This window comes from Tetrao urogallus (genome assembly GCF_951394365.1).
Source record: "Tetrao urogallus genome assembly, chromosome: 10".
Taxonomy (NCBI): Eukaryota; Metazoa; Chordata; class Aves; order Galliformes; family Phasianidae; genus Tetrao; species Tetrao urogallus.
The window spans coordinates 11,125,180-11,254,511 of NC_136823.1; the positions used below are offsets into that span (position 1 = coordinate 11,125,180).

The window sequence follows — 129,332 nt, forward strand, 5'->3', positions numbered from 1 at the left end:
TTAATTAGTGTAATTGGATTACACCAAAGTATTTCTGAGGACTGCTGTTCTGCTTCAAAGAAGTTGTTCAAACTGTCCTGGTTCCATGTCGCTCTTAAATCAACACGTTATGTAAGGGTTTAGTCAGGAAAGGGAGATTGGTTAGAAAAAATGCTCAATTTTCTTCAGAATTAATATTTAATAACATAATGAACGTTGTATAGACTGCAGTAAGTTTTACTAGGACAGAATACTGGTTTTTGTAAGCTATCATCATGTGTGCATTTCTTTCTCAGGAAGTCATAAGGTTATAGGTATTTTCTTAACCTCTGTTTCTTGCTTGTCATCAACAGCTGAAATCCCATCAGCATCAACTGTGGGCATCCAGAGCAAAGCAGCTGTTTCTGTGGGACCTCACCTTTTAGAAGGAACAGGTCATCGATCAGCTGTCTAAAATGCTGAATGTTCTCAGTCAGCTCAAATTATAGATAGCAGAGATTTGAATAAGACATGCCTGAAAATTGAGGTATTTTTCTTTTGTAGTGAAATGGTTGCATCTTGGAAGGTATTTCACTGCAACTGATTACATCTGCTTCCAATTAGCAGAGGAAATAACTAGCAAATCATCGGGGTTATTTCCTTCTGCAGCAGTTTTCTCAGGCAGTCTTCTATAACGTTATGTACTTGACAGCATGTTTTAGCACTGACACTTGGTATGACTGTTTCTACTCCTGAGAAGGAATGTGATTGTCACTAAGGAAACCTACTGAATACAGTTAATTAATTTACTGTAGCACAATCCATTATGTCTCAACAGATCAGAGTTTGCCACTTGTCCTTGGTGCTGAGTTCCATCAGCATCGACTGTGAGCAAACCCAGCAAAGGTTCAGCATTGGTTTCGTTTCTTGGCTTCTGTCTGTGCTGCTCGTGTTGAGACTGAGTTTGACTTTCATGTGTGCAGTCCTTTTGTTCCTGTAGATCCTCTAATGGGTGACACAGCTAATACCTCCTGACCTCGGTGAATGTCATACAGCTTACTCAAGTTCTACCTGAAAGGCAGTTTGCAATGGCCAGAGTAAACATTTGGTAATGATATGTAACTGGCTGGTGAAAATAAATCCCTGCTGGTTACTGAAGGAAACGCAACGGGAAACATGCTGGAGGAGTTGTAAGAATGGTTTATTCATACAGACATATGGTATTATATTAAACATGCTAAATTGGGTGTACTCTATGGCCTCTCCTTTTGTTATACCCTTAACAGTGAAGTGAACATGGTTTTAGAAGAGCAGAATGTTTTAAGCAAACATTGCTGACCTAGATTTTCAAAATGGGTGAGCTTGAGGACACTGCCTTCATTTCATGCCTCGTTAACTTAGCCTGTTCTTCAGTTTCTATGGAAACTACATCTTCTTTGGTGACAGATAGAAACTTTTGATGGTTCAAGTAAGTAGAAAGTAGCACGAGGCAGTAGGGCAGAGGATGTGTTACAGAGCTCTAATGGAAAAAGGCAATGAATGAACTCTGAACATAAACAAAAGAGTGATAGCAGAAGACCATAAATGTCAGTGCAGTGACAGCTAAGATGACTCAAGTTACTAAGGGATGTGAGAGCACAAACTTAACACAGCGTGACCCTGTTCTGATGGTTAACGCAGTTAAGCTGGGCTCAGGATGCAATAACAAATCAGTCTGACTTTTTTGTTACAGACGAATAAGCAGGGCTCCAACCCAAAATTTCAAATATGTTGGTGCTGAGGGAGTATTCACATTGCACTAAGACTGATTCTGCCTTGTACATAACACACCTGAACACACATTTATGTTAAAGTGTTTTTTTTCCTCTGGTTGAATAAGCAAAGCCTATCTTTACAGTTTCAGACTAGAATTTTTTCCATTTTGCCTGAGAAAACTTTACACTGAGAAGCATTTATTATACTTTTTTTTTTTTATTATACTTTTACATCTTACTAAGGTGCTCTCATAGTTTATAGGCCAAAAGTGATATCAGGCATTTAGATTCTTGTCACAACAAAGGATTTCAGCAGAGCCAGACAGAAAATTATGCAAACAGTTGGGCATTAGCTAGAGAACAGAGCTGTGGATGTGATTCTGGGCTCTACTCAGCTACCTGATAATATTCTCAAGCCTCTGTTTTCCAATCTGAAAAGCAGTATGATGATAACTTTCTTTTTATATGTAATTATTTAAGGTCTAGGAGTTGAAAGGTCTGTATATGTACTGCGGTTTGTCTTGAAGAAATTATTACTGGCCAAACAGTTGGACTAACTCAAGTCAGAGACACTTGAGTGACACTGTGGTTCAGCTATAAATTAACCCTACTCTTTTGCTTTCTGTCTTAAGAGCCTTTTATATCCTGAATTTAGAATGCATTGTAAACAGAGCTACATCAGGCTGCTGTGTTATTTCATGGATCATTCAGAGGTCACCTCCAGTTCCAGGGAGCCCTCTGCCCACTGAAACAAAACCCACAAACCTGAAGGGTAGTGTGAGGAGTTTGGGGCTGGATGCCATTTCTAATCTGTTCTGTCTGTACCAGAATGTGAGGTGTTTGGGGAGCTTGGCAGATGCCATGCCAGATCAATCGCCCTTTTATTTCAGTGGCCAGACCCTTGTGCTTGTATTGGTTCATTCACTTATAAAGTTATCTGGGGCTAACTGGAGGCACACAGTAACAGAACTAGGACCAGACTGCCTGAGATAGTCTCGGGAAGAGGGTAACCTGCTTTAGGGAGAAGTTTCCTGCAGCCTTACACTGTCTGGCCTCACACTGCAAGGGTTTTTCCCTTGCCTATCCTTTGATGTAGTGCAGACAGGATATTTCAGGGGATTCTTGTTTTTGAGCTTTCAAAAGATCACAAGAACACAAAATAGTGCAGAGGTAAAAATAGCCTGCACTCATTTAATGTTACTGAGTACACAGAATTGCAGAGTTACCTTTTCATAATTTCCATGGTTATTTGTTAAGCTCAGCTGCTGCGTGCAGCCTTGAGGATCAGATGCTGGCTCTGCATCACTTAAGCTTAATTAAAACACTGTTGGGCTGATATGTTAAAAATGATGCTGAAGCGGCTCTGATACTGTAGCAATGCACCTAGATGTGAGAAGGAGAGAGACATGAAGGCACCATTAAGGGGATTGCTGGGCTGGGGGCACTGCAATGACCGTTAAGGTGCTCTCAGTGTACTTGTTGTCATGTATGTTTTTCTTATGTTCTGAATCAGCCATTTCCACCTGAGCACAGTCTTGGCTTGACTACTGCCCAGCATCCTCTGGCTGCTGGTGCTTCAACTTCTGCATTTGATTGGAAAAGGCAGATGTTCTGAGGAGCCATCCCTCCTTTCTGCGGGTGGGAACTGACAATGCTCAGAGTTCTTGGAAGTCAGGCTTTAGGTGCAAGAGGATTGTGAAAGAGAGCCTGGAACATGCTGTTCTACCAGACCTCCTCCCTGTCTTCAGCCTCATCCATAGGCTTCTAGAAGGGATCAGGAACCACACTGCACCCTTCCCAGCCCTGCGGGTGGGGGCAGTGGGATCTTGCAAGAGCAGGAATTGGTTTGCACCAACGCCTCCACGATGCAAACATCTACTGCCCAAAGGCTGTTTAGGAAGAATTCGGTCATGATTATAAGTGAATATCAAAAACATCTTATGACCAAGTATTATGAAATCAGCAGACCACAAGAAAAATAGCTGTAGTTGCTGGGGCAGATTCCTCCTTTGCTTTCATGTGACTGTATCTAATCTACCCTGGCCTGCCAAATTATTTGAAAGGATGTTAGTGTGTAAGCTCAGAACATAAATATTATAGAACCTCTCTGTATTTGCTAGTGGGGGTACAGTAAGGAAATCATACACCAGCAGGAGATTGGTGCTGGGAAGGTAGTTCACTGTTATGGTTCTTCAGAGGTAGAACTCGCTGTAATGATCTTGTCTGAGTTTTGAGAAGATTAAATCTAGGAAGCCTTTAGGAACTAGACAAGGCTTTTTTTATTATTATTAGTTCTGAGAAACAAGTACTTGCTATTAATGGGAGCTGCCTAACTTCATCACATCTGACAAGGAAAGAGTACCTGACCTTCTTTGTAAGACGTGTAATGCAGAGATTATCCTTAATTATCCTCAATATTTGCCCTAGAAATTGTTCTGTGGAAGCTCCAGGCGTGCCTGAGGCTGTGGTGCTGGATGGGGTGCAGGGAGGAGTTCCCTTGGGCAGCCCTGGGAGGCAGTGTGTGCCCACAGCAGCTCAGATGGGCCTTGAGGTCAAAATCCCTCTTCTGCTTTCCACTCCGTCCTGAGATTAGTAACCAAGCGCTGAGCTTTGCCACAAATAACCCAATGCTATCACCTGATGTCTCGCTCCGGTCAAGCGCAAGGCAGGGACCAGGTCTGCCCTTCGCTCTCTTGTGCCACGGGGGATGAAGGCCAGTTCCTTGCGCCCGGCTCAAGGTCCAGGGGTGGGTGAGGAGGAAGAAGGAGTGCCATGTTTCCCCATACTCAATCTGCGAGTGGAGAGTCCAAGTAACAAGTGAGCAATCGCAGCTACCCCCAGGCAACTTGATCCGTCCTCAAAGCTTGTACATAGTGATTAATTATGTGATAAGGGCAGAAAATAGATGAGAAGAAAGCAATAGCTTTGTGGGGTCATTAACCATGTAAGTGTGTCCTTTACATGGCCCACACCTCTGATGTTCTTCAGCTGCCACAGACTTGTGTTCTCAGGACTCCACTGATACCAGGGTAAGACAGGGCCTTACCTATCTCTGAGATCTAAACTTTTGGACTTGGTGTTGCAATTCCCGATAAGCACACTGTATCTTGCCTTTCTTTTTCAGGTTGAGGTGGTTTTAGAGTAGGGCTGTTTACATCTGGCACTACGAAACACCCACTTAAGGGCCAAAGTGGATGGAAGGTGGGGACAGCCAGAAGTGAATGTCAGTTGCAATCATCACAGTGATGTCATCGTACTGACTGTAAAGATTACAGAGATAAGCAGATTTGTTACCTTTCTCAGAAGGCATTTCAGTCACTAAGGAGTCTGGCTTGACACATTCTATTTCCTGGAGGTAGAGTCTTACCTGACAGTAGATCCACCCAACAAACATCTGTCTTCTCACGTAGCTGTGGTTGTTTTAGAAATGTCCTCTCCTAAGCCATCATGAAAGCATGTCCAGAATCCAGCCCTGTCCTGTGCAAGCAGAATCCCGTTCTGCAGAGCCACAAAAGACATCTTATTATGAGTTTACGTAACTTGAAATATTGAAGAAATAATAAAGGGGCCTAAAATTGGCAGTGGGGAAAACTTTGCAGTGTTACAAACCAGTCCTTCAGCACACAATTCTCCCCATCTTATGACCTTACAGGGCCAGCAAGCAATGCACAGCTCTATCAATTTTTGTGATCTTTTGGACAACATAATGAGTTTACCAAGAAATAAAATATCACATCTTCAACCAGGCAGAGGTTTTTTAGACAAGCTTTGACACAAACTTAAGATTCTCTGTAAACTCTGATTTTCAAGTGGAATTGTATGGTAGGAAAACAGGTGCCACTGCTCTGTGAGGAAATGAAGTTTAACTGAAGTTTAACTGGCTTAAGGTATTCAAGCTGTCCTTTCAGACCTGGAAATCAAAATCCAGCCGTCGACCAGCAATTGAAGTACAAGCTTTCAAGGGCAAGGGGAATTTCTTTGTCTTCCTAAAGCAATTGCTGTGTGCACTGAAGCATGAGGTGGTCTTATTGAGCTATTCAGTTTTTATTAAAATCCAGTAATTATACCCAAATCCACTGTTTTCCTCTTAAGGAGTTGACTGAACAATTTTACCAAAGCTTGCTTCTACCTACCAAGCTCACAGGGTAATTTTAATCAGGTTCTCCATGCCAAATTATTTTGCAGATTGTTTCTGCATGAAAGGTGTCATCACGTCCATCTGTGCCATGCCACCTGGGAGTTACCCACGGCTTTAATTTGGGAAGAAAGTAGGGAGCATAGGATTTCTTGAGGAAGCAAGGATTGCGCTGTTCTGCATTCATGTGTTCTGGGACAAACAGAGCTGGGGCTGGAGTAGCCACACCTTAGGATGTGTTCTGGAAGCACCAGTGCTAGAGTAAATAAACACCATCTGGTAAGCCTTGGTGAGGGAGACGGAAGCAGAAGGCTTAAGAAAGGTACATTCTTCTCTTCTTAGTGCAGGGAAATTGCAAGGGGCACAGGGTTGTGAGATACCCTGCTGGGTCACCAGTTCAAATTCATCCTTTATCACTATTTTCCCCAAATAATTTCCCTCTTTACGCACGGTGCCACTGCACCATCCCATATCAGTGACTGGGGCCTGCGAGAGCCCACTCCCCAGCGGCCCACACCAACTGCTTCACAGCTGACAGAGAGCACCTTCTCCTCCTCAGAAATTCAAACGGGATGATCGTGCAGGGACACGAGGGTCCGTCCACACGAGGAGTTGCTGTGGACCAGGACCATGCCACATGCACTCGCTGTCCCTTGCTGTGCGTTAGCTCACAAACCCGAGACAACCCTCAAGGCAGTCCCCTCAGATCAGCTCGATGTGCGTGCGCTGGCAAAGCATCGTGGATGCTTAGGCAACTCTTATCAGATCTCTGTTTATAAATACAAGATTTTGAATTTGGCTTGAGCGCCTAAGCTCACTAGCAGGCAGGCTCTGCACCACCACCAAACAAAAGCACAATAACAACGACCACGAACAATCGCTGTTTCACCTCTCCCACATTAGCTATTAATAATGTTAATTTACTTCCTTTGAGAGATACCATATGTTCCCCTTCCTGATCCCTCTACAGGCATAAGAAAAAACTAAGGAAATTAGAGAGACTCCATAACACTGATGGCAACATCCAATGTCTTATCAGGCTTCCTGTTGTTGGGAGTATTGTTTTCCTTTAAAGATTAATATTTACAATGGTTACTTAGTTATCTTAGTTCATTCGGTGGCCATTAAAGATTCCAGCCCTGAATGCAATGAATGAACCTCCTTTTATTTGTCCTTGATGACTTATTTGTCTTGTGCCTCATCTGGCTGAAAATCAAGGAAAATAATAATTGGGTTGGGCTTTTACTGCCATTTCATATGAGGGCTCAAAGTGCATATCTCTGTTTGTTTTAAATTGGGAGCCCTTACCCAATGCTTCTGCTGATGTATGCATATTTAAGAGTATATCTTTTGCGATTAGAAGCAAAGTTAAAATAGGTATTTTCCACTATTTTTTTTTTAAGTTGTACGTCTGGTTTTTGTGCTCTTTGGGAAGAAAATGAAGGTGTTGTGCATGTCGCCCATGAGCGCAGCAGTAGCCTGGTGGGTTCACTGGAGCAGTCTCGAGTGGAACAGAGGCAGCACCGTGTGCCTGGCTGCTGGGCATGGACTGGAGAATCATAGAATTATTGGAGGGCTTAGGTTGGCCGGGATGTTAAAGATCACGGAGCTCCAACCCCCTGCTGTGGGCTGGCTGCTCCCACCAGCTCAGACTGCCCAGGGCCCCTCCTAACCTGGCCTTGGGCACCTCCAGGGATGGGGCTAAAGAAGTAACATTCCCATCCAGTCTGGCTGTAGTTTTCTCCTCTGCATCAGCATGAGAGGTCATTCTCTGCAAGAGGAAAAGACACAAACATTTTTCTTTTTTCTTTTTTAATAAAAGCCCAAGCACAGATCATTGAGCGGTCCCTCAGTGTGATACAGATCATGGTCTCAATCTGGCCACCTGCTTCTGGAGCTGCAGAAGTATTTCTAGGCCTCTTCTGGGCATCAGGGATTTTGAGGTCACCTTGAGCTGTCCTGGTCCCCGTTAATGAGGAGCACAAAAATATCCTCGTATTCACAGGGGTCTTGGACCCAGCCCCGAAGAACAACAGCAGTGGCAACCATGGCCCACATTACAAATCATTGCATTGGAGATGTAAGCCACGTGCAGCACTGCAGCAGGGATGCACTGTGGGCGCATGAACTGCTTTCAACCTACCCTGTCTTCTTCTTCAGCGTGGATGAAGGATGCACCTTGCCTCCCCTGAAAGCTGAAGCCCCCATCAGCTCATAATAACCTCCCCTTAGAATAACTTAATTTCCATCTGTGTGCCCAGCCCACAAATGCACTGCTGCTGCTGACCCCCACACTGTCTCCCTCCCATGCAACCTTTCTCCCACAGCCTATCACTCTTTTCTCAGCTCAGATCCTCTGACCACAGAGCTCAGCACTGTGCCCAGCTCTGGCTGCAGCCCACAGGAGCACAGGGCTCTGCATGCAGTGACATGATGCTCATTTTGCAGAATGTCTGCATGCTCTGCTCGTGAACCATCAGTCCCTCACCAGCAAGCCCGTTCTCAGACACATTTGGCTCCCAGAGAAGGGATAATTTATAACTGTGACATTTCCAAGGTTTCTCTCTTTTTCTCTCCTCCTCCCAAATGGTTAAAAAAAAAGAAAAAAAAAAAAAAGAAAAAAGAAAAAAAAAAAAAAAGAAAAAAGAAGAAAAAAAAAGAAAATGGGCCAAACCATCTGAGCTTTAACAGGGGGAGTGTGTGCTTCTGCTTTCTTTGCAGACTGCTGTCTCATTCTGAAACTGCACATTTGATGCGCTTTTATAATGAGTTCATTTGCGCCCTGACAGATGTTTCTGATATGATAAGGAACGTGGCCCAGGAGCCAGCGGTGCTGTGGAGCCACTCGTGTTCCTCACCTGCATTGCAAATGAGCTATCGCTTTCTTATCAGTCAAAAAACATGAGCAACTGCACATACAAATAATGTGCCACCGACTGCCAGCTGTTTGTGCCAATGACATTCTTCACAAAAGAACAGATCCCCCCCCATCATCTGTTCTCTTCCCTCTTGCAGAAAATCAGGAGTTCTTTTGCAAGCGCAGCAGAGGAGAATTTTCTCTTTAAGCTTCAGACAGAGCAGCGAAAATGTCACTTTAAAGTAATTATATATTAGCAAAAAAATAACTTCCATATTTGGCACAGGTAATAGTTGATTGGGGGTGGGGGGGGAAGGTAATTCATTGTCCTATTTCTGCATATCTCTGTAGGCAAGTGTTGGTGCTGCTGTCTGTTTCTTAGGGATTCCTTTTTAAAGAGTTTGGTATCTTTCAGTGTTTTCAGGGTTTCCATTCTGAATGCTGTGGAAGAATGTTACTCTGCTTAAAAAAATCCCCTTCTTTCCCCCCTTTTTCCCTTCTTTTTCCCCCTTTTCCCCTTTTTCTTCCTTTTCTTCCCTTTTTCCCCCTCTTTCCCCCTTTTTCCCCTTCTCTTCTTTCCCCTTCTTTCCTCTTTTTCCTTTTTTTTTCTTTTCCCTTTGTTTTAAATCTGAGGGACAGCCCTACATCACCTTTGTCGTAAGGTTTCTAAAAGATTGGGTTTTAGCTTTCTTCTATTCAAAGTGAAGTTAAGAACACTCTTAGAATCTCAGACACAGAACCTTCATTACCAAATACTGCAATCAACAGAGCTTAAAAACACTGCAAGGTAAAATTGTTCTGGTAATTGCTTTGCTCGTGTAAAATTGAAAAACACTTTTCAGCATTTTGCCAGCTACAGGCAGAGATGTATTTCTCTTGCAAATGACCTTCTGGGAGAGCCTGACTGCAGGGACATGATTCATTGGCAGCCTGCTGGTGACAGGCATGTTCCCATTGTTCTAAAAGTCTGGTTTCACATTTCTCCCGTTAGATAAGCTGCAACCATTAACTACACAGTGAGCTACAAACAAAGTGTGATGTAAGAATTCAGCTTATTATCTGATTGGCAGCGTGGGGCTGCTCTTCCAGGTTAAGGATTTGAGCAGATTTTTTGACAAAACTGCCTTTTCTTGCAGTTCAGAAAGCATTGTCCTCCCAAAAGATGAAATATGCTTTTGGAAGCTGTGGTGTATATATAGTGAGTGAGCTATAAATAGTCTGGGGCTCGTTCTGCACAGCACCATGTGCACAAGTATTAAGGACTGATTCTGAACGTCGGTTACACTGAGATACGCCACTTAAATGCTGTGGCTTTTGGACTTGACTCAGGGAGTTGAGATTCACATCAAGATCAGAATCTGATCAGGGGGTTTGAATGTGTTTTGAGGAACAAAGGAATTCAGTGGCCTTCGCTTAATCCTAGTTTTAGTTGGAGATTACATATCAATTTCAGGAGCTATTATTTGGGCCTAATACAAAGGCAAATGGATTCATTCCTAAATGAGGAACAGCTGACTATCATGCAATCTGAAAGTTGTTCAATCTCCTCCCATAGTTCAGCTATTGTAAATGGATGTATGTAAGGATTTGGAAATGGTTGCCGTTAGGATCCTTCTGAAGCTAAAATGACTTTCAGCAATGGAATGATTTATGATGATGTTGATATTCACACAGGCTATTCATCTGACCACAGTGGCTGATGGGTCTCTGTTTCCTAGGCCGTAAGCTGGTTACAGGTGCTGGAAATAGGTCATCTAGCATTATCTCCCCTGCTGCAAAGGCATGAAGGTGAAGGGGGGAGAATAAAAGTACCTGTTTATAATGGGTTATCGACTGTGTGTTATCTCTTCTACTGTAAAATCTTAGTGGGACAAAGCTTGGTAGTGCTACTAAGGGCATGTGAGGCAGGGTCAATGCCAGAGTATTAACCTTACTTAGCAAATTGGTGATAAACATAATAGGTCTCTTGTTTCTGCAAGGAATTTTACAGCTCCTGGTCATGCATTAGAACTGACTGCCCTCCCTTGCAGCCTCACATTTTAACAGTGAGGAGAAGGGCTGTTTGCACCTCCCATTTGTGCCCTCTACTTTCAGTGCAGTTTTGAGACCTAATTCTGGGTGCCTGTGTTGATTGCAAGAGTAATAGTCAAGACAAGGAGCTGCAGGATTTGACAGAGTAGCTCATTCACATCAGTGACTTCATTGTGGCTTTTGCAGTATTTGCTTGAGGTCTGTGATGGTCTTGGACGTACCTGAAATGAGGGCAATATTGGAGGTAGGTGAATGGTTGGTTGGACCAGATGACCTTAGAGATCTTTTCCAACCTTAATAATTCTATGCTTCATGATGATCTGTTCTGTAAGACTCACGCTCCTTTTAAAGAGAAGACATCAGCCCTCCCAGTCACCTTTACCAGCCTGAGCGGGCAGTTTATCTAACAAACCTCTTAGTCGCTCTTGGGGCAGGACTTGATCCCTACTTGTGGTTAATCTGATGTCCTGACAGCTCTCTGAGTCTGTAGAAAGGGGGCAGGAGAGGCACGAACAACTCATTCTGTAGGCTCCTTTGTGGAACACTGCCAATGGGTCAGGCTGAAACACTCATGGTTGGGCCCATCGTTGGCTGTGGGGATCAGAGCACATTTCAGAGCTGCTGCAAGATACTCTGTTTCATGCCAGACAGAACGAAGGGACCTGAAAGGGTCCAAAAGTTGCTTTGTGCTCTTTGTCTCTCTAAAACTGTCCTGTCCTCTTTCTTTTCCCCCCCTGTATTTCTCAAAGCAATAGTTCAATAGTAATCCCAGCAGTCCCTTCCACTTCTGCACCCTAACCTCGTGAATGTCTTTACTTGTTTACTTGTTTTAATCCATGGACTCTTTACTCTGGCCATTCTGCTCGTTAGCAGTAGCCTTCAAATTCAAGCTCACAGGTGAGCACCTTTCATCCTTAGCAGCAGCTCTGGTGCTGGCTGTGGAAACATCTCCCCCTATCTTCAGTTTGTGCCGGGCAGAGAAGGGAGCCTCAGTGACAGGCACAGCTCTATTTATCTGGCCAAGTCCGAGCACATTCCCAGAGAATTTGTGAAATACGGAATGATCAGTGGCATGAGCATGTGACTACAAGTCACTGGATAGCAAGCTATGTGAAAAAGCATCCACAAAAGAAGAAAGTCTGAAAGACTATCTGGTGATAACACTCAGTTTAGAGAAGTGCCTTCCTTGTGAGTGAGTACTGAGTCATATGGCAGTAACGCAGCTTTCCTCAAGGTTCCTCTTTTGCTTGCAACCAGTATGGGTAATGCTTCACTGACAGTAAACATGTTCAGATGCAGCTTCAAATAGTCATGGCCTATGGTCTCTTTTTCCTGGCTGCTTGACCCCAGCATCCCTGGGCTGCCCTGCTGAATCATCCTCCTGTGCACTTCTAGTTTCAGGTTCCCTGGTTTGGCAATCATGCCTTTCAGCACATTAAATGGCAGTTTTTTTCAGTTCAGCATGGGAGTTTGCAGGGTTGTCATTTGTTAGATGTGGATAAAACATTTCAATCTTTGAAACTGAGGACATGGTGTCTTAGGTTTGATCAGTTACCATTATAAAATACAGTTAAGCTTATTTTGAGAATTGATGGAGTAAGACTTACTGTCATGTAGATGTCAGGTGGCACTTGTTTTCCATGTGCCTCTGTTTCCAGCTGGGCTGGCTTAGGCAGAAACGTGCCACTGAACATCAAGAAATAACAAACTGACGTGAATTATTCCTTTTCCATCCTTCTTATCATTTCAAGGAGTTCATCCCTGCCTTTCAATGACTACAGGGATTTATCAGTTTTCACTGACAGGATCCTATTTTGTCTAGATCCTTCTTTATTTAGTGGTTACAAGATCATATAGAGGAGGCCCCTTGAACTTTGTTAGCCTTTTTTTTTTTGGAATTACAGCTTTTCAGTGAATTCCCTTTGATACTTTGCCAGATTCTCTCACCAGCTGTTTTTCCCCCAACCATTATATGGTTAATGGGCACAGATTCAGAACTGAAATGAGTAAAATGAGCACAGATGGTTATCTTTCTTATATTCAGCTGAACAGAATGTGTCCCTCAGTGACACTCCATGCACAGTGCTTGGCAGTGGGAACTTTACCAAGAAATGCCAGCTCAGCTCTCGTTCCTTTGGGAGGGCAAGCAGAGGAGCCTGTAGAGCTTGCTTTAAATTTTCTCCCTTGCTTTGCTGTTGCTATTATTGTGTGCAAGGTTTATTCAGCTTTTCAGTGAACAGAAAATCTTGAATGTATTTGACATGGAATCCACCACTTTCTAACAATTCCATGTGCTGTTTGGTTTCTTTGGATCCACGAGAAGACCCCAAATGTTAGCCAAATTGTCTTGACATCTTCGAGAGAAGAACCTCTGTTCTAAGCTAGGGAGACGTATTAAAAGTACAGTTCTTCCTTTCCACAGAACAGTGTTCACAAAGGTAGATGTTTTCTGACTCTGAGGTAGGATTAATACCTGCAGATTCAGGATCTGTCTGATGCTCCATCCTCTCTGGGAAAAAAAAATATATATTGAACCAAATCCAAATTTATTGAATTAAAGTAAAAGTTAAAAATACCCAGAAACTTGAAATCACCTGTTTTTCTGAAACTCTTGGATGAAACTGAATGAGTCTGGCAGAAAATTCCCAAGCTGTACAGCAGCTCTGTAGCAGAAACCACGCCAGCTTCTTGAACTTCACCCCTTTAACATTTCCACTGGCTTTCCATTTTTTAACAGCACAGAAGAAGGCAAACCTGACCTTGGTGAACTCTTGTAAGCAATGTGTCAACAGAACAGGAAAAATAGAAAACCAGCCCCAATTCAGCAGGAATCAGCAACCCCTCTGAAAGTGCTGCATGCTAGAAGAGGGGTGATCATCTTATGCAAACCACTGCAGGCTCCAACAGGAACTTCTCCGTGCTGCTGTTATGCCCTGGCTCTCACAAGTTTCATTCTAACAAAGAATGACTTGGTTTTCTTCATTTGCTGAGTTTCACTATTAGGCTATGGGGCTTTGCCCTCATATTTGAGGGAAAGAGAAGCGCTGATGTTGGCTTCAGTGGTTGCCTTTCATGCTGAAACATTGTCAGCCTAATATATTTTATTGGCAGCAACTGAAGTCAGATGCTTAAACCTCATATGGAGAGTGAATATTTGCAGAGAGGGGTTGTACCGAACTGCCTCATGTACTTGCACATGTCTGAATGGCAGTAAGCCACAGACCCCAAATGTTTTTCTCTCTCTGTCTTCTGGTCTTCAGTAATTTAATTCCTCTACTGCATGGATGCTGGCTGGTCCCTTCAGAAACTCATATTAACTGGTCCCCCTTGAGCACGAGATTTCTCCTCTGTGTCTTCCCAAGGCAGGTATGAAGGCTGGCTGCTTCCAGGTGCTGCCGGCACTGCTTAGCTTCCACTTCACATTCCCCAAATTCCATCCTGGTGTGTCTAGGCAGATATGTCTTGGCTGCTTAAATTGAAAAACAATAACATTCAAATGCACAGGGGTCAAACAGAAAGTCAGGTAACTGCTTTAGGCTTAGACTAAGATTACCAAGAGGGAGAGATTCTGTGAATAGTAAAGCTGAAAGGTCTGGCCTTGAATGCAGCAGTGAGGAAGCAGAGGCAGCCCTACAGAGAGACAAACAGTCTGAGCATGGATATGATGTGAAGATGTGAGAAACAACTGGGTGAAGCAATTTCCAATAGTTTTAACTCCAAGGAATTGGAGAGCAGGACTAGCTGTAGCACAACCAAACTGCAAACATTCAGAAAGTTTTGTATTTGTGGTAGTGTTTTAAAGATCCTTGCCTACTTTGCTTTTGTTTTTTCTCACCCTTTTACCAGCGAGTGTAGATGACAAGCAGAGCTGGAAATCACAATATTAAATTCTTCACTAACCACAAATTCTCTGACTATAAAGAGAAAGGCAAAGTGATGTGAAGAAAAGAGGCCACTAGAGTTCATCTAATGACACCAAGTGTGAGGCAGTCAGGATGCTTGGTGTAGTAAATGAAACCGTGTTACTGTATAAGGAAAGATTTGGGTATAGTGACTGTTATATCTGAATGATCACGGCATGCAAGTACAGAAGACAATGATCTTTCCAGAGTTTGCGGAGAAGCAAATCCTTGCTTTATCTAGGCACAGCTGAACTTTGCAGACCAGTGCGTTAATGCCACACCAGGTCAGCAGGGCTATAATTGTCTCTAACCAGAACAGTCAAAAGTTGCAGAGTTCACTCTCTGCTGGGTGAGTGACACCCAGAAATTCTTTCTAGACTTAAAAACAAGCAAAGAGACAAGTTTGAACCTGAACTTCAGTGTAATCATGCCACTCAGCAGCATAAACAAACATGGTGCCAATTGGAAAATTATTCTTGAGGAGTCAGTTTTGACTGATCCAGATAAGAAGTTCCCAAAGTTAGGGTCGTGCCCCTGAGGAGTGCTGAAGGAAGAGAGGTCACAAGCCCGGAAAGGAGGTTTCAGGCTGAAAATCTTGGAAACTGCTGATCTAGACAAATAAATGGTCATGCCAAGGGGGTTCCCCTAGAATATCTCTTTTCCATTCTCCTGCCTTGCAAGCAATAACTGGAGGGAGTTTTAAAGCTGGCAAGGCTAGCCTGTTTGTAACATGCTGATGTATTTCTAAAAGCAGATCTCTGGAAAAGATCCTGAGATCAGGGAGATGAGAGCAAGGCAGGCTCTTGAGGGAAGGATGTGGAACAAAGAGAAGGGGAGGAGAGGCAGGTCTGTGGGAAACAGGATCTGCAAAGGAAAAGTAAGATTGAGTGGAAGAGATGGAGGCTTGTTAAGGTTGTAAGACAGCTTTGTAGTCTAACTTGGAAGGTTACATTAGTCTCACAACAGCTTTGAAAGACAAAGCCCTTGGTGCTGAGCTGCATACCATCATGTGGAAAATAGCATAATTTTTGGTGGAATTAATATGTGGCCAGAGTAAGGAATGTATAACTGATGCATACACAGAAATAAGGCAAGATCTTTGAGTCTCCAAATGGCTGTCTTCACTCTCCTGGTGCTTTGAAAGCTACCAACGTCAGGCTCTGAATTTACTTACATTAAGAGAAAACCACTGTTACTGGGAAATTCTGCAGATTAGTTTATAATGAAAAAATTGGAAAATATAAGCAGACCAAAAAATTAGGCTTACACTCTTAATTTTGTCTCATCATTATTTAAATAAAAAAAAAAAAAGTTTTATCAATATTTGGTAAAAGTCTCTAAACGTTGAATACTGGTGATTCTTTTTGCCAGCAAAGTGGTAAGTTGTTGTTTGTGGCAAAGATTTTCAGCCCAGCCAAGGGCCGAAAGTGCAAATTTTTCAGAAAGACCCCACAGAACCTTTCAGTATCTAAAGGAGGGCTGTAAGAAAGGAGGAGACTCTTCAAGAGGGCCTGTTGTAATAGGACAAAGGGAAATGGCTTCAGACTAACAGAGGGGAGACTCAGATTGACTATAAGGAAAAAGCTTTTTCCAGTAAGGGTGGTGAGGCACTCCATCAGGCTGGATGAGCTCTGAGCACCTGTTGGAGCTGTGGGTATCCTTGTTCACTGCGGTGGAGTTGGACCAGATGGCTTTAAAGGTCCCTTCCAACTCAAATGGTCACATCAGCCTGCTGACACACGTCCTGTGCTGAGGTCTCAGCAGGCCGAGTCTCCTTGCTGCTAAAGTTTGTGGCAACCTGCTGAACTCTCCCCTGGGCTGCACAAAATAAACAGAGCACCTGCAAGTCATGTGGGCCTTTATAATACCAAATTAGTGTAAGGATAAGAGGGGTGTTGGCACCGTGAAATGGGTATTTTGAACAATTTTGTCTACAGCACCCTACTTGCTACCCAAGGGCACGGAGGATGAAAGCAATAGATTTGGGGCAATTAGGAGGGAGTATAGCAATCATGCAAGTTCAAGTCAGGGACGGGAACTAGGCCTGGAGGTTAGTAAGCCAGCACAGGTCATCATCATAAAACAAACATCGGGGCTGTGTGGTGCAATACCTGTCTGAGGCTATGTGCTAGAAACAATGCAGAGGTAAAGTCAATAACATAGTGTGGTATTTATTTAGTAGCGTTATGTTGAGAGGTATTAATGGACCAGGAGATCTCTGCAGGGGTTGCCTGGGTGCTGTATTTCGGGCTCTAAGATGGAGCTGGCCAGGCCTGTTGCAGCGCAGAGGCAGGCAGTGCTGCAGGGACGAGGCCGCAGGGCAAGGCGGGGACAAGTTGCCCTGCTGCTCCAGTTACTGCTGCAGGAACTAGTGCTGACCCACAGACACAGGTGCTAGAGGAAGCCCAGAGGAGGTGTTGTGCTGAAGACCCTGAGAGCAAGGGAAGGCAGGCAGACCTGAGCCTTAAGCACACTACTGGGGTGGATTCTTGAGCAAGGCAACTCTTTTCTGCTGCTTGTTTTTAGCGAGAAAAAAAACGTTGTGAGCCTCTTTGTGATTAGACGAACATATACCAAGACTGAACCTGTTTTGAATCCTGTACAGCTTTAAACAGCAACAAATTGGTCACATGAGCGATGCCAAAACTTCAGGCCTCCGGGTCAAGAGCCATGGACACTTTGCTCTTGAAAGAACCTGATTTTGCAGGATGCTCCGGTCTGAATTTGTCGGTAAGATTTGTTTAAGACTTTTGTGTGCTTATCTCTCAAGTGCGGGAATAGTTTTAGTGAAGCCATAGCAATCATTCACATATAAAGTTACAGGCATGCTTCAGACAAGACCAGATTGGTGCAGAACCAGTCCTTATCTCCTGTTCTGGTGATCCAGTCTGGACCAGTCCCTACAAGTTTCTCTTCAGAGTTTAAACTAAGCCTTTGGTTTGAGAATTGTGAGGTTTTATTTTCATAATTACCTTTAGTTTCAGAGCTGCCCTTGAGGCTATTTGGAATCCATTGAAATATGCTGAATTCTAAATCAGATGTTTCTGTATTTCGTGTCAAAGGCACAGATATGAGGTTTATGATACTTTCTGTTTGATGCTGTGCTCAGAATCTATCATTCCAGCTAGGGTGATTTTTTTCTTTACATCAAAGCATATGACTTTGGTTTCCCAGCTACTTCCTCAAATACCTTTTCCAGTTTTCAGAATAACTTATGGGGAAAGAAAGTACAGATATCATCATGATGCTCAAAATTGTCATAGTTTTAACTATGTGACTAGTGACCACACAAATGTAAAGAAAGGGTCCAGGTTCATGTTACAGGACATTCATGTTCAGCTTTACACTGACTCCAGTGGTTGCTGGCTTTAGTACATTAGCAATCCAGTCCTATAGCTCGTCCAGTTCACCTCTGTATGTGCATTTAAGTTTCCAATGTATTTCTGGTAGTCAGATTGTTTTCATGATGCTATCCATAACCATCTCAAGATACATGGCATCCTTTTTGCAAGGGAAGTTTTCTAGAGAGCAGACAGGAATTTTTGGTTCTTATATTCTTCTAAAGATTCTTCATTCTTCCTATTACTGCTGATTATAGAGCTCATTTCTGTGATACCACCCTTAAATTGTTTGCAGGTTAACATGCCAGCTGTTGAAACATAACATAAGGGCTAATTTATACCCCAGTGGAGCTCCTGTGTGCTGAAAGGAACTTTTCCTGGACAAAATATGTTTTCAGCCTATCCAAAATCTTTAAGTCTTCAGAAAAAGTCCTTTGTGTGAAATGTAATGCTCCCACTTGAAAGCTAGGCATGATAAAAATACCAGAATACAAGATGGGAGGGAGGAGGAGGAAAAAAAAAGGATTTTCTTGCTACAGGCTATTGGGGAATGTAGCTGTAGAAACAGATGAATTCACTTAATGAAGCAACTTTGGAGTATACGTTTTCTATCTGTAGACAAAAGACAGTTTTTATATTTCAGTAGTAACAGTGTTTTCTAAGAAGCTGTGACCTTTAATATCATTATATATGAATTTGTGTATGTGAATGTGATATACAAATATGTTAATGAATCAAACAACTTGGGACCTTCCAAGTTAATGAGCTGATGCAAATTTCTGAGTTATTGCAGCCCAAAACCATGTTCTGAATTTTTACAGTATTCTGGGATGCAGAGGGAACATCAGGTATTTGATCTGACTGATACCATCAAGTGCCTGCCTTTAAGTTTCCTAATGTATGTCTTAGAGACAGCCAGATGCACACATACACCTGGAAACGAATGGCACTGACATAACATGGGACATATTCAAATTTATCAGAGAAGTGAAGCAAGTCAGCTAACTACAGCAATAAATCTGTAGCAGAATAGGGCTTCAACAAGGATTCAAGCTTTGGTTAGTTTGCATCATCTTAACATCTCTCTTCTTCCTTGCTCTTCCCTTATGTTGTGTTTCCTAGTTCATACATACACTGCTACATACAGATTCCTGTATGGAACTGGGCAGATTCGTGGCAGATCCAACCAAGGACAGTAATGTCAGCACAGAGACCATTTGTGGAATGGTCTAGGTGGTATCTAATGTGTTGTAGTTTCTGCTGAATTCTTATTCCCTTGTTTCTAATCCTATATAATGGTGACAACTAAGTCCTGCTAGCTGTTTCTGAGAGGTATTCTGGAACGTGGCCTTTAATAACAGGGAATTGAAAAATGGCAGGAGAGTGCCTTCCGGTCCTGCATTCCTTCAAAGAGTTCCTTAACAATGCACAGTATTTCTTGATACTGCATAATACCTATTTCTGAATTGCAGCTGCAGCTCAGGCTTTCTTCTTGGTCCTGCTGGAGTAGCTGGCATTGTTTCATCTGATATGAGGGGGAGTCTGTTCAAAGAAGAAAAAACACACAAAAATGTGTTTAAAGCATTTCCATCCAATCTGAACAGGATTTTCCAAGATCTTGCAGAGTGTCTGTAGCAGAGGCAGCTACAGTATTAATAGCACTTTACTAACAATGTACCAGAGCCCTGTAACTCTCATATAATAAATGAATTGTAAATACCACTCTCAGCACAAACAATTAACAGGATCTATATTGCATTCTCTCTATAAAGACTGTCAGTTCCCCCATGCTCTGAGCGTGCTGAAATTCTCAGAAAAACTGTAACTGAGTGCAATTATGATTGGATCTAAATATTTTTTGTTGTTGATGATGTCATCAAAAATGATAAAATGTATGAAATTTCATACCTTCGTGCCAGCACATCCCAGCTTTACAAAGGCAGGCTGTGGCTGAGTAGTGCAGTTTTTAATGTTTAGCATAGATTAGGAGGATCATTTGCATGAACATCAATTTCTGCAGCGCAAAAAGTTTACTGAGAAGCACCTCACTTTTGGTTTCCAGAAATCAGAAAGTGAAATTTGTACGTATGTTTACAAGAATTGGAAGCTGAACTTCAGGAAGTCACATGATTTCCAGTTACGCCCCATATACGGGCATTTAGATCATGAAAGCAATAAAAAAAACACTTGCTGTTACAAGTCTGAAGCTGACATGCATTATCTCTGTGTAGCCATGTTCCCAGGCGTATGGCATTAGGTTCTTCCCCCTTTGTTCCAAGAAATTATACCACTAGGTAGTTCAGAGAAGTCACAGTCCCAAACTGAATGTACAGTGGCTGATACAGGGAGGAGTATTCTTTGGAAGCTCAGAAGGACAGTATCCAGTAGAAAGAAAAGCACAGCCCCTTGTATACTTGACTGTCAATAGCTGAGTAAGTAACTCCCAGGCAAATAACCGTGTATGGGGGGAAAACCTTGAGGGACGTGACTTAGTGGGCATGGTGGTGATGAGTTGATGGTTGGACTATATGATCTTAGTGGTCTTTTCCAACCTTAATGATTCGATGATTTAACTTTATCTGAGTAAGAAAAGTAGAATACAAGAAAGGAAAAATCTACTGTTAGCTAAACTCACAGATGTGCATTTTCTACCAACTTTTCCTAAATGACTACAAGCCCTGCTGCTTCCATCTCCTGTAGAGAATGGTATGGTTCAGAAGAGGTGTCGTGAGGTCAAGTGTTTATGACAGTGCCACTGGGTATATAATGCAAACATACATTTTTTGTTGTTGTTGTTAACTTTGCCTGCGTTGGTTGAGTTGCTCGCCTCCAATAAAACAAGTTAACTCCCTAGATTTAGGGTACTCCTGTGCCTCACCTGACTCTTTCAAGGCGGCTCTGAGCCAAATCTTTCTTTCCCCACCTTATTCCTCAAATGCGTGTGCTCTCTTTCTGTGGACACTCATAAATGCAGCATGGGGAAAGTGTCTGTGTACCTGAGGGTAACTCAGCTGACTCCCTGGGCAATGGCAGTTAAAGGAGAATTCAGAAATTTGGAACAGAATCATTCTGATATCACTTCAGATATGTTCCAAAAGTGCTGTCTGTTTTCCCTCCAGAAAAGGAAACTGAGCTGAATTGCAATAGAAGCAACTGTGGGATTTTTGGAAGACAGTAGATGGAATAAGGATAAATCTATGTGTTGTGAGTGGGTAGATCCATCCTATGGGTACCAAATTCTTGCATTCTACACAGCAACCAGTCAGTTTCTTTAGCTAGAGGCTGCAAGCTTCATCCCAAACAGCAAGAAGTTCCTGCTATTGTAGAGCCCAAAAAGTATCCTAAGTAACGTAGAAACCCCTCTGTTGCTTATCAGCATAAATATAATTAGGATGCCTTTACAGCAGAACATTTGCTAAGAGAACTGGAGTTCAATGCTGCCCATACTCTGTTTTTCTGTAGACAGCTGCTTTGATATATTTTTGCATGATGAATCTTAACCAAAATCCATATTCAAAGATTTCCTCCAGACAAACCTTGGGCTGATGACCTCTGAGGAGGAGGGAGCCTGATCTGTGTAGAAGCATCAGCATTGACTGCAGGATGCAAAGTAACATCTGAAATATAAGGAAGACCTTCTATCAATGTGTGATGAGGCCTTTCTGTTCCTATAATTAAAACATTTATGTGGTTGAGCTCCTCCTTTCAAAACACACCTCTGTGATGACTACCAAAACCACTCCTTCAGAGGTCTGCAGACAGTTACCCAGGTAATGAAGAAAGGCAGGGTGAAGGAGGAGGAAGATTAAGCACGGATAATAGAAAATATATGTCAGTGACCCTGTGACTATTCAGGGTGTTCATCTTTTATAATATGGGAAGTGTATTTCCTTAGAGCACCAGGAAAATGCTGGCAGGTGTGAGATAATCAAGCACTGGCCATGTTCTTGATATTATTTTGCTGTTTTCTTCATTAAAGCATCCATTTTCAACCAGCCATAATCAAAAGTGCTGCCACGTTGATATTCTTCCACATATATTCTAATTATTCACTGGATTTGGAGGTGGTCTTAATGTAAGTTATGCTATATAATCTAATATGTAGTATATATATTTTTAATATATAATACAAGGGTAACACTGACCAGGAAGTGGAGATGCTACAAAACTCTTTGCAATGCATCAGAATGCAGCTCACAATCATTTTTGAAGATCACTACACTGACAGTGGAAAAGACTTATTTTCCTGTCAGTAGAGACACTCCTCTGCTGTGACCAAATCTCACATTTTATATTGGCTCCTTTATTCTTTCTAGAAAGGAAAATAAAATGTCCTGTAGTGATCAATACATCTTGAGTCTGTAATACTGAGTCTTTCCTGATGGTTTCAAATGCTGGAGGACTTTCATAGTTCTTATAACAACTGTGTGTCAGCTTTAGGATTTGAATCTACAGGCTGAAATCCCTTGCCCCAAAGAAGAGGCAAACCCTTCCAGAGGCACTCAGCAGTAGCGTTCCTGCCTGATTCAGCACTGTTGATGCCAGTGTAAGTTTTGCTCAGGATTTCACAAGGCTCCTAATCAGGCCTGAGGACTGTGGTCCTTTCTTTGCTCCATCTCTTTGTGCAGTTAATGAGCTTACACTTACATAAGGTGTGTAAGAGGGGCTTCGTGCCATGCATGATGGGAGCTTTGCCCCAAAGCACTGACAGCGTGAGTTCAGATTTGGCACAAGGAGGGAAAGTTATAAACAAAATGTGTCATGGCAGTGAGATCAAGGGTTGCTCTGGTTTGGTAGGTGAATATCCTGATGGCCACACTGATTAAATAGAGTGAGTCACAGCTGTAGGCTGGGAGGAAGAAGTGGGATGGCAGAAGGATGTGACTGTGCAGAGACCTGGTGAGCAGAGATTAGGAGGGCAGTTTGTGCCCAGAGAATAGCTTGTCTACTGGTGTCATTGTTTTAGGCATTTAAAACAGACTGGGTTGATCACTAACGAAGATGCCCAAGGGAACAATGTTGTACCGATTATCTTCCTGAGAGTTTGGCTGTTTTGGTTCTCTTTATTCTACACAACAGAGCTTGTTTGTGATGTTTCATCTTTAGTTAGAATGTCTCTAATTTGGACATCCATTTAATTTGGAAGGTTTCCACCAGACACCAATGAGACTGTCTGATTAAAGTCATGACTTATAACCAAACTCGCTCCATGTTGCTGACCGCAGTTTGGTTATGAATTGTGAAAGAATGTTAAAATCCAGTGTATTTTTCTCTGTGTGTGCTCTGTTTATTTTTATTTTTAACATTTTGATTGGGCAATGAAAAATGTCAGTGATGCTAGTTGCATGTCTCTAGGTACAAATTTGCCTTTCAGCTATTGCATGGGAGTGATTATTTGCTTTTAGAGACTGACATCTGTGGATTTTTAGTTCATTCTTCTTAAGGCTCTGGAAAAAAATATGGCATTGCATAAAAGCCTGCAGTATGAAAGGTAAAAGCAGAGCCAATATGGGGACTACAAAATCTTTTCATGTCTATGACTTCCAGAGAGCAACAGCAACAATCTGAACAGAGGCTGAAAGCAGCAGCATTATTGCTTCTCTTTCTCCTGAATTCCTTTCATCAGCCTAGTGACTGCGTGTGTCCTGATGACACATTTCTGGGTCACGTGTCCCCAAAAGATGGGCTATATGGAGACACACAGCATGGAAAGTATTCTGACCAGAGACTAGTTATGTTGACAGGTTCCTCGTGTGACGTACATTTCTATATTCCTCACATGGACTTTATTAATAGCACAAGGCTGAGACAGAGCCAGTTATTATTCTTTATGTAAATAAAACAACAGAAATAAATGCTCTCTTGTTCCTTATCGTATTAAACCTGCAAATAGCTTATTACCCTATAAGGCAGCTTAGGCTGGCATATGAGAGCACTGGAAAACACAGAGCAGGCGCCAAGATCTGCCCAGCCAAGCTGTGCAGGAGAGGAGTGAAGGCACAGTCCAGAGCTGGAGGAAGAATAGGAGGCTTGGGTAATTACTGTAAAAGCCACCTTCAAGCATAACCAGGCTGGATGCTTGTTTTGTTTTTTGGTCCAGTGGAAATACTGCAATGGAAGAGCTGGATAGTTTTCTTCCTTGACAACATCAGAGATGTTGCTGCTTTTCCCAGTCAGCTGTCTCCCATTCACTGGGACCTGGACCCACTCTGCAGGACAGTGCTCTGGTTAGGAGGTCAGAGACAGAACATTCTGTAAGTGTAAGCTGTTCTTATTCAGACACTTCTCAGGCTCATCGGTCACTTCCACTGAAGTAATAGTTTTTTCAGCTAGCAGTAGCAGCAAACTGTTGCCCTGGTGTATGAGTTAAATACATGGAGGTACAAAGCAGCGTTAGACGCTGTGAATCCTGTCCTTTCTGTTAGTGCTTTCTTCTGCCACCAATCTGGGTGGGAAGGACTTTTATTAGTTGTGAGTCTTCCATCCTGATCACAACCAGTTCCTTTTATCTTCATCACCATGGAGAAGTACAAAAGGCAGTTTGACAGAGGATGAAGCTATTGCTGATGTGATGAACATGAACTAAACCTGGAATTCCTAAACATGCAGGGCCTTTGGCCTTGCTCTGAGTTCATCATTGATAACTATTAAAAGGGGTTGCATTTTTACAGGTTCAGTCTAAGAAATAAATACTTTTCAGTTGTAACATTCAGAAAATCCCCCTGTGTTCTTAAGTTCAAATGATGGAAATAAATGATAGAAATGGTGTTTAAGTGCTAAGCAGGATGTGGCAATAGAGTTATTTCATTTACATCTGCACTGTGAGCAAGAAATTCATCATAAATGTACCAGGTCAATGTGGTTTTCCACCATGCTTATGAGGGTGATTTACCTCCTGTGTAATCAAAATAAAGACACATTAGTGGCTAGGAATATTTGCTAAGTCATCCAAGTTGACATGTTTTAGCTGTAGGGGAGAAATTGATTTTGAATTCTACTGATTTCCTTTCCTTGATGTCTCAGTTAAACACACCACAAAATGATTTCATGAAAATTTTCTGCCGCTGTTACTTGTAATGGCTCGGAAATATCAGGATATCCTCGAAATGGAGCAGCCTTCTCCAAAGCATTTTGCATAGCTTAATTAGTGCAGATCTTTCTTTTCCTGTGCCTTCTCTGAGGGTTTTCTTCACGCCAGATGCTTCTAGGTATTGAGAATCAGGGCCAGAGGTCAACCGATGAGCTGCTGATGGCTCGGTCTGAATGTGATGTAATGCAACAGCTCACAAGAGCCCCCTTTCAAAGAAACTTCATCCTTCATATATGTGGTGCTGCAGACAATCCCTTTTACCAACTGAAACCTGATAGCCATGTGTGTTGATTCAGATTCAGGACTCCAGAAAGCCTCTATGTCTGTTCGCACTGTCTGTTCGCAGCAGCTTTCCCTTTATCAGATCCCACGTATACATGCTGTAGGACTGTCCTGGTTTTATCAGTATTCCATATAATGACATCATGCAACAGGATGTTGAGTGCAGAGGCACAAATAGTTGTGGAGTGGCAACCAATGAGGCAGGGATGTACTACACTATGTCAGGTAGGGGAACAGCCAGCTCTGGGATGCTGCTTAGTGCAATCTCTGTTCCTATAACACTTCTGGAGATTTCAGAGGATTGTGAAATATAAAGGTATTCCTAGTCCTAAACTGGCAAGCTGATAAAAAACAACCAACCAACCAAAATACCCAGCCAATAGCAGATAGTGCATCTTTTTGCTATTAAGGGCAGACAACCCCAACAGCCAACCCTCAGCACATCCTTTTTTTAATCTAGTCTGGTTCCTGTCCACGTTTCACATGTGCTCCTGTTGAACTTCCTATAACAGCATGAGGTACTTCTCAGATGCTGTGCATTTGGGGGTTGCAAAATCCTTCCTGGCTGTAAAGGGGAGAGGTGTTTTGTGGATTCTTGATCAAGTCAAAGCAGGGAAGAAATTGACCCGTTGCATTCCTTTTAAATATACATGAGCAAATTGAGGTTTAGGCAAGGCCATGTTTTGACCTAGCAACAAGGAAGTCACCTAGAAAACACTTAGGAAATAACCCAAGAAATTCCCCAAGTACAGTAAAATAATAAAGTTCATGTCTGAGCCTTCATCCTGTGAGTCGTCTGCAGGACCCCCACTCGTATGGCACACGCACTGCTGGATTGGCCACCGAGTGCTTTTCGGAATGAGTGATTTTAGAAATAGCCCTCTTGGTGAGTTCAGGCAGAGGAAAGGCAATCGCTCCCTGCTCCACGTTCTGCCTTGGCCGGGCTCTGCGTTGCTGTTTCGTGCGGTGCGTGATGTTACATGCAGAGGAGTGAAGGCTGGGCGCGGTGCTGCCAGCAGTGCCGGGGCTGTGCTGCAGCTTGTTGGAGGATTGTTGCCATTCCTACCACTTCTCTCTCTGTGGTCTTTCTGATACAACACAAACATAATGGTTGTGTTATGTAATTTATTTAAGAGGGAAAACTTGCTCATAAAATTTATGGTCCCATTCTCTATGAGACAACCCAAGAGATGAGACCAGACAATGAAGACAAAAGCAAACGAGTTGAGAATTCACTGGGATGCCATCACCCATCCTATGGTCATGGCACGATGCTTCAGCCGAATCTCTGAGCTCTGCAAACTGGCTCTGAGTTGTGCAAAAGCACGGCCCCGTGGCTGGGTGTGCCCAGGCTGCATGTGGGTGGTGTGGCACTGCAGCAGGTGTGGAAGCATCCCTGGATCATGGCTCTACCTGCACTCCCAGGTGCTGCAGGGTACTGTCTTGAGAGGCAATGAAAGGCCTTCACCCAGAAAATAAATACCAGGCAAAGTGAATACTTATCTGTTGGGGCCTGCTATTGAAAAACGGATCTCTGTTCACATAAGCAGGAAAAAGACACGGAGACTTATTTGTATTTCTGCCCCTGAGCACAAAGGGGCTAGAAAGCAGGCGGCTCCCACCGATTGTGTGCTCCTCCTGTTTGGAGATGTAATCGGAGTCCACATACTGTGCCATGGCCTTTCCTCATCGCCAGGGGTTGGGGCTGGGAAGGGTGCATGCAGGGGTAGAGGACTTTGGCATCAGGGCAGGGAAAGGCCCCAGGGCAGCATCCGTCCCCCATCTCCTGATGTGCAGCTTGGTGCTAAGAGGAGTGCTGATGAGGACAGGTGGAAAACAGACTCAGTGTGTTCATTCAATCCCAACTCACCAACTAGAGAAATATGTTGTCTGTAAACAGTGCAAATGAAACGGATGTTTCATTCTGCTGCTGATAAGTTTATCAGCACAGGCAATGTGCGCTCCAGACCCCTAGGAAAATACACAGAAAATGTGTAAAGAAAGAGAAGCTGAGGGTCTTCAGCTAACCCCCAGCTTTACCACACCCCAGCTATCATCAGTGTTTGTGTTTTAGGGCATCGCTCCAGTCCACGTGACTGCAAGGTTGGGACTTTGTGAGTGTAACCACGAGGCCCAATCTTACCTGGATTCTATGTGTCCTAAGTGCTATCAGGATGGACTCTGTAAAGGCAAACACATAGCAGAAGGAGACCATGACAGCACTTGCTCTCATGTGGAGCACCATAGTAAGGCTGTGCTGGATGTTGGGTAGGATGTGAGGCAGGGGCCTCTCCAGCTGGTATTGTCCCTGAATAGGCCATTGTCCTTTGCAAGGAGCAAATAGAAAACTGCCTCTTCTGCAGTGGCACTGAGCCAGCACTGCCTCACACAGGGCTCCGTCTCCAGCCTGGAGGTCTCATGGCTTCAAAGTGCCTCGCCCGCATTGCCTTCAGCTTCTGCTCTGGAGCTCCTGCTCTGGCATCCTGTTACACACAGGGCATTCTGTCCGGCTGGATTTTGTTCCCTGCAAGTGAGTGGCTGGGAAGTAGGTGTGTACCAAAGAGCCTATAATAGAAAGCTTTCTTTGACCTCCACAATAGAGATTAGCACCATTCCAGAATGATATAGTACGTCAGGTTTTTTAAGGGTCCAAAGGTAATTCCTGTTTACAGAACTACTATCTGCAGAACTGAAAGAGCTTCACAGCATTCAAGCGAGGGCAGCGGCTGTCAGGCCATGGAGATCCCTTCCCTAATGCTGCCTTTTTGCCCTGCTGAGGGAGAACTTGAAATGCCCTATGGATGGCTGAGCTTCCTTTAGTTATTCAGCTCTGCAAATGCAGTCTTAAACGCTTTGATCCATTTGCTAATCCTGGTTAGGATTCCCATGTTCGTTGCCATGTGAGCCCCGAGAACTGGACTTGTGGTTCTGCACCCCCCAAGCTTGCTTTGTCAAGAAGCATAAGGTCTCTTCTTATGTTTATGACGAATTTGATGTAAACCAGTCAGCTGAACTTGGTGAGCCAGTGGAAAGTCAAAAGTAGCATTGCCCTGGCATATTTACATGTGCAGTCTTAGAGAAAAAACACAACAATATCATAAAGCCAATGGGGTAAATTCATCATTTCATTGATAGCTGGATTGACCTGATTCTGCTGTGTTGTGACTTGCCTTCTAGCTTGCAGTGTATTCCTCTGAATTTTATTTGCCCCTTCTTGACTGATACCCTATTTGAAATGTTGGTGTTTCTCCAAACTGCAGCACCTGATCTGAGCTGCATGCCTGAGTTATGCACTGACCCATTTCGAGGGCCAAAAATGTAAGGTGGTTTTTAGAAAATTGGCCTTTTCTAAAAGAAAAGTGAGTTTTTCTTATATAATTGTAGTCTGACGCTCAGTGGCCCATGGATGCCCCTCTTTGTGAGATGTATTTAGCTCACTATTAGCTATTGCCTTACAAAAAGATAGTCCAATTCATGCACGTCAGGGTATGTGAACATGCAAATCAAGCACCTGGGATCCTAACAGCATTGGGCTCTCTCTAAAAGGAAAGTGAGGGACACGCTTGGCACACACAAAGCTGTTTTATTTACTCCAAGAAGATCATGCTGCCGGTTGATGACACACCTTCCTTCCCCCCTCTACTTCTCATTTTCTGTACATCTAGGCCCTCCAATCCCGGAAACTATTTACATCTCCCTTGCAAACCACGACTGTCCTTTTCTCTCATTCTCTTTTTTGCACAATCCCTTTTGTGTGTCTTGTCCTGTTGACCTCGACCCTCTCCCACCAAAGCACAGAAATGGTGATGGTGCGAATCACCACTGCCTTTCTTGGTACCTAGGCTAACACCATCCAGCAGCTGTCTGGGATTTTCCAAGGGATCGTGCAGGTTTCAGGCTGATTGAGACATGTTTGGTGGTTCAGCAGAGTTTGCCACAAGGGGGGGTGAAGAACAGAACCCAGCTGTGGAAATTTACTGACTCCCTGCAGATCTCATGACTTCTTGCTAAATCTGAAAATTCCCTGAATAAGAACAATTCTGTTCCTTAGCCGCCTGTGCGGCCTTTCATCTTTCTGTGATTACCTGAATGTCGCATGGTCACTGGCATTTTTCCTATAGGCTACAGACAGCAGTTCATCATTCACTGAAAGGGCAGAAGATAAGGAATTCATTAGTGAAGCCACTAGTTTCTGGTACAAAGAACTTCCACACAGATGGTGAATTAAAACTTCTATATATTCAACAAATTAGCAAACGGTGTGCCAACATTTGTGAAATCTATGCACATTAAGAGTATGAGTGGGAGCAAATAAGGTTGGGAAGAATCTTTCTCAGCTTCTGTTTTCAAACAGCAACTTGCAAAGAAGTCTATTTCCCTTGACTGCTTTTTAAAGGTAAATATGCGCAAATTTCTTTAAATCATCTGAAGTGGATGATGGTTATGACTGAAAGATAAGGAGGGATTTGTCTGTCTGACAAACTTCCCCTCTGTTTTCGTAGGGTTGGTATTTTGAGAAGTGGCGAAACACTGCTCAGTGCAAAACATGGGGCACATTGTGAACTGGAGATGTGCCAGCTGATGGGCTGAGCAGAAACTGTTGAAATGCAATGTGCTTCAGGGCTCAGCTCTGTTTCCTGCACTAGAAATCCTTTCCAGTGATGACTCTATGTAAAGATCTCCGTCTCCAGCCCACAGGAGATCAGTGTAATGCTTACTACAAAGTCAATAGGAATTTTCCATTAGTACAATCAATTGTTTTTAGTCATCTTTACACTGGACCATATCATCTGCCCATCAGAATTAATATTATTTATTGAAAATGCTGAGGAGGAAGATTGGAAGAAACCAGAGAAAAATATCCTGAGTTTGTGCCGAATGGGACACAGAGGAAATCTGAAATAATGTAATTTCTGGACAAGCCATGGTTAGACATAGAAACAGCAACAGTGATAAGAGATGACCAACGCGATCAGCTCAAGGACCACTGGAGGTAGCAGCCCAGTGCATGGTGCAAGGCCCTGAGACTGCCAGTAACGCCATGCAGTCTGGTTTTGCTTTAGTGTTATCAATAAGGCTTTGTACGGACAAACAACTCACTCACACATAACTGTACTGCAAGAGTCCAGGCAGTTTCCATGCAAACCAGGAGATCTGCCTATTTGGAGCTGCTTTTAGGCTAGGGACAAAGCAATGCAATAAGAAACTGTGGCATCCATTTTCACAGACCATAGAATCATTTGAGTTGGAAGGGACCCTTAATGGCCATTTGGGCCAACCCAATGAATAGGGAGGGACCATACAGCTCCATCAGGTGCTCAGAGCCCATCCAGCCTGACCTGGGTGTCTCCAGGGATGGGACACCCAGCACCTCTCTGGGCAAAGATGTATTGAAATAGTAATTCAAATAGTAACAAAACCATAGCAGTTTTGGGTGGCAGCAGGACATTTGCAGGTGGATAATTAGCTAACTCAATAATGATAATCCCTGTTATGCACAGCCAAAATCTTTGTACAATACAGCATTCCAACATACTGAAAATTGACATAATGAAAATTCTCTGTCTGTGTGGGAAAGGATAAAGAAGATGATCCCAAAAACCCCAGGAAAATTTAAAAGAAACACAAGATCAGAAAGCAAAACCTGCAGAGAAAAGCAAACGCATTAAAGGCAGCAAGACTGCAGTGCTGCAAGTCGTACAAAATGAATGCAGTTCATCATGCTGAACTGTTCATGCTCAGACCATATATGTTCAGTTCTTGACAAAGTAATCTCTTTGCAAAGCTACATAATGCAGCAGAGTCAGTGAGGAACGAGTTATAAACAAAGAACCTATTCAGCTGTCAAAGTAATTTTCAGCTATATTAAAACAGAATAAGATGGGACAGATTCTGCAAAGCCTTCTGCTGCCCCGTGAAGCCGGTGGCATTGCATGTGTGTAGATGGTGCAGAACAAGGCATGCGTGCGTGCACAGGCAGGCGCCCACGCGAACACATGTACACACACGTGCACAGGATAATCACCCACTGCCTTTCTGAGCTCATGCTGTAAATTGCAGAACAGTTATTCAGATTGCATTTTCGCTCTGCACTTAGGGATGTCACCAAGTTCTGGCCATTCCGATGACGTGTTTTGTTTCCATAGAAACCCATGTACTTTGGAGTGGGAAAAGCAGAAGGAGACTGAGAAAAGCAGAAAAATAATGCAAAATAAGGGATGTGTGTGGTATGAATAGATCGTTTGGGTTGCAGGGCTTGTAACAAAGAGACTTGCCTCTTCAGCAGGGAAATGCCTTATTTATTTGTCACTCCAGAACATTCACAGACGTTCAGATTTGTGCCAATTAAAAGAATGCACCATCCTATTTTTTCCATATATGCTAACCACCATTAGATGAACTCAATCTGTATTAGAGAAACCAGGCTTTCAACGTGCTTTCTGCTGACGCATGGCTTTTGCTGTTTGTTATGTTTCTGGTGTCATTAGCAGGTGTTTCCTATCTTCATCCCCAAACTGGGGAAGGAGGCGGGGCCTGGGAAACTGCAGATTTCAGCTAAGGTTCAATGAAATACCTGTCAAGTCTCCTATAAATAAAAACCTGATCTGTACCTCCCAAGGGGTGGGTAGGGAGAGGCATGCTGGAGCTATTCTATGATTCTTTCCTTCTTAAAACAGCCAACTTGCCATTGAATCATTTAATCGCTAATTAAAAATCCTGGATAAAACAAGCTGTCTACAGCTTTCTGGCAAACATCCTGCTGACTTTGATAGGGCCAAGATTTTACCCTTTCCTTGACTGTAGAGCTTGTTTGTTGTTACTTCTTTTCCTTAGAGCTGTTCTGTGTCTTATACCAGATGTTTTTTTCCTCTTAATTATTCAGTTTCTTTCCCTTTTAATCATAGAATCGCTCAGGTTGGAAAAGACCTCAAAGATCATTGAGTCCAACCATGACCTAACCATACTACCCTAACTAACAACCCTCCGCTAAGTCATGTCCCTGAGCACCACATCTAAATGGTTTTTAAACGCATCCAGGGATGGTGACTCAACAGCCTCCCTGGGGAGCCTATTCCAGTGCTTAATAACCCTTTCTGTAAAGAAGCGTTTCCTGATATCCAACCTAAACTTACCCTGGCACAACTTGAGGCTATTTCCCCTCGTCCTGTCACCAGTGAGAAGAGACCAACCCCCCTCTCATTGTAAGCACCTTTCAGATATTGGAAAACAGCAATAAGGTCTCCCCTCAGCCTCCTTTTCCCCAGACTGAACATGCCTCAAAATTTTCTCAAACGTTATCTAACTTCAGCTCCAAAATATAGGGTCTTAGCATGATAAACCCCAACAGGCAGTCTGTGACCAGGCTAGTTTTGTTTTACCCACGTCCTTTTCTGCTGTGGTCTTGAAGAGGACAGGGAGTAGGTATGAGGGTAGTGTTTCAGCAGCTAAAGACTTCCTCTGGCTGCTCTGCATGGTCAGACACCTAGACCTGCAGGTTCCCCATTACCAGAGCTATGTGTTGCTTCTGGTGTCTGACCAGCTGGAAGAGGGTTGGACCTGGAGCATCCAGCCATGTGTCCCAGGACTGAATGCTGGGAGAAGCAGAGTCTTATATATTAGAATGCTGTCAGTAATGTAATGAAATTACTGTTCTGTTTCTGAATATTTCTCAAGTGTGTGCTTGTCATGTCTAACCATTTGGTATTTACTAGTCATATCTTCTGCAATTTTGCATTCAGAGTCTACGTTAGGAGAGACCTATTCTGATTTTGCCTGGAGCTGAATAACTCTTCAATGCACCTCCACTGTCACCCCTGATGGCTCCCTGCTTTAAGGTAGGAATGTACCAAGAAACCAATGGCTTCCAGCAGGCTTTTGGGCAGAGTGCACTCGAATTACTGTGTCCTTCATGAGAAGCTGCTGTGGATCACACCGGGCCTTAAGTTTACTGAAATTGCATGGACCTGCTGCATTCTTAGGGAACAGAGTACAAAAATATGGCTAGTACCCAAATCCCTTACCACCACGTGTTGCCTGTAATGTTGACGTGATTCAAGCCCATACTCATCAATTGATCTTTGCTGAACCAAATCCATATCTAGCACCCAGTACTGACTTGTAAGAGTCTTGTTTGCTAAGTAAAGGAACATTTGACTTGGCTGATCAGCTCTTACCTTGGTTGTTTTCCTTGGCTTTAAACTTTGAATTTTACAAGTTCTACAAGATGAATGCTCTGTTTCACTTCTTTGTGTACAGATAGAAAGAAGCAGTTTGTAAACCGTGTGCTTTGTAGGTAATACAATATTTTTCTCCTCTGGAGTCCATCAGTGTTGATGCTTACCATAAATGTATGAGACCTCATGCAGATCTTTAGGCTAGAATCTCAGAGGTTCATTCCCTTGCACATCTTATCGTTAACATTTATTATTCTTTCTCGGAAAAAGAAGAGGGCTTACCTTGAACTTCAGGCAAATCTCACATCACTGTATTTGCAAATGGGTTGCATATAGGACTCAGCAAGATTTCATTTAACCTTTTCTATAGTGTTGGTTGCAATTCTCTGGAGGTGGGATGAACAGGGAAAATTCTATTTGGCTTTAACGTTCTGTATTAGTTGGTGTTTTGTTTTCCTTGTTCCAGAAGCTGGATGTTATCTTTGATAGCATGCCACTGAGTATAGCGATCCTGAATGACAGAGCATCTCTTGCATGTGCTACTGCTGATTCATTGTGTGTGCTTCCTGTGAGGTAATGAAATACCTCAATCACATCAAAACTGCTGATTTTTAGATAGTAGCTATTATGTAAACATTATACATAATGTGACAAGCTTGAAGGCCAGATCTAGATGGTAATGTTCAAGGGTGATGTTGGTGCGCAGAAAAATAATCTTCTGGAAGCCACTGTAACTTCTTGCAGGAGTAAGGAGGATTTGCGTGACTGTGAGCTCAACATTGAGCTCTTAGTGTTACTCAGGTTCAAAAATTAATAAGGTAGGAAAAAAAAAAAACAACCAAAACCCTACTAATAATAAATCTGTGCAATCTTAGTGTGCTATTTATCATCTTCTTGTACCAAAACAAAGTTGGTGATGTACTTTGCCTTGAGCAAACATTCGTATTTTCCAGACTCAGCAATGTGGTACTGGTTTTCAACCTCTCTGGTCTTGCTGTTTCCTGTCTTCCTTTCCCAGACTTTGGAGTTTTTCACCTAAATTTTCCTCTTTTGCTTTTAATGGAAAAGCAAAATAAAGTTTGTGATCAGAGCCTTCTCCCACACTAGAGGATTTTAAATTCCTAGATGAGACTCAGCAGGAAAAGATGATAGTGTAATTTCCTTAGAAATTTTATAGTTGAAGCATTTATAGTAATAAACCTTTGAACACTGAGACTCTGAAAGAGGTACCTGAACCAGCACGTTTTGAAAAGTGTTTCCTAGATAGAAACCCAGGAGGAGGAAGAGGAGCAGGGAGCACAAGCAATGCAATCATATAACTTGGACGTGTAATTTTCAGCAAAAGAGTTTCCTTGTCACATTTAGTGTTTTTGTTCCTTATGACAAATTGTTTGTGTAGAAAGTAAAGTTGTTCAGTCTCGGTACTGTTCCAAATTTTAAGCTTTTGGTTTTCTTCACGTGTTTGGTTTTTTTTTTACATCACTTAGTGGTGATGGGTTCACTTGGCATGATTGGTTAGCTCAGCCACGCTTAATGACTTTGACCTTATAAACTATATTTGACTCAGAAAGGTCTCATCCTGTTGTTGGAAGGAGAGTCTGCCTCATTACTCAGTTGGTGAAATTTACTTCTAATGAAAAAGGTTTTGTCATGGTAGGAGTCAGCAAGACTCAAGTGGTGCACGTTACTTATGCTTTTCTGTTTTACTGGGCTGAATCCTGCTCTTAGTGTGTCTTTTGAGTACGACAGCCATGAGTTTTTGCTTTTTTACAGGGATTGTTTTCTCTTTCTAAGTAAGAAAGCAGGCCTGAATGTGTCAGTCAGAAGCATTTGGAGCAGTCAGTTGGTATAGTTGGTGCAAGCTACCTTGTAGTGTAATTCATGCTGTTAGTGCCACTCAAGACTTAGCTTGAATTCTTACTGCATGATAGTTTCCTTGACACAATGGTGGCGAGATGTTTCCCTACTCCTAAGAGAACCTGGGGTACACTCAGTGATTGCTTGTTTTGCTGAAAAGTTACAATTCTCATAAAATCTTTATCAACAGGTAGCTCCTTCTTCAAAAACCTGGTGCTGTTTCCCAGGGTGGAGATACCCTCTAGTATCTAGCAGATTAAAAGCAGCTGTGGTACCATTTGTTTTGTGTGAACACTGGTGGGTCAGCTGTTTGCAGGAGCTTCCCAGTGCAAACAAGGCTTGTGAGCTACATTTTGCTTTTTAAATAAGTAATTTTTGTTGTTAAAGAATTGCTGGAGACAGCCCTGTTCTCTTTCAGTAATAACTATAATTAATCTTGGTTATACTGTAATCCTGATACAAAATGCATCATTGCACGTTGACAAATGAAATATTTGGCACCAGTGGTGTTTACACTTGCATTGTTGCTGTACTCCTGTGTGTGCAGGAAGGTAAGGTGAAGTATTTCCTAGATTTCCAGATTATTCCTAAGGTTCATCATGGAGCAGAAATTCAGAAACGTTCTGTTTCAAAGAAGTCTCCATGACCAACACAATTACACCAGGGTTCTACTGGATGTCAGTGGTGTTCTTTCATTATCTTCACATAGGTTATACCTTGATTTCATTTTATTACAGGGTTTTCCAAATTTCTACAGTCTGAGCACTTCACGAGCCTCTTTGTGCTCCTGCTTTGTGTGAACATCCATCCACCTTAAGAAATTTCTCTGTCCAAATGGAGTAGTGACAGAAGCCACAGCTGGTTAATTCACCCCACTCTGATGCTCACTCTTAGCTCGAGTCACTAAATGATATACAAATATTATTTTAGTACACCTCATGGCTGTATATATTGCTTACACTCTTCCTATGTTCCTGGTGCTTGAGCAAGAAGAAATCAGAAAATGGTGAATTTTAGGATGTGTTGAGAAACTTGCATGGACCTTGCTTCCAGGAAGAACGTAATTATGTGTTGATAAATAGCAACTTATCTAAAAAATACTCAAGAAAGTATTTCTTAAATAAGAGCACTTCTCTGGAACTGAGCACTTGGTAGCTGGCAGTTGGGCTTTTTTTTTTTGTTTGCTTATTTGTTTTAGTATTTCAGCACCCTGCTGACAGTGTTGTGAAATCCTTGCTGGGTGTTTGCCAATTAACTGAATAAACTTTTACTTGCTTGATGATTTTATAACTCCTCTGTATGAAATAAGTTTGTCATTTGTTTGACTTCTCTCCTGCATTTTGTGTAAAAATGCTACCTAATCTCACAAAGAAAGACCTCGAAACTTAAATTCTTGCAGAGTTATCAAATACAGCAATCAGAGTCTGAGCACTTAACAGAGCAGTCATAATATTTTTTGTGATATTTTTAGTATTATTAAAGATAATTACTGTTGTATTATTAAATACATCAAGCTCTCTTATATTCTGTAATGTAATTTTCCACTTCACTTCCCCTGTTTTTACATGTATTAATACATCTTCCAGTTAAGGTCTTTTTTCATTGCTCACTGTGTGTCACACTTCAGAAAACAACTGTGATTTTGCAAATTGGAGTCCCATAAACTGTTCCTCTTTCCAATGACCACTCAGCTCATAGAAGCCAATGGGTAGGTGGAGGTCAGAAGTATGACAGGGTCACCAAAGACACCAAACTAATGAGCAGGGATTTTTTTCGTTACCAAAGGATTGAATAGGAACAAAGAAAATCTCCCACAAACTGTGGACATTTCCACTCTGTGATTGTTGGTGTTATGTTAGATATTTTCAGGCATTCAGGTAATAGATACAAAATTGGATGTATGAGATAAGGTATAGAAATGATATCTGGAGGCTGCCTTAGCTGTGAGAGAATGGAAGAATTCTTATTCAGTACAGATGAAATAAATTTCTATCCACAGGGCATAGGCATTGAGAGGAAAATAACTTATTTGAAACCAAGGGCTATAACAGCCTAATTTTGTTCTCTAGACCCAGGTAAATTTCATCCTAACACAATAAATAAATACATAATATAAAGTACAGTGCTATTTCCTGATTCATTATCTTGTTAGACTCCAAATAAGCATATATCATGCTGGAATTGCAATAACACAGGCTTAGTTCATAGATGGGGAATTGCATCCACCTACTGAACATGAGGAAGGCATACCAAAAGCAAATCATTTAGAGGAGAATGGAATTCTCCTTTAGACTCAGTGATGTTTCTGTTGTGTTTTCCCCTGGAAGATGGTCCTTCTCACGTGCAAGTATTTTTAGATATTTTATTTCTCAAGCAAAAAAACAAAAGAAAAACAAATTTCAGGTATTTTGCTATACGTTGTTGTTATTCTATAAGTTTAAAAGCAACTTCAACAATATAACTTGATTGGATTGGATAGGGATTTAGAATTAGCAATATTACTCACAGAGTTCTTAATCCAAGGATGGAAGTTGGGCGAGAAAGCATCAATAAGCAATTTATGGAAAACAATGGCACAAATCAGCAAGCCACGCTACAGCAGTCCTAGCACACCCTTTGCAGGGCTTGTGTGGAAGGGATTTAGCAGATGAGCTTGGGTGGCTGAACAAGGTGGAGGGTTTGGGCCCCATAGAAAGGCCAAATCTGTGAAACTGCTTCTCACCCAGCCTTAAATCTCATTTAAGACTTTGGAATATATTCAGGGATATTATGCTGAAAGAGTGATTTTTCACACATCTAGAAGAATATCACACTATCATCTGTGTTGAGTTACAGTAGGGCTCAAATGTTGCAAGTTGAGGAGGAAGGTGAGAAATAAATGGCCAGTGCCTCTTTAAGAATCCACAAGAGCAAAGCAATAAAAACGAAATACAATAACTCAGATAATAAAAACATTATCTTACAGATTTCATACAAACTTTGCCTTAGGGAGGCCACCTGGTTTGTGTTTTACTGATACAGCTGTTCAGACTTTTTTTCCTTTTGCTACATGAAAAATAGAGGAATTTGAACAGCTGTCTGGGTTAATTTTTTTAATGCCTTCAGTAAGTAAAAATAAAGGCAAGTGACATGAATAAGTGATGTGAAATTGCCTCTAAAGATGCTTTAAAAGCTTTCCAGACTAATTCCTGGACCTCATGAAGTGCAGTGAATGAAGTTGTGTGCTCAGTAAGAGGGTGAGCAGGGTGGATGCTGCTGGTCAGTTTCTCCTCTCTCCATGCAGATGAGAGTTGCTCAAATTGGGGCTAACTGGCAAACTCATTTATACTGGAATTTGCCCAAGGTAACCCCATTGGCTTCACTGAAATTGCTTAGAATTTCCATAACTGAAAATCACTCAACAAACCCGAGCAACAAACTGAGCCAACTAATTTTGCTGAATACCATCCATAATTTGTTCTGTTGCTTTCCAGAGATGTACTCCTTGTTGTGAAGGGAGAAAGTGAACAGAAGAGGTCAGGATGTCTGAGCAGACATCGTTTCTCAGAGAGGAAGGTTATTTTTGCTCTTTTCCAAATTGCAGTGCTTTGGTGGGAGGGAAAAGCAGCTGCCCTGCTGACAAACGGCATCCCAGCAGGCTGAAGTCTGGTCCAGTTTGACCAGGTGATGGAATGAAGCAATTGGGAACCGCTTTGCTTTTTGTTGCCCAGTGTTTCACACACCTCTAGCAGCAAACCCTCTCTGTTGCCAAGACAACCCCGAAGAAATCCGAAATCCAGAACAATACCCTGTGCACGAGACGCCTCGTATTCCTTAGTGCATGCGTTCATTTTGAATGTCAAGAGGAACACTGCCCTCCAGATCAAGCCAGGTAAGTCCAGGTGAAGGTGTAGGTGACGTCTGTAAGGTGATAATGGCTTGCATTTATAGATTCTTTTGTCCTAATGGCTGCCAAAGCTCCAGGGCTGGCACTGAGAGCCTGCTCAGTGTGATTCCTGCACTGCAGCACTGCCTGAAGCTTACTAGGATGCTTCCTGGGGCTGTCCCAAAAATACTCCAGGGCAGGAGTACCGACTGCTCTCCCCAGCCCCTGCTGCAGGTGAGGGTGTTGCAGTGAGCACCAAGCTGTCATGATGTGATTTTGCAGTGGTTTCTAAAGATTTCTCAGACAGATGAATGCAAGTTAGTGCAGCCATGAAGGTCTTTTCACTTAATAATTGGGTCTGGACAGAGCTGTGCTTGGCCTCTAGGTCAAAGGAAATGTGCGTGTGACTTGAGCCTCTTTACATAAGGTCTTGGCTCCATGCAGGACAGTGCTATAGCTTTGGGTTTTTTAATGCTTATTTATTTAACCTTGGTGAATGTAAATTGGACAGAGGTCCAAGAGGTCAGATTAAACACCTCCATTGACTATTAGGGTTTTCTGTTTCTTTTTTCTGTTTCTTTTTCTGTTTCTTAGGGAAATGCTACGTGCAGTTTGAAAATATGTCTCACTTTTCTGAATTCTCTCCAAATCATCTTTTCCCCTTTCATTGTCAGTAGTAGAAAATAAGAGATTTTTTTCTTTTTTTTTTTTTGGTTTTGACCTTTTCACTAGGAATGGCTGTGCTGGCTACACACAGGTGAAAATAGGTTGATAATTGGACTAGTTGATCACAGAGGTCTCTTCCAAGCTTTTTGTTTCTATGATAGCATCACAGGAGGAGAAGAGCAAACCAGCCAGTGCTTAACAGGGAGTGTTGCATATTGACCATCACACTCAGGAGCTCAGCAGCAGAGCTGGTTCTGCTTTAATGGCTCTGCCAGCTTGTCCATGGCTTCTACTTTCCTGTATGGTGTAATTTCTCCCTGGCTCTACAAGGAGCCCTGCAGATGAGATGCGGGGATGTACTTCAAGCAGCAATGCTGGAAGCAACAGTTTTGCCCTTGTTTGCCTGTGTGAAGTACAAACTCCACAATGTACCGAGAACCATCTCACTTCCATCCTCCTAAAAGCCAAATCCCTTTGGTTTCAGATGCAGCATCCCTGAGCTCAGGCCGCTTCTGCTCCTGTTTTAACACCTCATAAACAAGGAACAAAGGAGGCATGTGAAAGAACTGCAATTTCATAAACCGTCGAGTGGGAGTTGGAGCTGTTATAGAACATCCCGTTCCAAAAGGAAACAAATGATGGTCTGATGCTGCTGGGTAGTAGTGACGTATGTGGCTGCAGTGTGAGTCAGTCAGTGTGAGATTCAGATACGGACCAAGAGGGAAAACATTTGAGGCAGCAGGACCAATCACATGCTCATAGATAGAATTACCTCAGCTCATTTTTCAGTTGGATATTAATATATTTGCTGCGCTTCTTGGGCAGAAGGCAAATAGCAGCACAGAGGAAAAAAGCACGTGTAGGAGCTGTTCTATCTGTCTCTTCTTGCAGCCTCCCACCCACACTCCTGCACAGGCAGTGATAATGTATCATGAGTGTTTTGGTATATCACTGTTTCGTTCAGTAAAATGGAATGTCTTGATGTTGTTGTTATTTGTGTTCTTTGGAATCCCAGAGCGTTCCCCATTCCAAAGGCACAGGTCCATGAATGGGGCAGCTATGCAAATTCTGGGGAAAATATTTTGTTTATTGCCAAAGCTATGTCTTGTTTTAATTGCTTACAGCTCAGTTGAATGCTTATGGTCATTTAAAAATTAAAACTGAAGCATAAGGAATCTTTTAAGGCCCTAAAGGAGTTTGTAGAGCTGATTTTCTGGTATGTGGGGGATGTGTCATGATGTGCAAATTGTGAAATGAATTGGCTGTTTACTGGAAAGTTGCCGTTATCTCGTGGGTAATGTCAGTCAGAGATAGGAAACTCTGCCCGTGGATCGAAGACAAGAAAGCTTCAGTAGTAACAGTACTTTGAGGTGTTTCCATCTCTGATGTTTGCACCAACATTTTGCTCTAGCACAGATCTCTCCTAGTTGTGCCTAAATAACAATTTTTGTGACTCTGCAGCAAGCCATACCAGGAACTGATAAGGATCAAAACCCATGAACAAAGTACCCTGTAAGAAGGACCTTGCTTTCTTCTCTTTTCTTTTCTTTTTCCAATTCATTTCAACCAGCTCGGTTCCCTGATCAGCATGGCTTTAAGGAGCCACTGCACAGGCCAGGCCAAAGGGCCCAAGTGTTGTGTGGCAGAGAGGCTGATGGTGGCAAGCCTATGACAGCCACCCGAATCTGCAAATCGGTAGACTAGCTGATGAAACCTGACTTCATTCAGCAGTGAAACAACAGCTTCTGTGTGTCCAGAAGGAAAAATTAAGGGGCTGTTGCTTGGCTACAGATTGTCTTTGCCAGGGTTGGAGGATAGGAAGGATTTGGGTTCAGGCAATGGAAGTGTTGTGAATAAAAAAAGGTCTCAGAAAGCCATAGGAGCCATAAGGCTCTTGTGTTGGAATCTCAAAAACGTATTTGACCTTTTCATGGAGGTTTAGTCAAATCTAAAGCAGAACTGCAGGTTGGAGTTTTATTCTGAGTCCCAACCAGGGCCAAAATAGTGGGCTCTGAACAGTCTTTCAGAGGAAAAGCAGAACTCTCCTCATTGGAACTGAGATGTTTGGTTTGTGCCTCTTGACCTGTAATTGCCTCATTGTCTTACTTGTGTTCTAAAGCAATGTCAGATGGAGGGAGCTCACCCTTCCCTGCTGGACACGGAGAGGGCTGTGCATTTTGACACCAGGTCCTGGTGGCAAACCCCTCTATGCCAGCACTGACCTACAGCAATGCTCGAAGCAGATGGGTAAAAAATGCTTCACTGCAAACATTGTCTGTAGCAAAGCACTGGCAAGCCAGGCTGGCTGCTCCTGCCACCAGGGGAGGGGACTGGCCTGAAGTGTGTACGGTGCCTATCTCCTGGAACGGCAGCACCAGAGCTGCATGAGGCTTCCCAGCTCACCATTATCTGCTGCATCCTTCTTCCCCCTTGCTCTGCCCTGGCATGGGCACCCTCTTATCATTGAGGTGGCAGCGTTTTGTTTGTACAGCTGAGAGCTCTTGAGCTGACTTTGTGTGTCCTTCAAGGTCATAAAGGCATTTGATCTCCTGACCGAAATACCTGTGCCACCCTCTGGTCAGAGCTATGGGGCTGCGCTGCTGCCGGTGGAAGAGCTTTCCTGCAGTACTACAAAGCAGCTTTTCTGGAAGAGGGAATTGCTCACCAGTATTGCAAAAAGGAAATTTCAAGCCCATAAACAGCTCTTACTGTAGTCTTGGAAGGCAGCCGCACCCTCTGTGCCCTGGCCTGAGGTGGAGCATCAGCCCCATGGAAGGAAGAGGTGTCTGCAGCATGTGCTGATGTTCCACCACACGGTCCTGGCCCTCATACCCAGCACAAAGCCCCAAACAAACCCTTGGCCTGCTCGGCCCCACTGAGGGCTGATGTCACCGTCCCGCAGCCTGCTGGCATGACTCACAGAGGGAACACAGAGGGTTCTTCATGGGCCGCAGGAAGGCAGGAGCCGCGTGGGAGGCTGCTGCTGAGGGAGGGGGTGAGGAGAAGGTGCTGGAATGAGCCGGGGTGCTGGGTGGGGGGCCACACCTCAGCCCCCAGCACCCAGGGTTGGAAGGAGGTCAGCTCCTGGTCGGATTTCTTTTCCCTGGGGGCGTTCTGAACAGTTCTGCCCTTGTTTTCACACAGGATTGGGGTGGGGTAGGAACGGTTTTATTTTAGAGGAGATTCCCGTGACTCGAGCTGCCTGAATTAGTCAGGAGTAAGGGAGGGTAGCACATGGCCAGAAACAGAGCCCAGGCTCCCTGAGAGCGTGAACGGCCGTGGCTGAGGCATGTCGTTTCATTAAGGCACCTTTCTGGGGTGTCTCACTGCTCCAAGCCCATTGATGGCTGTTCTGTGTCAGCAAAGCCGATGGAGGCATGTAGCACAGGGACAACATCTCCAGCAAGGACAAGGTGATGCAAATTACGTGAATGGGCACAAGTATAAACCAAGCTGCTGTCACCAGGGACAGGAGGCATCTCTGAGTGCCTGCCAGAACTGTTAGGATGGGAGGATGCTCGGGCTTTGCTGCAATGCTGACTGCCTCCTGGGAGGGGCCTTATAACTTGTGAAGTCCAGTTCCTAGAAGTGATGGCACCTGTGAACACACAGACACCTGAGCATTTCCAAAAGCCTCTGAGATTGCCCAACGAAAAGCATTGAGCACTGATGATGATAGAGTATATTATATCTAAATATATGAACTCTGGAAAGGGGAAGGTTATTTCCCCTTTCTTCCATCATTCTGATATAATTGGAAGCAGGAAGGCACTCTCAAAAGAAATGTTTATGTGAACCAATCCAGATTTTTGCTGAGGATTCAGAACCAACAAATTGAAATAACTGGACAGACTTTGGCTTACTTACATGAAATCCTAATTGACCACTGGCACTGATTTTTCTTAGTGCTTCTTTTATATGTCTGCAAGGAACCACAGAAAACCTCTGGATTTAAATATCATTGAACTGTGGGAATTTGGAAATCCAGATTCAGCAGTGGATGTTTCAAAGCGTGATGTTAAGATTTCTAGTGTGAGGGCACATGCTAGGAATCAGGATGAATAGCAAACATACAAATTAAGTATTTAATTAGGAGTCAGATGGAATCAAAATAGACAGCTAGTTACACTAATAGAGAGGCAGACAGAAGCACTATGGGTGTGAGGTCACACTTGAGTAAGTTGATATGGTTGTCAGGATGTTATGAAAATGCTCACAGATTGCAAAGCTGCCCAAATTTTCTTATGACCAGAGGTTCACGCCATGTTTACTCTTTGCGATTCCCTCCTATCACTCTCCTCTGACACAGTCAAGAAAACAGTGTCAGGTGGCTGGTACGATCGATCACCATACCAAATGAGCAGCCAGGACTCAATAGCTGGACCAAAGGGGCAGTGAATGAGTTGGAAAGTGATGGGCCATGATTTTTTCTGGATAACAAGTTCCAAAAATGCCCACTTTAGTTTTTAAATGATTTGCTAAGATAGGGACGTGCTAAATTTGCAATTAATATTATTTTTTAAAGAATAGATCAAACAACTCTAGCATATTTCCTTTAACTGACAAGTTCCATTAAACAAGAAAGCTCATTCTTAGTAGGAGATTTTAATATAACGCTGAGAACAGAGAACAAAACAATGAATGGAAACATATCAGCAGTCAATTTCCTGAGTATTCAAGCCTGCATTATACTTTGTTCTTTGCTACAGCCACAGCTCTGTAATTATCAGTCGTATTCATGGGACTTTTTCCTATTGACACTCAGCGTGAGTGTGGCTGGAAAGAGATTAAGCTTTTGTGGCAGCCATTTGAATTTGTCTAACTGAAAACAACCTGCGAGGCTATGGGGAACCGTGTGTCTCAAGGGATTTGTGATGGTCTGCAGAACCTATGGGTCACAGGTTCAAACGTGTGTGCTGGTTGAAGAGGACACATAGCTCTGAAATGGCAGACTAACAGCTGGCAGGCAGTGGTGCTTGCTGGCAGACATGGCACAGTCATGAAACAATGGTTGGTGATGGGGCAGATGTTGGAAGCTGTTCCTCTGTTGTGTGACTAGGATGTTCTTGTTGGGCAACGGATAGGAATGCTGGACGAGGCACTGCCCACTATCTTTTCTTGGAAAAAGAGCTTTGTTGATCCAGGACTTCATGGAATCATAGAGTGGCTTAGGTTGGAGGAGATCTTAAAGACCTTACCAAGTTCCAATCCCCCTGCCATGGGCTGGCTGCCCCCACCAGCTCAGGCTGCCCAAGGCTGTCCATGGCCTTGAGCACATCCAGGGGTGGGCACCCACAGCTCTGGGCAGCAGTGCCACTGCCTCACCGCCCTCTGAGTACAGAATTTCTTCGTAACATCTAACCTGAATCTCCCCTCTTTTAGTTTAAAGCCATTCCCCCCTTGTCCTTCACCTAGTAGTTCCCACAGGCACAGTAGCTGCTTCTTAGCCAATACATCAAGGTCGCACCAGCCAAGTTATCCCTTACCTGTACTGCCAGTGGACTTTCATTTTACTGTTAACCATTAGCTTCATAGTTCGCATGCTCCCTATGGTTGGGAATTCCCAGAAGCATGGGAAATGGACTTTCCATAAACCAGTCTGTGCACAGCTTTCCATGCAGGCTTGCCTCTCCCTGCAGCAATGTAAAGAGGAGAGGTGGCAGTGGGGAGTCGAGAGGAAGGCATAGGAGTGGATCCCACAAAGCTGCAGAGTGAGCTGGGAGCACATCCAACCTTCAGGTGACCAGAGGGTTCCCCATTACTTGGGTAAACAGAACCTTGTTTTTATTTACACTAACATGGTGCTTCCTTTCTGCAGCCAGACAGTGCTATGCTGGCACACAGCTCCACTGTTAAGGCAGGAAGCATTTCCTCCAGGTAACATCACATCTCTTGGCCATTCAGTGCCAGGAGGGGTGGGAATTCAGCTCCTCAGCTTGCAGCGCCAGTTTGTTCCTTAGAATTGAGCACACCCCATGTCTTTTTGCACAGCTCTCTGTTTCTGTGTAAACAACCATTTTAGCCAAAGATGGAAAACCAAAATCCTGTTTACTTAGGCTTTCACAGTCCCATAGAGCAGGAGTGTTAGTGTTGGTGTACTGGCCCAGCTCCAGCTCAGGTAATTACCGTGCATTCTGCCCTACATACACACCCCCTGTAGTTTCAATTAGAGCAATTGTTTCCATTTTTCTTTCCTGCCCTGTCAAGTTTTAATACAGTTGCTGTTAAGCTGCTCATGTGGTCCCTTGCTCAGGTGTTGTGTTTCCATGGTAAAGTCAGGCATCCTCACACACATACCTGGACCAAATCCTCATTGGCAGAGACTAAAGTAATTCCATAATGGAGCTGTGCTAATTTACACCACGTGAAGATATGGCCTTCCTATGTAGACCATACATTCTTCTATTTAAATGCTCTGTAAGAACATTTTAATATATGGTTCATTCATTTTTCTACTTGCTCTTCAGCTGGGTTTGCAAATAACCTGAGGTTTGTGTAGTCATTTACATTTACGGTCATAGTGGTGGTATATAGAGAATACAGCATACAACTTCACATGTGCTTTTCTCCAGGTGATCAAAAATGGATCTACAGGGATATCTGAGCTCTGCCAGTCTTGGCTGTAGTCAGATAGAGAGAGTTCACAACGTGTGATGCTTTATGTTGTGAACTGCTGGAAAATGTGTTCTCTGGAAAAAAAAATCCTTCCAAATTTACTAAGAGAATTAAGTACATGAAAGGATGCCTGAAAGCTATACAGCAGCTTAAGCCACCTGGTGCATTGAGTATTCATGTTCACAGCTGAGGGCTGTAACACTCACTGTGCTGTTTATCTTATCAAGAGAGCCTTCCTTTCATCTGGTAAAGAACTTGGCCTGAAATGGCATGTATTTGTGCTGGTGGGCTCTGAGACGTGCAGTGGGGTGAGTTCTGCTGTCTGATTCTCCAGTCTGTCACGTGGCCCATCACATACATGTGCTGAATGAATCGATGGTTGGATGCAGCCTGGAGTAGTTTGGGTGCATGGCACAGGCTGCTCAGCTGTTTAAGGCCATGGGAACTGAAGTAATGGAGACCTTTTAAGTGTCTGAATGTTAGGCCTTCATACAGAGACACAAGTAGTCTGTTTATGATTTTCTTGCTGAAACAAGCACACATTACCTTTCCAAGGGCTCCTGTTGGGCAGCTTTTTGAAATGCACAGAATGCATTCAAGGCTCAATTCTCAGCAGTGAAAGAAGCTCAGAGTAGATACTCTGGGAATATACTCTGGGATGCTGACCCTTATGTATCTGGCCCTGAATGACACGCTGTGATATACTACAGTGCCTCCCTGTGTCCCACATGTGCTCCATCCATCCCTAAAAGATGATGTTGGTCTCCTGTAGGTCCTGCATTTCATCTGTCAGCCCCATGCAGGTGTCTCAGGTGACTCCAGGTATTTAAGATATTTCCAGATGTCTATATTCAGACACCTTAAGCCCACCCACTGGTAGAGTCCAGCATGTCTTGATGAGTGCAAAACAGTGATACATGAGGTCCCTGCACATTTCCTGATCCCTCGGCAAGTGCAGATCAGCTAAGCTCTCCAGTCCAAGGCCTGTGTTTCATTTTCTCTAAACTACAAATTGTGGTGATTTCAGCTTAGCCACCGTGTCTTCACCTGTTCTTTCACACTATCTTTTCTCTTAATAATGTCCTTTTATACACACAAGGAAACATTTTGTCTCTTCAACGCTTTCCCAGGCTTCTGAATTTCTAAAATGAAGGTTGCACTGCAGGTTTAAAATGACAGCGTGACCCCAGAGCTGACTGCCACTCTCTCTTCCTTATGCAGTGGCAGTTTGCAGAGTCAGTGTAATCCTTTATGTACATTTTTTTTTCACCCCCTTCATGCAAAACAAAAGGGTTTGGTTGTTTTTTCCAAAGCAAACAGTCTGTGTCAGCTGTCTCTCTCTCTCTCACACACACACACAAAATACCCACAAGCTTTTGCAGCCATGATTGCTAAGTCACAGGTTCCCTGCAGCAGTGATGGGGAAGGTAAAGAGCTCAGAACGCGTTGTGTTTGCCATGCCATTCCACAGTATAGCAAAAGCTATCTCCGGTCTTTCCTGCTCTTACACAGCAAGTCATATTCTGCTTTGTAATTAGCAGTTGATCATCCTTTGTTAGGCTTCTGTTACAGCCTTCCCAAGACTTTTCCCTTGCATTAAAGGCCTGTAGGAATTCACCCATTGTGAACTAAATCAGTGGAGGTTTTAAATCTTGGACTCAGTTTAAAAGCAAATGAAATATGAAGGAGTATGCCTTTGGTATTGTGTTCTTTCAGAGAAAGAAAGCTTTAAGGAGACTAAAGCAGGAGTGTTTTCTTTGTGCTCTTCTGTGCACAAACTGTGCAGTCAGTTATTACCCTATTAATTGTTTGTGCAGCCACTGTTGACAAAGAATATGGCATATTGGAACATGCACAGGCAGCTTGTGTCCCCTGATGTGCCCTGCAGAAGCTCATCGCTTCCTGATGCTCTCATCTAACGTTTGCAAAGCGTGTCATTGCAGTATCCAGCTTTTGTGCAGGCCTTTGCAGAGAACAGGCAGATGGAAATCAAGTTTAAGCTACCCACGCCTCCTTGCAATCACTCTTAAGAGAAGTAACTTACCAGGTAGTGAGTGGGTAAGGTGCTCAGCACTGCAATGAGTCAAAAGATTGCTGAGAGCAGCAGGGAAAAGGACAGTGTTGAAATCAATTTGATATCTAACCAGTTGCCAAGGTAGTGGTTTTAACAGAACGGGTGAGACTGGCCCTTCTTAAATCCTGCCGGCCGCATTTCACACCATCTGGAGTTTGTGCAGAGCCCGATGTGGGAAGCTGGCCAAAAAAGAACTACAATAATCTAATCTTGCCATGATAGAAGTGTGAATAACCATTTTGGAGTATGACTGGAAAATTACCACAACCTGTCAATGCGCCTTAGGTGGAGGCAGGAGAAGAACCGATGATACACTGAAAAGCACTTCTTAGAAGATAAACAGGAGTTGGCTTGTATCAGCCTCTGAGCTGAGAACAGTCACATTTCCATCAGCCAAAACAAAAGGCAGAAGGAGAACGTAACTGCTGAGCTTAGGAGAGGTACCAGCCCCATCCACACTCCCCATAGCCACCAAGGCACTCAGCACTTGTTGAGAGGCTGGCTGTGTTTTATGGCAGCTGCTTTGGACCCACAGTACCAACTGAGCCTCTGCAGCAGTCTCTGCTGGAAACCATTGGTTTCACACTTTCAGTTGTTTCTCGGATGGGATGAGAGTTGGCCTCGCCTTTGTTTTCCAGCCTTGTGGAATTCCTAGTGGCATTTTTTTTCTCCCACCCTGAGAATGGATTGCCACATAGTTTTTCCCATGTTCTTTGCATCTGGTGAAATGGATGGCTTCTAAAAATGGACACTAAAAATTTTAAATGGCAGTTTTTGGTGCTCACTGGCACCTCGGAGGCATTTGCTGTAGTGATGCTCATGCATTTAAATAAATTTGCTTTTTAGCATCACCTCAGCAAAAGTCCTGTGTCTCACTAATGTAAGCAACAGCCCTTAATGTGGCACTTGGCCACCTCCAAATCTCTGCACTGTGCTTATCTTCTCTCATTTGGGTGCATTTGGATGCTTTCTATTTCTGTCATGTCTCCTCTTTCAGTCTGGCTGCTACAGAGTCAAAGAAAACTGCAGAAACCTGTTTGAATAAGAAATCTGCACTTCATGGTGCTTTCAGAAAAAAACTGCCTCTTTTTTCAAAAGATTTTCCCAGAACAGACACAATTTGAGGCAAAAAGGAATGACTCTGATTGACACGCAGAAGCCTTTATGCTGCTCTGATACAGAAGAATGATGTTCTGAGGCTCTCACCCTAACCTACAGGTGAAAAACGTGGCCAGCAACTTGCCCAAAAATCTACTTATCCAAAGCTGGCCAGACCTGGCTTCATCTCCAAGAAAGTGTTTCATTTTCTATGTAATTCCACAGCAGCTGCTGGATAGTTATTGTGAAAGGGTCCCAAAGCAAGGTTTGATGTTTCTCCCTGTTTAAGTTAAGGGTTTTTCCCTGTTATTACTGGCACTGAGCTGTCTGGTTGCTTCCAAGGCAGGCTGCTCCACACACCAGGTGCAATAATGCACGCTTTGGGTTGATGGAGAGCCTTGGTGCTGTGTTTCAGCTGCCTGGGAGCTGTTGTGGGGTGAGGTACAAGGACACAGGAGTAAATCACTAACTTCAGTGATTTCAGCATTATTTTGCACCTCTCCCATTTTTACTTCCATTATCATGGCCTCTCAAGGCCATCTTTTAGGCAGTAAGTTTGCTAGGGCAGAGATCCAACCAATTTTTACAAACCTCATTGTGTGGTTCGAACCAGAACTAACTTGACTTTAGCTAGTTCAGCTCAGAGCAGTTACATCCCTGAACCAAGGACAATTGGGATGAGAATAGCCACTGCAGCACACGCTCTCTGCAGCACCTTGCACAGGGATGAGAGTTATAAAATAATTCAAGTGAAGTTTTCCAGAGCTTATCATCAAGTCACATACGGAAGGACCAATCATTTAAATCCATTTTAAAGCGTGGCCTTTGAAGGAAACAGCCACATGGGCAAGGTTCTTAAAAAATATCATCGCTTGATGCCCAAAAGCCCAGTGGCAAACTGCTTGAATCCTTTACGTAAGAGCATTACGTACGCAGAGCAATCACCATCATTTAAGCTGCCCATCTTGGACTGCTTAGTGCTTCAGAAAAGGGCAGTTTACACACATTGCCTGGAGACAGGATGAGCCCTGATGTGCCAGTCATAACCATTGGTGTGGCCTTTATGGATTCAGCTGTGGGCAAGGGCTGGGGTGAAACATGTCGTGGGAAGGCAGATAACGCAAACATGAAAGCAGCACAAAACATGAGAGCCTATAAATAGCAGGAAATAAAGAACAATACTGTGATAAAATCCATAAGACAATAAAGACCAATGTGGCAGAGACCGTTTCCCCCCCACCCTTCTCCAGAGTTTCTCTTATTTCCCAAAGCTGCAGAGATCATCTGACTGCCGTGTGGTGAAGTCCAGCCAGTTAAGCACCATCTCATGTGCTTGGAGCCTTACACAAAGTATTTCAAAACCCTGTTTCTTTTTCTTTCTTGATGTCCTGCCATGGATATTGTGGTATTTTAAACCATTCCCTACTCATCAGCTTGTCAGAGCAAGGAGAAAAGAAGGAAGAGGAAGGGAGAAAAAATTCTTACGGAGATTTAGATTCATTAACAGAGTTTATAGGGTTTCAGACATTTTTGTGGTACTTCTTTGGAAGGGACGTGTCCATGACAAGCTAGGGTTTATTTTGCCACTGGCATAAGAAATGAGATTGTCTCCAAGAAAATGTTAGCTATTTACCAAGGAGAGGGCAAACATAACTAGAAAATGGCAACGGATGTGAAGTGGGAACCTTGTTTAAATTTAGAGTAATTACCAGCTCCTGATCTGGCCCCTTTGAACTGGATTGAGAACCAAACAAGTCTCTGGCTGCTCCTCCATAAAATTAATCTATAGCAGTGTGGTGGGCACTGCAAAGCTCCCTCCCTTCTCTGGCAGCAGCAACTGGAGACGGTTAATTATTTGGAGAGATATCCATCTTCAGCCTGGATCTCAGAGGAACATGTCCTGTCAGGAGGTAACCACTCTGTGAGCCTGAAAAATCATGAAAACAGCTCACAATTACATGTCTTACTGTTTTGGCTTGCAAGCATCTCTGGGGATGAGGTTTTGTTGCTTATTTCTGCAGGACCCAGCTCTGCGGTGCTCCAGTTTTCATATTAAATCTTCAGGTGGTGTAACACTAACTCACGTGAAAGTTTTTAGGCTGATTTATGGCAGTAGAGGATTGAAGCCTTATAGTAGGAAACAAGAGGATTATACTGTCTTCAGAGTTCGTGTTGGAGCTGGGACTGAAGCTCAGGAGTTACTGAACATGTCTCTAAATTGCTTTTGTTAGCATAAAAGATGTAGTTGTGCTGAGGAAACCCTCCAAGAATATCTGTTTTAATGGCAAATCCACTCATTTTGTTCCCATGGCTGGTTATGATGCCTGCCTCCTAATGAACATGGCTTTTAGTGCTCAGATAATGAAGTTGCTCCCTCCCGGCCCACCCAATCCTCTTACATGATCCCACCAGGGAGATATGAGGACAAGATCAGGGGATGAAAAGGGGGTGACACCATTTCCAGATAACTGCTTTAGTTCACAGAGATCAGAAATGACAGTGAGGTCAGAGCAGCTCTACCTGAAAAGTTGATTGGTCAACACCGTGCTCCAGAGTGAGGCATTTAAAGGAAATCATCCAATTCCTATCTGACTCAGTGCTTTAACCTATGCCGACCCTTTCTCCTGTACTGCTGCAATATTTGTGAGGGTTCCTGGCGTCCAGACATTTGACTTCATCTGATGTACGAAATTTTGCTTGTACTACCTTAATTAATCATTATCTCTTGAAGCAGCTTGAGTGCTTTTCTGTACCCAACGTTTCTTTCTGCCTTTTTTTTTCCCCAGTGTTTCCAGAAGGACTTGTTCCTTAGAACAGATGAACCACGTACTGAGAAAATGAACAGGCCAGATTGTCTAGTGCTCAGCACCCACCATTGAGGACACATTTTCCAGGGAGCTCAGTTTCCAAGGAAGCATCTAAATAAATGACAGATACTAGAAGGTGGAAATGTACCTCTTTACTTTGGTGCTCAACTAGTGCCAGAGGTGCATAAAAAAACTTGCTCTCCTATGGCTGTTCTCCTTAGCTTACTCTACATGACTCTCCCTCTGTTGTACCCTATTTATGTCCTTCCGTGCTTATCCTCATGCCACACTCCATCCCAGAGGTCTGGACTGGCCTCCTCCTGCTGGTTGCTGCATCCTTCTGCCATCATCAAAAGGTCCATACACTCACATTTCCTCCAAGGGGCCCTTCAGGGCTAATGCCTCCAAATGTAGAACATATGTGCGACATAAATTAATTGTTAAGGCCAATGCTGATTGAAGTTTGGTAATTCAGCCTGCAGGATATACCATATGTTTGAAGTGTATTGTCCAAGTTTAGATTTTAAACTCCCAAGGGCAGGGACCACTCCTTCTTCTATGTTTACATAGCATCAATAAGACCAACAGTGCTTGAGTCTGAAATACATTAACCTTAGCCAATACATTGTTAAGTTTAATAATGACTAGTTAACATTAAAACACAATGGATAAAATATATAGACAAAGACATATTTTGGCAGAGATTTTGTCCTGTTTCTTATGCCAGATTCCTACCCAAGTGAATGGTTGCTGGTCATCTGAATCATAGACATTGTCTTGGAAAACTCACTCTTTGTATTGCACCATCCTGCTTTTCCCTTGTTCATCAATTGACACTAAGCCATGGACCAGTATTTAGGGTAACTTAGCCAGAGTCCACATAAGTGAGAAGTCTGGAATAAGAAGGCACCTAAATGAGATGCCAGACACTAAGCTCTGGCAATCACAGAGCCAGGCTGTAAATAAGCAAAGGAAAGCAAAGGTTTTGAATAAAGGAACTTAAGTGTCCTTCCTTATTACTTATCTCATTAAGCTGTAGTCTCCAGAAACCACATTCAAAGGTTACTGTGTGCAGGCCCTCCAGTGGGAGCATAAGAGAACTATAGGAATAAATACAGAGGCCATGTGAGCTGGCAAGCTGTTTTGCAGTGCGAGTTATGCAACATGTTAGTACCTCTAGGTATAGGACCAGTGGGATTTAAACTTGTACAGCAGATGGTCCATGCATCATTGCTGGAATGTGCCTGCTGACCTTAGGGCAGTGTCTGAATGGACTTCAAAAGAGAGACTGAGCATGCTTCAAAGTGTTATTGTTTAAATGTTCCACTAAAAGGGGACTCCGGAACAAAATATCTAGCAGAGGTCAGTTTGAAAAATGTCAACACACATAATGAGAAAACAGCATGTCATGAGAGAAAGAATATTTCATAGGGATATTCTAACTATTTTGAGTTGGGAAAGCACTTCTATCATGTGTGTCAGCAGGTTGTCATAATCTGAGTGTCTTTCCTTGTGAGCTGGGAGCTGCATTTACTTTTGTTGGAAAGAGCAAGACTTCCACACTAAGGTCATAAAGACCTTTGGAAGGTGTGGTTTGTGGGCAGGCAGGTACGCTGGGAAAGCTGTTGGAGCAGAGGATATGACACAGGTGTATTGCAGTACAGAACTGACAGCCTCAGCAGCCTCCGTCCCACTCATTTTGAAGGGAAGCTTGTAAGACCCAAAGGCTGGTGTAAGAGCGTGATCCTGCATTATATAATTGCGTACCATACTCTGTTCTGTTCCTTCCAAAGCCCATAATGCCCACTCTTAGCATGTTCTTTCACTGGCGTAATCCACAAGGCTTGGCTTTTCCTAACTCAATTCAGCGGGAATTTCAGTAGAAAAAAGATTGGGCTTGTGTTCCGATCATTAGGACTAATACCATGAAGAAAGATTTCTCACGAGGCAAACTTAATGAGATCAAGTCTTCAGTGAGAAACTGAAGATTTTGCCTTTGCTTTTGTCATTTGGCTGGGCTGCATCTTAGTTTTAAGTGCCAGTGGTCCAGCAGCTTTCATTTGTCAAAAGGGTTTTGCACTGGCTACTGGCAATTCAACATGGGTGGCTGAAAAATAATTTCCTTTGCTAGAAGCTAACAGCAGCAACCTGAACTTTCACAGCACCTTGTCCTGCTGAGGCATGCCTCTGTCTTGATGGAGGCATGTTAGAATAACACGCAGATTAAAGGCTAACCCTCCCTGCAGACATAATGCTCATCCAGTGCCGGGAAGAGCAAACAAGACCCAAGTTCAATCAAAGGAAGGCTTGTTCATTTCATAGAATCATAGAATTTCCTGTATGGATACTCATTGTGACCAGCTGGCTTGGCAGTCTGGGATGAGAAGGCCATCATGCAGTGAGAAAAGCTAAAGGGCTTTGGAAACATCTGAGAAAGTGAGGTGTCCTTAAATCAGGAAGATAACTCAGGCCTGTTTGTTGAGTCTCTGTATCATGGTAACGTAACTGACACAAAATGTGAAAAGCAATCACTTGAAGTGGGTCAAAAATAGCATCCACACCCACTCTGGAGCCCTGGTTGTTCCTCTGGGTATCACCAGTCAGCTGTTAGCTGTGGGCCAGATTAGGGAAAACTGCAAAAACGTGCTCAACCAAGTGTGAGCTCAGCAAAGCGTTCAGGCTTACACTTATCTTCAGTGTATGCTTAAGCAAGTATAGAAACTCTTTGTTCATTACGACTTTTAGACCGGCAAAGAATGATACAAAATCATTCAGTGTTTCATCTTTTTTAATCTGTTTGCTGACTACTAGGAATAGCTGATCTCAGTGTGTAAACTGTTGCTGGTATTTAGTTGTCAGAATTTAAAGTGTGTCAGTAAGCTAAAGGTAACCTGCTATCACACCATTCCCAAGGCAGAGGAGTTACAACACATTTCTGATTAACATAATTGGTTTTAGGAATCCTGGTTCCCTGGAAATGATGTCCCATTTTCTCCAACGCAGATGCACTCTGCAAGCTCTCCAAACTTCAACTGTTGCAACTGTTAATGGAGAATACAAAGCCAATGTGAAATGAATTTGTTTAAAAATCTGGATAAAATTTTGCACAACAGGGAAATAAACTCAAGTAAGCCAAAGGAGAAGATATTACATCCATTACTCAGTTCACATTTTTTACTCCAGTATAATAGGACTATAAACATTTTCTGTCAACAGCTTACAAAGAAACTTGTTCTAAAAGTGATGCATGGTGAGAACTTGCATCTAAATTGGGTACATCTAAATTAGACTCTGAATACAGAACATTCCCAAAGGTAGCTTTTGGTTGGAGCTTGTTGAGTAATGCAGAAAAGAATTCACAAATACTGAAAGAAGAAACACCCCCAAACATCGCAGGAGTCCTCCCCACTTGTGTTCATTGTGCAGAGTGTTTGGGGGAAGCTGCAGGGCAGTGCCCCGGTTCTTGCAGAAAACATGCTGCTTGGTATTCTTCCATTAGCGTGCAAAATGTGGCCAAGTGTTTTGCTGAACAAGGAAGGACTTATACATGCGCTGGGTGAGGCCTACAACACTGCAGTTCTCGGCTTCAGTAGGTGGTGGAGATTCTTTACATTCTCTTGCTCATTTACATTAAACAAACAAACAGAATTCCCAAACCACAAAGCCCACAAATTATGTATGTAGCTAGTCTATGTAATCACAAGTTCCTTTATGGTTACTTTTATCTTCCATCTCTCTCAAGCTTTCCTCTGCCTGTATTGCTGCTGGTCTTTATGAAGCCCCACGTTCTGCAAACGTTTATGTATGCGATTTGCTTTATGCTTCTAAGCAGTTGCAGAGATTTCAATAGAAGTTATATGGATAATGAACTAGAACATAATAGAACTGTGTATCTACAGAGACCAGACTGAGGTAAGTGTAGTTTCAGCTGTACAAAAAGTTCAACACATGGGCAAGAGTTTGCAGGACCTTCGTTTCTATGATCTCTACCTGAACTGGCACCGCTCCCTATGCAGCTCCTGGCACAATGGAGCTCTGAATCTGACTGTGATCCCTGGATCCCAGTGTGCTGTAACTAAGAGCTGCTATGATGAACACAATTGGGCACCAAACATCAAGTACCCAAAGTTCAGAAAGACTCTAGCGCAGGGTACTGGCAATACATCTGCTGATCATAGAATCATAGAATCAGTAAGGTTGGAAAAGACCTCTAAGAGTAGTCCAATCATCCACCTACCACCAATATTGCCCACTAAAAAACGTCCCTAAATGCCACAAGAGCCTGGTTTGGGAATGCTAAATGATTTCCACCACCTATCAGCTGCCACCTGATCTCTTTAAAATAAACTTGTCTTAATGGGCATGTGGCTGGATCACCAAAGAAACTATCAAATTTGGCACCGTGCTGCAGTGGGGAAGCCAAGTCCGGGTGGGAGCGATTGCTCTACATTCTTACTCTCAGATACCCTATCACCAGGCCAAGGTTGTGCAAAGTGATGTGGGGCACCAAGCCCTCTGCCCATCCAGTGGATAACTCATCGTTATTCCAGCCATTTGTCACAAGCTCACCCTCATTACGTGGGGGTACACTTAATATCAAGTAAAGGAAAGGGGAATGGCCGTAAGCACTTTGTTGAGGCTTTAGTGGATATTCAGCAGCGACAGCGGCATGCCAGGCTGAGAGGCACAGCCAGCAGTTGGCAAGGAGTGTGTTATGTAGCTTTGTGAACACAGACTGTGCAAAAAGATTCAAAGGATATTCCAGAGGCAAATTGGTTGCAGCTAAATTTGCCCTACTACTCCTGAACTTGCTTATTAGAGCCCTTAGCTTGAAAATTAGCTGGAACTGATGAGCTGAGTCGGAGCTGACTAAAGAATCTTCGCATATTAAGGAGACCACAGCACGATTTAAATGTGCTTGTGTCTATGTGGCATGGAAATTCAGCCCTCAGTGCCTCCTCTTTCTACTCCCGAGAGGAGAGCTTCACAGCTCTGTAGAGGGCTCCTGCAGAGAGCAGGGGAACTATTTTGCCTTGCATTTGTAAGCTAGGAAAGAGTGAAAAGATAAGTTCTCTCTTCTCTCATTGTTTTTGAGCTTTGTACCTGCATTTTGTTTTTCATGCTCAGGCATTCCCTGGCAGTGACCTCACACCTGTTATATATTCCATTACCAAAGGTGAATAATACAGGCAAATATGAAGAATGAGAGAACTATGTGCTTGCTTACTCAGATAATGAACTTAAAGGATGAAATCACCTCAGTCTTGAATTCAAAACAACCCTTTGGGATCCTGTTATGGTGGTAAAAGATACCAGAGGAAGGTGGAGTGTGTTGTGTCAATGGCAGCAGCACTTTTGCTTCCTTGGACTTCTTCCCTTATAAGGGCAATCGTTGAAACCTTTCTATCACTTGAGTATTGACTTTATGCCTTAAGAAAGAAAACTGCGGCTTGAGCAGTGGTTTAATGCCATCTGTCCCAGACCACTGGAGCAGGTCTGCTCAGCCACGGGCTGACTGCACGTTTGCCCCATATGCAGCCATCTCTACCATCATTTGGAGAGCTTGAGGGAAGCGGCTCTGCCGCCCCCTGCCTCTGTCACCCTGTGCCATATGTCAGCTCGGCTCAGGCTTGCCCTTAGGGCAGCCACACTGTGCCTGACCCCTGCATGGGTGTACAAAGGTGGGAAGAGGGTGGGCCGTTTCCTGCTCTTAAACAACTGCACGCTGTTACCTCAGGGACAATTGAGCCTCTGGTGTTTATACTGTCTTTGTCTGCACAGACTGTGTGGATGCAGTCCCGGTGCAGTCGCTGGGAGATTTTCTTGCTGATTTGATGCTGGTGGCATTTCACCTCTGATGTTTGTTTTAGTCATCCCCTTCTTGAATCAATATCTCAAGCTTCTTAAAACTGCATTGTGGCTATTTTTGGGTTTACTTGCATTACTTTTTTTTTCTTTTCTTTTTCTGAGTAAACGTAAATGGGGAAGTCTTATAAAATAGTCTTCTTGGTGCCCTACAGAAAGTAAATGTCACCTCCTTGTGACACATTCAGAGATCCCTTTGCAGACTACACTCACATAGCCAACATGACACCAAGAATGGCCCAAGGGTTTGCCCTCCCAGTGCCACCTTCCAGGATCCAAGCACTCAGCTCAGTGTAAACCTCAAAATATTGCTGGACTCAGAGACATTCAGCATCTTGCACTTTAACAGAACCCAGACGTGTTTTGTGCACAACAGCTATAATGCAAGAGCTTGTGTCAAATGGAGAGTTTTTCTTTTTCAATCTCCAGCTTTTCTAATTGCGTTACACCAATTGGTCTCCAGCTGTGAGGAAACACAGAAAACTTCTTATTTAATAACTTCTCAATAATCCTAAAGAAATTGTTTGCCCCTACTGGAATGGCCTAGCCGGCATGTCTTCAGAAACATCTTGATAAATAACGCCAGGCACTGAAAATACTTTTCCAACCCTGTAGGCTGGAATACAACTCATAGTGTAGCTGCACTGACAATCAGTCAACAAACTCATGTTTACAGATTCCTCCTTTCCCTATTCTTGATGGTGCCTCAGATCTGCTAACACAAGAGAAGGTCCAGTAGAGGCGAAACCATCTTGTATTCAAGAGAGACTGAGAGACAGACCTGTTTGGATTTCTTGCTTGCCTTGCATTCAATTTGAACGTCATCCTGGGTCTACGTGCAGTTTTTCACTCTGAAAAACATCTGGGAAAAGTGCTTAGGAAAAACAGCACGTTCAAAATAATAACAAGCCCTACAAAACAAACAAAATCCTGTATTTGTCCCTAGATCTTAGTGACTGAAAGATGATGACATAGAAGGTTCCTGGCTTTATGTGTTCTCAAATAGCTTTTTTTTCTTCAATGGCAATTATACTCCTGAGAAAAAAGTCAGAGTTGGTCAGATCTAGCCCTGGCATCTTTGAGCAGATTATTCCTAAAATAAAGAAGCATTTCCAAGCCCGGTGGTTTCGGATGTTATGATCAATGTTTATTCATTTGTCCTCTCTTTCCATGGAACTGGCAGTGACTGCTATTTCTCTATCCAATACCACTGTTATGTCTGTAGCTCTAATCTAGCTACTTATATGGTCTCCACCATCATAATGTTTGAGAACATCCCAAGAAATTAAAAAAAATAAAAGAATAAAAACTCTAGAACAATAAATAACAGACTCTTCTGTCCTTCCCAGTTTGATTTTAAAAGCCTTGAGTCTTCATGTTTGTATGTGCGTGAGGAAAAGCTGAGCTGAAGAAATTGTTTCTACCTTGGGCAGTGAGAATGATGTGGGGGAAGCTGCCATGGGACAGGCACACGAGTGACCAGGGCTGCTCCAGGAGCCCGCAAAGTACTGGATGTGCTTCCCCTCGATTTTCTCCTCCTTAACCCCTGGCTCCATATTGTTTTACATGATTCCTGGAATTCAGCAAGTCATAAAAGTTCTGAGAGGCAGAGGGTAGATGCGGGTTTTTCTTTTGATGGAGAAAACTATTCTTTCTGCCTGGAGACAAGTTCCCTGCCCAGCTTGCAGTGGAGGTGTTCCCTCTATTTGCTCTGAACGCATTCGGATCAAGGCCAGGGTTTCTGTATCTCTTCTCTGTGTTTGCTTGGGCATTGTTGTCTACTATTCCTGTGGACCCTGAAGTCATTGGAGCTGAAACTTATCCTCAAATTCAGCTTCGGGTTTAGATAGTTTTCCCTCTAGAAGACTGACTAGCTAGTAGTGGGTTGCTGGGAGCCCAGCCTTATCTCCTCACCCATTGCCCAGTTTTGGTGCTCTGGACTTGCAGGCAGGGCAAGGAGAGGCTGCTGAACCTTCAGTCTGTTGACTCTGGGCCTCATTTGTGGGGAAGAAAGCAAACCCTTTTGCACAAAGTGGACTAGGTAGGTGGGGAAGATTTAAGGGCAAAACCTTCCTACCTGAATAGAAACAAGCTAAAATTCTTGCCACGTTCTTTAAATCCAAGAGCAGCAAATGGACGAATTACCAATGTATAAAAATACAAGTAAACACATGCCAACATTAATTGGAGGAACATGTCCTTCCCTGTGACCTTAGCCTGTGTGACCATACTTCTGCTGTAAGGGACGTGAGCGCTTGCTTTCTCCCCCATAAGCAGCAGACAGAAACCTCATTTCCAGCTGCACGATTAAACTGCACGTGAGGAAATGATTGAGTACATTCTTGACACACCTTTCTTTTTTAGACCTGGATCAATGAAAAGAAGTATCATGATGTCTCATATTTGGGCTGGAAACTAAGCAATCTGCGTACTTGCAGGAACGAGATACAGTCGTCTCTGAAGCTTTTGTTGGCAGGAGGACAGGCAGCTGTCAGCACTTCAGTCTAGAAGTAGATGCAGCTCATTAGGACAGTTGGATATCATCAGATTAGCTGGGCTTGGAGATAGGGTGAGACAGGAAAACACATGACAAGAACTGGCACCTCAAACCCTCTCCCTTCAGAAATACTACCTCAAAACCAAGGAATGTTGTAGTCGATTGTAGCCAATATCAATAGAATATATCCTAATTCAAGGGCAGACTTGCCAAATATTTCAGCATGGGTTTCAGTGCCCCTGGTACACATAAAAGTTATGGCACCAGTTCTGGATTAGTTACTGGGACTCTGGTAATGATGTTCCTGGCATAGCACTCCTTGCAAACACGTACTTTGGAGGAGTTCCCATACATTTTTTTATTGTCCACCAGAGCTGTGGTGGTAAACTGTATGAAATCAACCCAGAAAACTGGAAAGAATCAAAATTAAATGGGGGGATGGGAACCAAGTAAAGATGGCAAAGCCTTTCTGGTGCAGACTTAAAACAAAGCCAGGAATCAAATGGCTGTGGCTTGACAGAGTCATGAAGGAGGGAGTTTTAGGCTTTCTTTCAGTGCCCTTAGAGGACTGCCTGAAATGCTCAGTTCAGTTCTGAAAATGCTTGCTGACTAGAAACAACTCACAGGTGAATGTCAACAAAAGCAACAACAACAAGAAATAGCTGAGGGGCAGCAGGGACTAGTTTTGAAGAAAGATTAAATAGGTTTGGCTCAGTGACAGACAAAGGTAGCCAAGGTCCTCCATGTGTGTTTGAACGTAAACAGCAGGAGGCAGATAAAGTGTTTGTCAACATGCATGGCCACGGTTTGTTTTTGTGTTCAAAACCTCTTTGTTCTCAGCGCACTTCTCCTTTCAGAGCTTGCACCTCAGTTTCACAACCCAAGCAGCAGGGAGACCATGTGTTTCTTTGGCGCTTTTCATCCCACGATCCCCAAAGCTTCACAGAGGTGAATCGAAGGAGGCTTGGATAAAGCAAACAAACAAAAAGATTAATTTATTCCTCCCAAAATGCAGTCAGCTGTGGTGTAAAGTCAAAGAGGACCTGGATTCTCTCTTTATGTTACCGCAGAGTTGCAAAGGATGTGGTATCCACGCTTCGCCCATTTCTGGGGACACTGAGCAAAGGTGCGGTGAGAATGCACTGCAGCAGGCAGTGCTGACACTAGAAATTTCATCCGAGGAGATGGAGGAATAAAAGAGGCAGAACTGCAGTTTCTTTCCTTCAAGGATATTTAGTTTGATCAACTTGTCTCTGCCTTTGTTCTTGACCATTATTAGGATGTGCAGGCAGAGCTGGCTGTTATTTCTGTGCTGAGCAGCGCCTCTGCTTACTCAGTACTGATTGAAGGTTGCTAGAGCAACATTAAAACCACTTCCTATAGAGATATGTGCTCTGTGGGCCTACACAGCTAGCAGAAGTTGTGAAATTTCTTGGAGGAAATACAACGCAGAGAACTAAGTGGTGTGGAAACCTTAAATGGGGATGTAACCGCAGCCACTTCTTAGTCAATGCTAAGGGAAAATAGGAGTGTGATGCCCTTGTATTTGAAAATCTCTTTATTTTTAAGACAACTTTTATTCTGTTTGTCATCAGTGCTGAAAGAGGAAGCTCATAAAGAAAAGAAACAGTTTTCCAACAATTAAATGCTTTATTAATGGCTACTACTTTATCTGGACGGATACTGTCAGATGAATCCTGAGGGCTTTGCAATACAGAAGATCTGCACTACTTAAATAATAATTCCTGGGGTAAAGCTAAAATAGGGTGTGAAAACTAGCATTCATTAGTATTCAGACAATTCTCAGTGCTCAGCATACCTTCCATAGGTAATAAATGAGGAACTTACATCTGGGCTATTTACTAATAAAATCCCCAGCCATTTCTGTAGAATTTGCTTTACTACCCGATTATATTCATGTGATCCTGGGAAGGAGAGTTCAAGACATCCTTATTCTGGATGTTCTTTTCCTATACACTTCCTTCTGAGATCTGTGAATCAGAGGTTGCTTGAGCAGTGTTCCTCCTGAAAAACATTTGCAGTGCTTTTGATGCAGACTTTTTGCTTCATTGCCTACTCCACATCCTTGGCTGTAAAAACAATTTCTTCTGGTTTCCCCTCATACTCTAAGAATAATTCAGGACATAGGATATGCCAAGAGAATTGTGAAAGCCTGAACCAGGATTTTGTGGCCACGATTCTGCAAGTAGAGGCAATGACATTACTCCTGAAGTATTGCAGCTGCTAGAAAGTGTCAGCAAACAGAGAGAGAAAGAGAAAACAGCAGAGCTTCAGAGAGTCACCCATGATGAAAGATTAAAAGTCTTCTGGCTTTTGAACCAGAAGAGAAGTGGGGTTTTTGGCATCATCATGAAAACTAAGGACAGTGTGAACTATAAAATACAGAAACATGTGAAAGATCTCATTCACTTCATAGTCATTCACTTCATAGATCTCTAGCAGAGTCAAAGGAAGTAGTTACAACACATTTATCCCCAGATCTAGATGAAATATGGCCCAAAAGATGTGTTGTGTAGCTGGGATACAGAGGGGTCAGAGTCCCTTACAGTGACCTGGTACCAAAGCTCCCTTGGTACCCCTGTGTGATGCACCAAGAGGGAGGCAGCTGTCTTTGACCCCGCAACAGCTGAATGAAGGTGCTGGACTAATGGCATGACACTGGTGACAAGAAATAGCCCTCTGACCATAAAAAAGGCAATTTCAGCAGTGTAACCTATGAGGCTGGGAAGCAGTACCATGCCATGCCCCACTGCTGACAGGTGGGCTGCCTCTAAAACTGTATTGTGCAAAATACTAGAGAGTGTGCAATTTGTAAGAGCCTGCTGCAGGTAGCAAGGCAGCTGACCTGTCAGATGATGGGGACCTGCAAAGAGCTCCATTGGTCTTATGCTTCTTTTCCATCTCTGATTTCTGCCCTGCTGATGTTTGAGCTCATTACTGTCCAGTCGCGTGGTTTGTTTTATAACCAAAGGGGACAGCTGAGTTCCTTCTCCAGCAACACTGTTTGTTTTTTTTTTGTGATGCCAATGCCATGACCTTTATTCACGAAAAACAAATGCGAATGGGGAAACCAGGGTGGAGCTCCATCAGAAATGTGATGTAAACAGCTGCAAAGATGTGGCTGTGCACCTCCAAAGACATTTCCCACCAGGTATGAATCTGAGCAACACGGACTGCAAACACAGCAGAGATCCTATCTGATATTTTGTTAAGCTAATTGCCTATATCTAAAAGCAAGGACTAATAAAATTGCCAAACTGAATTCTCGGTCTAATTAGACAACAATAGCTTCCAAAGGACTTAATGGAAACAAACGCCCATTCCAGGTACATGCTGACATTTCAGCAACCTCTTTCTACTGTTCAGGAAGGTATCAGGGTCCCTTCAGGAGAAGAGCTCCTTTTTGTTGTGAGAACACATTCTCCTCAGTACCCTTGAAATCTCATCCTGAAGCAAGTTTAAAATAATTCACGCTTTCTCTCTTACAAAAATATTTCCATATTTGAAGCAAACAGCTGTGGAGAGCGTGGAAGAGCGGCAGAAATGGGACCTGGAACAGGCTGCTGGTGCCCGGTGGGCAGGAGCCCATGCGTTGCTTCCCTGTGCCATGGGAGCAGCAAGTGGGTGCCTGGCAGGGAGAACATGCCCGGTACACGTGTGGTCCCAGTGAGCGTGTAGCTGCCAGACGGAGAGGATCCCGGTGTGATCTGGGTGGGTGGATCCCTGTGAGGCAAGCATCCCTGTTATCAGCACTGTGTGCTGTGCTTGATGTCACAGCCGCAGAGCCAAGTGGGGCAAAGGGGCTGGGGGCACCCCATAGAACTGAGACAAGGTAACTGAGGGTCCTGCGTTCGTTTTGTGACTGGTGTCATGTTAACACAGCTCTGTGATTACATGCTACGCTGTATGGACAGGAATTTTATATGAACTGTTAGCGCAATGAATTGCATCTAAGGGCGAGATTTAGGTTGGATATAAGGAAGAAGGTCTTTACAATAAGAGTGGTGAGGCACTGGCACAGGCTGCCCAGAGAGGGGTGAGTGCCCTGTCCATGGAGACAGCCAAGGTCAGGCTGGATGGGCTCTGAGCACCTAATGGAGCTGTGGGTGTCCCTGTTCATTGCAGGGAGGTTGGACCAGATGGTCTGTAAGGGTCCTTTCTGACTCAAATGATTCTATGATTCTATAGCTTAGTGGACATGGTGGTGATGGGTTGATGGTTGGACTACATGATCTTAGTGGTCTTTTCCAACTTTAATAATTCTGTTTCTATGATGCTGAGGTGGATGGATTTCTGCCTGGCTTTGCTCCCATGGATGTATGGCTCCTGGTGGGTTTTGCCCCACGCAGGCAGCCCCTTCTCTAACAGGCTCCATAACAAAAGCTTGAAAAAGATCGGAGCACACATCCTGCTCACTCCACCTTCTCGTCTCCTTAAATGGGTCGGTCTTTCAGTAGGTGGGGAGGAAACATCTCATAAAAACACCGTTGTCAAGGCTGCTTCTAAACAACAGGGCAGATATGCACACCATTAGCATACAGGGACATGCAAGAAACTCCCTCAAATTCTGCCCTTGCTGACAACACCACGGTGAGTCACGTTGGCGTGGGGCCAGGCCAGGAGCAAGCTGCTGGGAAGCACCCGGGCAAACTTTCCACAGCCGACGCCTGCCCAGGTCAAGAGCCAGCGTCAGGTATCCATGCAGGGATGCCGTGCTGAATGCTGCTGACTTTATTTTGGGCAGTGGAGATTCTGGCTGAAAGATCACTTGAGAGCGTGCCAAAGGCCCAGAAAAGGTAACTGCTTAGGAAGGCTCAAGGTCACCCAAGCTGCCCGCCTCTCCACAGTGACATCGCTGCCCTCTGGAGCAGCACTGCCGCAGCCGTGGAAGCCCAAGCATCCTCCATGGGGCACGTGGGGATGGCTCCAAGTGTCTGCGCCCAAGGGCAGTGGGCAGGGACGTGCCAGGAGCTGTGTGACATTCCGCAGAAGGGCAGCACAGTGCTCTGCGGGTTAACCACGAAGCTCCCTGCGCCGGCTCCCCTGCCCCAGCCACCAGACGCAAGCAGTTTGTTTTGCATTTGGACTGGTAGGCTGGAAAACCAAAGTGCTGTGTTTTTAAGTTTATATTACATGCTTGCGTTCCAGTTCTGTTAATTAAAATCATGTAGCTGAATGAGCAGTTGCTTGATAGCTTGCAGGGTTTATTTTAAATTTTCTCTCTATTTTTTCTGGATGCTCGAGCATTTGATGCTCTTCCTCTCTCTGCTTGCAGCACATTAATTCACCTAAGTAGAAACTCTATCTGTCTGAACCAGTAAAAGCGTGCATTTGGGAGCGGTTTTGTTTCTTATGGTATTTTCTGTTACTGCTTGCCTGCCGCTGCCAATGTAATTTGTCAGAATAAACTAGGTACTTCAAAATCAGTTTTTATACACTCTTCCTAAGTGTTCCACCATCATTTGAGAGGGGAGGGAGCAGGGGGACCCCCCAGCAAATAGAAAGGAATATGAGCATGAGGAATATACTTGAGTGATCACACTTCTTTCTCTTTGTGGGTGTGATCCATCACCTTGTCTGGATCAGTGGGAGCATAGGTAGGCTCACCACCGTGCAACTCAGCACTGCCTTCCCCTGCAGTGCCCACTGTCACCTGGCACGTAGTCAGGGCAGCTCAGCATGGTGACCAGCTGCAGATGGAATGGAAAGGGATCTGCACAGCAGCCTTAGACCCTGCTGACTTTTTATTGCTGTCAGTGCATCTGCCACAAGTTCTTCCCCATCTCCTAGCCTACGTCCTCCCATGACTTCTCATCTTTTGCCTGGCCTTTGCAATGCCCCATAACCGCCCCAGCTTTGCAAGAACTGTTCTGCTTGCAAGGCTAAGGAAATCTCTGTGCAGGCAGAATATCAAGCCGGAGTACAGCGGGTGTTCAAAATTGTAGATCGGCTGTGTCATTGCAGCCCTGTTCTGCTACAGGGCAAACAGCATCAGCTCCAAGCACACCTCGTGCCACTGGTGTAGTGCAGGTGCAGGACTCACCCCACCAGGGGAATGCTGCTTAAACTGCCCAGACTTACAGTGTTGCTCTCAGGACTGCAAACTCAGAGTGCGGACATGCAAAAGGCTGTGCCAACACAAGCACGACTTACTTGGTCTGCACACAGAGCTCCTTGCAGCTCAGCTCTGCACCCACATGCTTCTGTCACGCAGGAGTGAGCATCACCTTAACCCAGCAGAGCCCTTCTATGCAAATCTCTGCCTGCTCTGCATTGTGCAAAGTACTGATTCCAGAATTAGATCCAACAAGATGACATTTTTCTGCAGCAAGCACATTCAGACTTAGCCTTTTCAGGCCTTGTATCTCGGTTATTAATAGTATTGTTTGCCTTCTTTTGGAAAATTGAATTCATATGATAAAGAGGAACTTTATATATTAAATTCTGATGCACAACTTCTGGTATGAGTGCTCTTGCAAAATACAGAAGTGGAAAATGTAGGGTATGTGGTGGGAAGTTGTTTTCTTTTTTGTTTGTTCATTTGCTGCTGTTGTTGTCTTTTATTTTTGCAAATTTCATATGACAAAGCCAGCAAAGAACAATGGCAACATTTAACAGATCTGTCACCTGTTGATCTTGTCCCATCCAATCAGGTGGCAAATTCAGGCAGGCATTGCAAGGTTTGATAAGAGCTTTTACGTAGCAATTATTTCAAGCAATAAAGAAATGATTAAAAGATGTAAGTAGTACATCTGGCAGTATACACATAGCTCTAGGTACGCTTAATTAAAATAGAAGAACTTTCTGGGAAGCGCAGTCATTGGATTTCCTTCTGCAGCAGTAAGTGAAACGAAGAGCACAGACGTGGATTTTTGCACAGGACAAATTCTGCAGAGTATTTCTCAGGGACCCCTGGAAAAGAAGAGTCAAACAGAAGCAACACATCCTTGTTGCACTTCTTTGCTGTGTCTCTGTTAAGAGTTACCCCAGCATTTAGCATGTGGGACGCAGCTGAACGAAAATGGCTTTCTTGAATTTTTGGTGACTGACTGAAATCCACACACGTACCGGTTATTTTAATTTAAGGAAAAAGGATTTTGTTTCTTTATCCTGTTACATAACTCTGGATCTATTCTCCCTTGAATACACAAGTGTGTTTATCATTAATCTTAAAGGGAAACAGTCACCCTTCAAAACCTTTGCTGAATTTATATGTTTTTTAATGTTGGATCCCAAACGACCGGCTGTGAATTAAAGATGAAAACACATTGTTTATTTTCTAAATCAGATTACCTTAACCTCATGTTATGCACGGCTCTTTTACTGCTTTTCCCCAATAGCAACAGCGAAGTTAAAAAAAAGATCATTCTTTTGGACATGACTTCCAAAATGCAAAACATACAGCTCCTGCAGCACCCAGCAGAGCTGAGTCCCTGTTATTGCTTTTAGCTCACTTTTATGAAGCCGGCTGCCTTTCAGCTTGGATACATTCTTTAATAATACCTATAGCTTTCATTCTATGCCACATTCCACTCAAGGGTTTTAAATTGCTCAGGAGCTCTTGAAAATCCTATGGGCACAGGGAGCTTTTTTATTTCCAAATAGCTGTCAGTTAACCTGAGACACCAGTGTGACCACTGGCGCCCAGTTTAGTCCCTCTGGGTTTGCCCCTCACTTTAGGAATCAGCTCCTAAAGAGGAGGCATTTCTAGACCTGCCTGGTGTTTTGGAAAGGCTTCAGCTTTTCAGATTTGCAAAGTGCCTCAAATTAACAGGTAATTACCTCGATGTATGGAAACGACCAGAAGAAGCAATCCTGTAATGGGCAAGCAGTTTCAAACATAAGCAAAATAGGCCACCAGTAGTATTAAATCACATTCTTAATAGAATGTAAAGCCATTGAGGCTGCTTTTTAAGAATTCCCGTGGCTTTTGGTTTCCTGGTGTGCATTGGTTCCATCCTTGGCAGATTCACATGATGGGGTGTACCAAAATCACAGGTCGTGCTTTGACTTCAGTTTGATATTTTATGTACGTATGATTTAAGGAGATAAACTAAGAAAAACTAACTGCCCAGGCTATATATAATTTCATCTAAAACAAATACAAACTAAAACTGCAACAACTGAGTGGGTTGCGTGGATTAGTGAAATATCCCAGTACATAATAGCAACAGCAACAATTCTATTCCCCTGTTCAGTAATGCTTCAAATCTGCACTGCGGAGTCACTGCATGATGCTTAAATCTCCCACCAAATCTGCTACCCTTTTTTCAAGCTCATGGTTCTTTGCCACAGAGGAACCCTGAAGGCTGCTCTTGTATAGGGGTATTTATACAGGAAATCTGTGTTTGGAGACTTGTTAATGCAGTGGGTTTAATCAGAGCATCTTTTTACCATTCTTACCTCCGTCCTTCTTTACAGATAGTGAGTGCTCTTAGAGTTCTGCCTGGAATAAATTCTTGCTTTTATAATTATTTTATTCTTAATCTTTATACGTAAAATCTTTCCAATCCTTGCAAAACCTGTCTCTTGTTCATGCCTTGGTCCTGACTTACATTCCCCTGAGCAGGCACAGGATGAGAAGAAACAAGTTGTTTTTCCTTAAAAAGGAAATCCACTTCAATTTTAAAGGTTTGCTGATGAGCATATCTTAGGTCCTGGTGTGATACCCCTCCTCCATGATAGAAACATGATCTACCTGTGCCATACGCTTGCGTTACTACGCATCCATGTGCGAAATGAGGCAGCCCCATCACTGCCCCTTGAGACCTCCTTCCCATGGTGCAGACACAGCGAATCTCTCCCAACTTCTGTGCCATCTCAGTAGATTTCCACACGCCGGAGCCAAGCTGGGGATTTGGCCCAGTGTCTTTTTTAAAACCTGTGACCCAGACGTGGAGATTAAAGACGAGTTCTGTTATTGGATTAAACAGATACAAGAGGTGCTCACAACATCAGCACTTAACACCTTAAAACTCCAGACAGGAGATCTGCGTGCAAATGGGGAATACATTCTGTGGGAAGGAGGCAGAACACAAAGAGCACCGCTAAGCTGTGCCTTGGACAGGTGTGAAAAAACCAGCCATGCTGGGTGACGTGCAAAGCACTGCAGCGTTGTATCCTGGCTTTCCATAGCATCATACCACTGGATATGCTGTAGGCCTGGTGTACAAGTCATTCAGACTGTATTTTACCTGTAACCAAAGCGGTTTGAGCTGAATTTATTTCAGTTTGGAAGAACATTTTCATGGTGTGCTGTTGAAAGGGTGACGCTTGGCTCTGCTATTCATGGCACCATCGCGTATTGAAATGAACGGAACTGAGGAACAGAAATAGCAGTAGATTAAAGGCAGACCATCAGTAAAAGGACAGTAATTTAAGGCACTGTTTACATGCTTAATATGATGCACATGCTTACGCTTTGCAATTTGGGCTCTGACTTGTGATGTCGGTTACATAAGAGCTGGAGGAGGCATTAGTGGTGCCATTCCCCAAGCACGCTCCAAGCTCCATCACAGAAGTTGTGCTGTCTCGTATTGAAACAGCAGGCAGCGATGCACATATTTATGACACCGAAGTACTAATTAATATCATTGTTCCCCTCAGTTCCAGGTACTGTTTACACACTACTGATTTCAAAACAGCTTGGGCTGTTTTTTTTCCTTCCCCCCCGAGCAATTTTTCCCCCAAACACAGCGAGCAGCCACGTGCTGCGTGTGGCTGATTTATTTATTTTTTTTCTAAAGAACGAGGAACAACAGAACAAGAGAGAGCCAGAGACAGAAAATACAGGCTTTGATTCCTCTAGAGAACTTGAGCAAAATGTTCCGCTGCTGTCAGTGGTACAGCTGTGCTGGCAGGAGCTGCGGTACAGATGAGGCTCCAGCCACTACTCGCATTTTGCTGCCGCTTCCTCATCGGCATCGAGGCATCCTCACTGCAGTGCGCAGGTGGGAAATGCTCTGCCTCGTTCCCCAGCACGGCTGTGGCTGTCAGGGTTTGCGGTCCCCCGTGGAGTCTCACAGGGATGCGCGCGGATGCTGAGCTGCAGTGCAAGAAACCTGATTCATAAGGCGTAGGTGGCAGCATGCACTACATCGTGTAATTAGTTTAAACCAGTCTGTCAGAGCAGATAGCTTTTCAATTAGCTGAGTCTATCTTACACCTGTATCTATCTTTCAGTTTGAGGTCTATTCATTTTTCCCACCAGCTCGGTGCTGGGAAATCAGGGAGTGCTCCGAGTTGTGATGCTGTGGCTGTGGCACGCTGCACCTGGTGTCCTGCCTGCAACCAGTGCACCTCCCCAAGCTTCTGCACCAACCAGCTTTTCCTAGAGATGTCCCTAAGGCCGATGTGATGGAATTCGGTTCCCTCACTATCCGGGTGGTAGGTGAGGGGCTCCATAGGTGTCACTCACCGAGCACCATCCCGGTGGTGTGGGAAGTTCAGGTCAGTGTCTGGGACAGCCTGACGGCAGTGCTGGCGGGAATGTTTGTTCCTTCTGGCTGAATCCCTGCTGCTCGCAGCGTACGAAGTTAGCACAGAGGGATCTCTTTATCTGCTGCTCTGCAGCATGAACGGTATTTTACAGTGCAGTGCATCTCAGTTCTTTGCAGGGGCTGTATGAAAATGCTTAGTGAGCCTACATGCTGCCGTACCCTTTATTCACAGAACGACAGTAGATGAGGGTAGAAGAGCAGAGAGACATCTCTGAGCCACATCCCCGTCAGACTCCATGAGGAAAGCACCACAGGCTTTCGGAGAAACGAGAGCCAATGCGGGACAAACGGACAAACCGTTGCTCCGCTCCTTTCTCCTGAGGCCGCCCCACCGCACTTCGTAGCGCGGCCGAAGCCGGGCGGGGAGGAGGCAGAGAGCGGTGCTGCCGGGTCCGTGCCGCTCCCCAGGCACCTGCCGGCCGCGTTCTCCCCAGCAGGAAAGGGTCGCCCGGCACATATAATGCCCCCCAGCCAACTCGGAGCGACACCGACCGCGGAGTCCGAGCGCCCGTCGTCCTCCCGGGTAGCGCGGCCGGATGCTTTGTCTGAGAGAAGGGCTCTCTTTGTGCGGGAATGGAAAAATAGCAACAGACGAGAAACGAAACCCTCGCGCGGAGCCCTCGGGCAGCGGGAGAGGCTGCGGCCGCGAGCACGCGGGGCGGCGCGGGGGGGGAACCGGCCCCGGCCCCGGGCGGCCGCAGCCGCTGCCCCGCACCCGCCCGCCCCTCCCCACCGCCCCGCGGCCGCCTGCCAGCCCGAGCTCCGCCGCCGTGTCTGCGGCATGGCCCCTCCTCCCCCACACCCCTTCCTTTAGGCTCCCCCCTCCCCAGCAAAGAAGAGGCCGTGCCGGTGTTTTTCCACTCAGCAGGATGGGTGATGCTCAAAGCTCCCTCATTAGACAACAGACACGAGAGGTCAGGAAGAAAGCGCTTATAAATTACCGTTTCCTCCCGCTCGGCGCTGTTAGTCGCGCCGCACCGCTCCGCCGAACGCTCCGCACGGCCGCAGGGGCGCAACGGCGCGCAGGCACCGCGGGCAGCAGCGGACGCAGGTAGCGGCACCTCCCGGGAGGGCGGGCGGTGGGGCCGGAGCGGAGCTGCGAACAAAGGGCGGCCGAGCCGAGCCGTGCTGCGCCGTGCATCTCCGAGCGGAGCGGAGCGGAGCCGAACCGGGCCGGCAGCGCCCTGCCTTTGTCCGCGCTGCCTGCGCGTTCCCTTCCCCCTCCGTGTATTTATTTGCTCTTTCTTCGTCTCTTAACCTCCCCCTCCTCTCCCCAGCTGTCTCGTTACCCGGGTGGTTTTATTTTTTCCCCAGCGGTTATTTTCATCCCCCCTCACCCCTCCCCATCACCACCTTGCGTTAACTTTTTTTCGAGATAACAGTTTGTAGCGGTGTAATTACCCACTTGCTGGCGGCCCTCCAGCGCATCTACGGAGCACGTTGCTCTTTTTCGCCCTTTTTCTCTCGCCTTCCCCTCCCGCTCCCACTCTGCCCGCTGTGTTTTTTCTGGCTGCCGTGCACTAACCTCGAGTTCAGAGGCTGATACAGGCGATGCCGCATCTGATGCTCGTGGGCCTACCTGGTGGGTAATACCGCTGCTGCTCTTCCTTTGCTTTTCCTCTTTTTTTATTTTATTTTATTTTATTATATTATATTATATTTTATTTTTTTAATTGCTCCTTGGCGAGCTCAAATCAAAGTTGTGATGGGTTTGGGGCTGCACAGGGCAGGGTGTGGAGCTCAGTGTGGGGTGATGATTCTGGGATGAGTGGGATCCACATTTCCCCCAATGGTTTTAGGATAACGGCTGCCCATCTCACCCCTACCAGGCAGCGTGTGGGAGGATTTGCGAGGTTTCCATATAAGAACATGGGAGAATTTATTCCACACGGGCAAAGAAATGTGCGAACTGTGTGTTAGCTAGGAAACAGAAGACAAGCTGTGTTGTTCATAGGCAGCTCTGAGAGGGGCACAACTTTGTATTCAGAAACTGTAAAAGCTGATTTCTGCTGTTTAATAAGAGCTACGTTTAAAGGAAATCGCTGATGGAAAAAGTAGTGGGGGAAGATGCAAATGCGAAGAAAAAGCTCCACATGTATTCCAGCACGGTTTGTGCCGAGGTGTAGAGATGGAGTTTTTGGTTCGTTCTCATTCTTTTAACCGTATTGGGAAAGGCATTAAGAAAATGCTGTGAGAGGAGCTGGTTACGTTGGAAGTGCTATTTTGGTAACTGCAGTATTTTTTTGCTTGCGTGACAAAATGTTTTGTATTAGCAGGAAAGCGAGGCAGCCCTGTCTGTAGGCTTGTCAGTGTAATTTGGTGCTTGGGTGACAGTTGCTACCGGTTTAGTTTGCACGGAGTTGGGAGTAAAACAGCCCATTAAAACCTGCTGCTGTGGAGTTTGGAGGTGAGAGGCTTTGGTGGAAAGCCTTGATGTTTCTGATAGCTGGCTGTTTACTTCAGGGTTAGGATTTGGGTGAGCTCACTGCTTATTCTCATTGTCTGCTTTTGCATGAGTACTGCAGAGAGATTTCCCCGAAGGCTGTCACAGAAGCGCAGTGGTGGGGTTGCCCAGAGGTGGGTTTGGTTTGTTTTTTATTAAAGAAAAATGTGAGTAATGGAGGCAGGCAGCACCAGGACGGAGTCACTCATCCGCACACAGTGAGAGCGAGTACTGTTGAGGCTGAAGCACGAGTGTGCCTGGAGGATGTCATTGTTGCCTTGGTTAGGCTGATACTGGAAACTTTATTTTTGGCACTTTCAGAGATAGCATCTTTGTGTTTCTCTTCCTTTTCTCTGCTTTGCATGTGTTTTTTCTCTTCTCCCCATTTGCCTGCATCTCACCTTCTCTTCTCCTTCTCACCTGCTTTGCGTTGCTTTGAGGCAGCACCCACTGGAGGGCGACAGACACCTGTCCCCGTGCTGCCCCGCGTGGGAAGGGAGCGGACCCCACAGCCCGGGGGACAAAAGGCCGCTTCTCGCTGTCATTTATTAACCCGCATCTTTTATGTGTGGTGCCAGGGGTGTTTGGTGCCACACTTTGCAAAAAGCGGGAGCTGACATTGGGAGGTACTGGGAAGGTGGCTGTGTGCTTGGGGTGCTGGGTGAAACAGCCTGGGGCTTTGTCTGTAGGGATTTTGGTCTAGAGCTCAGCAGAAATTCAGAATAATTCAGATGCTGCTATGTTTGGTTTTATTTTACTGTGCTGCAGCTGAGAGCAGGATGTTATTGGCAGTGACTGATTTGTAGCTTTTGGGGGGGTTGCTTGGTTGTTTCTTACGTGGCAGAGGTGAAATGTATGGACTGTGGCAGGAGGCTTTGGTGCATTTTAAATCCTGCATGGGAAAAGGTGCAGCATTGCTGGGGAAGAAAGGAAGGCACTTTGAGTTAGCTTGCTTTTTCTACACAAAGCTTATGGAAGCCCTATGCCTGAGCACAGCTGTTTGTAAAGCCTCAGGGATGGATTTGTCCTACAGGTGATCATTGCAGATATTTCAATGAGTTTCCTCTTAAACCAATACTCTGCAGAACCAAGACTGAGCTACATCTTGGTGGTCTCTAGCCAAGTCCTGTTGGCTGAATGTCTCCAAAGAAACCCTCAGGCACAAGCCTTTAAACAGGCTGCTGTGTCTCTCAGGCACTGTTGTCCACAGTACTTACCTCAACACTCAGCAGCAAACCTCTGTTATTGGAATTTTGTCCCTTCTTGCTATTCCAGTACCCTTGGTTTGGATAGAAACTGCCTGTTCCATCAGAAGGGGTATCTCTTTGCGCTGGTGCCCTACCCAGGCATTTAGTCACGTTCTGAAAAGCTTATGCTCATTTGTTTCTTTTAAATTTAACCATATTACAACACATGAGAATGTATGGGAAAGCAGTGGTAGTTAAAGCCTTTTGCAGGTAATGCTTGTTTGATTGCTCATACTAATAAACTGTGGATCATTGAAGAAGTGCAGTTTTGAATAGATTAACTACTGGGATTAGTGCATTTGACTTCTCATCATTGACTTCACTCCTGTGAAGGGGTGCTGCTTGCAGGGCTGAGTCCTCATTTGGGAGAAAAGCATGAGGATGAAAATTCAGTGATTTAACAATTGTTGAATTTCTCCCATAAATGCATACTTACTTGAATCCTCAGCTGTTGTAATGCCATGGATTTAATTGATTTGTGCTAGCTGAGTATCATCCCAAGGCATGTAAACTCTAGGCGATACTCTTTAAATTACTTACAGAATAGCTAATATTGATATAAGATAATGTGGTAGAAATTAAATGAGGGTTGCCATTGTGCATTGTTCTTCCCTTCCCCCTGAGACAGCCGTTGGAAGGTCTACCATGCTGCCAGGCTGTGATTCTGGAACCGTGTCTGGTGTCCTACAGCATCTGCTGCATTTCTGTCAGCCTCGTTTTTGTGTGCACGTCGAGATTCACACAAACAAAAAGCAGATCGGTACCGACTAAGCCCAAGAGCATCCACAAATCTTCCCAGCTTGGCTGCTGGAAGGGGAGAGTGAATCAAATCTGCAGCCAGCTGTAGGTGGGAAGCAGCAGGCAGATGGCATGCGGCTATGTGAGGGTGGCGGGTAAAAGCCATGTGCTCCTGGGCATGCTCATTCATTTCAGCAGTTACTGGATTTCCTGTTGTGGTTCTTTGTTGCCCAGCCCAGAGGAGTGCCTTTGGCTGCAGGACGTGGGTCTGAGTGCAGCTGGTGCTTGAGTGCTAGTGTGGAGAAATGATGATGCTGTGCCAGAGTGCAGCAGTAGCACCCAGGGTTGGGGTGTGGGGTAGGTGGGCTGCACACAGGTAGGAAAGCAATCTGTATGTAGAGCCATGGGTGTTGGTCAGCTAAAATGTTAAAAGCTCCCTCTTTTTTTTTTTGCTTTAGATCATGTGGCATTTGCATTTTATTTCACTGCTGCAGTGTAGTTCCCTTACTCTTGAAACTGATCTAGGCAAATTTTCTGCAGTGTTTTCCATTGAATGAAAGAGGTGAGAAACAATCTGATTTGACATTGTTACTACCTTCAGTGCCTTGATGTTCTGCAAAACTAAGCTCACACAGAAGAAATTTAGAAAACTCTATGCATGCTAATGTTATAACGTGCCTGACTTGTCTTCCTGGACCCTTTTTTTTTTTTCCTTTAAAATATTTTTTTTGCTTTTTCTTTTTTTATTTCCAAACAGGAAGAGAAAATCCACTCCGGAGAGACTTTTCTTCACGTAAGTGTTATTTATGCTTGTTTATAAAATTACAAAAGGCTTACAAAGATGATTAAAACGTTCCAATTCTGAACATTTGCCATCTGTTCATAGAACCAACTGTAGAGCATGTAAAGATAGGCTGTAGTTGTGCTGCAATAATGCTCAGCAACTGTTACCTTAAATCTATCTGTGCTGTTCTTCTGTGCATATCTGCAGAATTTGGAAACTCTGCAGACATTTAAGTAGCATGGCTGTGAAGCTGGTGTGTAAATCCTGAAGGGGCAATATCACAGTGGTAGTGGAGATCGATGGGTGAGAACTCATTTTAGCACCTCGGAGTCCCCGACCCCCAAACCCCATGACAAGAATCGGCTTCTCCACCTTGGATTCTACAAAATCCAAGTTGTGTCTGTAGAGCCGTTTGTTTGCGTGCACGTGTACCAGCGTGTGCATGTCTCTGTGTGAGGAAGAGAGAGTGTGTATGTGTATTTGGCCTCAAATAGCACATATAAGTATTTCAGGCCTTTTCTACAACCTGTGGTGATACCCATAAAGACTAAAATGCCACTGTTGATTGGTGAATACTGTTGCAAATGTTTTGTGAAAGCATTTGGCTCCAGACTGGACCCTGGGTCTGGAAGAACCCAGTACAGTATTCTTCATGGGGCAAAGAAAGCTGCATGTCATAAAAACTAAACAGTTTTCTCCACGCCATGTAGCGATTTGGTTTCCTTGCAGATGTCTGATTTGAAAACTCTGAGTAGCCTAGTAAGCTCTGCTCTGGTATTTCTTCCTAGTAAATAAATCTGATTAAACGTTTTAAGGGGCTGCATAGATGAAGAGTCTCATTGCTTAATGCAAAATTAGCTTAGCAAGGAAAATGACTGCATTGTTCCCAATGCAGGGCCCGCTTTGCATAACCCCAAAGCATGTACTGTGTCAAGTGGCATGGCAAGCCCACGAGCGCTCACATCAGGCTGATTTCCCATAAATGAACATTTTTTTGGAAAAATAACATATATCTCTGAATTGCAGCACTCCATTTATGCTTGCATAGCAACTGCTGGTTAATATGTAGCAAAACGCGGTGTGGTAACAAATGTTTTTTTGCTATTGTTGAGCTGGAATGTTAGTTCAGCTTCTAGATAAAAGTGGCTTGCGCAAGGCGCCCTGATAGCCCATGGTTTCTGTGGCTTGTATGGTAGTTCCGTAGGCAACCGTGGTCTGCTGTTCCCTCCCTTGCTTCCCTTCATTTTCCATGTCAGAGAGGTGGGGTTGGGTGAAGGCAGAGCCGGCGGCCCTTTGAACCCAACAAAGCACAAGTGTGCGGCCCGCTGCCAGTCAAGCATCTGCAGCAAGCACTCTTTGTTCCAGTTGTGTTTGAAGGAGAAAAGTTGTAAGGCGCTTTAATTAATAGCTTTCAACAGTAAGTGTTCTTTGGCTGGTTTTATGGATATCATAGGGCCACCTTCCTGGAAAAAATAAAGTCCATAGTAAGAGGAAGGAACCCCCAGAAAGAACTAAGGAATCATCCTTTCTTGTAGCTTGAATCCTAACCCAGACTAGTTCAGGGGGCTGTGTGTTTGTCAAGGTACATGATCATTTTTTAAAGGCAACGGAGAAGAAAAAATTCCAGAAGGCTTTTTATTATTATCATTAAGATTAGTATTTCATTGTAGTGTAGGAAATTAAAATGTGTACGTGTTTTCCAGAGTTTTTCCAGGGAAAAAAATAAAGAAAGGGAAAACAAAACAAAACAAAAAAAACCCCGAACTAACAAAAACCACCGTTAAAAAAAGAAGCTCCCAACCAGAGAACCCAAACAGATGAACCCTACAGAAGTGGCTGTATGGTGCCTGGAAACTGCAGAATGAGTGTGCAGCCCCATGCAGCACAAGTCTGAAGAGTTTTCTCCATACATGGCAATATAATAAATAATCAGGAGCCTCCTAAGTCCAATACATATGCTCCAAAATGAATGAGCAATGAAAGGTTTGTGGTCCATAGGCCATTTGTGGTGCAACCTTCCATCACCTGCTGTGGCTTTTCAACAGCTAACGGCAAGCTTTAAGCATCAGAGCCTCTCTCTTCTGGTTCTGTGCATGAAATATTACGACTTTGACTCAATAACTCTACTTGTGCCTGTCTGTGCATCGGCTCCCTTTAGCTTCTTCAACTGTGTGGGCTTCTGAAAGAGTTAAACCCCAGGGATGGGCCTAGCGAGGCTGTTGCAAGATGGTGGCCCTGATGGGCAGCCACGCTCCTCCAAGCCCAGTCAGATGGGGCCAACTCCTGAGGTGCCAAATGCACCATGGGGGGTCAGCCCTCAAATCAGTCGCTATGACAGAAGGGACTTTTTGTGCCAATAACCAGCCTTGTGTAGTGGTAATGATAAGAGAGGGACCATCTTATTGTAGTCACTTTGCGACAAATACTACCACAATTCATTACTTTCCATCAGTGCCTCATCCTATGGAGGAATCACCACTGCCCATCTACATTGAGGAGGGGACAGAAGTCCCGATTGGTGAGTGCAGTTGGGATGGGATCTTTTTAAGGGGGGGTATAATGGTACTTGGGGTTTATATTCCTCACGTTTGTGTATACCCATTTGTCTTTGAAAAATTCTAAGGCTTGTTGCAAATGTTTTGTTTTTATTTTCTCAATGCAAGTGTATTTTAGAGCTCCTGAGAATTGATAAATACGACAAAGTGTTGGTTCCCATCCAGTCATAAGACAAAGCATGTGATTTATGCAGCAACTTCCATGCAGATGTCTTAACACAACATTGAGGATGGTCACAAATATCGGAAGAGGTAGTGCCCACATCAGCCTTTGACCTCAGCATTGAGATATTCAGAACATTTCAGAATATTCTGCCAGTTGGCTCAGCTGTTTCTGTCTTGCTCACACTGTCCTACCTGCAGACCAACACTGCACATCCTGCTGAAAAACCAGGAGAAGAGTTAGGGAGGTTTGCCATTACCTGTGCTGCACATCAGAGTGCTGCACACCCCCACGTCTGAGCTCTGGTGCAGATGTATCATCACTACATGTATACCTAGGTTCAGTTTTGTTCTCATTTAATTGTGTGGTGTTAGTGGATATTTTGTTTATTTCTTTGTTATTTGTTGGTTGTTTTTTTTTTTGTTTTTTTTGTTTGTTTAAAAAAAAAAAAAAAAGCAGTCTTTCATATAATCCATTAAGAAAGATACTAAAAGATCAGTAAGTTGGTCTGTGGTGATCTCTTTGGACTATAGAAGGCTGAGACTACATCATTTCCCAGAGCCACTTATTCTTGGATGCATTCAGTAAGTGTGCCTTGGCACACCTGTAGAATCTGTTCTGTTGAGCAGTTGTGTCTCTTCAAATAACTTTTTCTTACTGTACATCCTGAATGTTTCCATCCCTACACTTAAGCAATTGCTCCTTGTCCTGCTGTCTTTTGAGCTAGATTAATTATGTGCCTCTACACATAGTACTTTGAAGGTATTTATAGGTGGATCACAGCCCAGGAGTCTTCTTATTTATAGACCGTATTAATTTATCTCTCTTACTCTCTCCTTAGATCATTCTTTGTTGTCCTTTTTGTGTTTTCTTCACTTTTTCTATCTCCTTGATAATCTGTGGAGGCTGAACAGTTCAGACTGTATATCCAACGCAGTTGTTCTGACATGGCAGCATGCTTTAGATTTCTGTATCACTCCTTCATATCTACAGATCCAAAAATAGCCTGGCTTTGCCCCTTCTTCTGCATCATTCAGAAGCACCACATATAGAAACTGAATTACATGGCTAATCTTACCTGCAGTCACCTTTAGGTCTTTCTTGGGTTCACAGCAATGTGACTGCTCTCCTGAGATGTAGGGCTTTTTATTAGCAGCAAAGCCCCATCCCATTTCATGCCACTTGGTTATTTTACCTCAGATTGATTTAAGACAGTATTCCTACGTATTGATATTAATGCTCTGGGATTTTTTCATTTTAAAAAGAAGTTGTTTCTGTTCTATGATCTATAGAGCAAAGAAATACTAACAATTTTGTAATTTACTACCTATCACATCTGTCTTCTGCAGATTACCCTGGGATCCTTTTCCATTTCCATCATTCCTGTTTGCATACTTTCCCCTAGTTTTTCTTCTAGTTATAAAAATTCATCAAGTAAAAATGGACAGGTCTCTCTCCTTTCCTTCATGTTGTATGTTTTCTTCTTGTTAAACAGCTGAGATGTTGTTGCTGTGTTCCTTCTGTGTACGCTATGATGTGGCCTTTCCACATCACAATTAACTTTTTTCTCACCTCCTCTGGGATTGCAGTCAGCTGAACAACACCTGTCCCCTCTGGCAGAACCATCTGGTAGAACCCCTATGGTTGAACCATAAAGCTAAGTCCTGGACCTCGATATTGTCAGCTTGTCTGCCCCGCTGCACTGAGGAAATGTTGATTGCTGAGGTGTTGGTGTCTGCACAAGGAAAAAACAGTAAGGTTGATGAATGACAAAACCAACCAACCAAAAAAAAAAAAAAAAAAAAACAACCCCCCCCCAAAAAAAAAAATCCTGAAAAACATTCCTGAAGGTGGAAAGCTGTTAAGAAGATGTTTATTCAGTGCTTCCATGAGGGAAATTTGTTGGTTCAGGATCTGTGATGCGGCAGTAGGCTGTGAAGTGCCCAGATTGGGGTGGGAGGTGCATCATTTCTATTTTAAATACGTATCTGGACTGTCAGCAGCTCAAGTTGTAGTTGAGGGAGAACGATTGGAAAAAATAAATGATGCAGAAATGAGAGGAAGCCACAAGCTCTGGGTTTGGAGTTTGAACACCTGGCATGGGTCCGAGCTTTTGTAATAATTGCATGCAGTATAAACTAGGAAGCTAGTCAAGCTAGGAAGTCAGCTGCAGAAGTCTGCTCTGGCTTTGGGCCTCAGTTGTGGTCCTGCTTTCCGTTCAGATTGCTGGAATGATCCAGGTTCAGGGTATCTATTCACACCTGTGTAGATCAGAATAGGACCTAAAAGAAGCCAGAAAAGGGCAGGCTGCAGAAAAAGAACACACAGTGCAGTTGTTCAAACTAGTTAGCACAATTGTCACTTACTTTTAAAGCATTTGTTTGGAGAACTTAGATCATTTCCTCATCTAAAACACATTTTGGATAGTATACAACATGCTATGCTGTCCCAAGCCTGACCAGTAGTTGTAGAGTGCTTTGTAACTTCTGTATTTACGAAAAAAATGGAGAAATCAGTCATTTCCGAGTCTAAATTTAACAACCCTAATTATTTCAAGCAATTTAAAAAGGAACATAAATCTCACTTGTTTATTACAGCTGCTTCATGAAAACAGCAGCCAAAAATAATAACTTATAATGAAAATCCAGCTAACGCTTCATGAAATAACCAACAAAATATCTGCTATATGGGATCTGGCCAAAGGCAGCATTTCATTCTCTGGAAGGAGGATGTTTGCATTGAGGAGAAGGTGGTTATTACCTTAATGCTTTTTTTATCTCCTTGTGTGAAATGGAGGTATCAGCATCTCAGCATAGATGAATAAGTCTTCAAACTGGAAGAAGGTCTGAGCTCTGCACACTTTCTGCATACTTTTAGTTTCTCAAGTACATTCCTAGAGGAAGGTAGGTAAGCTAGGTGCAAACAAACACCCCGCTAAAAGATAAGGAGTTCAGAAGATTTTAGGTGAAGGAATAGGCAGAGCAGACTGTTGTTCATCCTGGCTGGTTAATAGTGGGAAATGGTTTCAAACTAGAAGAGGAGAGGTTTATAAGGAGTTGCTATAAGGAAGGTTTTTACAGTACGGCCACTGAGGCACTGGCACAAGCTGCCCAGAGAGGTGGTGGTGCCCCATCCCTGCAGACAGCCAAGGTCAGGCTGGATGGGCTCTGAGCACCTGATGGAGCTGAGGGTGCCCCTGTTCATTGCAGGGGGGTTGGACCAGATGGCATTTAAGAGTTCCTTCCAACTCAAACGATTCTATGGTTCTTAGGTTCTATGGTTGATAAAGGGAAAAAAAAAAAAAAAACAAAAACCCAAAACCACCACCACCACCACCAAAAAAAAAAAAAAAAGAAAAAAAAGAAAAAAAAAAAAAAAGGAAAGAAAATATTTGTACTGGCAGTTGCTGTATTTGAGCCACACAGAACATCACTGAGGGAGTAATTGCCTCCTCAGGGATCAGGGAGCAATAGCACTGTAGGTTGAGATGTTTGTTTATGTTACTCCTTCCAAGTCACATTTTGAGATCTTAGTGTTGTTTAATACTGCCTGTCAAATTAGCTGCAAAGGCACACAAAATCAGAATGTAATTCTCCACTGATTTACTCCAGCAGAGCTTTGTTGATTCCAGCGGCATTGCTATTGCTTTATCACAGTTCAGATAGAGTCAGAGCCAGTTCCCCTTGTTCAGGGATCAGTCCTGCTGGCCTTGAACCCTGAGGCATGTCTGCAATAGATCTGAGTCCCTGTGCAGGCAGAATCCCAGCTTCTGATCTTACTGATCTACTTTTGCTAATGAATAGTACTGCCTGAGCAGACTTATTTAAAATGTATACGAGTATTACATAGAACTTGTTGTGTAGGATATTTTCCCCCATTAAATCATCTCACTGTGATGGAAAACTCCATTAGCACTCTGAAACCATATTCTTCTGGTGGTTCTCAGAGGTCTTGGTGTAGCCCAAGCTCATTTGGGTGATCTTGATTAGGGAAGAAGAAATTTCTTGTAATCGCACGCACTTTCTTGTGCTGCTGCCCAAGTCCCTGCTTTTAAGCATCTCTGATGTCTCATTAGTGGTAAAATCTTTCCTGCATTTCAGACTCACTGAAAGATGCTTTGTTATTTTCGTGTTATCCCTTGATAAGACAGTTTTGTGTTGTTTTTTTTTTTAAGCAGTCAGCTTAGGAGGTGCAACTTTCTCAGGCAGGGAGAGCGTTCAGCACCTTGAAGACAGCTGGCAGTGTCTCCAGGAGGTTGCCTTCCCTCGTTAAGGGAGAGAACCATTGCTGTCATACACACTTTCGGGTTTGCTCTTTCACGGGGTGCCGGCACGTGGAAAGCTTGATTTTTTTGCCAGGTACCAAGTGCCTTCTGCAAGGTATTGAGTGCCCTCCTGTTCTTTGCAGCCAAAAAAGAATTGATTGCTCTTGGCATCGGGCAAATCTGGACTCAGAAGACCGCAGGTAGTATTCACCAGTTATTTATGTGCTTTTGCATGCCAGAGTTTGTCTGATTTGATTTCCCTAGAATACAAGAGACTTCAGGCATTAATGATGCTTGCCACTAAAACCATTATTTTATATTTTGAAAACAATGATACAATAATAAGCATGACGATTATTTCATTGCCACAGGGAAATTAGGTTGTTTTTTTTTTTTAATCAACTGCAGTCCAAGTAACTATTAGCTCTTCAGATTCATTGCGAGTGTGTGAGTTATACACCCTGACTGAGCAACATATTGCAATTTATTGTGGCACAGTGGGTCGCAGGACACATTGTGGAAAGCAGTAACTGGCATGCATTGTTCATTTGGGTGTTTTTGTTTGGTTTTCTTCAAGGAATGTGCTTTTAGCCTGACCATAACATGAATATTTTCTGATGTGCTGTCAGTAGGGACTGTTGCTTGTTTTGCACTTGACCTGGAGCTCACTCATTTGTCACTCACAGCACACACCCTCTATATCTGCTTCTTTCTGATGACTTGTGTTGCATACATGCAGTGTCAGAATGTGAAGGCTGAGCTTTCCACTCAGTGTTTTCACTTTTCACTTTGTGTCAATCCTCTTCTTTCTTTAAATTCTAGTCTTCTTTCTTACCCCAATAGGAAAATTCAGACTCCAGGTTATTAGGAAAAAATTGTTCACCTTGGAGGAGTGAAATACTGGGACAGGTTGCTCAGGGACTGTACAGGCTGCACTCTTGGAGATTTCAGAGCCTGACTGAACAAGGCCAGCTGTTGGCCCTGCTTTGCTAAGAGCCTGCTCTGCACGTCCTCCGGAAGTCCCTACATCCTAATTATTTTATGGCTCTGTTTAGTACCCAGTTCCTGTTCTGATTCAGCCATGCTGATGCACGTGTCATTATCTCCTACTGAAGGTCAGTGAAGTCACAGAGGTTTTACTCATGGGTGATCAAAGCCAAACCTCCAATGAGGGCAGTAGGTGAAATTCAGGTATCTCCGTGATTAGTTCAAGCAGCCTTGAAGAGAGTTCTGGGGTATCTGGGATTTAGTGGTCACCAAGAGCCCTCGCTCTGCCAGTACGTGCTGCTCTCCTCATGCAGCCAGGGCCACGTGAGGGACTTAACGCCGCACAAAGCATCTGCTTCTCAGCTCAGCGCCTTCCCAGCCCTGCAGCTGTCTGCCAAAGAGCTTGTGGTGTGCAGAGAGCTGTTGGCGAGCTCCGAATGACAGCAGGTTTCCACGTGTCAATCCATATGCAAGCAGAAGGTGCCCTTTCTCAGAAGAGTGCTGTGCTCCCTAGCAGCAATGAACTAGATCTTACCTGCAATATGTGAGAGACCTGCAGTTGCTTAAAAAAAGAAAAAAAGAAAAGAAAAAGGAATATGGGAATAGTTTTGTAGAGTTGCTCTTCCCATACAGCCTACCTGGATAATGTGATTTATTTATTTTTTATTTTTTATCAGCAACATTCTCTCTCTATTATGCATCCTCCTTAGCTGATGTAGTGGGTTGCTCTTTTCAGTGTGCACAAGGGCCTTGTGCCACACAGAGGCATCCAGCAGCATAACAAACCACACTTGATAAGTAGAACTGAGAACCCTTCTCCATTTCTCCCACAGTACACAGACAATGGATTGCAATTCCTACAACAGTATTTGCATAAAGAATGTGACTGAGTCACCTGGCTTTCTGCTCCTCTTAAACTTACCTAGCACAAAACTTACCTAGCACAAAAATCCAGAAAAGTGAACTGGAGGATGTCTTCCTGCTTTCTACTGTCAGTTTACATACGGAGAGTTTATATGGCTCTCTCAGCTGTTTGCCATGCACACATCATTTATGGTGGAACTGCAAACACTTTCCCACCTGTCTATTTATAGCTCTTTTGCACATGAAAGAAAGTCATGAAAAACAGTTGTTGTCGGGATGAAAACAGCTTTGGATACTACAGGTTAATGTGCCACGTTTGTTGTAAGCATCTTTGCTGATGTGAAATTGCACTAAGAAAGCATTCATCCTCAGTGGTTCAGCTTTATGAACTGTGTCTGAGCTGGTAAACAGGAGTAGGGTAGGTTTACAGTAGTCAAGTTGGGACTATAAAAGCAACATGCAATGAAAGCCATCAGCTGGCTCTGAAAAGATAAGAGCTGGAGAAAACTGCTCAGGTGTTTGTATATTGTTGTGCTCTGTTTGGGGATGCTTACCTGCAAAAGCCAGCAGAAAAGCAAGCACCTGTAGCCCACAGGAGTGACACTGGTTGCGCTGCAGTATTGTGGCGCATTGAGTCAGCTTTGTTCATAGGAAATTCCCTGCAGGGGCAGCAGTGCCAGTGTGAGTTCAGTAGGGCTGTTGTCCCAGAGCTGTGTGGGATCAGGGCGTTGTTTGTGCTTGGTGTGGGCTCGGCACTTTGCAACCCGTGGTATGCAGAAGTGGTTTATAAGTTCTTTTCCCTGGAGAAGTGGAATATTTGTTCGGGTGCTGTCTGCTTTTCATTTCTCTTGACATAAAATTGAACGCAGCTCTCTGAACTGATGTTAAAGATTGTCCATGGCTAAATAGAACTGAAAGTACACACCTATTGGAAATCAGCCTGAAGCTCATGGTGTTTTGAAGCATGCTGGTTTAGCGGTCAATACAGAAGTACTTACTTCAAAGAATAGATGAGGAGTGATCAAAAAGGTGCGGATTTTGATCAGATCGTGTCCTCCAAGAGGCCTGTAGGAAACTGGCCCTGCTTCTGACGTGCCCTACGTGCAGGGGCTGCAGCTGGAAGCTGTGCCAAGGCTGGGCTGGGTTTGCACAAACTGTGCCAGTGTCCAGCCTTGCAGGCAAGCACCTGGCACCAGCTGCACAAAGCAAGCAAACAGCACAGTGTCTGCACAGCTTTACTTTTTCCTTTCTTTTCTTTTTTTCTTTCTTTTTGTGCTTGTTAATAGACCTGTTTTTCAAAATTGAGTTCTCCCTCTGAGCTCGTTCATCAGTGCTGTCACTTCTCCTTTTAGTGTATACTCAGCAGAAATCCCCTGCTCTCTATTTTGCCCCACCATATCAGTAGCTTCAGATTCATTTCCGCTGCAAAACTTCATGTGTTTCAAGTTTCTGTTCCATTTATTTTTCTGGAGGGGAAGCAAACAACAACAGTATATTAAACCTCAGGGTGATTAGGAAGTGTCATACGGCCGAAGCCCTCGCATGGTGTGCTCAGCTCGGGCACTGCAGCCCCTCGATTATGGCAGTAAGGGCTGCTACCCCACCTCAGCCCACACAGACATCTCCTGCTGGGATATAGGCTGTGAGAAGAGAGGACTGTGGGACCTGCTTAAGCAGCTGCCACAGGTGGGCTCAGAGATCTATCCTCAGCTGTTATTGAATTAAGATGAATGGATAGAAACAATGAGAACACAACCTGGTCTTTGAAGTGTCCTGTGCAGATACGGCACAGGATCTGTGAGCAGATCAAAGCCTTTAGTGGCTATGGGAAAGTGGGCTCATTTTTCCAAAAATGTGTTCTTTTACACGTACCCTTTTCCTCCCTATTTAGGTAGCATACTGAAAAAGTGCAACATTCTTCAGTTAAGAAAAATCTGACCGCCAGCACTTTTACTGGTCAATAAATTAAGGCTAAATTTAGAAGTAGTTGGGAAAAAAATTAAAAAACACCAAATCAAAATTAAAAAAAAAAAAAAAGGTGAGAATGGAACGGTTTATTCCCCAGAATAGTGAAATAATAAATTCATACATTGAATTGTTCATTTTCTTCACTGAATGGGTACTTTATTGTTTCTCCTCCATGCATCGGGGCACTGCTCTGCTGTTGAGGCACGGAGATGGCTCTCAGACATTAATATGCATTGTAAGTGCCTTGCAGATGTGTCACATACAATCAATACATCATTAATCACATAGAAAAAATTCAGTAGGCACAGCACACAACACTGACTATTCAAGTTCATAAGCTTTGTGTGCTTTCAGATTTTTTCTTTTTTTGTAGCAGGATGAGAGACATATCTTCGTAGTTTTTTGTGTGGTTTATAAGTGGCGATAGAACTTGTTTAATTAACACCAAGACTTACTTGAGAATTGCAGTCTTCCAAGCAACAGAGCTTTTGAATCAAGAATAAGGCACAGAAATGCTTGTTGCTTTAGCTGAAAGTTGAGTAACTGCAGGATGCAGGCTGAAAGGATGAAGATGCACAGAGCTTAGTGAGTGGTCTTTACAGTGCCCATCCTGCCTGCAAAGCCATCACCTTGGATACGCTTGGATACACTCCTGTGTTTTGTTAAGATCCTTCTCTTAAAGATTAAGGATTTGAGAGGTGGTATCACGCAGAGAATTAATGTTTTTTCCCTTTGACAACGGGAGAGCTGGTACAGCAGAGAGCTCAGAGGGAGGCAGCAGGGAGCTGGTGCAGCTTTCCATCCTCCTGACAGCCAGGAGCCTGCTTGCTGGTGCATCAGGGGGCATTAAATTAGGTCAGCAGTTGGCTTCAAGTGAACAAAACCAAGCGATCGCTGGATATTTTCCCACACGTAATTACCAGTGCAGGGTGCCAGGGGTGAGCGCTTTCCATTCGTTCTCCCTCCTTCTGCCAAACCTCACATTCATAGACTCCTCCATATTTCTCTTTGTGATTTGGGCTTTCTTCTTTGAGGGGTGGACAGAACAGGAGGAAAGCAGCTCTCCGGTGTAGGATGCTTGGGTTTTGGGCTACAGGAGAGCTGCAGCTTCTGGTTTCCATCTTTCTGAGGCTGGGCAGCATCACCTCTGCCTCAGTTCCAGTCTGTAGGGACTGGATTGTGTTCCCACTGGAACCCATTGGGGTTTGATCTCAGTGGGTCTGCATTCCCCTTCTTTCCTCCCCACACAACAGGAAGGGAGATTTTAGTTTTCTCCCATTGAGTACATCCCCTGGGCTGGTTGTAACTGTTTTATTATTCCATATAATATACATATATATATACAGCATATAATCCATATAATATACATATATATATACACAGCAAAATGAGCATCTGGAGCATTACATGATGAATTTTCTGCTGCTGAAATCTCAGTAAAGATTCCAAATTTTACAACAGCTCTGAGCTGCAAATAAGTACCTATTTGAAGTATTTGAAGAACCTGAATAGAAGCATCGCAGAGAAAAAGAGTATGTGGGAAAAAAGATATCCCTTGTCCAAATCACTACTGATGAAAAAGAAATTGCATTAAGCCTTGGGCTTTCCTTTCAGAATAGACTTCAGCTTTATGAAGGAGTACGTTTTCCTCCTGGACCATTTTCAGTAGAAGATTTTCCAGTTCAACCTTAGAAAACCAAAAAATGTGTGGTAGTGATAGGAAAAGGAAAGATGAATAAATGAAAAGGGAGATGGCGAAAGCTGGAGGGAAAACTGAGAAAGAGGAAAGATGAATTGATAGATGATTAAATAAATATGCTTACCCAGGGAAAAGCAACCAGGAAGAGAGGAGTCCATTAAAGACAAAGAGATTGAGAGGGAGCTGAGGCACTGCCAGTGTGTGCGCTAAAGTAAGGATTTCATTTTTCAGAAAGCACAGATATTTTGTTCGATGAAGGAACTTAGATATGAGTTAAGGACAATAAATGAAGTCAGGTGCTTTTTAGGTACCAGTGTGGCTTCCAGGGCTGCCAAGCATGCAGGCTTTTTCTTTTGCAGATCAGGAAGACTTGCACTAAGGCCATAAGTTTGATCAAGGGGCTGTTTATTTTAATCACGTATTGATTGACTCAACCGCACTGCTGCTTGAGGGGGGGGAAAGCTGTCAGCATCAAAATTTACAGCTTTCCAAGTTCCAAGTAATCCTAGGAAATGAGCCAAACATCATAAATGCGGTTTTATTCGGACCTGATCCTACTACTGTTGAATTCAATACCAGCTTTTCCCTGTCTCTCAGCAAGAGTTTGAAGATGCTTATTCAAAGAGCAACTCCTCTGATCCAGCGATCAGGGCAGCTGGTTCTGAAGTAATCGTGAGTATAAATATGAAGCTCAAAGAAAAATACCAACAGATACAGGAAAATTCTGTTTTTAAGGGAGCATTATGTTGATTTCCAAGATATGAAAGAAAAAATTCGTAGAAAAATTCAAGAAATGATGATGTCCAAAGAGGTAATGAGTTTAAGTAGGGTTAGAAAAATTAATTATAATGTGATAAATAGATGTTTTTCAAAAACCACTGAGATAGAAAAGAAAGAGAGAGCATTGAGAAGCTCAAGGTGCACAGTCTGCACAGGCTAAACTTGGTGGAGGAAGGTCCTTGAAAGCAAAAGCAGTGCATCGCGCTGCAAAAATAGTCCCAAAATCATTCGTACAGACATGCAGTCATTCCTCAGGCAGAATTCCCATTAAGGTCAGAGCTACTCTGAGTATATACTTTGCTTTTAGTTTTCTAATGGAAGAAAGAGCTATAAAACAAATATTCAGTTATGATTCTAGTCACAAATTGAGTATACCCAATCCCTATGTAAAGTTTATATGCAGTGAGCGAAAGAGAAGTAGCTCCTTTGCTGTGGTTTATGATCTTCACATACAAGACAAGACATGCACTTTTAGCACACACAAATATTTACAAATGCCTATCTGTGTGTACAGGCAGACTTTGATTTCTGTGTATTCATCGGAGCTTGGAAAACCACTTGTTTGAAGACTTGATTTGTAAGGATTATTGAGTGAGGTAAGCTCCGTGATGAGTTTGTCCTTGGGGCTCCTCCTGGGAGGTGTTACCCTACGTCGGTCTCCTGTCTCTGGCTGTAAGAAGCTTGGAGGGGATCATTACTGTAATCCCAGAGCAGAAATTGAACAGTGTATTTTCAGATGTGTGATCTGGGGGTTGTCTATCCAAAAAAGTCGGTGGTTCAGCAGTAATGTGAGTTGGGTCATTCTGACAACCAGCAGGTCGTGGTGGCCTTCCTCCATGTGCATTGCTAACCATGAGGCCCCTGCCCAGCCTCCCCCTTCCACTACCCCTCATTTTTTTGCATGTTACGAAGGATTACGTTTCAATGCCAGTGTTTTGTAAAGGGTATGGGTTATCTGAGGCACAGGCTGTACGTGCAAAGACATGATAGCTGTATCATGGCAGATGACCCAGCTCAAGTTAGCTATGAAAGCTCTCTCCTTATGGATAATCTCATAGTATTTTCCAGGGACTGCCATGGAGGTCAGCAGGAGAGCTGGGGTTGTCACAGGGGTATTTCCCATGAGGAAATCCTTGACCCAGGCACACAGGGCAGATGTGTGATTCTCCCGGGGAGCCCCTGAGGTGCTCCTGGCTGTGAAGGGCACAGACATTTGAGATGTGCAAAGACGCCATGCTTGCTCCCTTGTTCTGTTTTTCCACATTTTACCAGCATCAATTTGTTAATCAATAACTTTACCCTCAGTTAATTAGGATTTGTATCAGTGTAGTGAGAGCAGACTCCGGGCCTGGCTCCGCTTGCTGTTGGGTCAGGCTCTGGCTGTTGGGCTGCCCTCAGCCCAGCAGCACACTGCAACGGGCAGGCCTGACTGCTGCTCTTTATTTATCACTATTAAGTTCATCAGATGCAGACAGAGCTTCCCGGGGCCATCCAAAGCTTCCTGGAGGGGGTACTCTCCCAGGCAGCCGTGTCTCTTGGAGGCAGACGCGTGTCTCCAGCAGGCAGACATGTGCCTCCAACTTGGATCGCTCCTTTTGGACTGTGTGGTTGTAAGAGCATTTTCTTACAAAATATTTCCTTGGGGGATCAGATGGACTTAGATCTCGGATACCATCCCCACTAAGTGATACAGTAAAAATAACCTATTATTCTCTGGTTCTGACCTGGGCGGTGACAACATATTGTTTCAGCATCTCTGTCAGACTGTTTCCCTTAAGAGCCATTTTAACCTCACCCAGTGGGACATAGCTAAAGGAAATGAAACTCCAACCCCATTAAGGAAAAAGACAATGCCTTTCACTAAACAAACTTTATTTTCTTGGCTTTTCTTCGCCAAGGAGAATCGCCCCTACCCCCCACCCTTGCAGCCTTTGTAGGCAGTTCCTGTAATTGGGAATGGCTGGGTGGACACCAATGGTTGGCAGCAGAGGGGGATAAATCCGACATCCCTTGAACGTGACATGGACTGGGACTGCAGTCCCAGGTGGCTGCTTATTGTCAATTCCTATGGTACTGGTCGGCGGTACGTGCCTGCCAGCCACAGCTGCCGGCCCTTGAAACACAATTGGGTTTTAGCAAGACTAGATAAGAGGTACACAGCAAAGCTGGGCCGTTGCTAATTTTGTGCAGGCGTTAGATCACTACTGTACTGTGACCCACTAGCCAGAGCTCGTGACTTGCAACAAAACTGTGGTGGTCTTTTGGCATCAGGTGAAACAGCCATCCCAGAAGCAAACGTGGGTTTGAGGATTTGCCGTTTGCATGCTAAGAGAGGGATCACTTCTGTCTTCACCCTCTAGCTAAGGCTGATACAAAATTTACACTCAGTAATTACGTTTGTGAGCATATCCATTAATCTGGGGTGTTTTAAGACAAATTACAAATATCTTCTTAAAATGCAGTCCCATGCAGTTACAAAGCAGGCATCTGAGAAAGCATCTTTTCACACGTGGTGTGCAGGTAATTATGATGAACCACAGGGCGATCAGCTTGTTCCAGGGAGAGTTAGGGTTACAGATTGAGAAATGCTGCACTTTCTGTGTAACACCGAGTAGCATTTGGGTCAAAGTCAATCTGCAGTGAGGAGGATTAGAGCTGGCAAAAAGTAAGTAAAGAACTCTCTATTGCAGGATAAAAATTGATCGCAAAAAATTGCAGCCCAAGCACAGTTTTTCGTCTTAGAGGAGGCTAATATCTGCATTTCCCCTTGTTTTCTGACATGCAGGTTCTCAATGTGCCCAGTGCCCTGTTTCAGGATATTTCCAGTACCAGTCCCCGTGGGAAGCAGTTAAGCTCCAGTTTCAAACCTTAATCCTGCAGGGATCTATAAATGTGTATGTCTCTTTGCCCCATTAAGCAGGTTTATGGCTATCCCAGCAGCTCACCAACAAATTCTGACAAACTAAGGAGTGTCCTAAGCACTAGGTGTGAGTTGTGCTCTTTTGCACACTTTCTTCCTCTGCTGATGGGTGTTTCAGTAACCCCTGTGAAGAACAGCTTCTGTGAGAGCTCTTACAGCCTCCTTTCCTCAGCCCTGAATAGTCTGTCGCCTGATGGTTATGACATTCTCCTGCCAGATGAAAGATATGGATTTGAGCAGCACAGGCAGCAAAAGGAAGTGAAATTAGATTTTCTCCATGCCAGCTTGATGTTCCTTTGGGGGCAACCTCAATCAGCTTGTCAGTGCCTCCTTGAAGAGAAGTGTGTACACCTCCTTTTTGATTTCTCCCACAAGTGATGACTGCAGGGGATGCTCCCAGGTAAAGCCTGTCTGGGGCTGGCAGTAAGGTGCCAGTGTCCCAGGGAGGTGTAGGCTGGTGGATCCCTCTTGGCTGAACCTTGCCCAATACTAGGAGCATGAGTTAGCTGTGAAATAATTCCCCAAAGCAGCTAGGTGCCTGAAGGCTCATGCAGAGCTGGCTTTACAGTTTGCATTTAGTCACTGCACTGCTTTGCCCTGTGCCTTCTCTCTAACAGGAATCAATAGGAGTTGCTGGAGAGGACCTGGTGTCCAGCCCCATGCCCATAGTGGGTGATGGAGATCCACCACTCTGTTGGTAACTTTCTCCTCCTGTGAGCTCTCTCTGCTGTTAACTAAGAGGCATTGCAGTTGCCTGTAACTGCAGTCAGCAGTGGTCTATTTTAAAAACAATAGAAAGTCATAATGATTAGCACTGGGGAGATTAAAGTTCCTTTTTAGATCATGGCCTGATAGGCAACTGCTGTCGCAATAAGTGCTTTGCGAAGCCCACAGATACATCAGTGGGTGAACTGGAGCTGCAGTGATGCTGAAATGTTAGCCTTCTGAATCTTTCCGTGGTGCATGGAAAGATTTACGGGTACAGCGATGCATATCTATCTCAGAATCATGTTCGGATTAAAAACTTCCTGCAGAGCTAATGTCAGCACAGGTTTCAGGTCACTGCTACAAGCTAAATCAGGTTAGAGATCAAAACCAGCAGGCAGGTAGGAGGCTTGCAGCTATCAACTGGGATAATCTGAAGAATGATTTTTTATGACTGCACCTGTAATGACATGTACAAGCAGGGAATGGTTGTGGTCTGGTATAAACTTGCTGGCTTGCCTGGATCCGGTGAAAATTTCACGTGCTTTTCAGCATCAAAATACTATGCAAAAATAGCTGGTCGAATCCAGCTGAAGTCACTTGAGTTATAATGAAGAATGAATTGGCCTTGTATGCCTGAGTTCAGGTTTAACATACAAACTACAAGCTATTCCTACATTATTTTCATTAGGCAATCTGTGAAAAGAGACACTTGTTAGATATAATAATTCTAGCTGTTATTATTTACTCAGCCTCTGACTTTTGTCTTTTACAAATTAAATATGTAAATCGTAAAGTAGGCAACTTGAGTATGGTTTGAGTTTTGCATCAGGTAACTCATGCCACTGGATTTTTAATTAACTAAAAAGCCATCATTTTTGGCAAATTGTTCAGTTGCTGCATAGGTGTGATAATTGAATCTAGAGGTTTATTTTTGTCCATTTATTGATGCCGAGGGAAAACAGCACAGTTATGAAAATGGAATCAACTGCAAAGGTTTGTTCAGTTCCTGTAGGCTGATTGGGACAAATGACTTTCCATTCCAGTTTTTATGAATATAGAGTTTTCTGAAAGCTTTACAGCACTACAGGGAAAGGAAATTGCAGGCAATAAATGATGCAGGATGGTTTGTGTTATTGGGAAATAGAGGTTTTATCTGAAAATGTGAGAGGTACTGTTCTGCTCTATTTCACTTTTTTGAGCAGGAATCAGATGCAGTGATTTGTACCTTATAACAGACATGGAAGCAGCTTGAGACATTTGCCTGTATTGCAGACAGAATCTATGGTGCAGTCAAAGCTCAGTGCAGCCATTTGCTGTGCAGCTTTGCTGCACTGTTGTCTGTCGCCAGCAGGTAGGCAGTGGTATCAAGCTTTCACTGTCCCTGGCATTGCAAGGACAGCAAGGAGGTGGCCACAGAGTCCCACGATGGTTTGTTTATTTGTCTTGGTCAATGCAGGCAGCAGGTGTATGTATCTCCATACCTCAGTCTGATAAATAACACTGTTTTTTGTGGAACGGAGTTTGAGTAAACAGCTCTTGCAGCATTAGACAGCCCTACCTGTCAAGACTTTTTAATGAACCCAGTGTATTTGTTTTTTCCTATGTAGAAAGCAGAAACATGGCAACAAAGGAAAAGCTTCAGTGCTTGAAAGATTTCCACAAGGACATCCTCAAACCTTCCCCCGGCAAGAGCCCGGGGACGCGGCCTGAGGATGAGGCAGAAGGAAAGCCGCCCCAGAGGGAGAAGTGGGCGAGCAAGATTGACTTTCTGCTGTCCGTGGCTGGGGGATTTATTGGCTTAGGCAATGTCTGGCGGTTCCCGTATCTCTGCTACAAAAACGGCGGAGGTGAGTATTTATTTCCTGCTCGTGAATCAGTCTCTCTGCCTCACTCTTGCTCTTTTCAGTGCCTTCTTCCCTTTTTTAAAAAGAGTCATTCAGCATCTGTTTTCTGCCTTTTTCACCAGTCTTTGGGAGAGACTTGTTTTATTACTTACTAGATTTTGTTAAAACTTACGGAAAACCAACAACAATTTGAGTTTCATATGCTGAATGCTTTGTACTCCTTTGTTCTGCTACTATTGAGTCTGACTCTGATATGCTGTTATCATAGACTCGTATTCTGTTATACAGTGCAAATAGAGTTACACAAGCTAAGGAGTGACTCAGTGTTAATAATCAGACTAAACATCAAACAATGGTTTCTGTTGGATTTCAGAGTGAGAGCATTCTGAGTCACGTGAAATTGTTGTGTGCCTAACCCCATTGTTATTGCAGATTTTCTTCTTCAGAAGGTAAGACAGTGCCCTTCCATTTGCATGCACCCATTGCACTTGCAGTATATGAATATGAGCAAAAATACCTCTGAATTAAAATTATTGGATACTGACGTTAAAGTATCAAATATGTTTCTTTGTTTATATATGTCTGTTAATAATTTTTAAACTATTCTGTGTAGTCACTCATTTATCTCCATTTTATGCTATTATATTTTCTCCACAGGTGCATTTCTTATTCCTTATTTCATTTTCCTGTTTGGGGGAGGTCTTCCCGTTTTTTTCCTGGAGGTGGTGCTAGGACAGTATACCTCTGAAGGTGGAATTACATGCTGGGAAAAGATCTGCCCTATTTTCACTGGTTAGTACCTCTGATTGTCCCTTACTGCTTGAAGACACCTCTGCAAATCAGAAAGAGCAATGCAGTTCCCCTTGTGTCCATTCATTCAGCTATTTGCTCTAGTAATTGATGATACAATGTTGGTTCCTGGAAAGGTAGAAGTCGGAGAGTCTGAAGGACAAAGTGTTGTATTGATTTTGATGCAGTCATCTTGTTAACTGGCAGAACTGCCAGTAAGCGAGAAACAGATTGCATATTTTGCCTCAAAAAGGCGACGGCACGTTTTATTCACTGGTACAGACAACGTGTTGTTTTGGAAAGCGAGCGCCTTTTACATGCCCTTTTGCAAAAACATCTTCAAAATATTATTCTGGTCTGGAAGTCAAAACGCTTTGGCCATGTGAGAGCTTATCACTGGCGTCATTCGTCTCTTACTGATAACACCAAAACCTGCATGGCATTTTGTGCAGGATTCAGAGACAGGACTCTTAAGACTCATAACAGAGGTTGTCCTGGCAAGCAGTCGTCTCCTGTTGTTCAAGGGCTTTTGCTGGCAAATGAAGAATCATTCAGCACTCGCAGGAATTATGTGAACGCTACTCTGAAAGTTAAGTAGAATGAAAAACAAAGGGCAGGTTAGCAGAATTACTGAGGGTGCTGCCTTATGTGTAGATTCCCCTCTGCAGTCTAACAACACAGGTAGAATTATGAGGAATAATTGCATTAAATAGTGGGGCACTGTTCCCAATTACATTCGGAAAGAACAGGTATTTCTCACTGACGTGTCTCTAGCTCTGCCACTGCTGCTGTTACAGACATCCCCCAGCCCTTACATCACTCAATGCATCAGGGAGGACTTTCTGTAGGGCTTATTCTCCCACCTAATACTCAGAACGCTACTGAGCTCGATGTACAGTGCTGCTTTAGCTCCATTATTTTCTTCTTCTTCTTCTTCTTCCTCCTCCTCCTTCTCCTCCCACTTCCATGAAACCTTTTCTCCATAGGAGGAAGAATGAATGTTCCTAGCTTAAATAGCAATATCCCAGGCACCCATAACAAGAAACTGTTGCTCTAGAAATATGGCTAGCTGTATATCCTGAATGAAGTGCAGCTGTGTGGAATAAATAGCACTTGCTCTGATTGCTTTCACCTAGCGTAAAGATGATCTCTGCTAGTAGTGACTGCTGTTAGAATAAGGTTTGAAACTACAAACATGAGGTAGATACCCATGTGTTCTGATAGCCACTAGGATGTTGTTAAAGGGACCTTCATTGGCCTTTCATCCTCTTTTGGGAGTCTGCTCTAAGTTTTTGTAAATGAACTCTTTTTTTTCCCTGTCATTCCTAAGTGCCAAACCTCACTCCTGTTGTTCAATATGCTAATACTACAGTATAGTCTATATACTGAAAAATTTTCAGAAAATGAGGCTTCTTAGAGTCCTTTCATTTTGTATTTGCAAAAATAGTGATTGCTTCTGACTTGACATGTAGTATGGATCTGCCAGCAGGGCTTAACTGCCAAGGTAAGAGAGATAGCAACTTCAGGAGAACAGTTGTGGTATTTAATTAAATCCACCGGAACAGCATTCCACCACCTCCTGAGTTGTATGGCACTCGGCCTTATCTGCCTATGACCCTGCTTTTAAAAACAAACAGGGAACATTTTTTTATCGTCAAATATTGATAGCAAAGTTAAACATTGATCTAATTAAGCATAACAGCTACAAATATCGTGCTTCTTTTGCACAAGTGAAATTGGGGCAGAAACAGCAGCTTTCAGTTCGATAACTCTGGAATTTTCCTTTCTAACACATTCAAGAGTTGCCTTTTTTTTGCATTTATACGGAGCTGAGCCAGTTGATAAGAGTGAATGGTGCCTGAACGCATGTCCAAGATGTGAGATTGTGTAGCTTTCAAATAAATGAAGTGTGATGCTTTAACTTTCTTGTAATAAGGCCCCTGTAAAATTGGGTAGATTCCCTGCATCTCTTCCCCTTCAATCTCAGCAAGCCATAGCTTGAAGTTCAGCCCTGAGTGCCAGTAGAAGTCAAAGACAGTGGCCAGTGCTTATGTGTGAGTTCACTTTCCAGCAGCAATGTGGGAGAGAGGGATATGAGTCCACAGTGCAGCAGGAACTGCAGTAGCAAGAGGTCTTTGGCCTCACAAGGACCCTAGCAAGGACCACATATCACATCTGTGCCTATTTCCTTTCTCTTCCCCTCTCACCAGGAATTGGTTATGCTTCCATAGTGATTGTGTCCCTTCTGAACGTGTACTACATTGTGATCCTGGCCTGGGGACTCTACTACCTGTTCCAGTCGTTCCAGAGCGTCCTGCCGTGGGCACACTGCCACCAGAAGTGGAACACACCGACCTGTGTGGAAGACACTCTCAGGAAGAACAAAACCCTCTGGATATCACTGAATGCCACTAACTTCACCTCTCCTGTCACAGAGTTCTGGGAGTAAGTACTCCATCTTCATGGCACCTTTGGGATGCTGTAGGGGATGCCAAGGGTCATGCCTGAGATTTTGCAGAAGTTTAATGGGGAGTGCTAGATAGGAGAAGAGAATGGCTCTGGATATCACTCATTTGGAAGACCAGTAAGTCTGGGAGTAGTGGAGGAAGTTGTTAGATGTATAACCACACTCCGCCTAGAGAGTGTGGGGAGCCCTAACAGGCCAGTGCAATTTCTAGTTTGGAGGAAATTCTGTTTGTTTCTTCTCTGGGCTTTTCCAAATTCAGCAAGAGAATAGAAACAAGTCACTTCAGATGTCCTGGTGGCAGGGATTTAAAACAGAAGCAGTGACAAATCACCACCTCTGTGGTTTCCTCTTCCCTTGCTGTTGTCATCTGCAGTGCATCTGCAGTGCACTTCATGAAACTACAATGTATATCGCTTTGGCGAAGATGCGAGGCGTGACCTCATCAGTAAAACTGACAGAGGTGTTGTCCCGTACTGTAGGTTTCTCTGGTCATCTTTGTTCCATCATTTACTTCTGCAGTCCTTGAGGAGTTCTGTTCTACTTGATACCTGGATTTTGTCAGGCTTAAGCTTCTTATTTCCATTTCTCTGTTATTTTTCAAGTTCAAAATTATATTGCATAACTTATTTCTGAGCAGGCACGACCTCAAATCTCTGAGTGTTTATACAGTTGTCAAAACATAGCAGCAGAGGAAGACACCTGTAGGGAAACTTAAATCCAAAGGATCTATATATAGCTTAGGAAGAAAATCATTCTTTTTTCTTGGCTTGATGTGATAATCGATTAGCAGTAGAATAAGTTTCTGATCCAGCTTATCTTTCAGCATGTTTAAATTCTGTTTGGTTCCCTGATGAACTTGTACCTACTTCTCTATTTTTAAAAGGAAGCTTCGGCCAATACCCCCAGCGGGAATTATGTTCATGCCAAATGTATCTGGCATGCATTAGGTTTACAAAAAATGCTATTATGAGCTGTGCTAAAATTTGTAATGCAAGAGCCAAAGTACAAAGTGCAGAGCAGGTCTTGATGAGCAGTTTGTCAAAATACACTGGAGATCAACGTGAGGGATGGGGTGCAGGCTGAGAGAACAGCTGTTTTCCCCATGCCACAAGCACTGCCTTTACTTGCTGAGTGACTGATACTTTCCCAGGTGTTTTCCTCCCTTGTGAGTGGAAGAGAAAGTAAGGAAAGATTTGCTAAATGGCAACTTTGGGTATTTTGGGAAACTTGAAGGCAAGTTATGGGAGAAGAGGAAGCAATTCTTACTCCTTTGTACTCTCCCACTCTGGTACTCAAGGTCTTGAATCCAAGTAAACAGCTGTTTTTGTGGGATGTTCAAAGGTCTCAAGGCTTTGGTAATAAGCACATATTGCCATGACATACAGTTGCTTTCACAGGATTTTAGGAGCAGTGTGTTCATCTTAATTTTGTGCACTAAGTTTGCTCACTGATCCTCTTGTACCATTCAGTAGCTTAGGAGCTTCCTGATGGGGCTGCAGAGTTGTCCTGCTGTCCCCAGGAGCTTTTGTTCCTGTAATGCATAAACTTAGCAACTAGCTTGTCACCATGAGGCCCCAGCTGGTATGTCTTCTTTAGGAGACTGAGAAGGTAACTGATCCCATGAAGAAGAGGGAGTAGGGCTTGGAGTGGGAAAGTGAGTGGTAAAAGAAAAAGCATGATAAAAGATTGAAGAAGCCAACAAGATGGAAGAGTAGTAGGAGGTAGTGCAAGTTAACATGGGAAATGAACTCAAAGGCAGGAGAGCAGCAAGGTGCAAAGAACATGTGGAGAGCTGGTGGGATCCCTTCAATGAGATCCAAAACTTTGGACACCAGACACCATGGCTAACCCTACAGTAGGTACAAGGGGGCAGGGCACCCTGCTTGTGGGCTGGGGGAATTATGTCCCCATGGATGTGGAGCTTTTAGTTAAGTTCCCTCTATAATAAATCTAGTTTTTGCCCTCAAAACTCTGCAAGCTGAGCCAAATCCTCCTGTAGGCACTGCCTACTGCATGTAGTCAGGCTGGGGGTGCCCAAAGCTGGAGAGGAAATTCTCGGTTCTCACAGTGCTTTCCTTTCCACCTTCCCCAGACAAATAGGTTTGTGCCCCCACATTTCTTTAGCACAGCAGAGCAAAGGTTGTTCAGCAACCAGTGCTTGTGCAGGCAGCTTCCCAAGTACTTTGCAGTCACTTTAACTTTTGTTCTCAAATAGCGGTTTTAAACATCATGAACTAAACTCCTCCCTGGAGTTGTGCCAGGGAGGGATTTGGCTCCATACTACTAATAATACAGACATACCGTCCGTAGCTCAGAGTTTCATCATGAGCAAACTGTCCTTAACAGATCGAGCTGCCTTCGGGACTCATTGCTCTTACAGGAGTATTAAAAATAGCTGTTCTCTCTGCATAAACAACTGTTGGTGTCTTCAAGGAAGGACAGAGAGATATCACTCAGCGCTGCTGTCATTAAAGCAACGTAGATTTTACAAGGCCATACTACTATACTTTATGGTTCTGAAATTAAAAATAATCTCAAGAACTTTATGAGTACTTTGCCATCATAGACAATGCCAGCTGCCAGCCAGCCAGCTACCCGCATCGAAAGGACAGGTCAATAAATAGCATTTAACCGAAGATATCCATCTGCTTTGTGGCACAATTAATTCCAATTTAATTTAGGGGTTTGAGTATTTGGTTTCTGAAACCCAATGCTGTTTTTATTGCGGGAGATTTATGTAGTGTCCTCATCACTCCTGCTTTGTAAGGCTAACTCTGCAGAGATATAATTGACCACACTGATGCATTAACCTCTTCATGTTGAACAACACGTGTCCTTCTCAGCCTGGCTGGACATATAGTACAGCCTGACATTTCAGTTCATTTGAATTAATGTTCTGTACAAATCACATGCTTGCTTGAGCAGCAATAAAAGGGGGTTAAGCAAATCTGGCTTTGTATCAGGGACTTACCTCTTGGTATCACATGCTTCAGGTCTTACTTCTGAAGATTTTATTTTAAAGCCCCAAACCTTAAAGGCTTACACACACATTAATGCATAAAGGATAATTGTTATGGGATAATTATGGTTGAACAAAACCTCTGATTGTCTGGTGCTGGCCAAGTGTTGATAAATATTGGGTAATCAGCAGACTTTTTTCGTCCAAATCCAAAGAAAGACCATCACATGCTAATGGCATGTAATCTTGAGGGGAGCAACACAAAAACGAGGTAAATCGAGGGCAGCTGTCTCTGCCTTTGGGGGTAAATGGAGAATTTTAACAGTTGTTTCATGTTCTCCCTTGTAAGAGCTTTCTGGTACGTACTGCTTCAGCGTTAGCTATTCATGTCTGTCAGGGTGCTTCGCCTTTCCTGGTATGTAAGTTCTGGCTGCATTCACCTAATTAATGAGCTGGAATATCCTTCAAAGATTGTGTAACTCTCCTTGTTTTGTTTTTGTTTATGTTCTAAAGCCAGTTGCTGCTCCTGTTACATTTCCATGCTATACATCACTAGACGATTCAAGAGTATGAACAAAGTTCAGGGATTCATGGTTGCAAAGAACTCTGCCCCAGCCTGTTGCCCCAGTGATATAATATTAAAGACAGTTAATGACAGCATCATGACTATAAATTATAATTAGCAACAAATTCATGCATACATAGTATGAAGTGAGTTGAGTGAGTGAGGTGAGTGAGCTTGGCTCAGTCTCTGCAGCAGTGGGTTGTGTAACAAAACTGAAGAGGTATCGGCATAGCCTGGATCCTACTGCTTCCTGAAGTTGAATTTTCAGGACATTACAAATCCAGGTTGAGTGCTTTTTCTGCAAAAAATGTTGGTTTAGGTTTCATGAAACAGTTTTAACTCTGAGACCCCACTGGTAATTCTGGGTGGATTCTTTAAGGTATTGAGCTGTTGTGAGACCAGGGAATTCAAGATAGAGAAAGGCAGCACATCACTTTGTGTGCTTGCTGCCAGGCCACAGAGAAATAACATAGCTGGCTCTCAGTGACCCGTGGGTACCTTCCAGGAGAGCTGGGCAGGGCTGCTGGGGCATATTCTGGGTGAGACAGCCATTCACTTCTAGTTCCCCTAATAAAAAGCAATGAAATCTTAGCTGAATGCATTCATAGATATCCTTATCCCAAAATGTGTTTGCAGTTAATTACTCATTGCTTCCTGAGAGCTAGCTCTATAGGCTGCCTTTTACATTTTAGTATGAACTGCCTGTAAATTGGAAAATTGGCATCTATTTCTTAAAAAGCCATGAGAGGTTGCAGCAGAAATTTGTCTTATAAATGTGATTTCTTCTTTTGTGTAGACAAAGAGTGACAAGTTTTGTGTAGACAAGAGTAGACAACTCACAGTGAGTTTTCCTTGATTTCTTTACTCTCAGGTGAACCAGGACTGCAACTCTATGCCAGACGTTCATTACTAAGGGGTTTTTCATAACTGTTGAATAGCTGTGCTGATTAGGGCAGACTTACCCTGTCTGGTGCCATTAGTCCTTTCCCATAGCAAAATGCACACACGTTCAGGGAGAATAAAGTGTTTGATGTGAGAACACATTCACACAGGTAATCCAAGTGAATTTGGCGAACAGAGTCACAAAAACAGATGGATGAAGGTTTGAGTCCTATTAAGCTGGTCAGTTCAGGTTTTTTTCCAAAAACTTAATTGCAAATTTTCCATCAGTGACTTCATTCATTATTTTTTCCTTTCTAGTTGAAACATACAAACAAAAATGTTTAATTAATTCAAGGAAAAAACTGGCCCTGGCCCTAATCCTTAAGACCCATCTTAAAACAGGAATCTTTTTATTTATTAACCTAAGTAACAGAATACAGTTCAGCAAATAGTTCGTGCTGGTTCAGGGTATGGAAGTGGTCACTGAGTGCAGGCAAGACAGTGCTTGTGTGCAGGGCCATGGGGGGTAATGGAAAGAAGAAAATGGGTGTAGAATAGTAAGAAATGTCTGTGATGGAGCTAGGAGGTAGGCAGTGCTGGGGTGAGTTTATCTTAACACCTTCAAGACAGCAAATGCAAAAGCCACACTGATTTCAAAATAGTTTCTTACCTCATACTGAGGTAATTGTGGGCTGCTAAAAGAGCTTAAAGTGAAATGCTGTGCAACATATTAAGCAAAAAAGTGCCACAAAGCTAGGGGAGATCTAGGCATGCAGAGCTTAGTTTCATTCGCTTAAGCTGTTCTGAATTAGCAGGCAGAAGGCTGAGAGCTACCCATGCATGCGCTGCCCCAAGCACCATCCTGTACTTGCAGACATCACAGCAAGACTCAGTATCACTCTGCTCATGCATCTTTCTTTTGTTCTGATTCCTTTCATACACTCAGGCGCAATGTACTGAGCTTGTCCTCAGGGATTGAAGATATTGGTATTATCAAGTGGGATCTGGCACTGTGTCTCCTCCTCGTCTGGGTGATATGCTTCTTCTGCATTTGGAAAGGAGTCAAATCCACTGGGAAAGTAAGTGCTCGTTCACCCTTTTTATAATCACTGTAGTTAGTGGACGGCAAGGATACGAAGTAATGTTCTTCTTAATTATGCTCATAATTTCTTTGCAAATAGTTGTATTTTTGTACTGAATAAAGCAGGGATTTGGATTCAGCTGCCACTGGAAAGCTATTGCCGGTGCCCAAAATGCCTGAGTCAAGTAGCCGTTCCTGGATTGGCATCAAGAAGCAGACAATGGCATGTTTTACTTCTCTGAGGACAAGCATCCTACTGATGCATGTAATGAGCTTGGAGAGTCTTAGGCTTATGATGCACAGAGCTCTGCGCTCCCTGCCCGTGCTCTCGCACCAGCCAAGTTCATTCTCAGTGTAATGGAGTGGATGTTAACATAGCTGTGGTAGGGATGTTTTAAGCCAGTGGAAAATGCTGGATGTGTAGCATTTTTGAAATGCTGCTTGCTTACTTAAGAGCTCTGTGTAGACAGAGAAGACTAAACTTAGGTGCTTGTTTACAGGCACTGTCCTTAACAGAGATCCTGGATATTCTTTTGATTTAGGCTTACTATGTGCACTTTGAAGTCATGTTTTTCTTTAAAGGATAACAGTTACATCATCCCTGCACCTCATCGTACTCCAGTGCAAGAAACAAATTATAGCATTCTTGGCCAATCACTAAACAATTTGAAGCATGATGTTATCCCCTTGCATACAGTAGTGCTTTTAATCCTAGTTCCCTGAGAAAACGCTGTTGAAGCCATGTCTCTCTCCTAACTTTCAAACCTCTTGGTTGAGTCTGTTTTTTGGGTAAATTAACAGAGTCAGGGACGTCTCAGGATGTGAAGCTCCACACGTTTCTAGTCAGCTGGGTGGAAGGGAGCAACTGTGTATGTCCTAGCTGAGAAGAAGCTAGAGCGTGAACTCACCTTTTGTTAGACCTTAGGGAAGTTGGGAGCAGAGAGCAAATGAGAGCTTCTCAACTGCAGGAAACACGTTATTTTGCAGTTTTATCTCCTTTTGTGTTGCAGAATCAACAGGGAGACAAAATTCTCTACGAAGCTGCTCCTTATTAGTTCCACTGTTGACTAAACTGCTTATTTTATTGTCGTTTCTGTGTTGCTTTCTGTGATTTTTATCACGGAGGCTCATTAAAATCATGCTGGTGCCTTGTTCTGGATTCCTGCCAGTTCTGTCCACACCTCTAAAGTACATGTTGACAAAAATGTTTGCTTCTCTGTTCCTGCTGATTGATGTGACCCAGTGAGATGATGGTGTAAATTTAACAGTAAAGGAGAGCACAATAAACCTCCCATAGCAGTAGAGTGGAAGCACACGTTGCTCGGTACTTCTTGTGAGCCTGGTTTCTTCTTGGTAAAGGTTAAGGTGGCTCTGAGGGATTTTCCACGTTCCCTGTGGCACATTGTTTCACATCCCTGTGAATTTAACAGGTTGAAAACAGGTCTGTTAAAATGAGCTACTGGCAGGTTTTACTTCGAGTAAACCCAGCAAAATTTTCATCTTATAAGACAAAGTTGGCAGTAGGAATTCACTGCCTCCTTTCCACAGTGCCTGAGCTCATGGGGGTGTGGAGCCAAAGCCCAGCAAAGCCATTGGAAAGTCTCTGGTTGACTCCATTAACTTTGGGGTCAAACAAAAGTAAACCGTAAACTCTAATGGAGCACTTGAATTATTTGAGAAGTCTAGTTTACTTTAGCAGATCACTGTTTATAGCACTTCCCTGGGTTCCAGTGTGTTAATGGCTCTTTGGAGAGTAGGGGGAAATAATTTAAATCCCGTAGTAGCATGTTGGACAAATAAACACTAAATTATGGGGAAAAATAATAGTTGTGTTTGATCTCTAAAATTCCTTCAGTGTTAGAAGGGAATCCTTACCTGGAGGGCAAAGGCCACTTCGTAAGTGCTGTGTGTTCAGCTCTTGTGAACACATATGGGGATGTTTTTCTGGTAAGAAAACTTTAATTTATCATAGGCCTGGATCACATTAAAAATTAGAAAGCAAAGAAAACCACCTATAATCCATCAGCTTTGGTGGAAGTGGGCTAATGTGTAAAGCATATTATTTGTCAGGGGCAAATACACAGAGATTTCAAAAGAGGGATTTTAAAAAGGCCTGTGTGAAAAGGTTTCCTTTTGTTTTACAAAACCACTCTGTCACCATTGAATTACTATGGCCATGGAGGCTTTGAGTTCTCCTGGTTACTCTCAGAGGACACACTTAAAAAGAAAAATGGTGCATCCCAGGAGCTTTGCTGGAGCTAAACAAATTGTGGAAAACAAAAATATGTTTTAAATCAAGTCAGCAAACTGCAATTACCTGGGGGGGATCATCTGACTATGAAAAAAGACCCTTCATGGACTGTAGTGGCTCTTCACTGTAACACAGCAGTTATATGAAAAATGAGAGAAAACGCTGGTGAGCAAAGAAAACAAGATGTTAGAGGTCAAAAAGTGTGGGTCTAAAGATAGAACTGTCCAAATGCATGCTAAATTAACCCTCGTGCTGGAGATTAAAGCAAAGGGCTTTTTCATCAAATGAGCAGAAAGATAAGAAGCAGGCTGTTATTTAAAAAGAGTAGGAATGGAAGTTAAAGATAATGAAGACATTCTCAAAACTGGGTGAATGGAACCTTAGTTTACAATAATGGTGTTGCTGAGTAAGCAGCAAGGGCAAAAAAAAGTTATGGGACTGGAAATTACCACTGTTGAGGCTGATGGCAATCTGAATGTCTTAATGTCTTCAAGTTGAAGGGAAGGGAGATGCAGGAGCATGGACCAACTTATCTTCATCCAAATGAAGTGCTCCTTGGAATTGCCTGTAGGAGTGGTGTGAGGTTGCACGGCAAACAGGGCTGGGCAGCAGAGTCACACAGCTGAAGAAAACCAGAAACGGTCCCTGCATTGAATTCCTGTTGATGGAGGTGTAGCATCAAGTGCCACAGACTGACCGTATGATTTCTTTGTATTCCCAGGTAGTGTACATCACTGCCACGTTCCCATTCATCATGCTCCTTGTTCTGCTCATCCGTGGTGTGACCCTGCCTGGAGCTGCAGAAGGCATCAAGTTTTATCTTTACCCTGATATCTCACGGTTAGCTGACCCACAGGTATGGAACCAGGAGTGGGGAGCGGGATGATTTCCTGCACAGAGAGGGATGGTGGAGGGTGATGGTGGTGATGTAATGGCAATAGATTTTTTCCACAGTCTTTTGAGGTCCAAATATAACATGAACATTAATGCTGGGTTGTATTTTCCAGAGATCTGCTTGAGAAGGTCACTTGTTATATGTGTTAATGCATCTTTCCATATGTATGTATGTGTGTGTGTGCATGTGTGTTTTTCTTTTTGTGTCAAAGGACTCTGAGGCTGTAAATTCTGTCCTGTTATTCAATCTCAGCTTTCTTGTTGGTAAGGTAAGGGAGATGCATTTTTTTAATGAGCGTAGTCTAGTTTCAAAGGAGAGAAACGTGAGCTTCACAGATGGAGCAACAAACAGCAACTGTGAGTACCAGTGTCACCTCAGTACCTACTGCTCTGAAGGAGGAGATTGGGAAAGTAATACGATAAGGTGGAGAAAAATGCTTTCTGAGGGGCAGAGAAGTTAGTTTGCCTTGGTGAGTGGCAGCTAGACTTACTCCATTTTTGTAGGCTATGAGGGTAAGGAGTCTGTGCTCACAAAGGGCAAGTATGGAGACATTTCAGCACACCAGCCTATAGGAATCATGTGAGAAATGCAAAAAAAAAAACTACCCATAAGTACAACCAAAGCAATACGCTTGTTCCTAACCAAAAATAGGAAACTAGGAATCCTTGAAAATAATGAAGTGATTGTCACAGTGAGATAGAATAATGGCTTTCCTTGCTATTTCTTCCTACTGAGTATTTGGTTAAAATAAAACTCCACTGGTAGGTAAATAACTGAAGTAGAAAAAGTGCAATTGAAAGAAACACTGTGGAAATTTGTTTCATTCTTTAGTCATGCCCTCTATGTAAGATACCTTGTTTATAGGAGACATTATATTTTATGAATGCATCATCTTTTATGGGACTCCATCATTTTTATGATCTACTATTAGCCCTAAACCCCGACTATTAGCTGATAATGTAAAAGAGATTTGTGTGAGCTGGCAGGTCCCTTCCCTCAGTCTAGCACAAGCATCATCTCCAAGGACATACCACCTATCAAGAGGGTTTTGGAAAGCAGTGGTGGGAGGGAGAAAATAATGGTTGCAGTCTTGATTCTCACTTATTCCGTTTCTGTGGTGGTTTCTACTGATGCTAGCAGGCTTGCATTTGCAGAAAGAAGTGAACAGATGTAATTCAGTGGATGCATTTTGATGTCTATGTCTTTACTAAGCTAGTTCATATTGTAATGTTATTTAATTCTGTACGTGTTTTTAAAATATAATCAGAAGAAAGAATCATGAGACCGAGGTCAGATATGCATCTTACACAGTGCATTGTACTTTGCTTGTTCTTCCCCCACCCCTGTGGCTTTTTATCTTGCATTTAAACAGTTACAAAAACAGCTAGAAAATTAAGAAAATAAACAAAGTAAAAGAAAGTGTTTCTCAAGCTTTTCACATCCTCAGTTTAGTCACTGTCAGCTGATTCTAATTGAAATGACTTAAAACAGAAATGAGCAGTTTTATAAATACTTCTGCATTTCCTATTGCTCTGAAGCACAGTTATTGTTGCACCAACAGGAAGGATCAGCTGAATGACTAAGAGGCCAGAAATATTAAGCCTCTCTGGGGAGGGAATATTGGAACTGTTGAAGAGTTGATGTTCTTGTGGGTTGTGATGCTAACAATTCTCTTTTCCCTTCAAAAGCCAAGTTTGCAAATGTGATGTTTTCTTCCCCACCCTCCCTGATCCCATAGCTATCACCCTCATTGGAATCAATTATTTTGTTGATACTGTATAGTTTGAACTGTGTGTTTGTGCTGAGGGTTGCAATGAAGCAGTGCTGTTAGTAACAGTCTTTCTGTCTTTCCCTTTAGGTCTGGATAGATGCAGGGACACAAATCTTCTTCTCGTATGCAATCTGCTTAGGAGCAATGACTTCCCTGGGGAGCTACAACAAGTACAAATACAACTGCTATAGGCAAGTTTCCATCTAAGGGGGTTTAGTGTTTTAGCTAAATGATGTAAATAAAGTAGGGACAATGGGTTAATTTTTTTTTAATTAACTTGCTCCATGACATATGTGTGACTTAGGGACTGTTTGCTGCTGGGATGCCTGAACAGTGGTACCAGTTTTGTGTCTGGCTTCGCAATTTTTTCCGTCCTGGGCTTCATGGCACAAGAGCAAGGGGTGAACATTGCTGATGTGGCAGAGTCAGGTACGATGGTATTGGTGGCAGTGGTGGTGGGCACTGCCGCCTAGCGTGTGAGCAAAGTTCTGCAGACTCAATCAGCTAACATCTAAGCAATAAAAACAGAACAAGATTTCCCATAATCTCCAGAACAATAAGCACACTGTTGATTTGGGCTTTCATCGAGGGCAGTGATGGTTAGTGGGGTTGTATTAATTACTCTCTTGATTAACAGAGTAGTGAATATATTTCCTAGAATGTTCTAATCCGTTTGAGATGAGAGGTATGATAGCCATGCCATTATCTAGGGCCCAGAATGTTCATTGACTCAAAAATGTATTCCATCCTTCTTTTCAGACTACCTTTATTTTCATTCAAATGCAAATAGCCAGTACTGATGCATTTTTCATAGCTTACTTTTGCTTGCTCACAGCAGTGGGAGTATTATCTTGGCCTTCAGAGGGGACATACATGCATATATTCCTGAGTCTCACTGAAAGGCAGAGAAATGGGAGAGCCTCCTTCTCCTGCGTTCTGTGGAAGATGTCATCCACAGGAACTCTAGCTGTCACAGTCCTGCACTTGTCCTCTGTAGCTCCAGGATGAGGTTGATGTAACTGTGAGAAGTTCTTTCTGAAACTGGATGTACACTTTTATTCTTCCATTATTTCAGAAGTGTTCTCCCCATGAATGTTCAGCCACGCACGTGCAGCTGAAGGAGGCTAAATCCTCCCAGCTTGTGACATTTGTGACAGATGATGTTTTTTCCCCGTGCATGTCTTGTCTGGGAGGGCAGGCGTAGCATTGTACTTGCACACAGCACAGGCAGGTTAGATGGTTACAACTCAAATATAATGAACAGCTGTGATGCAGTCTTAAAGCTAATCGGATTCAAACAACAGTAATGTCATTTGAGTGCACCTTTGACATTTCTTTCTCATTCTTTTTTTTTCTTTCAATTTTAATTCTCCTGCATAGTATTTGAAAGCTTTTCTCTGGAAGCATGCTCTTACGAAGAAAATTCAATATATCTCCTAATCGTATGATTCCAGGAGTTAAGTCTTTCAGAAAAAATATCTCAGTTGACAGAAGCTAATGAAAAACTAATGACATTGGTGGCACCACTGGATTCTTGGGTGGCCGCAATTGGCGAAGCTCTTGCGAGTGCAATTAGTTCACACTTTTGGCCACCATGCTTATTTTGATCCCCAGTTGATTGCTTTGTTTGAAAACAGGAAGCAAGGGAATAATCCTATTGAGTGAATCATAAACAGCACATTTTATTATTTCTTTTTTTAAGATCTAGATGGATCAGTTCCAAGAGTAGCATTTTGAAACGGTTGCTTTTTTTTTTCTGGTCAATACTTACGCTAATTTTGATTAATTAAATCTCTAATAAACAGGCAGCAATGTTCCTGTTGCTTGGCATTTTTAAGAATTAAACAATTTTGTAGCAGCATTGCATTATTAACTAATTTTTTTTTAATGTTAAACTTAGTGTCTACCTAGTATTTTTCAAAGAAGATTGGTATGATAATCCCATCTTCATAGCTGAAACGACAAGGGCACTGATTGGCTTCTAAACTTTGCTTTTGGTCTCTTGATTATTTTTGTATTTATTCCTTAAGGTTTTCTAGTTCATTTCAGTTCAGCCCTAGTTGCTGGTGGCCGGGCATTGCAACCACCTCAGCAGTTCAGTGAGTTGTTCATCATCTCTGGCTGAACTTTGGCTAAATAGTAAGCCATGTTTTATATGATAGTAAGCATTACCAAGATTATCCAAACCACTTCCCATGGCCTTCTTTGCTGCCTTCCTCAGCAGAGGTCTGGTGTGGAGCTGCTGCAGACCAGTTAGTCCTGCTGGGACAAGCGTCCCAGGCCATGGAGGAAGCCCCATCCCGGAGCTGGGGCTGACTTCTCAGAGCACAGACATTCAGCAGGTGGTTCAGCCTCTTTTTTGGGCGTTTTCTTTTCTGATTTCTCATGACACAAGGTCAGAACCACTCCCTTGGGTCAGAAAAAAAGGTGATCAGAGGCACTGCTGTTTGGCTCTAGCCCTGGGCAGAGGATACTGTCCACAGTGGCAGTGCCTGCTGCTTGCCCTCATCTCTGCCCAGAGTGTTAAGTCCCCTGTGACCTGTGCATGACACTTTATCTCCTTGTTTGCCCTCCTGCCATCCAGGGAACATCAATAAATTTGCTAGCAGAAGAATCTCATGGCCACTTTTTTTTTTTTTTTTTTTTTTTTTTTTAACCTGTGCCAAATTCAGCCTTGTAGCAGTGTTCCTAGCACACCTTGTCATCAGCAAGGAGTGGCTCCTGCTGGCTTCCACTGGCTTTAGTAGGCTTACACCAGAGTTAAATTAAACCCCCTTTGGCTTCCCAGTGAAATCAGACCTTTAATAAATAACATCTGATTTTAAAGGGAGAAAGCAAAGCATTGTAGACACAAAAAATATCATAGTGAGTCCAGTTTAAATTATACTGCATTTCTGTTTGAAATGCAGTATTTTGAATTTTGAAAGAAATACTTCACCACACATGCAATAACATAAAAGCTGCAAGAGGGATTAGGGCACTTGTTACTTGTCTGTAGTGCAGTACAGGGACGCTTGTGATGGCCAAAGCATACAGAATTGCAGCAGGTTTTGAGGAGAGCAGTTTTACATCTGTCTCATAATTGCACAGATAACTGCAAATGCCATCTAGTAGCAGTTCTGCCTGAGGGAGGATCTCCTGTAGCCACTGAGTTGGGGGAAAAATAAAACTTTTCCTCCCCTCCCAATTTGATACATTCACCATTTTTTTTGGTATCTTCTGTCATATAAAATCTTAGCAGTGTTTCATTTTAAATAAAATTAGTTGCTTGATTGTTGGCTAATTTGTATTTATTTCTGTTCAAATATTTTCTGTGACTTAAAGTTTTCTTTAGTTTGAAAAAAAAAAATCATCTTTTTTTACCTCTTTCTCTTGCTTTTTCCATCTCTCTTGTTGGAAAGGAAAAGTGGGAGGTAGGAAGAGCAGCCGTAGAGATTTTTCTGCACAGGTCAGAGATCAGAGTTCTGTCCCCACACTGCAGCGGTTAAAAAAACAAATCATTTTTACCTTTGAAAATTACTTAAATCTACTTCAAAATTGGGAAGTGTTAAATCTTCAAGGCTTCTTAAAGCTGATCTAGGTATTTCTGGGTTTAATCTGTATTTAAATCTGCCCTCAAATTCAGTTTCTAGGGCCAATTTGAGAGCTTGCTGTAAATGCCTGCTTCCCCTTGTTCCTGTCTCCCACTTGGAGAGGGCTCCTTCTCTCTCAGTAGAAGCTCTCCCAAGCCATAGCTGAAAGCACACAGCTCCAGGCTGATCCTTTGCAGATCAGCACGTGAGAGCACTGCCTGTATGCTTGGTGTGTGGGTGTGAGTGGTCCACGGTGCAGCAAGAGCCAGGCTAGGAAAAAGCATTCAACAGCAAGCCTTTAGTTTCCAGGGCAGAGAAACCAGGCTCTAGTCCCAACCCCCTGGTAACCCCAGATTGCATCAACACATCCTATAGCTGTGGGTCATGTTGCTCATACTCATTGTCACTATGGCAGGTCTGCCTAAGCTGGCCAGGTGACAGGACTCCTAACTGCACAAGGCATTTGTTTCAGGGAGCTCAGCTGATAGAACTAGGACTAGCCTGGTCAGTGCAGCAGTAAAGGTTTGCAGAAGCAAAGGAGCAGCCTGAGAGTGCAAACCCTGCTCTAGAAAAGCTGGTTTTGGAAGTTGTGTCTGGAGTGGGGCAGTGGTTGCCTTACTGAAGGCCCCTGGGAGTTTTTGTAACAGAATCCCTTCCCTGCATAAAAAGGAGTTTCATCATCATCACCTTCATCACGACCATGTGGGCTAGCTGTGAGGGTTCTGCCATTCCCCTGGGTCACCCCTTTTCCCCCCAGCCCCAAAACTGACCTGTGTCCCTGTGGGCAGGTGTAGGAACACCTCCATTACTGACATGTCTGAAACGGATGTTAAAGCTGGTGATCAGTTAGCAATGCCTCGGGGGTTGGCCTATGGTTTCTGCTTTAGTCATGCGTGCTTCGTTTTCAGATAAAAGAGCCAAACTGTTTCACTTCTGGTATTTCCAGCCGCGTTTGGATTTATCTGAACGGAACCAGGCATTCCTGCATTTGAGTGTGCTACCTTTACCACAGAGCTGGTACTTACTGTTTTTCTTCCCTTCCCCTCCCCCTTTCCTATTTTCTCTTTCTCTAGGTCCAGGCCTGGCCTTCATTGCCTACCCAAAAGCTGTGTCCATGATGCCACTGCCCACCTTTTGGGCAATCCTTTTTTTTATTATGCTTCTGTTGCTTGGACTGGATAGCCAGGTCAGTACGATGGGTAAGGGGTGCATGGTTTCTCGTCTCAGTGCTGACTGGGCAAAGCCAGTTACACTGGCATGAATTATAGAGGAGAATTTCTCTAATGCTGCCTATGAGGAATTCATCTGTGTTGCTTTTTGGTGCAGGGACTATGTGTAATAGATCTGTGGCTGTTGACTGGTAGTCAACATGATGTTGCTTAGCAAGTCTTTGTCATCAGGAGCTGGCTGAGTGCAAGAGGGACTTACCCTTGTCTAAATGTGAGTGCAGTCTGTCCCCAAAATACCAGCATTTTTGCTATGTTCAGTATTTTCCTACTTTGGAGAAGAACTTCCTGAGTTTAGAAATTTAGAATCATTTGAGTTGGGTGGGACCCTTAAAGACCGTCTGGTCCAACCTCAGTGCAGTGAACAGGGACACCTACAGCTCCATCAGATGCTCCAAGCCCATCCAGCCTGACCTTGGCTGTCTCCATGTACAGGGCACTACTATCTCTCTGGGCAGTCTGTGCCAGTGCCTCACTGCCCTTATCACAAGAAATTTCTTCCTTATATCCAAGAAGACTGCAATCTGGTTCACAGAGTATTTTGTGCCCTTGCGATCACCTGCAGTTAGTATACACCACCATTGAAATGCTTTGTAAGAAATAATAGCTTCATGGAGTACTGACTTCAAAGGTTACTAAGAGTCAGAAAACCTCCTCTAACTGCAGTGTCATCACAAGGCACAAAAAGCACAGTATCACTGTATCCATAGTGGCTTCACAAACAGAGGGCAAAACCACTCTCTTTTTCAGGTCTTCTGCTCAGAGGTGCCAAGCAGCTTGGGATCCTTCTGACTTTCACATCATGCACATCAGCGTGCATTCAGTGTCTCTGAATGGTACAGAAAGCCTCCAGTGCACTCATTGCATTGCATGCACTGTTATTAGTTAGTGACCATGAAAAAATCAAAAAGCTTAGTCCATGAAGTTATGTTACTTTTCTCACTGGTTGCTTATAGGAATGCTGAAGTAAATTTCACAAGAGAGCCTGTAAATCATTTCTAGATGGTTCACTCCAAGGAAATATATGTAGCAAAGGATTATACAGTAACTGCACATTCAAAATTGCTCAAGTTTTCAGGGCAACAGACAGCTTTCTGCACTCAAATGGAAAAGAACTGAGATTACAAAAACTTAATTGTTGAGGGTGAAATGTTTATTTGTCCTCTCTTGTATGAAGATAAATATTTAAATAGATTTTTAGCCAGTTGTTCTCTCTTGTATTTTTGATACTCTGGCCCAAATTGCTATTTGTTTTAATCTTTGAACTCTAGTGAGCAACTTTCAATCACTGCAAAGTGAAGTTACAAGTTCCCAGTGCTGTGGTTCAGCAAGCCTGTGCTTATGCAAATTGGAAGCTGTCTGGTAATTTTAAAAAGCTCTTCAGTGCGTAGAATGATTAAAACTAATTGGAGCACTTAATTTCTCTCCTCCACCCCTCTGGTTTGTTGGGTTTTTTTGGAGCGCAGTCAAGCAGGTTTCTGGAATGCCAGAGCAGGCTAAGATCAAATCAGACCAAAGGGTTGTGTTTAGGAGCAAAACCAGTTTTCATAAGTCACAACAAGACAGGAGGCTGCAAAATCTAGCGGAGTTATTGCTGGACAACTGTGTTTTCAAAAAGATGTTTCAGCTCATGGTCAAAGAGGGAGAGTTGCTATAAGGCACTTCTCAGCTGTGCGAAAGGAAAGAGATACTGGGTAGGAAAAGATGTCTGTTCTTGACAGAATGCTAGTTCATAGACTCCCTGTGAGAAATGGTTGGTTTTAGAATAATGTACCCACTCAAAATGAAGATCCTTTCTACAGGGGCAGTCTTGGTTGTCCATAGTGTCCCTGTGCCTTCAGTATTCTTCATGCTTTTGTACCTTGCCAGGTGAAAGTGCTGAATGATCTCTGTGGATTTTTTTATGAGCTCAGCAGTCACTGTTCTCAGTGGGTGAAATGCATCTCATTTCCAGTAAACTTTGAACTTTTATTCAAATTTGGTTACTTGGTTAACTCGGGTTACAAACCTTACGTGTGATTTTCAAATGGCAAGTCAGTACAAAAGCTGGTTAGACTTTAGCTAACCTGTTCAGGGCTTTGTTTTTGTTTTACCTGTGCAAACAGCTTACCAAGCCGTTGTATGGGAACTGTACCAAGATTTCCATCGTGATTGATGAAGTGCCCCAGAGCCTCAGCCAGAAGAACTCTGCTCACCAGTTCAGAAAATACAGGTTCAGGCAAGAGGGGCTGTTAGTTCATATCAAAGCCTGCTTTCCCTTGGCTAGATTTGCTGTAGCAAATTCAGGAGTAGAATTACATCCAACCGTGGAATTAATCTAAATAGTACTTGTGAGGTTTTCTAGTACATCAAAAAAAAACACCTGATTGGTACCCTCCTAACTTGGGCAGCTTGGGCTTTTAGAGGGTTTTCTCTGAGCCTCTCTACCAGCATGCCTTGCGTATTCATCTGGAGCAGCTACAACATAAAAGCCATAAGTGCCTTCCTGTCATCAAACTAAGTTCCTTTATCCTTGCGGCCTTCATCCACAATGCCCCTTTAGTAGTTTGCAAGGATGCTAGGAAACAAACATCAATTCTGAAAGCTTATTCCAAACTGAAAACTTCCCCCAGCCTTTAACCTTTAGGTTACAGAGAAATACCTCATTTTCTGCAGCATTTTGCCGCAGACTGAGATTGAAGCTTTGCTGCAGAGCATTTAATTATGAGCTAGGATGAAACGCATGGCGGATAACTTTTAAGTCACTTCTTTCTGTTGTTTCCCTCTTTAGTTTGTTGAAGTTGAAGGACAGATCACGTCATTAGTTGATCTGCACCCATCCTTCCTAAGGAAGGGTTACCGACGGGAAATCTTCATCGCTATAGTATGTTTCCTTAGCTATCTTCTGGGACTAACTATGGTGACTGAGGTATGTAACAGCATTGCTGGAAATTGCTTAAATTGCTTCTTTTTTTTTTTAAAAAAAAGCCATTTTGAGATCTATTTTAGCTGTGAATCAGAATTAGCCACTCAGAGGAATGGCACTCTAAATCTAGAGAGCTTCTTCCATCCCTAGATCTGAGGAACGGAGTAATGAATTCTCATTAATTTCATTCTGATCAGCACGAGTGTGAATATTAACAACAGGTTCCAAATGATGAGACACATGGAGAACCTTCAGTAGAGCAAATTAAGAACCCATTCAGTGCATGCAGGGGAAAAAAGACTTTGTCTTAGTTCAACTGATTTGAATCAATTAAATATTCTTGAATTGATTCTGTTATAAATAATAGTAATGTGTTCCAACGTTGTTGTGTTATTTATCTTAAAAATAAAATCTGAGCAGTATTTGTATCTGGAAGAGGACAATTGCGGGAATTGAAATAGCACCTGTAACAGAGATGCCTGACAAACTTCCTTTTTCAAGTACAATTTCAGGCACATGCAGTTCAGTTTAGTAAAAGGAGGAGTGGAGCAGAACAGTGTAAATAAATGGAGTTAGAAAGGAAAAGATTCCAGTGAAAAAAGTCCTTTCACTCAGAGTGTAAGTGCAGACCCTCTCTGATGGCATTTTTAGTGCTTGTGATGCGTTCATGTTAAAGGACCTACTGCTTCTTCAGGTCACTTGTTCCTATAAATGACCATCCTAAAATACTTTTAAGAAGGAAAGACTTAAGTGTCTCAGTAGATTATACTAAGTGGCTTAATTCTGTTTGATTGTCATCTTGTTTAGGATGCTTCCTCTAGTAAACAAGCACATGCCCCAGGGAAGGCAATGCCACTTTCTTGCTATTTCTGCTTGTTAGGCAGCAGTCACTAAGGTCTGTTGGCAGATTTTGCTGGGGGCTGGGCTTGAAGTATTCAGATCTTTTTCCTGGTGGACCCTAATGCATTGTGTCTCTCTGTTACAGGGTGGCATGTATGTTTTTCAACTCTTTGACTACTATGCAGCTAGTGGTGTATGCCTTTTGTGGGTTGCATTCTTTGAATGTATTGCTGTAGCCTGGGTTTATGGTAAGTGAAAAACTTTCACCTGATGCTTTGGGATGAGTTAGTGAGAGTATTGACAGCCGAACGTTTAATCATCAGCCATCCCAGAATCACCCTCCCAGCAGCACAGACATGCCATTAATATAAATTTGCACTGGCCACTTAGAGACAAATGTGCACCGGGATGAAGGTGTTCAGTGTTTTTCCACACGAAAATGAATGTTTTTTTCACCGCTAATTAATAAAGGCACAATTAAGCGTTTATATGTGTTATGTTTAGAGAGCAGAGTTGAAAGTCTGGCCAGCCATGAAAATTTGTGCTCATCTCTGAGAGTTTTGTTTCAAAGCAGCAATGTCTGCAAAGGCCAAGCCAGACAAATAGAAAATACAAAAAGAAAGCTGACAGGAAAGTATATTCTGTCCCCTTCTTTTTAGGTGATGCTGAGTACCAAAGTCTGAGAGCAGCCTTCATTGCTGCCTGAGATTGTAGCTTGGGAATGATCAGTGTTTATCACTGGTTGTTTCCCTGATTCTTCATATACTCCATCTTCTTAAGAAAGCAGAATAAGCCAAGCTTTCTTTTTATGCCAGTCCAATTTCTGTAGAAGCAGGGTATACCATTTGCTGTTGTGTTCTTCTCCCTATGATCTCTCTGGCAAGTTCAGCGAGACTTAGGAGGGAGGAATATGATTATGACAGGGGCAGGAGGGATTAGCATTGCACTCCTGCATCTAAATAATGAGTGTGTGGGAGCAGAGACTCCCCCAGCCTTTGAGCTTCTGAGGGAGAAAATCTTCTTAAACTTCACAGCTGTGGTAATTTGGGCAATACATCTGACACCCTTGTTTTAAATACCCCCTGGGGGCCAAGAAAGGCGGCTGTAATTCTGCAGTTCTTACATGGCTTTTATTTGTCCAGTTCTGATCAAGTTACTCACTGTCCAATACAGGCGCTGATAATATTTATGATGCCATTGAGGATATGATTGGATACAGACCTGGTCCCTGGATGAAATGGAGCTGGATTGTGATCACACCAGTTCTTTGTGTGGTGAGTCCTATTCCTAGGCTGACGGGGCAGCTTTAAGCCTCCTCTTATTTGCTTCTCTTTAAGTGAAGACTGTAGCATTGAGAGACCAATTTACAGAGCTGCTGGAGGCTTGGTATCTTCTCAGACATTGTCTGTTAATGTGACTGCCCACACAAATTGTGTATTACGTTTGTGACACACAAGTGTAATGCACTCCAAAGAGCATTACTTTGAGTAATAGAACTACAAGGCCATTTTAACAAAAAGTCCCAAGGCAGGACTGCCAGTCTGAGGCAGACACTCAATGTAGATTGTTTTATTTGCTGGGAGGGACATTCCAAGTAAGCTCCTTGCAATGTTTAGCAAGTGTTTGAGCTCAGAAAAGGACAGGTGATGTACTGCAGCTGTTCAGCACAATCGCTTAACACTCTATTACCAAGCAAAGGTTTACTTAGGAGCAGATGTAGATGCTCTTATAATAATTTAAATGGAAGAATAATGTCCCCATTCATTTAAAATATACATCTGTCAACTCTGCCTCTTGCTGCCTGTCTTCCTTAGGACCAGTGATAGCATCAGAGCCATGCTGCTTTGAATCCTTTTTGAGACTCATTTAATTCTCCTTTCTCGCCGACAGGGGTGCTTTGTCTTTTCTTTGGCCAAGTACAAACCACTGACCTACAACAAGGTCTACACATACCCTGAGTGGGCAATCGGCCTGGGATGGGTTCTTGCCCTTTCCTCCATGATCTGCATCCCTATGGTGATGGTCATCCGCATCATACGGTCAGACGGGTCGCTCATCGAGGTAAGAGAAACCACCACCCCTTTAAAGTCAGAAACTGCCTTGCACATGGGAGAGTGAATTCAGAGCAGAGCTGCCTTTGGGGATCTCGGCAGGTTCTTTGCATTTCACTTCTGCTTTGAGCAATGTGTTTTAACATTAAAACACGTTCTTTGGAAAAGAGAAGTTGTTTGAGGTAGCTCTCACTTCTCCTTACTAAAAGAAGGAGGGGTACTTGTAGGGAAAATAGGCCACAATATGCTGTTGTTCCTCACCGGTTTGATAAGTTGGATTATAACATGAGCAAACACACAGCCTTTTTTTTTTTTGCACAGTCTGTATAGAAGAGGAAGGGAGCTTTAAATTGCTCTGTTCTATGCAAAATGAGCACAGTGCTTGGAAAACTGCCACCTTGTCCAGGTAGGGCAAAGTTGGATGCCTCCCCTGCAGTGAATGCAGATAAGTCTGTTAAAGATCACCTGTCCTTTTGGCAAACACAAAGGTTTCTGGCCTCAAACAAACACCAGGTGATTTTACTTGCTTCCCACTTCTGCAGTTTCCAGCTAGGAAAGCTGTTGCTTTCATGTGCAGACAAGCACTCAGTCCAAGGTGCTTCTCAGTGCTTGTCAGTGCCAGGTCTCTCTTCTCCTGCCCATGGGGAAAGGAAATACCATCCTAAAAATCAGTGAGAAAACAGAGAGAAATACCTGCATCGAACGCAGCTATCTGAAAGCTCTCTTAGTTCCAGGGACATTTGGATCCAGGTATGGACTGTGGCTCTCAAGCATGGCTTTTGCTCTGGGGGACTGAATGCAAGTCAAACTTTCCTGACAGCGTGCTTCACATTTTAGGTTGCTTTAAGTTGTTGATGTTTGGTTTTTTTTTGTTGTGTTTTTTTTTTGGTTGATTGGTTTTAATTCTTAATGAGTCAAATCAAAACACTGGATCAGGATTTTTCTGATCTTTGGAAAATCTGGGTTCAGCGTCAGACTTGTCAGTGCAGATTCTCTCAGGTTCATATAGATGTACAGGCAAACTCTTGCCCTTCACATTTCAGCACCAGTTCTCCTGGTTTGTTTTTCTTCCTGTGGAAAGTTTTTAGAGACTGTGCAAACATGAAACTTAGCAGTTCTCTTCCTAAGGTTGCAGATTAGTTTTGTTTTTGCATAATGAGATGGTCTTAAATGCAGCCCAGGGTATTCTTGGAGGAGAAAGTGGGACTCTTAGGAAAAAACCCAACAGAATAGAATAAGGAAGGAACGTTTCCCAGGGCACAAACACTTGAATTTGTTTTCCTCCCAGTGCTAATGGCCTTTTTCAGCTGTGGCCAGAACATTTTCATGTGTCTATTTTCTTGCCCACTTTGTCACCCCTGTCTATTGAAAGACAAGTCTAAAAGTAGCCAAAGCACTCTTCAAAGACCATGTTAGGAAAGAGAAGAGAGTAAACACTGCTCAGATGCCATTTCATTCTTCCTTTGTGAACTGAGATGTAGGAGAGAAGTTGCCACTTGGCAATGAAAGGCGGCCTAAAAAGCAGAGTTGTTTCTAAATGAGGAAGGAGAAGAGGCGTAACTTGAGCAGCAGCTGCAGCACTGAAAGTCCGAAGTGTTGGATAAAGCTGTGAGTGCCCTCTGACATGCCTGCCTCGAGTCAGGCTCCACTGAGCAAACCTCCACCATGGTACTACTGCACAGCCCTTGCAGAGCCTTGCACATCTGACAGCCCTATGGTTGAATTGCCACGTCCTCCGTTCTGCACAGGAAGACCAGTGGACTGTGTGGTCTCTCAACCTTTGCTTTTTTTTCCCCCTTTCTTTCAGAGGATAAAAGCAGTGGCTGCCCCCAAGGAAGTGAATCGGTGGTCCAAAGAAACAGAGAGTGGCACTCCCTTCTGCCCCAATGGAACTTCGAATGGCGGATTGATCAAGCCAACTCATATCATTGTGGAAACCATGATGTGAGCTCTCTCTGTGAGAGGATAAACCTGCTTTAACTGCCGTTTACTAACCATAGATTCTCATAGGACCAGGTTTACAGAGCTTTATATTTGCACTAGGATTTATTTTTATTTCTCACAGAGAAAGTTATTTTTTGTGTGTGCTTTTTTTTTTTTTTTAATATTTTGTAAGGTAATCACAGCAGATGTCTCTCTGTAGAGGGAGAGCATTCATATCAGACTAGACATATTACAGGAATTTACTATTACTGTTTTTTTAAATATATATATATCTTTATCTCTTAAACGTTATACACCTTACCACTTGAATTGATTGTCTTGCCAGCAATATATTCAAGTCTCAGAAAGCAATTTTAGGTGCTGGTGTGGTTGGGAGCAGGGTAACCTACAGAACACACAAAAGGCGCTCTGTTGAGAGATATGAGAAGAAAAAAACAACAACAAAACAAAACACGAAGATGCTGTTTCAAGAGAATTTTCAAAGGTGTAGTATTTCCACCCTCTGGTTCAATTGTGGTAAACGACAGGCTTCAGGGTCACAAGAGGGAAAAGGGTGCAGTTGTGTTTAGCACAGTCCCTGAATAGAGATAGCAGCGGGCAGCTGGAGCAGGGTGTTTGAGTGGGCAGAGGAGCTGGGTGTGAAGAGCCTCACAGCCCTTCCTGCAGGCGCAGAGCTGGGAACCAGGCACACAAACAAGAGGAGGGCTTGAGGAAGGTGATTCCAGGACTTGGCACAGCTCACTCTTTTTTTATTATTATTTTTTGTTTAGGTGAAGTGCCTGCTGCTTGTGCGTGATCAGGCGGGTTCAGCACCTGCTCTTTAGTGTTCCAGCAAAGACTTTAGCAGAGATGTCACTGGAATAAGCTTGAATTCTGCAGCCTGACCCCAAGCAGCACAGAGCAGCACCTGTGATCTTGGTGCTTCAGGTGTTTGCCCACTCACTCATTTGCATGTTAACTATTGGACTTTGTTTGGGGCAGAAAAATAATTTAAAAAAAACCACCAATCCTTTGTGGACTCTGACTGTCCAAAGGTGGGCACAGTGCAGGTCATCCCCAACACCAGGAACAGAGCCACTCACCTACACCTGGCGTAAGCACTGTTTATAGCCTTGTTAATAATAATAGTGAGGAAGATAATAATATCAGCCAGCAAACACGTACTTTTCATCCATGTATCTCGAGAATGCTTTGCTAGGTTTGGTAACCAGGATTCTCTTTATTTATTTATTTGGAGGAATTGGATTCTGTTGGGGGAACAGACAGAAGGATTTGGTTTCTTAAAGCAGCAGTGGATCTGGTGTGTGCTAACTGCTGAGTCACAGCCTGAACCACTGATTGAGCACCTGGGAAAGGACCGGGTCAGCCTGGGAGCACAGGTGAAGGCAATTGAGCTGTGTGACCAGAAGGGGTGGAACCTGGCTGCAGCTCTCTTAGACCCCATTTAAGGGCTGACTGCCGCTCTGGAAGGTTCTCTGATTGGAGATCCCTCCTTTGTGGAGTCTTTCCTGTGAGCCTAGAGCTTCAGAGATGGGTGAGCACCTTTCCTTTTCTGTTGTAACACCATTCCATCTATGCTGGTCCCTTTGCTGTTGCGCTCCTGTATCGCTCTTCTGCTGTGTTGATCTTTCTGATGATAACTTTCTGGGTTCTCCATCTGCTTGCCCAGCATTAGGTTAGATTGCAGTTTCTTTTTGAGGGTGGCAGACATATTTCTAAAGCCTATGGATATGTCTGCTAAAGAAACAAGACATAGGGGACTTTGAGTTAAAGCAAAGGAAATGTAGCACTGCAATATTTTGTATTTATTTGGTCCGAAGGAATTGTGTGCCATTCCAGGTTGACCTGAGGAATAAGGAAAACACCACTGGGAGGAGTGTGGCAGTGGGGGTGCAGCAGCTTTGCTGGGTGCTGCTTTGTGTGGGCCAGGGGGATGCTTCCACGGGGAGCTGCTCCCTGAAAACTGTCCAAGATATGGACAGAAGTCTTTTTTCTGTTTTAAACTTGAGCAGGTTGTGCTGGGAACAGATTCTCTGTCAAAACTCAGCTTTTTCTTGTGGGCATTCTATTTTGGGGGGGGGGGGGTTTCTTCTTATGATACCCCGATATTAGGCTATCCAAAGGTATCTAGAGGAAATGACAACAGCAGAGCTTGTATCTGTTGATTTTGCTGTCAGCTTACTCTGTCAAGGCAGATCTTGTCATTTCAACAGGAACATATCCAATTCGAAACATTCCTACTCAGAAGGTTTGATTTGTTTGTTCACGTCCCATGGACTAACTGGCTGCAGCAGCACTTGTTGAATAACTTGTTGGTATTACTGTAAAAGAAAAAGGGTGATTTAAAGTTAAGAGATGGACCAAAAGCAAAAAAAGATTTTTTTTTTTCTAGTTTGAATTTGTACATATTTTTACATCACAGGGCTGAGTTGCAGCAACAAAACCAGCAATGTCAGCATTGCTTTTTGTTTGTTTGTTTTTTTTTCTGGTTGCTGTATTACAGGAGTTTAAAGGAAACTTTTCCACAGCTGGAGATGGCAAACTCTTTGATTTCAGCTGCAGGGCAGTGGCGACTGCCTTTCTGAAAGCAGGAATTCTATTGGGCCAGGAGGGTTCTGGCTGGAATTTGCCATCAGATGTGTGCAAAATAAGGAAACAGCTGTTTCTGTTTTTTTAATCTTTTAACCATCAAGGAAGGAAATGTGATTGTAGATGACTCTTTCAGTGGGATTCAACATGGACCCTTGTTTTTGAGTTATGATTAGTGTCTGCAGTGCACAGGCATGCTTGCCTGGGTTAAGATTGAAGCATGAGGTTTGGGGGGGGAGTTTAAATTAATGGTTTATGTGAGTGTAGATGAAACACTGATGCTTAATTTATATTTAATTTTCTTGATATGTTGCCGTATGGCTGCGTATGAGATTTGTTTGCACATCAGATTTGTACTATAGAGATGAGACAAGCTTTAGGTAGGGAAAAAATGGTTTGACTACATCAAAAATGTCTGGTGAGTTCAGTGAGCCATCTCCCACTTGTGGAGAGCATCTTTGTGCTGAAAACCAGAGGGCCAATACTACACCTTTAAAAGTACAACAACCAGAGAACCAGAACCCAGCCCCGTTTCGATGTGAACTTGTGCCATTCAAATCAGTTGCTTCCATGTACCATGTGAGAGAGTCTTGCACGTATGCAACAACCTCATCCAAGCGATCTCCAAGTACACTGCTCTGGCCCTGCTGTGCTTGTCAGCATGACTGCAGGGGAGGACTGGGGCTCACAGAGAGCTAAGAAACATTTCTGGAAAATAGTTCCCCTCTCCCCTCCAAAATGATTCTTTCTGTTTTAAAATGGGGTCTGAGTTCCAATGAGCACATGCACATTTTAAAGTGTTTTTTACCTGACGTTTTTTATCGGGTTTCTGAACTTTTCTTGTTGATATTGATAAATTCGCATTTCAATGTGATCCTCTGCCAAAATTATTAAAAAATGATTTTTAAGTCTGTGTTTCCTACCTATTTATGATTGCAAATGCAAGTGATTTCTTGTTCCTGATTGTTTAAACATTTGTGACTTATTTTACCTGTTTTTTGTAAATGAGGAACTTTATACTGAGTTATCATGGCTAGTCATAAGTGAACTGGTTTGGATACTGTTAAAAATAAGTGTGGGTTTTGGCAAGAGATCTTTAGGATGAGAGCATTGAATGTAAAGACAGCAGAACAAAACAAAAGCACACCTTTCATGTCCCACACACCTTTGTATTGCTCAGCTCCTATGGGATTGGAAATGGCACATTTCCAGCAGCATTCCTTCCCAGCTGAGCTGAGATGGGAGATGGCAGAACTGCAAATACATTTGCACCACGAGATTCTCTGAGTTGTTCCCGATCTTTCTCAGTTTTCCAAACATCTGTTGTAGTTCACCTGTGACTAGTTATGATCTTACTGAATGGGCATCTATTGTAAGGGACTTTACCAGTATTCTGTATTTTGGTATTTAAACAATATGATTTCATAAATAGAACTGGTTTTTATTACTATTATTGTTGTTGCTACTGTTGTCATTTACCTTTCCATCCATAGCTATCCTTTTCATCTGGTCCAAACAGATCCATGCATTTAGAAAAGTCTTTTTTGAAGTGTGAGATAGTAGGTCCACCATGGATTTGTTCTTGTGTAGTAAATGGAAATATCAAAGTGTAGCAGCTGTATTTACCATCTTAAACAGTGCTGGTGTTCAACCTGCAGCAGCAATGCAGCTCAGGAGTGGAGAGTTAGTTGAAATAGTCTTGGAGCAGCAAAGCTGATTTCCACTGTTCTTGGGGAGAGGAGGAAAGAGAAAAGAAGGTGCAGCCTTATGGTTGGTGTAACACACACACAGAAAAATAAACCCATGTATCTGCAGAACCTTTTTTGCCACTGTCAGGGTAGCATCTTCTACAGCAGTTTGCACTCTGCTGTGTATCCACCTTTCTCAACTGCAGATGTTCCTGTTCCTCTTCCTTGCCTCAGCTCTAGAACAGTTCAAACAGCTCTGAAGACACATGAACATTTCCATTCAATAGGCTTTTTACAAGTCTCCTTCAAGTCTGCTTTTATTTGCCAAGGAGATTTGCAGTTTTGTTGAGGCTGTGCTTGTCACACTGGGGTTCTAAGCTCCCACTTTGTGCCAATGGCAGTACTCCATTGGTGGGAGATTTGAACCCTTTGTATAACTGATTATTAGCTTCCACGTCTGCAGTCGCTGCAGGATCATGTGTGGGGCCATAGTGTATATAAAATGTTAAACAAACTGTGTATTGAATGGAGTGGTCTAAGTTAGCTAAGCAGCTCAAATATACTTGGAAGAAAGATGACCCTGAAATCATTTCCAAAAGATTCAATGCAAGTTGCTCACTTTGAGTAACAGGAAAATAAAAAGGTCTGTTCTTACATAGGCTAGTAGATGAAATCTTCCACCCCTATAAGCATGCACACAGGTGGGGACGTTGCTTCCATTCCGAAGCTGCAAATTACGCATATGACTTTCCAAGCTATTGGGATGGGAACTGAGATGGTTTAGGCACCGCTTTCTTAGGAAGTGCTGACCTCCAGGGCATCCAAATGGACTTGGCTAAATTGAGATACTGAAAGGGAGATGCAGTGCCAAAATGCTGGGCCTTGGCCTTGCCGAGGGATTCTCAAGGTTGGATGCCTGGCTCTGTGCAAGTACAGAATGGCTCCTGCTGTGGGAGGTGGGAGTGCAGGGGGCTCAGGCAGCAGCCTCGGACTTGTTTCCTCCAAAATCAGCATCCAAAGCTTTGTGGTGAGGATTAGCATTTAATTGTGTATTTGTATATTTGCATGAGCAAAGGTTGGGAACTGTCAGAACCTAAGTAGCTCCTTTTTATTTCTTGTAATCAAAGATAAGATTAAGAAAGAAAGTTCTCAGTGGAGAAACCAATGAACAAAAGCAGCCCCCCTCACCCCCAAGCTCCATAATTCAGTCACAGAAAATGATCTGTTGGTATCAGTGGTTAATTTGAGCTTGCTGGAAGATTTGCTCAAGAATTACTTCTGGCACAGGCAGCCTGAGCCCCAGCTGGAAGTTGCCCCTATCCCAGAGTGTGACTCTGCCATCCCCAAAAACAGCTGCTCCTGCACAACGATTCTCTGCTTTAAAAAGTAATAATAATCTGAATTTGTTCATTTCTATTCAAAAAGTAAAGAGAGGAAATAACTTTCTGCATGCTTCTTCCAGCTGTCAGCTGGTGATTCCAGCTTACCCACATCCTAAAGGTGGAAAAAACTTCAGATGTGATTTGACAAAAAAAAAAAAAAAAAAAGGAAGAATTTCTCAGGTTTAAAACCTTAAGAAAACAAATAATCATTCCCACATGGCCAGTAGAGGTGAAGAAGTTTGATTGCAGGGTTTGCCATTGGAAAAGAGCCTGACCCTGCTGGGTATTGAATGACAGCCCAAACACGTCCTTCTTTGTTTTGTGGCTTTGTCCTAATTGGAAATAAACTGTAAAACTGTCAGAGCGTAATTGCTCCATGCTTTACACAGTTCTGTGCTTTAGGAGCAAAGCGAATTAGAAGCAGTTTAGAAAGGGGTGAGATGACTGTGGAGGTTTCCTCCCTGTGTTGCAGCTCTGCAGCACAGCGCTGCTGCTCGTGTTGTCATAGAGCAGACAGCCTGACGTGGAGCAGCTCTCTGTGCTCTGAGTTAGTGGAAAAAGTGGGGAAAAATATGAAGAAGAAAAAAAAAAAAGGCAATTTGGTTGTGCTGAGGAGCTGTGCATGTGTGCTTTGTGTGCGTACAAGGGAAGGCTTTGGGCCCGTAGCATTGTACATGTTAGCATGATATGCATGGTTCCTAAATCTCTTGCATCTACTTCTGCAGTTGAGATGTTAAGAAGAATTTTTTTTTATTATTTAAAGAAAAAAAAAAAAAAAAAAAAGAACAGTAGCAAACTCCTGTTGAGAGACCAAAAACACCCCTTGGGGCACATCCAGTCGGTGTCACCTGCTCCTGTCCTGCGGGGCAGTGAGGTCTCTCAGCATCGCTGCATCCCAGCACTGTTCTGAAATGCTCGTTGTTCAGTAGGCTGTTGTTTCCCAGTGTGATGTGGTGGCTGTTACCTGATAACGTTGCCGGGGGCTTCATGTTGTGAGAGGTGGTCCATCTCCTTTGATGTATTTGGCTGAAAAATAGTGGTGGTTTGTTTTTTTTATTATTATTATTATTATTTAAATTCCTAGCAACTGTGACTACAGTACGGTGATGAGTAGCACATATAGACGGGGTGGTGATGATGACCTCCTCAAAAATGTCATCTGGACTTTTTAAAAAAAAAAAAAACAAAAAAGAAAAAGAAAAATATTTTTAAAACATTTTAAAACTTTGTGTGTGTGTGTGTGTGTGTGTGTGTGTGCGTGTGTGTGTGTTCCAAGATGGAATATTTGTATTTGAAAACTCTCCTGGAGTGTAATTTAATCCTGTGACCCCCCCCCCCCCCCCCCCTCCAGCCTTTGTGTATATGGTAAATGTTTGTATTTTGCAGTTTCTGTTTTGCTTTTTAGATAAATGAAATGTATATGGATATTTTTAAGTCATCTTTGCTTTTTTAGATGAGTTTGTAATCACCTTATAACAGAAAATAAAAGTTTCCTTTATAAACTAGCTGTGCTCACTGATGTTTTCAATCTCTGAGCATCTCAGCTCTTGCTTTAAGCCCATTATTCGCTGTGTTCATTCACTCAGACAAACGGAGCAGTGTGAAGGTATGGAAATGGTGCCCATTTTTTTTTTTTTTTTTTGTCCAGTTTTCTTCCTTTTTTGCCCCACTGCTGTGGTCACAGCAGACAGGGTCACAAGATAAGGGAGCCAGGTGCAGAAAAGCTCCATGAGAAGGGAAAAACAACAAAGATGATGAATTCATTTTCCAGGTGTATGGGATTTGTCATTTAAAGGGCTCTGATGGCCCCTTCAGTTGGACAAATGGAAGTTAAATCAGAAATGCTTTTTCCTAAGCCATGCGTGGAGAAGGGGAAAGGAAAGAAAAGGCATTTGGTTGATGTTTTTGAGAAGCAGAATGGCAAACTGCACAGCATTTGTGGTCAGGATTGCTGCTGATAACCCAACTGGAGCTGAGGGCATGGACCATGTCCAGCAGCCCCCCAGCCAGGCTTCCCTGCTGCATCCTGAAGCTTTTGAAGTTGTTTTGAGACGGGAAATGGCTTGGTTTTGGCTTGGTTGCATTACTTTTTGCTGGGTGAGAGTTGAGGCCTTTGTGCCAGC

General features: G+C 43.4%; 1 protein-coding gene across 4 annotated transcripts; it reads left to right on the top strand.

Annotated features, from left to right (window-relative positions):
* Positions 1 to 42,498: 42,498 nt before the first annotated feature.
* Positions 42,499 to 121,554, top strand: SLC6A6 (solute carrier family 6 member 6; the record flags this gene model as incomplete). Of its 4 annotated transcripts, XM_079540186.1 has the most annotated exons (17): positions 72,952 to 72,970; positions 76,574 to 76,609; positions 79,053 to 79,118; positions 83,726 to 83,782; positions 95,116 to 95,355; positions 96,010 to 96,144; positions 98,352 to 98,586; positions 103,961 to 104,093; positions 107,068 to 107,202; positions 109,100 to 109,203; positions 109,317 to 109,441; positions 113,658 to 113,770; positions 116,581 to 116,718; positions 117,701 to 117,803; positions 118,729 to 118,829; positions 119,446 to 119,616; positions 121,414 to 121,554. In XM_079540186.1, the coding sequence occupies 17 exons, from the start codon at positions 72,952 to 72,954 to the stop codon at positions 121,552 to 121,554; spliced, it is 2,052 nt and encodes a 683-aa protein (XP_079396312.1). The 4 variants fall into 4 exon arrangements, with proteins under 4 accessions (XP_079396310.1, XP_079396312.1, XP_079396311.1 ...); XM_079540184.1 differs by lacking the exons at positions 72,952 to 72,970; positions 76,574 to 76,609 and adding an exon at positions 42,499 to 42,622 and having other exon boundaries at positions 79,053 to 79,122; positions 83,685 to 83,782; XM_079540185.1 differs by lacking the exons at positions 72,952 to 72,970; positions 76,574 to 76,609; positions 83,726 to 83,782 and having other exon boundaries at positions 78,980 to 79,118.
* Positions 121,555 to 129,332: the final 7,778 nt, after the last annotated feature.